The following is a 144,179-nucleotide window of genomic DNA, read 5'->3' on the forward strand; positions in this document are numbered from 1 at the left end:
GGGCAACTTCTCCACCTTTATCACTGCTTAGTACATGTCCCCCTGAATTCACATAGATCAAGACTGTCCTTCTGAGGCCCAAGGTGGTAATGATTAATGGATTAATGAAAGCAGAGTCCTTAACCTTGCCCCAATCCCATTACCAAGAGGGAACACAGATTCTGCAGTCACACACTTGGATTACCACCTACCCAAAACCCAATATGGGCCCAATTCAGATCTAATCGTAGATGTGCTCAATTTGCACATCTACGATCATTTACTCTGACATGCGGGGGGACACCCAGCGCGGGGCTAGTCCGCCCCGCATGTCTGGCCCTACCCTCCCACAAGGGTGCAAAAGCATTGCTAGCAGGCCACTACTCGCTGCGTCCAGGGTCACAGGGCTGCGTGTGACGTCACGCAGCCGCCGCTGCCCACCCCCGCAATGGCCCAGACACACCTCCGTTGTCTGAACTGCGCCCCACCATCGGCGTTCTAACGTCGTTGGTACGCCCCCTCCCGTCCCTGCCTGTCAATCAGGCAGAGGCGATCGCAGCCCTGAGATGCTTTTAGCATCTCACTGGGCTCCCGGGGTGAGCGAGCGCACTCCACACAAGGATTCAGACTGCGATCGCTGTCGCGATCCGGTCTGAATTAGCGCCATGGTCATTTCCAGAGACTTGCCGTGCACACTCTAAGCACTAAGAATACTGATAGACAAAAATAATATTGATAAACTCTTACAATTAACAGAGAATACGCAAAGATCTTAGCACAAATTTGGCCAAAAATAAACCTCATCAGATGGGTCCCTAACATTAACACATTATATCAATTTATGGTGTTACCTTTAAATAGTGCCCATTCTAATCTGCAATATATGCAGGAACGTGTACTTAATTAAAACCACCTAAGGGTGAGATAGGAGAGGGGCTAACACCAAACTGAAGGAACCTCCCCTTCCAAGTGTATAATATATACACAACTATAGAGGGAAAAAGGGAAGGACGTGGATTGCAGACCCTAATTTTAAAAATAAGAGGTGCTACCATGCTGAGGCTTCTAGTACCATAATAATAATAATAATACAATCATTTTTGGTCAAATTTCTGCTAAGAACTTCACTTATGCTAAAGCTGGGTACACACTGGAAACAAGATACATAAACGATTTCCTTTGAACTTCCAGGAGCCCCAGACAAACGATGTAGGGGGGTATTCAATTAGTGCAGCTTTTTTACCAGTCGTCAAAACTGCACTTTTTGCCCGTTTTTAGGTCGAATTTACATTTCAATGCCCGTGTCATTTTTTCAACTGGTCGATAAATCCAGCATGGGTTTAAACCACGTTTATCGGCGAATTCGCCAATGCCAATTCGACAAAAAGGTAAAAAACTGGATGGGTGAAAATGGATTAAAAAACAGTCGAAAATGCCCGCAATTGAATACCTTCTGTTGAATTTAGTGCCCTTTTTTCGACCAGTCGGAAAAAAACGCCATTTAATTGAATACCTTCTTAGTGCGTACACCCTGAAAGATTTTACAAATTACCAACAATATACAGGAGTCATCCGATACTAGGGTTGGATTTTCAGCTAATTTAAGTACTGGGCAGGAATTTCAGGGGGGTGCACAGGTCGAAACCCGCATCTTCATGCAAAAGCCAGAAAACGGAGTGTCCAGAGAGTGGCTGTGAAGAAGTCTGTATTGTTCATCATTGGTAGCGTACACACTGCCCGATATGCCCCATGTCATTAATGACTTACCCAAAATCGACCTGCATGTACAGACGACCTTGCGACGGCCCATGGGAAGGCGCGTCGTTGGCGTTATAGTGCGTACACACGTTCAAAAACTTGTCCAGTGTATACCCAACTTTAGGCTTATCATACAGTACTATCAGTACTATCCTAAACCGGAACACTCAGGAAGGCTACAGGCCTTGAAGGCTGAGCTGAAATCGACAAACAGGACCCTCGCGTAGGTACCGGGAATGTCTAGGTGCTGTAGAATGTAGTGCAGGCCCAGGTTGACTGCATCTCCGACACACCGATTCGATTGATAGGCGAACAGTAGAGGGTCCAGTTGGAAACCAGTCACAGTTTTCGGCTCTGTAGAGTGTTCTATCAGATCAGTGGGCAGCACGCTCCTCTGGGCATCCGGTTACAAGGTTTTACAGATTCAGTGTTTTTGCACCAAAAGGACGCCAGCTTTGGTCAGAAGGTACTGTACATCACATCCTATGTACATACCAACCAGAAGAGGCAGTGTATCTCAAGCTATACGTAACGTGGTATTCTCTTACGCACGTGAAACCCTATTATCGACATCCATTTGCTGACACAGTTAGAGGTGTTTTCTCTACCAAAATGAGCTTTTTCCGTAAGTCTGTCCTGTAAGGATTTGTTATAAAAATAGGTCTCTGCAGTATGGGTATATACTAGGGAATGATTAAAGGGTTTGTATGAATTTAAAAGACCTTATGGAGACACTACATCCCCATTGTACTGTGTCCTCCAGTGGATTCAGATGTAACTCAAGTATAATAGTTCCACATGAGAACACGTCTAGCACAAAGAAACGTTAATACAGGCCACAATCTGTTGAGGATGTCACCTCTTGCCTTTTATTGGTAGTTTATATTGCATTGTTGTATTCTCCAGATCTACAATAAAGGCATTTGGGGTGTTCGGAATTGAATAAAAGGAAATGTGAGCCATGCACATAGTGTTCTATATAAAGATGATTATACAAAATAGTGAATTCACAGCAGCACCAAAAATGTATTCAAAGAGAAGAGCAGATGGAATGTTATTCTCTGTGACTTATGCAACACAACTGAATGACAATCAACACACACACACAAGTCAGGTCTGAATGCTTATTGGTTGGTTATATACATATGCTTACATTTTATAAATTACATTTGTTTTCTTCTACTCATACGCAAAAAGGTAAAACCTCCTCAAGAATTGCTGCGCTGAAAAAGAACTCAAATTACAAAAAGGTACCTCAGCGGCAACGATGGGAGCATTATGGGGGCAAGATTAGATGGGCCAAGTGGTTCTTATCTGCCATCAAATTCTATTTCTGTTAGTTAACACAGTCATAGGCGTGTGTACTGCCCGGCCCGTGAGCTTGGTAACCAGCCTCAGATAGCCCATTGCATGAAACGACAGCCCAACAACTGCATCTGCAAAAGGCTCGTTTTGAGCGAATTGTAAAATCAAAATAAAGACAGAAGAGAGAATATTCCACGGAAATTACACAACCAAACGTACGGTAAAAATAAAAGGGGATTCTATAGAGATCGCTAAACGTTTACTGCGAATGACAGATTCATAGGCTGAGCACTTAAATGAACCAGAACTATCTATGGCAGTTATATGAACAGTGCTGCAAGATGTTTTGCAAAAGCAAAAAAATATAATGGTATATAGACTGTATATATTGAAGAAATAGCGGCAAATAAGTTTTGTAGAAATGGGTACAAACTGAAAGAATGATAAATATACACAAATTTCCTAGTCTTCGTGTAAGTTGGAAACAACAAATCTTCCTGCAGACACAAACTGCATCTCTCCATTAACAATTGGGTAGCCACGTTTCCCCAGCTCCAGTATACGTGGTCTTGGGTCGTAACTGGCTGTTGCGGCAGTATCTGTCGGATCAAATGCTGTGTGTGTATAGTTTGCATGCAATTAACTGGAACCTGCGTCTTCAGGGGCATCTCCTTAGGAGCTTACCAATACATAGATCATGCTGTAAGGAAAGAAAGAAAACACGTTACAGGATCAGACCAACGCCCTCAATACTGTCATTTATAGGGCTATTACATTATATGTGGTGTTTAGTATTCCTGGCTAATATTCACATGCGGAATGATTATTATATGTAGTTAATATTGTTTTCTTTTTAAAATAGGAAATAACAGGATGTCAGAGGACAAGATCCCTGGAGACGGACGAGAGCAATTTTCACTAATATACTGTCGCCAGGAAGTGATGTCATTGCGCTTTCATGCCATAAACAAAATAATCCCAAATTACTGCTATGGATAGGAGGATCCCCTATCCTTTCCTATGGGGGAACTAGGTTCCCCCATAATAGCAGATTTCTGTTGATCAGTGTGATTACCAGACACCAATTTCTAGAATACAGAAAAATAATGGAGTCCACGGATGTTGGCGAGAGGGGAGGGGGGAGCAATTTGATGTCAGGATCTGGATAATAGATTGACAATGTGTTGGTCGACACCATATTGTCGACAGTTACAAAAGGTTGAAAAGATTGGTGGTTTTCACGTTATCTCAGTATATGCTTGATTTACTATCCATGTGGACATCTACTGGGAATAACGTACACACAAAATGTGACACCATGTGGCGCAACTTTACACATTCGCTGACAAAATAGCTTCCACTTTCTAGATGTCAAAATTCCACATGTAATCTTTTCTAGACATTCAATCAACCTCAATGTTGGGTTGAGGGAACACGTTTCTACGGATGGTGATCACATAACATGATATTACAAGATTTGGCCTAATAAATGTGTCAACCATTTGTGTGTCAACCATTGTCATGTCATCCATAACACTCAATCCATTGATCCACACCTTTTGATGGCCCCCAACCAATAATTACGGGTCACCCACATAAAAAAAAAAAAGAGGAACCCCTCTTTAAGACGATGTGACCTCTTCGCGATATTGTGCCGATCACCAGACGTTCGTAACCTGGGCGTCACAGAAGACGCTGCATGTCATGTCACCAATATAACTGCACCGTGGGCAGCACCCGCAGCTGAATGGTGGAGGGATACTTACCCTGTCCGGTGTCGGGATGCCACTGTCCTGTCATGTGACCGCCAGCATCCTGACCGCCGGGATTACATACCGGACGCTTCATTCAATGTGATGGGTTTGCTAGTTTGAAAAAAAAATGGTAGGCCTCATTGGCCCAACGTGTTCCTGCGCATCGCAGGCATTTACATTAATGTAGTGAAAATTACATAAAAAAATAAAAGCGCTTGATCAGAATTCGTTAGGAAAACCTACATGTAGAATCCAACTTTTTGGCTATTTTGGAAACGTGGATTAACGCTGAGCCAAGAACCGCACAGCGTTAAAATGATTCTGTATTACTGTATGAGCAGGGGCAATATTACACTTACCCATAAAGATAGTAGAAAAAGGACAGCAGATAGAAAGCTAGTTTACACCATCCTTCCTTTTGACAATATGCCAGGACATCTGCATTCATGATGGTTGTGGGGTCATAAAGACCTGGCCCACTCATTACAGGTCTGCTCATATATCTGGAAACAAGGAGACATCATATAGAATCATTATTGCTTACCAATCAAATAACTTGCTTAACACTCAATTTGTGAACCTGTCCCGTTTATACGTAAATCCTTCAGACAAGCCTTGGACAACGCTAGGCGCGCAAGAGACTTTGTGGGGGATTCAGATCTGATCGCTGGGCTGCTAACTTTGCCGTCCTGCGATCAGATAGTCGCCGCCTCCAGGGGGAGTGTAAATTCACCCGTGCAAGTGTGTGATGCCATGTGTATGCCAAGCTGCAAAAATCCAGTGTGTGCAGTCTGTGCGCAGCCCAGGACTTACTCCTACAGTGTGATAAGAACAGGCTGATCGGGGCCGGAGCGGACGTCACACACCCTCCCTGAAAACGCTTGTGCACGCCTGCGTTTTTCCCGACACTCCCAATAAATGGTCAGTTACCACCCACAAACGGCACAGGCACAGTCAGGTGTAAATGATCTACGCCAAACATCGAGACCTGCATCTACGAGACTCTCTAGCAGGGGTATTCAAAACGCAGCGCCACAGCGGCTATGGAACTAAATATTCCAGCATGATACAACAGTGTTACCATGTCTAATAGCAAAACTGTGGCAGGGCATGCTGGGATGTGTAGTTTTAAAGCCAGATGTTGGATACCCCTATCTCTATATCATATACATACCCAATCCATTATCTCTGCTTAGAAACATAGAATGTGACAGCAGATAAGAACCACTTGGCCCATCTAGTCTGCACCCTTTTGTTTTAACCATGTTTTTTTTTTATCTCAAACCTTATTTGATCCTTATTTCTTTCATGGCATATGATTCAGGCATGGCTGGGATGACACGATTCAGGCATGGCTGGGATGGCACGGTTCAGGCACAGGGGCCATTCGCTAGCAAACTACAGCTGAAACTCTGCCGATACCACCTCTCGTCCAGTGGTCAGTCAACTAAAAACCCAATACTGATATCACTGCCATGAAGCACCAGCCGTATACTGGCAGCCTGAGTGGGGACAAAGACCGATCAGACTCCCTCTGCTGCACTCTCCTGGTGATTGAGGATCTCCGTCTGAATTCAGTAAAGACCTCAACAGCACAGGAGGTGGTCCCCAGAGCGGGACCCTAACAACCCCGGGAATGGGGTGGGAAGTCAAGAAGAATTGGCCTTTACTTCAGCCAAATTATTAACACCAATAGATACGTTAGTAGTACAGTTAAAAAAAAAAAAAACACGCAATTAAATCTATTTTATAGAACCACCCAAAATAAACAAGACTACTGTTTAATAAGTGTATACAGATTTATAGCAATGAAAAACCTATTTCCCCACATCTGTCTACTAGCTGCAGTTGTCATCTTCAAGATGTTTATTTAGTATATCAAATCTTTACAACCTGAAAATGTCTTTATTAAGAACTACCCACACTAATGTCCCTTCACACTTACCCTACCCACTCTGATACACCCTCACACTCATACTACCCACACTGACACACCCATACTACCCACACTAATGTCCCTTCACACTTACCCTACCCACTCTGATACACCCTCACACTCATACTACCCACACTGACACACCCATACTACCCACACTAATGTCCCTTCACACTTACCCTACCCACTCTGATACACCCTCACACCCATACTATCCACAAATACACCCTCACACCCATACTACCCACTCTGACACACCCATACTACCCACACTAATGTCCCTTCACACTTACCCTACCCACTCTGATACACCCTCACACTCATACTACCCACTCTAACACACCCATACTACCCACACTAATACCCCCATTAATACACCCTCACACCCATACTACCCACAAATACACCCTCACACCCATACTACCCACACTAATACACCCTCACACCCATTCTACCCACTCTGACACACCCATACTGCCCACACTAATACACCCCCATACTGCCCACACTAATACACCCTCACACCTATACTACCCACATTAATACACCCTCACACCCATACTACCCACAAATACACCCTCACACCCATACTGCCCACACTAATACACCCTCACACCCATACTACCCACACTAATGTCCCTTCACACTTACCCTACCCACTCTGATACACCCACACCCATACTACCCACAAATACACCCTCACACCTAAACTACCCACACTAATACACCTTCACACCTACCCTACTCCCACCTATACTACTCACACTAATACACCCTCACACCTACCCTACTCCCACCTATACTACCCACACTAATACACCCTCACACCTCCCCTACTCCCCCTATACTACCCACACTAATACACCTTCACACCTACCCTACTCCCACCTATACTACTCACACTAATACACCCTCACACCTACCCTACTTCCACCTATACTACCCACACTAATACACCCTCACACCTCCCCTACTCCCCCTATACTACCCACACTAATACACCCTCACACCTACCCTACTCCCACCTGTACTACTCACACTAATACACCCTCACACCTCCCCTACTCCCACCTGTACTACTCACACTGGTACACCCTCACACCTACCCTACTCCCACCTATACTACTCACACTAATACACCCTCACACCTACCCTACTCCCACCTGTACTACTCACACTGGTACACCCTCACATCTACCCTACTCCCACCTGTACTACTCACACTGGTACACCCTCACATCTACCCTACTCCCACCTGTACTACTCACACTGGTACACCCTCACACCTACCCTACTCCCACCTATACTACTCACACTAATACACCCTCACACCTACCCTACTCCTACCTCTACTACCCACACTAATACACCCTCACACCTCCCCTACTCCCACCTATACTACTCACACTAATACACCCTCACACCTCCCCTACTCCCACCTGTACTACTCACACTAATACACCCTCACACCTCCCCTACTCCCACCTATACTACCCACACTAATACACCCTCACACCTACCCTACTCCCACCTATACTACTCACACTAATACACCCTCACACCTACCCTACTCCCACCTATACTACCCACACTAATACACCCTCACATCTACCCTACTCCCACCTATACTACTCACACTAATACACCCTCACACCTACCCTACTCCCACCTATACTACCCACACTAATACACCCTCACACCTACCCTACTCCCACCTATACTACCCACACTAATACACCCTCACATCTACCCTACTCCCATGTATACTACCCACACCAATACACCCTCACACCTACCCTACTACCACCTATACAACTCACACTAATACACCCTCACACCTCCCCTACTCCCACCTGTACTACCCACACCAATACACCCTCACACCTACCCTACTCCCACCTGTACTACCCACTAATACACCCTCACACCTACCCTACTCCCACCTGTACTACCCACACCAATACACCCTCACACCTACCCTACTCCCACATATATTACTCACTGACATACCCTTACACCTACCCTACTCACACTAATACACCCTCACACCTACCCTACTCCCACCTATACTACCCACACCAATACACCCTCACACCTACCCTACTCCCACATATATTACTCACTGACATACCCTTACACCTACCCTACCCACACTAATACACCCTCACACCTACCCTATAGTCCCACCTACACTGGTGTACTGTCACATCTGTCCCAATCTCTGAGCCACAGTCGTTAATGTTAGCCGTACCTCTTTCCTATTAGGTCTGCTATCTAAACCTTTTATTATTCATGTTTGCATTTATTCTGGTGAACCTATGATAACAGGAGATATGCATGGACACAAAATAAGAGCGTTCGGACGTGGACAGTAAAACATTACCTCCAAATATGGTAAGCCAGAAGCGGCATGTTTAAACTGAGCGTGAGCCATTCCGCCGCACACAGAAACATGACACAGAAGAACGCATGGATGAGGTACTCCGGGAGCACAAGCTGTAAGAGAATAAACACGTGATCACTCGCTGCTGTCCATATACTCTAAGGCAGGCCTGGCCAACCTGCGGCTCTCCTGCTGTTGTGGAACTACACATCCCAGCATCCCCTTCCACAGTTCTAGCATTACCTAAAAGCAATTCTGTGGCAAAGCATGATGGGACTTGTAGATTTACAACAGCTGGAGAGCCACAGGTTGGCCAGGCCTGCTCTAAGGTCTCCAGGATGTACTGTGCCCCCTTGTAGATATATGGGGCCTGATACTGAATCGCACGCTATATCCATGTTGGATGTGCATTCGTCCCGACTGCGATGGTACAGATGCATGCAGAAGTGTGCTGATAATGTATTCAGCGTTCCTGGGCGGAGAGAGGGAGAAGGCTATTTAGAGGCGGAGATGTACCATCCTACGGGCGTGCTGTGGAAGTGGCTGCATACACAGACACTAATCCTCACATGGGAGACCATTCCCTGACGGAGAATCTGTACCTAACACAGTGTGGGGTAAGCTGCGATTGGACAAAGATGCAGACCCGCACCCTGCTGAATCAGGCCCACGGTAACACACCACATCCGGCACAGTCCACCGGATTCCTCTCGTTGCCAGGGACCAAGATAGATCTTTTTAAACAGGAATTTTAAATAGTTCCCAACCCCTAAATACGGACATTTAATATGGAAACTAAAACAAGCTACACGACCATATACAGAACTCCAACCGGCAACAGAATACTCTGTTTCCTATATCTATTTTTATACAGTGTATCTGATATTTCTATTCATAAAAAGGTCACTGGTTCTAGTAAAGACAGAGGGGGTAATTCCAAGTTGATCACAGCAGGAATTTTGTTAGCAGTTGGGCAAAACCATGTGCACTGCAGGGGAGGCAGATGTAACATGTGCAGAGAGAGTTAGATTTGGGTGTGGTGAGTTCAATCTGCAATCTAATTTGCAGTGTAAAAATAAAGCAGCCAGTATTTACCCTGCACAGAAACAAAATAACCCACCCAAATCTAACTCTCTCTGCACATGTTACATCTGCCTCCCCTGCAGTGCACATGGTTTTACCCAACTGCTAACAAAAATCCTGCTGCGATCAACTTGGAATTACCCCCTGAGACAGAGGAAGGAATCCCATCGCTCTAAACTTCAGCTGAAATCTAGTGACATCTATGCTGTATAAAAGAAAAATCTATGATTTTTGCATCCTTAACAGAGCAGCGGCACCGAACAAATAATCTCTGCTGGTGCAGCAGAATGTGGTGAACAACACAAGAGAGCCTGCTCGGTGCGCACGTACGGGAGAGGTTTCACTGCCGCACGTCTTGGACAGGGCTGAATAATAATTAAATGGTCGTTTATATTGCATTGCTGCAACCAGCCGGACTGCGAGCAATTATTCACTTAATCTGCAGCCAGATCAGGAGTACGGGAAATCATACAGCAAGCACACCCCAGACAGAAGCTAGACCGTGCACATTCCAGGGTTAATATCGCACTTCCCATGCATATTAATAACCTCACAGTGAATAGTAAGATGTCACAGTAAACGTACGAGATTGTTTTACCACAAGTGTGATAATGAAGAGACGTTTGGGAGAAATAAAACTGTAAAATGCCTTCTTAATAACCTGATGCTTTAGCTTCCCATATAAACCAGCGCGTGCAGTGACAGCGGAAACGCAGGGAGCGGCGCTACAGATTCACAGTGTAGTTGGAATGCTGGCCCCTTCTAACTACTCAAAAGCTGCATTACAGCCTAGAAAATAGGATTTTGGTACTTACCAGGTAAATCCTTTTCTTTGAATCCATAGGGGGCACTGGAGTACTCTTGGGATATGGACGGCGTAGCAGAACAAAGGCACTGAATATTTAAATTTAGAACTCTCCACCCCTCCATATCCCAGAGTACCTCAGTGTACGAACCCAGTGTTTTTACTGAGCGAACTGCTATAGAGAGGTTGACAATGGAGAATTCCTATAACATACCGGACAACAACAAAGTTGACCCATAAAGTTAATGTCAACTAAACAGTTGACAGCATAACCGATAGACCTTGATAGTTTGAACCAAAAAGGTGAAAATGTGTTACCATAAGCTCCTTTGAGCTTAATACAAACAAGGTAAAACATGTTACCCTAAGCTCCTCTGAGCTTAAAACAACCCAGGTAAACTGCTCTGGGTGGGCGTCCAGTGCCCCCTATGGATTCAAAGAAAAGGATTTACCTGGTAAGTACCAAAATCCTATTTTCTTCTTCATCCACTAGGGGTCACTGGAGTACTCTTGGGACGTACCAAAGCTTCCCTCGTGGGCGGGAGAGCTGTTTGACACTTGTAACAGTAGGCAGCCAAAGCTAGATGCTGATGCCGCAACCATTCATAACGTGTAAACGTGCACAAACGTGGTGCACTGAAGGCTATGTAGCCGCGTCGTAGACGCTCCACGACCCGCTGGGGCTGACATTCCCACAGAACCTGTGGGATGAGCTGTTACTGACGTAGGCGACTGTAACTTAGCCTTAAAGTAAGCCTGACTTGTAGTCATTGTTATCCAACTGGATAATGTCTGCTGAGAAAACTGGCTAACCCCAGTTGGCAGCATTATAGAGAACAAACAACGTATCCGTATTACGTACTGTAGACGGTCGGGACATATAGACGCGTAATGCGTGTACCACATTCAGAATTCTAGAATGTGCTGTCAACACAGGAACCACTATTGGTATACTGATTGCTTTGTCATGAGAAAACTTAAATACGGTGGCTTGGAATACAAGGCACCCAAATATGAAAACAAAACCCTTGCCGAAGCTAAGGCTAGAAGAAAAATGTTTTCCCAAGTGAGAAACTTAATCCCCATTTGTTGTAAGGGTTCAAAATATGAAAACTGTAAGAAATGTGAACCCAACCTCAAGTCGCCTGGCGCTGTAGGTGGGATAAATGGAGGCTGCACTTTGATGACACCTTGTATAAAGGTGTGTACCGACGCAATAGTCAAACGTCTTTTGAAAATAAGTTGACCACACAGATACCTGCACCCTCAGTGCAGATAAACGCAGTTCTCCATCCCACCCTGTTTGTAAAATAACAGAATACGGGTAACTTGAAAGATGATGTCGGAAACTTCCGAGCTTTACCACCTATATAGGCACACCAAATTTGTAATAATGAATTTGTAATAATGAGCTGCCTTAAGCAGCTTACTAGCTCGTAACATGATTAGTATAACCGATACTGTAATGCCCTATTTCTTTTCTTAAGAGGGCGGTCTGAACCCCCCACCCCGTCAACCGCAGCCGCGGTATATAGGTAATAGGTACATAGGTAACTAGGGGTAAAAGAACGTTCCCTGTTGTAACAGGTTGGACGTATTATGAGCGGACCAAGATCGTGTGCCAGTATTCCTTGGAGATTCGAGAAGCAAGCTCTCCGAAACCCATGAGATATCACTAGTATGACTGTGACGAACTGTCTTATGATCCGTTTTCGCAACGGAGAGAGCAGCGGAAAATGGTGGAGCCAGATACACGATGCTGTATGACCACACGAATGTGAGAGACTCCACCGCCACTGCCCTTGTGATCTGTCGTTCTGTACACATACTGAGCGTTTGTAATTGTGGCAAGATGCCATCATGTATACCTGAGGGTAACTCCTTTTGTGTACTCACATATGAAACACCTCTGGATTTACTGTCCAGTTTTCAGGATATAAATCCTGACGGGCGAGATCATCTGTCTAACAGATGTCCACTCACGGAATGAACCCCGTTGACATCCTCACATAATGGTGTTGTGGGCAATAGAGGATTCGAGTTACCTGCTGCATTGCCATGCGGCTTCTTGGTTCTCTGTGGTTGTTGTGTATGCAACTCCCGTTGCGTTGTCTGACTGCACTTGGTCAGACTGAAAGCGAAGCATGTAGTGCATTGAAAATTGCACGGAGTTCCAGGACATTTATCGACAGCAATCTGTCGTGATCCGTTTTAGAACTCTGTCGCTGATCTTTTTTAACTACAACTCCTGAACCTCTGAGACTCTTGTCCAGAGTATATACACCCTCGCCCCTCTGTGGGAAACGCGAGTGAAGGCCGGCGAACTAAAGCGCTTTGAAAACACATCATTATTGTTAACAGGCGAATACACCAATGTACCGCTAGTGTGCGAGGCTTTTACACCAATTACTAGATGTACATTTGTTCTTGCTGGAGTAGTAGGTAAATGTCTTTGATTTACCGTATTTATAATCTTACCTAGGAATTGACGTCGTTTAGACGGAACTAGATGCGATTGTTTTTAAACTTGACCTGCCACCGCAGTATACATTAGTAGCGCAAGTTAGAGGAACTCTGTTGAGACAGAGTTCTTATGAGCAGATCGTCTAAGTATGGACGATTGTCTCTGAGATGAGCTATCATCACCAACATCACTTTGGTAAATACCCGAGGCGTTGACACGATGCCAAATGGTAGTGAAATGGTTAATGGTTGTGGCGTTTTGCAAACGCTAGAACCTGTGATGACCAAACCGGAATGGGTAAATACGCATTGTGAAGATCAAGTGCAATTATGCAATTTTGTGGCTCCATATATGCAAATAGTAACCGCAGAAAATCCATTTTCAAACTGCATTAAGTGACTTGCTGATTGAGACTGCGACGGAGCTGTCTGGTTTTGTTACCCCAAACAGAGGGGAATAAATAACCCTGACTCTGTTGGTGTACTACTGCCTGGATATAAAAACAGCTGAAAACCAGCAGAGACTAAATGGCAACCTGCCAAACCGTTCGACAGAGGCAGTCTTGTCCTTTAATCTGTAAATATCTGAGACATCCATGAGTTGATGTCTGGAAACCCCGCAAATGTAACGTGTAAAGACGCGCTTCCAGATTGGAACATGGAGATGCCCAAGAGGTCATCAAGCCACTGGCTTGCTGACTGTAGCGTCGTGTCGTTACAAGGCGTGACTGTTTTGTCTTAAGAGATTAAACGCCGGCACCAGTATTTCCGTTTTGATACTGGCTGCGGTAATGGCTGAATATCAAATTTAGGACCAACAAGCTCTGGCCTTGTCGCGCTTAAACTAGCGACGATGAAAGTAACCGGCGTTAGCAGAAGCTTTACAGATATACTCTGCAGCTTCTTTTTCATTGTTTCCATACATAGAGTCTAGTGACCCAAATGTATTCTGGGTTTTTATAATGTTTGACACAGACGCATTTACCAATGGCGGATCGCGTCATTTTGGAAACGATTAAATAGTGGTTAGAGTCTACTCAGTCTCTGTAAAAATGGAGACATTGACTCACTGGGATTTAGCAATGTATGGTTGTCAAAAACCCCACTCTATGTGAGTGCTGGTCTAATGTACCCTTCTCACTGGTAGTTATCGGTGTGAGATTTGACATAGAATCGTGCATTAAATTATAAGACCAGTCAACAACTGTCTTTTGTTAGAGCTGGCGGAGTAACTTCCGAGACTCCGATGTTACCGCTCTTGTAATTTGAATTGCCAATGCTCAACATAGGATTTTTAAAATTATTTGTAGTCTGCGCTAGAGCCTTACTCGCTATGCAGACAGACCCCACAATAGGCAACGGACAGACACTTGCACGACTTATTGTTATGTGTCATATATATATTTTATTGCTGAACAGCATATTTATATGAAACTCATGGTTGTTTTCTCTACGGAAATCTATAGTAAAAGCGAAAGATTTATTTGATGTGAAGAGAAACTAGAGTATTCTTTATGTGAAAAGCAGTTCACATGGGCATGTGAAACCCGAACCAAATTCCCACTAACACCCCTGCGCCTCTGGTGGCTTAGAGATGTAGGGCAGGAATGTTCCAGAATTACACACTGGAAAACAACAGGAAGCATGGTTAAAATGGCCCCTTTGCCATGCTGACCGTGATAATCACAGAACAAGTGACAAATGTTTCCGTGTTAATCTAGCTTATTATACAGTATAATCACAGGCTGGGTACAACACATGCTCTATTAATAAATATATATATATATATAGGCTCAATAGCCTATGATAATTACAGACATTAATATATTTATACAGCATTTACATAAGCTGAATAGCCTATTATACAGTGATAATCACAGACTTAATATAGGCTCAATAGCCTATTATACAGTGATAACCACCAACATTAATATATAGGCTGAATAACCTATTATACAGTGATAATAACAGCCATTAATATAGGCTCAATAGCCTATTATACTGTGAAACTCACAGACAGTAATATAGGCTCAATAGCCTATTACTCCCAGGACAGGTAACAATTATAAATACCTGTCACATATATATAGCTGCCTATACACTGTGCTGCTGTTTATATATTTAATCCGCCAGAATTCCACCGTGCCTTTTAACGCTGTGTCCTGCGGAAAGCCTGCAGCCTCATAGCGCTGGCACATGTGGGTGGATGGCTGCTGGGCGGCCGGACGGAGCGGCGGTCCCCGTCTCTGTACTGAGACCGAGGGAGCGTCTGCGGCCGTATGGTGCTGGCGGCCGGACGGAGCTGGGCGGCCGGACGGAGCGCTGTGCAGACATAGCAGCTGGGGCTTGCGGGCGGAAGAGCGGAAGCAGGTATTAACCCCAACATAGCGGGGCGGCAGCCTGCGCTGACCGCCCCGTTCCCCAGCCTACCTTGCTTGTCTCCTGATCATGGCTGCGACGGGCTTCTTATGTGTAAGCTCGTCCAGCTGTCTTGTAAATCATGGCTGTGACGGGCTTCTCTGTGTAAGCTCGTCCAGCTGTCTTGTAAATCATGGCTGTGACGGGCTTCTTCTGTGTAAGCTCCGTCCAGCTCTGTAGTCCTGGCTGCGACGGAGCTTCTTTGTGTAAGCTCCGTCCAGTCCTCTAAGTCATCTGGAGTAGATCATGGCTGCGACGGGGCTTCTTCCTGTAAGCTCCGTCCAGCTCAGGCAGCAGTTCATGGCTGTGACGGGGCTTCTATCTGCAAGCTCCGTGCTACAGCAGGTAGTGAACTGCGTGTGGCTGTGAGGGTGCTCTTTGTGAGGACCGACACGCCATGCGCTGCCCGTGCAGCGGCACTATCCCGGACCCATGTTTTTCTTGAAACTGGGAAGGGATGTGCTATTAAAAAAAAAATTTAAAAATAAAAATGAAAAATTAATAAAAATCTTCCAACAAGTGTGGGAATCCCACAAGCCGATGTTAGTGCTTTGAGCACAGAAAAAACACTGGGTTCGTACACTGAGGTACTCTGGGATATGGAGGGGTGGAGAGTTCTAAATTTAAATATTCAGTGCCTTTGTTCTGCTACGCCGTCCATATCCCAAGAGTACTCCAGTGACCCCTAGTGGATGAAGAAGAAAAATATATTCCTGAAGTGGCGGCTCGCCCTATAGCCAGAGCACCGGGCGAGCTGATCTATGCGGCAGGTTACTGCAGAGCTCTGCCAGTTCTGTTACACAGTGGGGTGAGGGGGTAGGGGTGGCAGAGGACAACTAATCGTCGGGTACCCTGGCAGTTCCAGTGAAAGCAGCGTGTTTTTCTAGGTGATTAGGTCTTCCTGTTTCAGCGATCCATCTCAGACCACAAGCCAGGATTAGACAGAGATCATTTTAGATTGGGTTTAGCAGAAACTGGTATTTTCGGTTTAATCCGGACAGTTTGTAGCCTCTAATGCAGGCATGTCCAAACTGTGGCCCTCCAGCTGTTGAGAAACTACACATCCCAGCATGCCCTTACACAGCTTTAGCATTCTCTGACAGCAAAACTGTGTCCGGGCATGCTGGGATATATAGTTTCACAACAGCTGGAGGGCCGCAGTTTGGACATGCCTGCTCTAATGAAACACTAAATCAGGTATAACGGGTACCAATAACCTCAGAAGGCATTAGACAGTTTTTCAATTTTAATCAACAAGCAAAATAGGTTCTTCCGTAGGGGGAAGAGAAACACATTTTGCAAAAAATGTGGGGATGTATATGAAACAGGCATGGTGGGTGGTAGGGAGAACAGGGAGGGGGTCATACAAACTGATGTTCCTAAAATAAATGTAGTAATTCAACAGTAAACTGAATGTACACACCTTGAGTGCAATTTTCACTCTTTTAATCTTTTTCAGCTTTTCAAATGTCTTGTTTTTTTTGCGACAAAGTAAAAAGCAGATTGAAAGAATATTAGTGCGACAGCTGGCGAGACCACAGGGAGATTAACAACCAGATACAGCACTGCACATCTCATCTCACAGGCAGAAAGGGATGGCGTCACTCAAAGGTACCCTCCCACTTCAACAGCAGCTGTCCTCCTAGTGCATGGGTCTTCAACCTGCGGAACTACAAATCCCAGTATGCCCTGCCATAGTTTTGCTATTAAGGCATGCTAAAACTGAGCCAGGGCATGCTGGGATGCATAGTTCCACAGCAGCTATAGAGGGACGCAGGTTAAAGACCCACGTTCTAGTGGTTTGCGTAGGTTACTGGTTCGTAGTAACCGCAATAGGTGGTTCTACCTTGCAGCAAAAGGAAAGTTAATAGTATGGATTACTATCCCCCAGATACAAACTGTTTTTGGTGTCAGGAACCCATGCTGCCGAGTAGGAGAGTTACTTCAAGATAACCCAACTGGCCCACCCATGTACACCAAGATGCAGGTGCCACGGACAGCGACAGACGTCACCTAAGGAGAGTACTCTGACAAATGAGCATACGTAAGCCAATCTAAAACTTACCGGGTTGAGCGTGTTACACTGGTCTATAGGATTTTTGTAGTCTGTTTTCAATTCATCAAACGCAATTATCTGAAAGCAAACAAACATATATAGATCATATTGAGTGTATAACGTAGAGACACATGACATTAAAGAAGAAGGGGGAATTCAAATGTGGTTATCACCAGCAGATGCCGCCCAGCGGAGCTATTCAAATGTAGCTCTGTTTGGGCGTGATCGGCTGCCGGAGCGCTGACACGTCAGTTCACAACCCCCCCCCAAAGCTGAAATATCCGAAAAGTGACCTGACTGGGCGCGATCAGCGCATCAGGAGGCATCAATTGAATATCGCCCCTGCAATCTCCCATCACTTCAGATAGGCGATCGGGCAGCGATATCAATTGAATTCCCTCCTAAGAATTCAACTGTTCTTTTCTACCAGTAGATGGCGCCCAACGGAGCGATTCGATTGTTGCTCCATTCCGGCGCAATCAGCTGCTGGCGTCTGCAATTAAGCTAACAGCCTCCGGGAAGGTAGGAGGGGTGCGAGCTGAAATGCACAAAAAGTGACCCGTTTCAAACTGGACTTTCCGCATCACGCCCATTATTTTGGTCAGGTTTAGCCGCTTTACATGGCAAAAAATTGCACCCGGTGATCTCCTGTCACTTTAGAAATAAGATCAGGCACGCAAAACAACTGAATTCGGCACACTGTTCGACGCTTCTTCCCTCTTTAAAAATAAAGTTTTATTAAAATAAGATTTTACTTACCGATAAATCTATTTCTCGTAGTCCGTAGTGGATGCTGGGACTCCGTCAGGACCATGGGGAATAGCGGCTCCGCAGGAGACAGGGCACAAAATTTAAAAGTTTGACCACTAGGTGGTGTGTACTGGCTCCTCCCCCTATGACCCTCCTCCAAGCCTCAGTTAGGATACTGTGCCCGGACGAGCGTACACAATAAGGAAGGATTTTGAATCCCGGGTAAGACTCATACCAGCCACACCAATCACACCGTACAACTTGTGATCTGAACCCAGTTAACAGTATGACAAACGTAGGAGCCTCTGAACAGACGGCTCACAACAATAACAACCCGATTTTTTTTGTAACAATAACTATGTACAAGTATTGCAGACAATCCGCACTTGGGATGGGCGCCCAGCATCCACTACGGACTACGAGAAATAGATTTATCGGTAAGTAAAATCTTATTTTCTCTGACGTCCTAGTGGATGCTGGGACTCCGTCAGGACCATGGGGATTATACCAAAGCTCCCAAACGGGCGGGAGAGTGCGGATGACTCTGCAGCACCGAATGAGAGAACTCCAGGTCCTCCTTAGCCAGGGTATCAAATTTGTAGAATTTTACAAACGTGTTCTCCCCCGACCACGTAGCTGCTCGGCAGAGTTGTAATGCCGAGACCCCTCGGGCAGCCGCCCAAGATGAGCCCACCTTCCTTGTGGAATGGGCCTTGACAGATTTAGGCTGTGGCAGGCCTGCCACAGAATGTGCAAGTTGAATTGTGCTACAAATCCAACGAGCAATCGTCTGCTTAGAAGCAGGAGCACCCAGCTTGTTGGGTGCATACAGTATAAACAGCAAGTCAGATTTTCTGACTCCAGCCGTCCTTGAAATATATATTTTCAATGCTCTGACAACGTCCAGCAACTTGGAATCCTCCAAATCGCTAGTAGCCGCAGGCACCACAATAGGCTGGTTCAGGTGAAACGCTGAAACCACCTTAGGCAGAAAGTGAGGACGCGTCCGCAGTTCTGCCCTGTCCGAATGGAAAATCAGATATGGGCTTTTATACGATAAAGCCGCCAATTCTGACACTCTCCTGGCTGAAGCCAGGGCCAGTAGCATGGTTACTTTCCATGTAAGATATTTCAAATCCACCGATTTGAGTGGCTCAAACCAATGGGATTTGAGAAAATCCAAAACTACATTAAGATCCCACGGTGCCACTGGGGGCACAACCGGGGGCTGTATATGTAGTACTCCTTTTACAAAAGTCTGGACTTCAGGAACTGAAGCCAATTCTTTCTGGAAGAAAATCGACAGGGCCGAAATTTGAACCTTAATGGACCCTAATTTGAGGCCCATAGACAATCCTGTGTGCAGGAAATGTAGGAATCGACCCAGTTGAAATTCCTCCGTCGGGGCCTTCCTGGCCTCACACCACGCAACATATTTCCTCCAAATGCGGTGATAATGTTGTGCAGTCACCTCCTTCCTGGCTTTTACCAGGGTAGGGATGACCTCTTCCGGAATGCCTTTTTCCCTTAGGATTCGGCGTTCAACCGCCATGCCGTCAAACGCAGCCGCGGTAAGTCTTGGAATAGACACGGTCCCTGCTGAAGCAGGTCCCGTCTTAGAGGTAGAGGCCACGGATCTTCCGTGAGCATCTCCTGAAGTTCCGGGTACCAAGTTCTTCTTGTCCAATCCGGAGCCACGAGTATCGTTCTTACTCCCCTTTGCCGTATAATTCTCAGTACTTTTGGTATGAGAGGCAGAGGAGGAAACACATACACTGACTGGTACACCCATGGTGTTACCAGAGCGTCTACAGCTATTGCCTGAGGGTCTCTTGACCTGGCGCAATACCGGTCCAGTTTTTTGTTGAGGCGGGACGCCATCATGTCCACCATTGGTCTTTCCCAATGGACCACAATCATGTGGAAGACTTCTGGATGAAGTCCCCACTCTCCCGGGTGCAGATCGTGTCTGCTGAGGAAGTCTGCTTCCCAGTTGTCCACTCCCGGGATGAACACAGCTGACAGTGCTAACACATGATTTTCTGCCCAGCGGAGAATCCTTGCAGCTTCTGCCATTGCCCTCCTGCTTCTTGTGCCGCCCTGTCTGTTTACGTGGGCAACTGCCGTGATGTTGTCCGACTGAATCAACACCGGCTGACCCTGAAGCAGAGGTTTTGCCAGGCTTAGAGCATTGTAGATTGCTCTTAGCTCCAGTATATTTATGTGAAGAGACGTCTCCAGGCTTGACCACACGCCCTGGAAGTTACTTCCCTGTGTGACCGCTCCCCAGCCTCTCAGGCTGGCATCCGTGGTCACTAGGACCCAGTTCTGTATGCCGAATCTGCGGCCCTCTAACAGATGAGCACTCTGCAACCACCATAGCAGAGACACTCTTGTCCTTGTGGACAATTTTATCCGCTGATGCATCTGCAGATGCGATCCGGACCATTTGTCCAGCAGATCCCACTGAAAAGTGCATGGAATCTGCCGAATGGAATCGCTTCGTAAGAAGCTACCATTTTTCCCAGGACTCTTGTGCATTGATGCACAGATACTTTTCCTGGTTTTAGGAGGTTCCTGACTAGATCGGATAACTCCCTGGCTTTCTCCTCCGGAAGAAATACCTTTTTCTGAACAGTGTCCAGAATCATCCCTAGGAACAACAGACGTGTCGTCGGGATCAGTTGGGATTTTGGAAAATTCAGAATCCACCCGTGTTGTTGGAGCACTACTTGGGTTAGTGCTACTCCGACCTCCAGCTGTTCTCTGGATCTTGCCCTTATCAGGAGATCGTCCAAGTAAGGGATAATTAAGACGCCTTCTCTTCGAAGAAGGATCATCATTTCGGCCATTACCTTGGTAAAGACCCGGGGTGCCGTGGACAATCCAAACGGCAGCGTCTGAAACTGATGATGACAGTTTTGGACCACGAACCTGAGGTACCCTTGGTGTGAAGGACAAATTGGAACATGAAGGTAAGCATCCTTGATGTCCAAGGACACCATAAAATCCCCTTCTTCCAGATTCGCTATCACTGCTCTGAGTGACTCCATCTTGAACTTGAATTTTTGTATGTACAGGTTCAGAGATTTTAGATTTAGAATCGGTCTTACCGAGCCGTCCGGCTTCGGTACCACAAATAGCGTGGAGTAATACCCCTGTCCCTGTTGTAGGAGGGGTACCTTGACTATCACCTGCTGAGAATACAGCTTGTGAATGGCCTCCAATACCGTCGCCCTGTCGGAGGGAGACGTTGGCAAAGCAGACTTTAGGAAACGGCGAGGAGGGGACTTCTCGAATTCCAACCTGTAACCCTGAGATACTACCTGCAGGATCCAGGGGTCCACCTGCGAGTGAGCCCACTGTGCGCTGAAATGTTTGAGGCGACCCCCCACCGCCCCTGAGTCTGCTTGTAAGGTCCCAGCGTCATCCATATGTCGTTTGGAATCCGCATCACCTGACCCCTGGCGCGTCCATAAACTTCTTCTGGCAGATATGGACATCGCACTTACTCTTGATGCCAGAGTGCAAATATCTCTCTGTGCATCTCGCATATAAAGAAATGCATCCTTTAACTGCTCTATAGTCAGTAAAATACTGTCCCTATCCAGGGTATCAATATTTTCAGACAGTGACTCCGACCAAGCCACGCCAGCACTGTACATCCAGGCTGAGGCGATTGCTGGTCTCAGTAGAACACCCGTATGTGTGTATATACTTTTTAATGTATTCTCCAGCCTCCTATCAGCTGGATCCTTGAGGGCGGCCGTATCAGGAGACGGTAACGCCACTTGCTTTGATAAGCGTGTGAGCGCCCTATCCACCCTAGGAGGTGTTTCCCAGCGCGCCCTAACCTCTGGTGGGAAAGGGTATAATGCCAATAACTTCTTTGAAATTAGCAGTTTTCTATCTGGGGTAACCCACGCTTCATCACACACTTCATTCAGTTCCACTGATTCAGGAAAAACTATCGGTAGTTTTTTCACACCCCACATAATACCCCTTTTTGTGGTACTTGCAGTATCAGAGATATGCAAAGCCTCCTTCATTGCCGTGATCATATAACGTGTGGCCCTACTGGAAAATACGTTTGTTTCTTCACCGTCGACACTGGATTCAGTGTCTGGGTCTGTGTCGACCGACTGAGGTAAAGGGCGTTTTACAGCCCCTGACGGTGTCTGAGACGCCTGGACAGGTACTAACTGGTTTGCCGGCTGTCTCATGTCGTCAACCGACTTTTGTAGCGTGCTGACACTATCCCGTAATTCCATAAACAAAGCCATCCATTCTGGTGTCGACTCCCTAGGGGGTGACATCACCATTACAGGCAATTGCTCCGCCTCCACGCCAACATCGTCCTCATACATGTCGACACACACGTACCGACACACAGCAGACACACAGGGAATGCTCTGATAGAAGACAGGACCCCACTAGCCCTTTGGGGAGACAGAGGGAGAGTTTGCCAGCACACACCCAAGCGCTATAAATATATATAGGGACAACATTAATAAGTGTGTTCCCTTTATAGCAGCTCAAATATTATAAATATCGCCAATAAGTGCCCCCCCTCTCTGTTTTTACCCTGTTTCTGTAGTGCAGTGCAGGGGAGAGTCCTGGGAGCCTTCCTCGCAGCGGAGCTGGGCAGGAAAATGGCGCTGTGTGCTGAGGAGAATAGGCCCTGCCCCCTTTTTGGCGGGCTTCTTCTCCCGGTTTTTTTGGAACCTGGCAGGGGTTAAATACATCCATATAGCCCCAGGGGCTATATGTGATATATTTTAGCCAGAATAGGTATATTACATTGCTGCCCAGGGCGCCCCCCCCAGCGCCCTGCACCCTCAGTGACCGCTGGTGTGAAGTGTGCGGAGAGCAATGGCGCACAGCTGCAGTGCTGTGTGCTACCTCATGAAGACTGAGACGTCTTCTGCCGCCGGTTTCTGGACCTCTTCTCTATTCGGCATCTGCAAGGGGGTCGGCGGCGCGGCTCCGGTGACCCATCCAGGCTGTACCTGTGATCGTCCCTCTGGAGCTAGTGTCCAGTAGCCTAAGAAGCAAATCCATCCTGCACGCAGGTGAGTTCACTTCTTCTCCCCTAAGTCCCTCGTTGCAGTGAGCCTGTTGCCAGCAGGACTCACTGAAAATAAAAAACCTAATAACTTTTTCTAAGCAGCTCTTTAGGAGAGCCACCTAGATTGCACCCTGCTCGGACGGGCACAAAAACCTAACTGAGGCTTGGAGGAGGGTCATAGGGGGAGGAGCCAGTACACACCACCTAGTGGTCAAACTTTTAAATTTTGTGCCCTGTCTCCTGCAGAGCCGCTATTCCCCATGGTCCTGACGGAGTCCCAGCATCCACTAGGACGTCAGAGAAAAAAATATGGCCTAAAATATCCTCCTTGAAAATGTAATTGTTAGGTGGAGACTTAGATGTCAAGATAGAAATTAAGAAGACGCTGTCAGACTGACTTTAGCTGATGCGGAGCGAGCAGCACGCAAACTTGTTATTTTGCGCATTTTCACACTGCGCAATGCTAGGACACAAGCGCACAGTAATGCACCTAGGCAGACCCACAAGCAGTTTGCACAAATCAAACTTTACGATGAGAGCTGACACAGGTGGTGGGGAGGGGTGATGCCAGCTAGGCCAAGTTCAGTCACGCAATTGCACCTCATGCAAACCAGCAAGTAGGCTCATGTATATATACCCGTCAGGATGTGTTTCTTTTGCACCTGCTACAAGGTCAGGTGTCAAATACACACAGATGGCGTGCCGCAAACCAAGCTCTGTGTATGTGCGGGCATATGCTATTTTCTTTTCTTTGTGCACTTTCACTTGATTAAATTAAGGCCATTTTCCACCAGCCCCACTGGGTGCTGCAAAACGGCCACAAGGGAGAAAGGCTGTAAACAAGCCCTACGGAGCCAGCGTGCGCACAGTGACTGCAATTACACTAATGCGGGTTCCTTACCTCTGCAATAATATAACATCCACTGAACACAGCAGAAGGGCCTTAAAAAGAGAATATTTCCTAAACAGTAATACTCTGCGGCCTATGAATACTAACCTGTATATGGGCGTGGACTCACAATAAACCTGATAAACTTGGTTGAGTCACCAAATAGTGGACCCTGAACTATAACGATCGTGTGTCGCAGCACCGCAACAGGGGTGCAGACCGCACAATTAAATCCAGAACAGGAATTTCAAAATAAAGATTTAAACATGTAAATTATAAAGCTGAACGTCACCAATTTATTTTTTGAAAGCAATATATTGTTTTGAGAAGATGCTGAAACGGTGTTGTGTGCGAGTCTGGCAACAGGACCAAGGCTGGCCCAATCTGTCTTGTACAAGTGCCTCTTTATCATCTACAAGAGACCTTATTTATATCAGTTTATAGCTAGACTGGTACAAGCTTGGAATGGACAAGGGATGCAGTCAGCTGACCGACTGGCGGGCTCCCGGCGCTCAAAATACCGACGCCGGAATCCCGTCCACCGCAGGAACACCGACGTTAAAATCCAGAGAGGACTCGTGATTCCGGCGTGTAAATACAGACTCCCAGAATCCTGATCATTCTTCCAGCAGGACTTGATCGCGTCCACCGAGGGGAGGGGGGGGGGAGGGATGGGGTGTGGTGGTGTTAGGTTTAGCCATTAGAAGTGTGGTTGGGGTAAGGGTTCAGGGATAGGATGGTTAGGTATCAGGGAAGGAGGGTTAGGAACTTGGCAGGGGAGGTTAGGGATAGGCACCTAGCTGGGAGGGTTAGGGTTAGGCAGTGGGGAAGGGATGGTTAGGGGAAGGGTTTAGGGATGGGAAGGTTAGGTATCGGGGAAGGAGGGTTAGGAACTTGGCAGGGGAGGTTAGGGATAGGCACCTAGCTGGGAGGGTTAGGGTTAGGCAGTGGGGAAGGGATGGTTAGGGGAAGGGTTTAGGGATGGGAAGGTTAGGTATTGGGGAAGGAGGGTTAGGAACTTGGCAGGGGAGGTTAGGGATAGGCACCTAGCTGGGAGGGTTAGGGTTAGGCAGTGGGGAAGGGATGGTTAGGGGAAGGGTTTAGGGATGGGAAGGTTAGGTATCGGGGAAGGAGGGTTAGGAACTTGGCAGGGGAGGTTAGGGATAGGCACCTAGCTGGGAGGGTTAGGGTTAGGCAGTGGGGAAGGGATGGTTAGGGTAAGGGTTTAGGGATGGGAAGGTTAGGTATCGGGGAAGGAGGGTTAGGAACTTGGCAGGGGAGGTTAGGGATAAGCACAGGCAGTGGGGAAGGGATGGTTAGGGGAAGGGTTTAGGGATGGGAAGGTTAGGTATCGGGGAAGGAGGGTTAGGAACTTGGCAGGGGAGGTTAGGGATAGGCACCTAGCTGGGAGGGTTAGGTTTAGGCAGTGGGGAAGGGATGGTTAGGGGAAGGGTTTAGGGATGGGAAGGTTAGGTATCGGGGAAGGAGGGTTAGGAACTTGGCAGGGGAGGCTATGGTTAGGCACCTAGCTGGGAGGGTTAGGTTTAGGCAGTGGGGAAGGGATGGTTAGGGTAAGGGTTTAGGGATGGGAAGGTTAGGTATCGGGGAAGGAGGGTTAGGAACTTGGCAGGGGAGGTTAGGGATAGGCACCTAGCTGGGAGGGTTAGGCAGTGGGGAAGGGATGATTAGGTTAAGGGTTTAGGGATGGGAAGGTTAGGTATCGGGGGAGGGGTGTTAGGAACTTGGCAGGGGAGGTTATGGTTAGGCACCTAGCTGGGAGGGTTAGGTTTAGGCAGCGGGGAAGAGAGGGTTAGGCAACAAGCAGGGAGGGTTAGGGTAGGGAACAGGTGGGGGTTAGGCGGCTTAATGGGGGGCTCTTGGGATTCTGATGGATGAGAAGACGCTGTCTGTGTACTGACAGCTGGCATCCCATCCATCGGCAACTCATACTGAACTCCCTTTGAGTGGCATTATTGTTTCCAATACAGCAAAGGTATTCAACGTGCAGCCCTCCATCTACTGTGGAACTGCACAACCCAGCATGCCCTGCACGAGTTTTGATATTAGAACATGCTATAACAGTAAAAGGTTATGCTGGGATGTGTAGTTCCACACCCCTGCAATAAATATTCCACTCCAACTTTTCAATTCACAAACTAATAAGTCAAACAGGCAGCGTCTTCTCTGCTGTTCGCCAGATCTCCCCCCATAAATACAAACTGGTCGGGAAGGGAGCGGGGTCACTGAAGTGCGATTGCACTGACCACATACAGCGGTTAATAAAAGGTTACACTCCTTCTGTATTATTTTTTATCACATCATGGAACCAAAAGATTAATTACCAGGGATCAACACTGTAACGCTCAATTAAGAAAAAAATAAATCTGAAACTGCTTCTTAAAATCATTAGAAATACGAAACTGCCTAAATTGTAGTTATATGGGTAGGAATATTGTATTAGATGTGCGACAAGACAGAAATACAGTAAGGACACGTCAGTGCATATTTATTGAGATTCCGGCGGATACTGCACATTAGACAGGTGCATTTTTTTTTTTAGGCATAGACGCACACTTTGGTGTCGATTCATTTAGGAGCAAGCATCATGATGAGCCGCTGTAACGGCGTGGAAACACCGCCAATGACGCGCTCCCACCTCATAGATTTATATACCCAGCCCTAAGGAGCTGCGAGTTTGTGGCTTACCGCATGTGTAATTGCAGCTCTCCTGACACTTATCCCGGAATCTATGCTTTTCCGCGGGATAGAATTTCTCCAGGGCTTAACCCAGAAGCAAAAAGCCTGCAGTAAGCCCAGCTACTAAAGAACTCCTCCCATAGGGTTCGATTCAATTCAGCGACAGTTGAATAGCGCCGGGAGTTAGCTCCCGCCGCTATTCAATACAGCGCCAAGTGACACCAATTGTCGGGAATTCTTCTCTCATCACCGGGGGGGATGAGAGAGGAAATCCGACAAAAGTGCTGCCAGAGCGAGTCTGATTCTGTCGGGAATCAGCATCGCGGCGGGGAGTTAAGTCGGAGAATACCCGTTCTCCCAACAATTCAACCTGTTAAGTCCGCGAGAACGGGCTTTCGCCGACTTAACTTGAGCTGAACTGAATAGCGCCGGGCTATTCAACTGTCACTGAATTTTATCGACCCCATAGTGTGCAATGTATGATGCAAACACAGTGCGCAGAAAGCGTCAGAATACGGATCCCTATTCTATATTATTTCCGAGACCCAGATTTATCACAATTCCTTTTCTCTGATACTGTCCTATCACAGGACAGGCGGGCGTAGGGGTGGCCCCTGGAAACCAACACTTGGCAACCATCGATGTTCCCGATGTTATGGAAACACTCTTTCCATTCCATGCTGGGACGGAGGTGGTTGCCACCACCGTATGAGTGTTTCCGCTAGCTGCGGACGGTGCCCCCACAGGAAGGAGTATCTCTGTCTGTCTGCAGCAGTCATCCATTGCACATGAATGCCTTCCATGATAACCAGGGGTATATTCGGATTACGGCAATAGTGACACCACTATGTATCCACCTTCCAATGGCATCCACATGGAGCGGCACAGCTCCAGCAGGGATATACAAGACATACTGTATGGTAAATGCATTTATACAGCTATTCATCAGAAACACACACATATAAATAATAAAATAAAGAGATAAAATAAAAATATTTTTTATATATATATATATATATATATATATATATATATATATATATATATATATTTATTATTATTTTTATTTTTTCCTTTTCTTTCAATTATGCAATAACCCCAATGTGTGGGCCTCCTGGGTGTGATGGGGCAGAGCTTATGCTGACCCAGGTGGTACACACGGTGGAAGTCAGGAACGCATGGTGGCACTACAAGCCCCAGCATGTCTCGCTGAGGCACGCCGGCCAGCCGGGGATGGAGCCGCCGGGCCTCTCCGGTCTCCCGCCCCCACCAGGCTACTTACATGCCAGATGGCGAAGAAGATGAGCGCCGCGGTCAGCAGCAGGGCCAGCATGTAGCAGAAGGCCGCGAACGTGAACGCCATGTCCAGTCCGGGAGCCCAGGGAGGAAGCGGCCGGCGCGGGGGCTGCTGGGAGAAATCATTCACCGGGGAGCTCGTCTTCGCCGGCGGCGCGCACGTCTCGCCGGAGCTCCTCGTCCGGGAGCGCGCACGCCGCAGCCTGCAGCTCACTAGAAACCATTGGTTACAAAACAGATTGTTCAGTCACAAACATGTCTCTGAGTCTCTAGCCTATAATACTCTAATAAACTCCTGAAATTAGGATTCTGTTACGTATATCTAGATGGATGCTTACAGTATATATTATTATTAGTATCCTTTATTTCTCTAACGTCCTAAGTGGATGCTGGGGACTCCGTAAGGACCATGGGGATTAGCGGCTCCGCAGGAGACTGGGCACATCTAAAGAAAGCTTTAGGACTAGCTGGTGTGCACTGGCTCCTCCCCCTATGACCCTCCTCCAAGCCTCAGTTAGATTTCTGTGCCCGAACGAGAAGGGTGCACACTAGGTGGCTCTCGTGAGCTGCTTAGTGAAAAGTTAGTTTTAGGTTTTTTATTTTCAGTGAGTCCTGCTGGCAACAGGCTCACTGCATCGAGGGACTAAGGGGAGAAGAAGCGAACTCACCTGACTGCAGAGTGGATTGGGCTTCTTAGGCTACTGGACATTAGCTCCAGAGGGACGATCACAGGCCCAGCCGGGATGGGTCCCAGAGCCGTGCCGCCGGCCCCCTTACAGAGCCAGAAGCCTGAAGAGATCCGGAAAATCGGCGGCAGAAGACGTACTGTCTTCAAAAAGGTAGCGCACAGCACCGCAGCTGTGCGCCATTGCTCTCAGCACGCTTTACACTCCGGTCACTGAGGGTGCAGGGCGCTGGGGGGGGGGGGGGGGGCGCCCTGAGACGCAATAAAAATACCTTAAATGGCAAAAGATGCATCACATATAGCCCCTGGGCTATATGGATGCATTTAACCCATGCCAAAAATACACAAAAAACGGGAGATAAGGCCGCCGATAAGGGGGCGGAGCCTATCTCCTCAGCACACTGGCGCCATTTTCCCTCACAGCTCCGTTGGAGGGAAGCTCCCTGTCTCTCCCCTGCAGTCACTACACTACAGAAAGGGTTAAATAAAGAGAGGGGGGGCACTAATTAGGCGCAGTATAAACAATACAGCAGCTATAAGGGGAAAAACACTTATATAAGGTTATCCCTGTATATATATAGCGCTCTGGTGTGTGCTGGCAAACTCTCCCTCTGTCTCCCCAAAGGGCTAGTGGGGTCTGTCCTCTATCAGAGCATTCCCTGTGTGTGTGCTGTATGTCGGTACGTTGGTGTCGACATGTATGAGGAGAAAAATGATGTGGAGACGGAGCAGATTGCCTGTAATAGTGATGTCACCCCCTAGGGGGTCGACACCTGAGTGGATGAACTGTTGGAAGAATTACGTGACAGTGTCAGCTCTGTATAAAAGACAGTGGTTGACATGAGACAGCCGGCTACTCAGCTTGTGCCTGTCCAGAAGTCTCATAGGCCGTCAGGGGCTCTAAAGCGCCCGTTACCTCAGATGGCAGATATAGACGCCGACACGGATACTGACTCCAGTGTCGACGGTGAAGAGACAAATGTGACTTCCAGTAGGGCCACACGTTACATGATTGAGGCAATGAAAAATGTTTTACACATTTCTGATAATACGAGTACCACCAAAAAGGGGTATTATGTTCGGTGAGGAAAAACTACCTGTAGTTTTCCTGAATCTGAGAAATTAAATGAAGTGTGTGATGATGCGTGGGGTTCCCCCAATAACAACTGATAAAAAAATAAGATTTTACTTACCGATAAATCTATTTCTCGTAGTCCGTAGTGGATGCTGGGGACTCCGTCAGGACCATGGGGATTAGCGGCTCCGCAGGAGACAGGGCACAAAAATAAAGCTTTAGGATCAGGTGGTGTGCACTGGCTCCTCCCCCTATGACCCTCCTCCAAGCCTCAGTTAGGATACTGTGCCCGGACGAGCGTACACAATAAGGAAGGATTTTGAATCCCGGGTAAGACTCATACCAGCCACACCAATCACACCGTACAACTTGTGATCTGAACCCAGTTAACAGTATGACAACGTAGGAGCCTCTGAACAGACGGCTCACAACAAGAACAACCCGATTTTTTTGTAACAATAACTATGTACAAGTATTGCAGACAATCCGCACTTGGGATGGGCGCCCAGCATCCACTACGGACTACGAGAAATAGATTTATCGGTAAGTAAAATCTTATTTTCTCTAACGTCCTAGTGGATGCTGGGGACTCCGTCAGGACCATGGGGATTATACCAAAGCTCCCAAATGGGCGGGAGAGTGCGGATGACTCTGCAGCACCGAATGAGAGAACTCCAGGTCCTCTTTAGCCAGGGTATCAAATTTGTAGAATTTTACAAACGTGTTCTCCCCCGACCACGTAGCTGCTCGGCAGAGTTGTAATGCCGAGACCCCTTGGGCAGCCGCCCAGGATGAGCCCACCTTCCTTGTGGAATGGGCCTTGACAGATTTAGGCTGTGGCAGGCCTGCCACAGAATGTGCAAGTTGAATTGTGCTACAAATCCAACGAGCAATCGTCTGCTTAGAAGCAGGAGCACCCAGCTTGTTGGGTGCATACAGTATAAACAGCGAGTCAGATTTTCTGACTCCAGCCGTCCTTGAAATATATATTTTCAATGCCCTGACAACGTCCAGCAACTTGGAATCCTCCAAATCGCTAGTAGCCGCAGGCACCACAATAGGCTGGTTCAGGTGAAACGCTGACACCACCTTAGGCAGAAAATGAGGACGCGTCCGCAGTTCTGCCCTGTCCGAATGGAAAATCAGATATGGGCTTTTATACGATAAAGCCGCCAATTCTGACACTCTCCTGGCTGAAGCCAGAGCCAGTAGCATGGTTACTTTCCATGTAAGATATTTCAAATCCGCCGATTTGAGTGGCTCAAACCAATGGGATTTGAGAAAATCCAAAACTACATTAAGGTCCCACGGAGCCACTGGGGGCACAACCGGGGGCTGTATATGTAGTACTCCTTTTACAAAAGTCTGGACTTCAGGAACTGAAGCCAATTCTTTTTGGAAGAAAATCGACAGGGCCGAAATTTGAACCTTAATGGACCCCAATTTGAGGCCCATAGACAATCCTGTTTGCAGGAAATGTAGGAATCGACCCAATTGAAATTCCTCCGTGGGGGCCTTCCTGGCCTCACACCACGCAACATATTTTCTCCAAATGCGGTGATAATGTTGTGCAGTCACCTCCTTCCTGGCTTTAACCAGTGTAGGAATGACCTCTTCTGGAATGCCTTTTTCCCTTAGAATTCGGCGTTCAACCGCCACGCCGTCAAACGCAGCCGCGGTAAGTCTTAGAATAGACACGGTCCCTGCTGAATCAGGTCCCGTCTTAGAGGTAGAGGCCACGGATTTTCCGTGAGCATCTCCTGAAGTTCCGGGTACCAAGTTCTTCTTGGCCAATCCGGAGCCACGAGTATCGTTCTTACTCCCCTTTTCCGTATAATTCTCAGTACTTTGGGTATGAGAGGCAGAGGAGGAAACACATACACTGACTGGAACACCCACGGTGTTACCAGAGCGTCCACAGCTATTGCCTGAGGGTCTCTTGACCTGGCGCAATACCTGTCCAGTTTTTTGTTGAGGCGAGACGCCATCATATCCACCTTTGGTTTTTCCCAACGGTTCACAATCATGTGGAAGACTTCTGGATGAAGTCCCCACTCTCCCGGGTGTAGATCGTGTCTGCTGAGGAAGTCTGCTTCCCAGTTGTCCACTCCCGGAATGAACACTGCTGACAGTGCTATCACATGATCTTCCGCCCAGCGAAGAATCCTTGCAGCTTCTGCCATTGCTCTCCTGCTTCTTGTGCCGCCCTGTCTGTTTACGTGGGCGACTGCCGTGATGTTGTCTGACTGGATCAACACCGGCTGACCCCGAAGCAGGGGTTTTGCCAGGCTTAGAGCATTGTAAATCGCTCTTAGCTCCAGTATATTTATGTGAAGAGACATCTCCAGGCTTGACCATACTCCCTGGAAGTTTCTTCCCTGTGTGACCGCTCCCCAGCCTCTCAGACTGGCATCCGTGGTCACCAGGACCCAGTCCTGTATGCCGAATCTGCGGCCTTCTAACAGATGAGCACTCTGCAACCACCACAGAAGAGACACCCTTGTCCGTGGCGATAAGGTTATCCGCTGATGCATCTGCAGATGCGATCCGGACCATTTGTCCAGCAGATCCCACTGAAAAGTTCGTGCGTGGAATCTTCCGAATGGGATTGCTTCGTAAGAAGCCACCATCTTTCCCAGGACTCTTGTGCATTGATGCACAGACACTTTTCCTGGTTTTAGGAGGTTCCTGACAAGTTCGGATAACTCCTTGGCTTTCTCCTCCGGAAGAAACACCTTTTTCTGAACCATGTCCAGAATCATTCCCAGGAACAGTAGACGTGTTGTCGGGGTCAACTGAGATTTTGGGAAATTCAGAATCCACCCGTGTTGTTGCAGCACTACTTGGGTTAGTGCTACTCCGTCCTCCAGCTGTTCTCTGGACCTTGCCCTTATCAGGAGATCGTCCAAGTAAGGGATAATTAATACGCCTCTTCTTCGCAGAAGAATCATCATTTCGGCCATTACCTTGGTAAAGACCCGAGGTGCCGTGGACAATCCAAACGGCAGCGTCTGAAACTGATAATGACAGTTTTGCACCACGAACCTGAGGTACCCTTGATGTGAAGGGCAAATTGGGACATGCAGGTAAGCATCTTTTATGTCCAGGGACACCATAAAGTCCCCTTCTTCCAGATTCGCTATCACTGCTCTGAGTGATTCCATCTTGAACTTGAATTTTTGTATGTACAGGTTCAAAGATTTCAGATTTAGAATAGGTCTTATCGAGCCGTCCGGCTTCGGTACCACAAATAGCGTGGAGTAATACCCCTTTCCCTGTTGTAGGAGGGGTACCTTGACTATCACCTGCTGAGAAAACAGCTTGTGAATGGCTTCCAATACCGTCGCCCTGTCTGAGGGAGACGTTGGCAAAGCAGACTTTAGGAACCGGCAAGGGGGAGACTTCTCGAATTCCAACCTGTAACCCTGAGATACTACCTGCAGGATCCAGGGGTCCACCTGTGAGCAAGCCCACTGCGCGCTGAAATTCTTGAGTCGACCCCCCACCGCTCCTGAGTCCGCTTGTAAAGCCCCAGCGTCATGCTGAGGGCTTTGCAGAACCCGCGGAGGGCTTCTGTTCCTGGGAAGGGGCTGCTTGCTGCCCTCTCTTACCCTTTCCTCTGCCTCGGGGCAGATATGACTGTCCTTTTGCCCGCTTGTTCTTATAGGACCGAAAGGACTGCGGTTGAAAAGACGGTGTCTTTTTCTGTTGGGAGGGGGTCTGAGGTAAAAAGGTGGATTTCCCGGCAGTTGCCGTGGCCACCAAATCCGATAGACCGACGCCAAATAATTCCTCCCCTTTATACGGCAATACTTCCATATGCCGTTTGGAATCCGCAACACCTGACCACTGTCGTGTCCATAAACTTCTTCTGGCAGATATGGACATCGCACTTACTCTCGATGCCAGAGTGCAAATATCCCTCTGAGCATCTCGCATATAAAGAAGAGCATCCTTTAATTGCTCTAAAGTCTGTAAAATACTGTCCCTATCCAGGGTATCAATATTTTCAGTCAGGGAATCCGACCAGACCACTCCAGCACTGCACATCCAGGCTGAGGCGATGGCTGGTCGCAGTATAACACCAGTATGTGTGTATATACTTTTTAGAGTAGTTTCCAGCCTCCTATCAGCTGGATCCTTGAGGGCGGCCGTATCAGGAGACGGTAACGCCACTTGTTTTGATAAGCGTGTGAGCGCCTTATCCACCTTAGGGGGTGTTTCCCAGCGCGCCCTAACCTCTGGCGGGAAAGGGTATAATGCCAATAACTTTTTAGAAATTAGCCCTTTTCTATCTGGGTTAACCCACGCTTCATCACATACATCATTCAATTCCTCTGATTCAGGAAAAACTACAGGTAGTTTTTTCACCCCCCACATAATACCCCTTTTTGTGGTACTTGTAGTATCAGAGATATGCAAAGTCTCCTTCATTGCCGTGATCATATAACGTGTGGCCCTACTGGAAAATACGTTTGTTTCTTCACCGTCGACACTAGATTCAGTGTCCGTGTCTGGGTCTGTATCGACCGACTGAGGTAAAGGGCGTTTTACAGCCCCTGACGGTGTCTGAGACGCCTGGGCAGGTACCAACTGGTTTGACGGCCGTCTCATCTCAACTGATTTTTGTAATGTGCTGACATTATCACGTAATTCCATAAACAAAGCCATCCATTCCGGTGTCGACTCCCTAGGGGGTGACATCACCATTACCGGCAATTGCTCTGCCTCCACACCAACATCGTCCTCATACATGTCGACACACACGTACCGACACACAGCAGACACACAGGGAATGCTCTATTGAAGACAGGACCCCACTAGCCCTTTGGGGAGACAGAGGGAGAGTTTGCCAGCGCACACCCAAGCGCTATAATATATATGGGAACAACCCTATATAAGTGTTGTATCCTTATAGCAGCTTAAATATATTAATATAGCCAAAAAAAGTGCCCCCCCCTCTCTGTTTTACCCTGTTTCTGTAGTGCAGTGCAGGGGAGAGTCCTGGGAGCCTTCCTCACAGCGGAGCTGAGCAGGAAAATGGCGCTGTGTGCTGAGGAGACTAAGCCCCGCCCCCTATTTCGGCGGCTCTTCTCCGGAATCTGTGAGATCTGGCAGGGGTTAAATACATCCATATAGCCTCAAAGGGCTATATGTGATGTATTTTTAGCCATAAAAAGGTATTATATATTGCTGCCCAGGGCGCCCCCCCAACGCCCTGCACCCTCCGTGACCGCTGTGTGAAGTGTGCTGACAACAATGGCGCACAGCTGCAGTGCTGTGCGCTACCTCAGGAAGACTGAAAAGTCTTCTGCCGCCTGCTTCTGGACCTCTTCCATCTTCGGCATCTGCAAGGGGGGTCGGCGGCGCGGCTCCGGGACGAACCCCAGGGTGAGACCTGTGTTCCGACTCCCTCTGGAGCTAATGGTGTCCAGTAGCCTAAGAAGCCAATCCATCCTGCACGCAGGTGAGTTCACTTCTCTCCCCTAAGTCCCTCGATGCAGTGAGCCTGTTGCCAGCAGGACTCACTGATAATAAAAAACCTAAAAACTTTTTCTAAGCAGCTCTTTAGGAGAGCCACCTAGATTGCACCCTGCTCGGACGGGCACAAAAACCTAACTGAGGCTTGGAGGAGGGTCATAGGGGGAGGAGCCAGTGCACACCACCTGATCCTAAAGCTTTATTTTTGTGCCCTGTCTCCTGCGGAGCCGCTAATCCCCATGGTCCTGACGGAGTCCCCAGCATCCACTAGGACGTTAGAGAAATGTTATTGGCATTATATCCTTTCCCGCCAGAGGTTAGGGTGCGTTGGGAAACACCCCCTGGGGTGGATAAAGCGCTCACACGCTGGTAAGAACAAGGGCTCTACCCTCTCCTGAGATGGCCGCCCTTAAGGATCCTGCTGATAGAAAGCAGGAGGATATCCTAAAATGTATTACACACATACTGGTGTTATACTGCGACCAGCAATCGCCTCAGCCTGGATGTGCAGTGCTGGGTTGACGTGGTCGGATTCCCTGACTGAAAATATTGTTACCTTAGATAGGGACAGTATATTATTGCCTATAGAGCATTTTAAAGATGCATTTCTATATATGCGTGATGCACAGCGGAATATTTGCCGACTGGCATCAAGTCTAAGTGCGTTGTCCATTTCTACCAGTAGAGGGTTATGGACACGTCAGTGGTCAGGTGATGCGTATTCCAAACAGCATTTGGAAGTATTGCCTTATTAAGGGGAGGAGTTATTTGGGGTCGGTCTTTCAGACCTGGTGGCCACGGCAACAGCTGGGAAATCCACGTTTGTTCCCTAGGTCGCCTCTCATCATGAGAAGACGCCGTATTATCAGGCGCAGTCTTTTCGTGGACAAGCGGGCAAAAGGTTCCTCTTTTCTGCCCCGTGACAGAGGGAGAGGAAAAAGGCTGCAGAAATCAGCCAGTTCCGAGGAACAGAAACCCTCTCCCGCCTCTGCCAAGCCCTCAGTATGACGCTGGGGCTTTACAAGCAGAATCAGGCACGGTGGGGGGCCCGTCTCAATGAATTTCAGCGTGCAGTGGGCTCACTCGCAAGTAGACCCCTGGATCCTTCAGGTGATACTCAGGGGTACAAATTAGAATTCGAGACGTCTCCCCCTCGCCGTTTCCTAAAGTCGGCTTTACCGATGTCTCCTTCTGACAGGGAGATAGTTTTGGAAGCCATTCACAAGCTGTATTCCCAGCAGGTGATAATCAAGGTACCCCTCCTGCAACAGGGAACGGGGTATTATTCCACACTGTTGTGGTACCAAAGCCGGACGGCTTGGTGAGACCGATTATAAATCTAAAATCTTTGAACACTTACATACAGAGGTTCAAATTCAAGATTGAGTCACTCAGAGCAGTGATTGCGAACCTGGAAGAAGGGGACTACATGATGTCTCGGGACATCAAGGATGCTTACCTTCATGTAAAAAATGTACCCTTCTCATCAAGGGTACCTCAGGTTTATGGTACAGAACTGTCACTATCAGTTCAGACGCTGCCGTATGGATGGTCCACGGCACCCCGGGTCTTTACCAAGGTAATGGCCGAAATGATGATATTCTTTCGAAGGAAGGGAATATTAGTTATCCCTTACTTGGACGATTCCCTGATAAGGGTAAGATCCAGGGAACAGTTGGAGGTCGGTGTAGCACTATCTCAGGTAGTGTTGCGGCAGCACGATTGGATTCTCAATATTCCAAAATCGCAGCTGGTTCCGATGACTTGTCTTCTGTTCCTAGGGATGATCCTGGACACAGTCCAGAAAAAGGTGTTTCTCCCGGAGGAGAAAGCCAGGGAGTTATCCGAGATAGTCAGGAACCTCCTAAAACCGAGCCAAGTCTCAGTGCATCAATGCACAAGGGTTCTGTGTATAATGGTGGCTTCCTACGAAGCAATCCCATTCGGCAGATTCCACGCAAGAACTTTCCAGTGGGACCTGCTGGACAAATGGTCCGGGTCGCATCTTCAGATGCATCAGCGGATAACCCTGTCACCAAGGACAAGGGTGTCCCTCCTGTGGTGGTTGCAGAGTGCTCATCTTCTAGAGGGCCGCAGATTCGGCATTCAGGACTGGGTCCTGGTGACCACGGATGCCAGCCTGCGAGGCTGGGGAGCAGTCACACAGGGAAGGAATATCCAGGGCTTATAGTCTAGCCTGGAGACGTCACTTCACATAAATATCCTAAAGCTAAGGGCCATTTACAATGCTCTAAGCTTAGCAAGACCTCTGCTTCAAGGTCAGCCGGTGTTGATCCAGTCGGACAACATCACGGCAGTCACCCACGTAAACAAACAAGGGTGGCACAAGAAGCAGGAGGGCAATGGCAGAAGCTGCAAGGATTTTTCGCTGGGCGGAAAACCATGTGATAGCACTGTCAGCAGTATTCATTCCGGGAGTGGACAACTGGGAAGCAGACTTCCTCAACACGACCTCCACCCGGGAGAGTGGGGACTTCACCCAGAAGTCTTCCACATGATTATAAACCGTTGGGAAAAACTCGACAGGTATTGCGCCAGGTCAAGGGACCCTCAGGCAATAGCTGTAGACGCTCTGGTAACACCGGGGTGTACCAGTCAGTGTATGTGTTTCCTCCTCTGCCTCTCATACCCAAGGTACTGAGATTGATAAGATGGAGAGGAGTAAGCACTATATTCGTGGCTCCGGATTGGCCAAGAAGGAATTGGTAACCGGAACTTCAAGAGATGCTCACGGAGGATCCGTGGCCTCTACCTCTAAGAAGGGACCTGCTCCAGCATGGACCCTGTCTGTTCCAAGACTTACCGCGGCTGCGTTTGACGGCATGGAGGTTGAACGCCGGATCCTGAAGGAAAAAAGGCATTCCGGATGAAGTCATTCCTATCCTGATCAAAGCCAGGAAGGATGTAACTGCAAAACATTATCACCGCATTTGGCGAAAATATGTTGCGTGGTGCGAGGCCAGTAAGGCCCGACGGAGGAAATTCAACTGGGTCGATTCCTACATTTCCTGCAAACAGGAGTGTCTATGGGCCTGAAATTGGGGTCCATTAAGGTTCAAATTTCGGCCCTGTCAATTTTCTTCCAAAAAGAACTAGCTACAGTCCCTGAAGTTCAGACGTTTGTAAAAGGGGTACTGCATATACAGCCTCCTTTTGTGCCTCCAGTGGCACTTTGGGATCTCAATGTAGGTTTTGGTTTCCAAAAGTCACATTGGGTTGAACCACTTAAATCTGTGGAGTTAAAATATCTCACATGGAAAGTGGTCATGCTGTTGGCCCTGGCCGGGGCCAGGTGCGTGTCAGAATTGGCGGCTTTATCCTGTAAAAGCCCTTATCTGATTTTCCATTCGGACAGGGGGAATTGAGGACTCGTCCTCAGTTTCTCCCTAAGGTGGTTTCAGCGTTTCACCTGAACCAACCTATTGTGGTGCCTGCGGCTACTAGGGACTTGGAGGACTCCAAGTTGCTAGATGTTGTCAGGGCCCTGAAAATATCCAGGACGGCTGGAGTCAGGAAAACTGACTCTCTGTTTATCCTGTATGCACCCAACAAGCTGGGTGCTCCTGCTTCTAAGCAGACTATTGCTCGTTGGATTTGTAGTACAATTCAGCTTGCACATTCTGTGGCAGGCCTGCCACAGCCAAAAAATCTGTAAATGCCCACTCCACAAGGAAGGTGGGCTCATCTTGGGCGGTTGCCCGAGGGGTCTCGGCTTTACAACTTTGCCGAGCAGCTACTTGGTCAGGAGCAAATACGTTTGTAAAATTCTACAAAATTGATACCCTGGCTGAGGAGGACCTGGAGTTTCTCTCAATTGGTGCTGCAGAGTCATCCGCACTCTCCCGCCCGTTTGGGAGCTTTGGTATAATCCCCATGGTCCTTACGGAGTCCCCAGCATCCACTTAGGACGTTAGAGAAAATAAGAATTTACTTACCGATAATTCTATTTCTCGTAGTCCGTAGTGGATGCTGGGCGCCCATCCCAAGTGCGGATTGTCTGCAATACTGGTACATAGTTATTGTTACCAAAAAGATCGGGTTATTGCTGTAGTGAGCCATCTTTTCTAGAGGCTCCTCTGTTATCATGCTGTTAACTGGGTTCAGATCACAAGTTATACGGTGTGATTGGTGTGGCTGGTATGAGTCTTACCCGGGATTCAAGATCCTTCCTTATTGTGTACGCTCGTCCGGGCACAGTATCCTAACTGAGGCTTGGAGGAGGGTCATAGGGGGAGGAGCCAGTGCACACCAGCTAGTCCTAAAGCTTTCTTTAGATGTGCCCAGTCTCCTGCGGAGCCGTTAATCCCCATGGTCCTTACGGAGTCCCCAGCATCCACTACGGACTACGAGAAATAGAATTATCGGTAAGTAAATTCTTATTTTATATGGTGCCACAAGGGATCAGCAGCGCCCAAATACAGAAACAAATACACGGCTGGATTACCAATGGGACAGGTGGAACTGCAGCTTCAGGCCCTCCATTTTATATAGTCCCACAGAATTTCAGTGGTTTACATATGGTGGCATGGGCCAGTACACCATGCCACATTACCTGCCACCCAAAGGACGAGTGTCACTGTATCCTGTGGTCCTTCAGGCGGTCCGCTCCTTCTCCTCCTACATTCCCCAAGTAGTATGCCCTGGCAGCTAGCACCGGGGTCACAGGCAGCGGCTCAGACGTCGTATGATGACGTTGCAGTCTGGAGAGACTATCAGTCATACCTCCCAACTGCCCCCCTTCCAACCCATTTCCAGTCCTGTTTTTCTGGGACTGTCCTGCTGTCCCTCCCACAGGCAGCAGGGGGTGCCTTTGGGGGGGGGGGGGGGGGGACACTTGGACACACACACACACACACACACACACACACACACACACACACACACACACACACACAATAAGGAGCGGCCGCTCCTGATTGGCTGCCGGTCCGCGGCAGATTTGAACTAGTAGCGCCGCGGTCAGTCCGAACCCGGCACTTCAAGCCTGCTGCTTCAGCCTAAAAGCCCCAGAGCCTAGTCTGAGAGGACTGTTAAGTCCTCCTTTAGTTTATTTAACGATGGCCTATGAGTGTGTTTAAACTTATTAGTTAAGGTGGGCAGCAGGGGGTGGAACTGGTTCCGCCTCCAATTTGAGGTTCCGGAACGCAGTTCCGCCCCGTTCAGACCCACTTTATCCCCTGCATGCCTGTATTCTGTGTGACTGCGTCTGTATCTGCATACAAAATGCTACGTTACAGTGTATACCTGGAAATCATTGTAAAGTAGCATTTCGTATGCAGATACAGCCGCAGTCACACACAGAATATAGGCATGCCGCATATCATCTCAAGATGTATGAGAACACAACTGTGCAGAGGCAGAGATCACAGTGTTAGTGGCAGTGTGAGTGCTGTGTGCGGGTGGGTGGGTTGGTTGTGCTGTAGTGTTTGGCATATATGTGTAAGGTGCATTACGTGTGTCATGTGTATAAATGCATTAATAATGTGCGGCAAATAAGTAAGGGACATTATGTGTGTCATTATGTGTATAAGGGCATTAATAATGTGTGGCATGTGTGAAAGGGACATTATGGGTGATATTCAAATGATATATCGGTTGCTAAATGATCACCAGGTTTTGTGTTAATGCTTAGAAATGTGGCATAGTTTTACTGTCATCTTATTGCACTGAAATGCTCATATTGTATTTTCATTGACATCTCGTTGCTGATTTTGTTAATGACTAAATAAATAAAATATATTATTAAGTATATTATATCATGCCTAATCTCCTTTCAAGCCTGGAGAAATGAAAAAGCAGTGATAAGTGCAAGGTGATAACGCACCAGCCAGTCAGCTCCAATATGTAAATTGACAGTTAGGAGCTGATTGGCTGGTGCTTGATACAATGGAGAGATACTGATATATGAAGCAGAACTGAACATCGATAGCCAATGGCCATTCCTGGGACAAGTGAAGAGATGTATCGTGGTGCAGTTTTGTTGATAGCCACGCATGTTAAGGTGTGTACACAATGGTGAGATCCTTGCTGTGTTCGATTTTGACTATGCGATTTCCCTTGAACTCCCCCAGAGTCCAGATAGCAGATTTTCACTATCTGTGCTTGAGATTTTGTCCATGTATGATTTGACTAAGTGCCAATTTTGACTATACTTTATACTAGATAGTACACTAGATAGTCAAGGTTGACTTGCTTGCATAGTCTGTCTAGCCTTGCGATACCGACCCCAATGGGAGCGCGTATCAGGATCGAATCGGTATCGCAAGCTGCCTAACACCTTGAGATATGCACTAACTTTTCATAAGATTTTGACTATATAGTCAAAATCTTACAGATTTATCTCACCGTGTGTATACACCTTTAGGCTAAGGGGCAGACTATCAGATGGTTTCCAAGGGCAATAAGAATTCATGCTAAACCATGCTGATTTAGCACTAATTAATATTGCCTTTTGATAAACAGTGGCAGCTTTGTAAGCCCAGCAGACAGTAATTGTGCCCTTAAGTGATCTATATTGAATTCAGAAAAATACAATCAATACATAGATTGACAGAGTGTAGCAGTATGAGAACATACTGGGGGGTGTTCAATTGTTTGAAAAATCAGTTGGGTGTCTTTTTTTCTCTATCTAATAGAAAGGGGAAAAAACAGACAGCCAACCGACTTTTCAAACAATTGAATTCCCCCCCTTTGAGTCTAGGTGCTGCTTTCAAAATAGCTTTTAGCAGTGACTGTCAGGATGAAATGGCAGTACACCGGTGACCGCATGCACATGGCCGCCTGTGTCAAGCGATCACAGATGTGTTTGGACCCACAAGACCTAGGCCAATAGTGGATTCCCTCTTACCATCAATAACCGCCTGTTACTGACTCCACCCACTGCGCACTGGGCAGGTAACTTGCTGCCACCACTAGGTTCCTTATATCAGCACCTGGAACCGATTCTGCTGCATGTGTGTAGACAAGCTGCGGCCACACCTGGTTGGTGTTGGCTGTTTCCCACTGGTCACTTCCCACGGACCAAGCCATGCATGGTAGCTGGCAGAGGGTGGAGCTTGGAGATGCTGGGCTCACTACAGGATAGCTGGAAAACAGAAGAGCATTTTGTGCAATTCTGCTGGTCGCAGGATATAAATGTACTCATTATAAAGGCAAGATGTTTATTGTTCAAAAAGTTTTAAAAAAAGTTTCCCTTTTGTCAGTATTGCTTAGGGGGAGCGGGTATATCAGCATACAGATGTTCAAAGCAGTAGAATTCCTGATGTCACAGGGAGTATATATCAAACAAGGCGAGCAGGCCTCTTTTTATACTAATCCAACACAGTACCACCCAATTAACTTAACTGCATGCTCATCTCTAACATTGTCCCCTATGGACAGTGGGGAGTGGTCACTCTTCTGTGCCTGAACCCACATGCGGCGACAGTCACCACCCAGGTGCCTGCATGTCTAGAGTGGGGGAAACTTCCCTCCAAAATCGACTTACAGGAATTTTCTAAGGAACCCAGCTCACCATCTCTAGCTTCAATCCGAGCTCCTGAGATGGGCAATCAACGTTCCCAGGCAGAGTCTCCTGGCTCCCAAGTGGAAGCCCTTCGGGGCTCACTGAAAACACTTAGCTAGCTGTGTACATTTAAAGCGCATACTTTGTGGCTTTTACACATACTTACGCTGCTGCAGTGCCTAATAACACAATACATTTTGTTGGCAAATATGTAAAACATTGATATATATTCCTTTGCAAATGGTGCACCACACTGACAGTGAGCTTCACTAACATAGCCCTGCAGCCTGGGACTGCTGGGGCTCACCCCTGGGGCAGTGAAGCCCACCAGGAGATAACCGCTTTAGAGCGCAAGTTGAGAGCCAGCTTTCCCGGTTTCCCTAGCGGCCAGCTACATGCACACTCTCCGGCGGTTGAAACTACAGTCTGCTCCCTGGGCTTGGAAGCTGGCTATCCCCGTCCCCCAGTGCGCACTCACACAGCTCGGCTGCCGTGTAGTGCTAGGTAGCCGAGAGCTGAGCTCCTGCACCCCAGCGATGAAATTTAGACAGTAGCATGCTTTTGTGACAAAGGCACCCACTAAGATGGGATTTTTAAAAATTCTACCCACAAAGGGGTAAGAAGATTATTGGGAATTCCCCCTTCACAATCCATTATTATTGAAATAGGGGAGCCATATCAACTGCCACCCATTAAACACTGTCAAACATCACTGGGTGCAGCTCCCCTATTTGAATAATGGACTGCTCTGCAACTGCCACTGGCAAGGAAGTCCAGCCTTATAGTTCAGGAGATTTTGTGATGAGTCAGTGGTATTTGCCATATTTATATATTTCAGATATAAATACTTAACTAATCTATTTTCAGTCAGGAGAGGATAGTGTCTCAATTATCAGAGGTTAGCCTTTCACTTGAACTAAACATTGCCGAATCCCTCAGAGCAATAGAAGGAAAGGAGAGAGAGCTATTTTGACTCTTAAATGCATTAAAGGAAAACTTGAGTCAACAGCTGATTATCTGCTGTGTAAAGGGTACCGACAGCTCTCCCAGTGACCTTAAGTGTTGTGCGAAAATCTTTACCTTTTTACCTCAAAAGGGGAGCCCTAAGAAGAGCGAGAAGCTAAACAAGGAGACCTAGGGCCCTTTGGAACAGAATAAATACCAGCACTTTTTCATCTCTTTGTTATTATACTTAAAATTCTGTAGCAAAGCGCAGGTATTCAGGAGAGGCCGCGTCTTTTGCCACAGTGGCATCTTTATATCAATGCAGAGTCTGATTTTTAAGCAACAGACACTCACTTAAAGCGTCTTAAGACAGGACATTCCGTCACTGTGGGTATTTAGACGTACAATCTGCGTACCATCGAAACTATCGTCTTTGAATGCAGCAGATTTCAGCAACACACCCATGTTTGCTTTGCCAGCCGACTGTTACTTTCTAGGAACGCCCACAAAAAATATCAAACGTGTGTCCGATTTTGTGCACAGACAATCATCCGCATGTGCAGCTCAAGTCAGACGCATGCGCAGACTTAAAACATCGACCATTTGTGTGCGACATCGCCACTGCGCCCAGCTCGGAATCAGGACTAAGGTGTTCTCAAATGCCCGTGCTCTACAGCATTAGGCTAGCTAGACACAGCACGCTGTGGCAGGGAAATGAACAGGGGCACAATCACCCTTTACTATACACTAGGTTCCATGTGTAAAGTGCAGCCTGCTCTTTAGGACAGAGACGTGTTACGTGTAACAGAGACCTGCACCCTCAGATACTGACCCCCCCCCACTCCTACCTGCAGGTAATGGCACAGCAAACATGGTCATTTATATTCATGGGTATAACACTATGGGGCTGATTCTGAGTCGGAAGCAAAGCAAGATAGCAGAAGTAACTTTACTCCTGGGTAACACAATGCTGCACTGCAGGTGGGGCAGATGTGCAGCGTCAGATGTGAGAGGGGCATGTCCTAACTCAGATCCAAATTGTTGTGTAAGAAAAACCTGTGCAGCAGGAGAGGGGCATGTCCTAACTCTGATCCAAATTGTTGTGTAAGAAAAAAGCTGTGCAGCAGGAGAGGGGCACGTCCTAACTCAGATCCAAATTGTTGTGTAAGAAAAAAGCTGTGCAGCAGGAGAGGGGCATGTCCTAACTCAGATCCAAATTGTTGTGTAAGAAAAACCTGTGCAGCAGGAGAGGGGCATGTCCTAACTCTGATCCAAATTGTTGTGTAAGAAAAAAGCTGTGCAGCAGGAGAGGGGCATGTCCTAACTCAGATCCAAATTGTTGTGTAAGAAAAAAGCTGTGCAGCAGGAGAGGGGCATGTCCTAACTCTGATCCAAATTGTTGTGTAAGAAAAACCTGTGCAGCAGGAGAGGGGCATGTCCTAACTCTGATCCAAATTGTTGTGTAAGAAAAAAGCTGTGCAGCAGGAGAGGGGCATGTCCTAACTCAGATCCAAATTGTTGTGTAAGAAAAAAGCTGTGCAGCAGGAGAGGGGCATGTCCTAACTCAGATCCAAATTGTTGTGTAAGAAAAACAAGCTGTGCAGCATGTGTGGGCTACATGCAAAAGCAGCCAGTATTTACCTTGCATGCAAAAACAAATATAAATGTATTTGCTCTCCTTGCATTGCAGTGTGGTTTGTTACAGATCCAATATTACTTGCTTTGATCCCAACTCAGAATCAGACCCTAAATATGGGGAAATTCCTCCACTGTAATAATAAGATTTTACTTACCGATAAATCTATTTCTCGTAGTCCGTAGTGGATGCTGGGACTCCGTAAGGACCATGGGGATATAGCGGCTCCGCAGGAGACAGGGCACAAAATAAAAGCTTAAGGATCAGGTGGTGTGCACTGGCTCCTCCCCCTATGACCCTCCTCCAAGCCTCAGTTAGGATACTGTGCCCGGACGAGCGTACATAATAAGGAAGGATATTGAATCCCGGGTAAGACTCATACCAGCCACACCAATCACACCGTACAACTTGTGATCTGAACCCAGTTAACAGTATGATAAACGCAAAGGAGCCTCTGAAAAGATGGCTCACAACAATAATAACCCGAATTTTTGTAACAATAACTATATACAAGTATTGCAGACAATCCGCACTAGGGATGGGCGCCCAGCATCCACTACGGACTACGAGAAATAGATTTATCGGTAAGTAAAATCTTATTTTCTCTGACGTCCTAGTGGATGCTGGGACTCCGTAAGGACCATGGGGATTATACCAAAGCTCCCAAACGGGCGGGAGAGTGCGGATGACTCTGCAGCACCGAATGAGAGAACTCCAGGTCCTCCTCAGCCAGGGTATCAAATTTGTAGAATTTAGCAAACGTGTTTGCCCCTGACCAAGTAGCTGCTCGGCAAAGTTGTAAAGCCGAGACCCCTCGGGCAGCCGCCCAAGATGAGCCCACCTTCCTTGTGGAATGGGCTTTTACTGATTTTGGCTGTGGCAATCCTGCCACAGAATGTGCAAGCTGAATTGTACTACAAATCCAACGAGCAATCGTCTGCTTAGAAGCAGGAGCACCCAGCTTGTTGGGTGCATACAGGATAAACAGCGAGTCAGATTTTCTGACTCCAGCCGTCCTGGAAACATATATTTTCAAGGCCCTGACACGTCAAGCAACTTAGAGTCCTCTAAGTCCCTGGTAGCCGCAGGTACCACAATAGGTTGGTTCATGTGAAAAGCAGAAACCACCTTAGGTAGAAATTGAGGACGAGTCCTCAATTCCGCCCTGTCAGAATGAAATATCAAGTAAGGGCTTTTATATGATAAAGCCGCCAATTCTGACACACGCCTGGCTGAAGCCAAGGCTAACAGCATCGACACCTTCCATGTGAGATATTTTAAGTCCACAGTGGAAAGTGGTTCAAACCAATGTGACTTTAGAAAACTCAACACCACATTGAGATCCCAAGGTGCCACTGGAGGCACAAAAGGAGGCTGTATGTGCAGCACCCCTTTTACAAATGTCTGAACTTCAGGTACTGAAGCCAGTTCTATCTGGAAGAAAATCGACAGGGCCGAAATTTGAACCTTAATGGACCCTAATTTTAGGCCCATAGACAGTCCTGTTTGCAGGAAATGAAGGAAACGACCCAGTTGAAATTCCTCTGTAGGGGCCTTCTTGGCCTCACACCACGCAACATATTTACGCCAAATGCGGTGATAATGTTTTGCGGTTACGTCCTTCCTGGCTTTGACCAGAGTAGGGATGACTTCTTCTGGAATGCCTTTTTCCCTCAGGATCCGGCGTTCAACCGCCATGCCGTCAAACGCAGCCGCGGTAAGTCTTGGAACAGACAAGGCCCCTGCAGTAGCAGGTCCTTTCTTAGAGGTAGAGGCCACGGTTCGTCCGTGAGCATCTCTTGAAGTTCCGGGTACCAAGTCCGTCTTGGCCAATCCGGAACCACGAGTATAGTTCTTACTCCTCTCCTTCTTATGATTCTCAGTACTTTTGGTATGAGAGGCAGAGGAGGGAACACATACACTGACTGGTACACCCACGGCGTTACCAGAGCGTCCACTGCTATTGCCTGAGGGTCCCTTGACCTGGCGCAATATCTGTCCAGTTTTTTGTTTAGACGTGACGCCATCATGTCCACCTTTGGTTTTTCCCAACGGTTTACAATCAGGTGGAAGACTTCTGGGTGAAGTCCCCACTCTCCCGGGTGAAGGTCGTGTCTGCTGAGGAAGTCTGCTTCCCAGTTGTCCACTCCCGGAATGAATACTGCTGACAGTGCTATCACATGATTTTCCGCCCAGCGAAGAATCCTTGCAGCTTCTGCCATTGCCCTCCTGCTTCTCGTGCCGCCCTGTCTGTTTACGTGGGCGACTGACGTGATGTTGTCCGATTGGATCAACACCGCCTGACCCTGAAGCAGAGGTTTTGCTTGACTTAGGGCATTGTAAATGGCCCTTAGTTCCAGAATGTTTATATGAAGAGACGTTTCCAAGCTTGACCACAGGCCCTGGAAATTCCTTCCCTGTGTGACTGCTCCCCAGCCTCTCAGGCTGGCATCCGTGGTTACCAGGATCCAATCCTGAATGCCAAATCTGCGGCCCTCTAGTAGATGAGCACTCTGCAGCCACCACAGGAGAGACACCCTTGTCCTTGGCGACAGGGTTATCCGCTGATGCATCTGCAGATGCGATCCGGACCATTTGTCCAGTAGATCCCACTGAAATGTTCTTGCATGGAATCTTCCGAATGGAATCGCTTCGTAAGAAGCCACCATTTTCCCCAGGACCCTCGTGCACTGATGCACTGAGACCTGTCCTGGTTTTAGGAGGTTCCTGACTAGCTCGGATAACTCCCTGGCCTTCTCCTCCGGGAGAAACACCTTCTTCTGGACTGTGTCCAGAATCATTCCTAGGAACAGTAGACGTGTCGTTGGAATCAGCTGCGATTTTGGAATATTTAGAATCCACCCGTGCTGACGTAACACTACCTGAGATAGTGCTACTCCGACTTCTAACTGTTCCCTGGATCTTGCCCTTATCAGGAGATCGTCCAAGTAAGGGATAATTGAAATGCCTTTTCTTCGTAGAAGAATCATCATTTCAGCCATTACCTTGGTAAAGACCCGAGGTGCCGTGGACAATCCAAACGGCAGCGTCTGAAACTGATAATGACAGTTTAGTACTACAAACCTGAGGTACCCTTGGTGAGAAGGGTATATCGGGACGTGGAGATAAGCATCTTTGATGTCCAGAGACACCATATAGTCCCCTTCTTCCAGGTTCGCTATCACTGCTCTGAGTGACTCCATCTTGAATTTAAACCTTTTTATGTAAGTGTTCAAGGATTTCAGATTTAAAATTGGTCTCACCGAGCCGTCCGGCTTCGGTACCACAAACAGCGTGGAATAATACCCCTTTCCTTGTTGCAGGAGGGGTACCTTGATTATCACCTGCTGGGAATACAGCTTGTGAATGGCTTCTAGAACTGCCTCCCTGTCGGAGGGAGACTTTGGTAAAGCAGACTTCAGGAAACGATGAGGGGGAAACGCCTCGAATTCCAGTTTGTACCCCTGCGATACTACCTGTAGAATCCAGGGATCCACTTGCGAGTGAGCCCACTGCGCGTTGAAATTTTTGAGACGGGCCCCCACCATATCTGAGTCTGCTTGTAAAGCCCCAGCGTCATGCTGAAGACTTGGCAGAAGCAGGGGAGGGCTTCTGCTCTTGGGAAGCGGCTGCATGGTGCAGTCTTTTTCCTCTTCCTCTGCCCCGGGGCAGAAAGGAGTGGCCTTTTGCTCGCTTGTACTTATGGGAACGAAAGGACTGAGATTGAAAAGACGGTGTCTTTTTCTGCTGATGTGGAGTGACCTGGGGTAAAAAGGTGGATTTTCCAGCCGTTGCCACCAGGTCCGATAGACCAGCCCCAAATAACTCCTCCCCTTTATACGGCAATACTTCCATGTGCCGTTTGGAATCCGCATCCCCTGACCACTGTCGCGTCCACAACGCTCTTCTGGCAGAGATGGACATAGCACTTACTCTTGATGCCAGGGTGCAAATATCCCTCTGTGCATCACGCATATATAATAATGCATCCTTTAAATGTTCTATAGTTAACAAAATATTGTCCCTATCCAGGGTATCAATATTCTCAGTCAGGGAATCCGACCATGCGACTCCAGCACTGCACATCCAGGCTGAGGCGATTGCTGGTCGCAGTATAACACCAGTATGTGTGTATATACTTTTTAGGATATTTTCCAGCCTTCTATCAGCTGGTTCTTTGAGGGTAGCCGTATCAGGAGACGGTAACGCTACTTGTTTAGATAAACGTGTGAGCGCCTTATCTACCCTAGGGGGTGTTTCCCAACGCGCCCTAACCTCTGGCGGGAAAGGATATAATGCTAATAATTTTTTAGAAATTAGCTGTTTTTTATCGGGAGAAACCCACGCTTTTTCCACACACCTCATTTATTTCCTCTGACTCAGGAAAAAATATTGGTAGTTTTTTCTCACCCCACATAATACCCTTCTTTGTGGTACTTGTAGTGTCAGAAAGGTTCAATGCCTCTTTCATTGCCGTGATCATGTAACGTGTGGCCCTACTGGACATTACGTTTGTCTCGTCACCGTCGACACTAGACTCAGTATCTGTGTCAGGGTCTGTGTCGACCCACTGAGGTAACGGGCGTTTTAGCGCCCCTGACGGTGTCTGAGACGCCTGGACAGGCACTAACTGATTTGCCGGCTGTCTCATGTCGTCAACAGTTTTTTGCAAATTGCTGACATTATCACTTAATTGTTTAAATACAATCATCCAGTCAGGTGTCGACTCCCTAGGGGGTGACATCACCAACGCAGGCAACTGCTCCGCCTCCACATAATTTTCCTCCTCATACATGTCGACACACGCGTACCGACACACAGCACACACACACCGGGAATGCTCTGATAGAGGACAGGACCCCACTTAGCCCTTTGGAGAGACAGAGGGAGAGTCTGCCAGCACACACCCAGCGCTATATATATATATATATATATATATATATATATATATATATATATATATATATATATATATATATATATATATATATATATATATATATATATATATATATATATATATATATATATATATATATATATATACAGGGATAACCTTATATAAGTGTTATTCCCTTATAGCTGCTGTTGATTATTGTTATTTGCTGCCAACAATGCCCCCCCTTCTCTTTTTTACCCTGATTCTGAAGCAGGACTGCAGGGGAGAGTCAGGGAGCCGTCCTTCCAGCGGAGCTGTGAGGGAAAATGGCGCTTGTGTGCTGAGGAGATAGGCTCCGCCCCTTCACGACGTCCTTATCTCCCGCTTTTTTGTGTAAAATGGCAGGGGATTAAAATACATCCATATAGCCCAGGAGCTATATGTGCTGTATTCTGTTTTGCCACCTAAGGTATTCTGTTATATTGCGTCTCAGGGCGCTCCCCCCCCAGCGCCCTGCACCCTCAGTGACCGGAGTGTGAAGTGTGCTGAGAGCAATGGCGCACAGCTGCGGTGCTGTGCGCTACCTTAGTCTGAAGACAGGATGTCTTCTGCCGCCGATTTCACCGGACCTCTTCGTCTCTTCTGGCTCTGTAAGGGGGACGGCGGCGCGGCTCCGGTGACCCATCCAGGCTGAACCTGTGATCGTCCCTCTGGAGCTAGTGTCCAGTAGCCTAAGAAACCCGATCCACTCTGCACTCAGGTGAGTCCGTTTCTTCTCCCCTTAGTCCCACGATGCAGTGAGCCTGTTGCCAGCAGGACTCACTGAAAATAAAAAAAACCTAACTAAACTTTTATTCTAAGCAGCTCAGGAGAGCCACCTAGATTGCACCCTTCTCGGCCGGGCACAAAAATCTAACTGAGGCTTGGAGGAGGGTCATAGGGGGAGGAGCCAGTGCACACCACCTGATCCTTAAGCTTTTATTTTGTGCCCTGTCTCCTGCGGAGCCGCTATATCCCCATGGTCCTTACGGAGTCCCAGCATCCACTAGGACGTCAGAGAAAAACCGTATTAGGAAATTAGAGTCTAAGGGGCTAACTCAGACTGGATTTCTGCAGCAGCAGCGATCGCAGTCTGAATTCTTTTGTGCAGTGCGCACGCGCAGCAGCCGTACTGAGCGTGCGCACCCCGGGAGCCCAGTGAGATGCTATCTGCATCTCTGGGCTGCTATCGCCTCTGCCTGAGTGACAGGCAGAGGCTGTAGCGGGGCGGGAGGGGCGTGCCAATGGCGTTAGAAAGCCGTGGGTGGGGCGAGGTCCGGACAACGGAGGCGTGTCCGGACCGTTGGGGAGGCAGGCCGTGGCGGTTGCGTGGCGTCACACGCAGCTGCTGCGACCCGGGATGCGGCCAGTAGCTCCCTACCAGCGCGCAGGAGCTGCGCTGGCAGGGAGCTACTTGCCAAGTACAAAAGCATCGCCGCTGGGGGGGGGGGGTGATTAGGGCCAGACATGCTGGGCATCCCCATGACGACAGATGTGTGAAATGATCATAGATGTGCTAAATTTAGCAAATCTATGATCAACTCTGATTTACCCCCTAAATGCTTTGCAACTAGTCTCACAATCCTGCTGCCACTCTATCCAGTACTATTTCTTCAGTTATGTCATTTGCAGATTTCCTAACTCCTGGATTCCACAATACATTACATCTGTACATAGGAAAACATAACTATGGTGCTAGGGAGAGACCCTTCAAATGACTGAGCCTAACCATTTGCGTTGCATTACCGGCACAGAGTCTCTCACCCGTGGTGCATTCATCTCCAGCGGGAACTCCGTTTCATAGAATAAACGTGAATGTGTCAGTAAACAGACTTTACAAAACAAAATTATTTATTTTATTTTATTAATATTTAGACATATGCGGTGTTGCTTTGTATACATTTATACACAGTACGGGGTACTTGGAATACATTTGCAGGTATAAGGGGGTAAGCAATACAAAGTGCAAAGGAAACACTACCAGTCCACCCGGCATACTCTGGAATGGATACTGGGGGTAGTCGTTAAGCCTCCACTGGTGGCCACAGGGTACTGGTAATACATATGCCACCTAATATTCCGTCCGATAGCAGAGGGTCAGTGACGCATCTCAGTACATGCTTGCACATCCATAACGCGGAGAGTTTATTAACTGTGTGGTACCTTCACCAACTCTCTCCTGATCCCAGCGAAATAAGTTTCTATGGGGAATGTAGTATAGAAAGATCATGGAACTAATGACCTTAGTCACATATTACAGCTAATTATGTACTAGCTCTGGCAGTTTTCAAGGAAAATAAAATGATCAAGATCACTTCTATTTGCAGGTGGAAGCTTCGAAAGGCGAGCGCTATAGATGCCCTTTAAAAAGTCATTTCAAGTGTATAAATAAAAAACAAAACGTAGAGTGGAAACAGTTAGGGGTCTCTTCATGAAGCAGTGAAAAGAGTGGAGAACTGAGCCAGTGAAGTTGCCCATGGCAACCAACCAGCTGCTACGTATAGTTTTATAGAATGCACTTTGTAAATGTTACCTCAACACCGAGGTATGGGACATGGGCAACTTCTCAACTCTTTTCACTGCTTCATGAATAGACTCCTCAGAGAGATACTGCCATCATTCCGCCGTGCCTATTACCCAAAGCACATGCAGCTTACAGAGCCAATAACTATCTGAAGAGACAATAAAATATTAATGCTGACAGAAGCCTACAACAGCTGGTGGGCTACATTCAGTGTTAACCTAGAACTCCATCAAAACCACCTTTGAGAATGTCCCAATACCAAATAGGTTTTTAGTAAGTATCTGAAATATCTGTGGACATGTATGTAAACATAAACTCAGATTAGGGGGTGGCGATGGGGGAAGCACCAGTGCCAAAAGACCATTTCTGCAATGTTACGAAGCTAGAACACACAAATGCATTTGTTACTGGCCTATAGGAGGTAAATTTCACTGATGCGCACCTCTCATCCGTCCCCTATCTGAGCGCTCTGCTCCGCTGTCGCGAGTGGGACAGATTGAAGGCACGCCTAGTCACTGATGCTCTGCCTGCCATCAATGAATGGGTGCCAGGAGGGGGATCTTTCAGTGTCATCCCGCTCCCTCACACTGGTCACCGCCAATGTTAGGGAGCTATGCCCAATGCGTTTACCAGCGGGGAGAAAAACCTGCACACTGCAGTCCGAAAAAATACACATAGGGTACTCTACAACAATGCCAGTAACATCAGCGGCGGCTTATAGTTTCAGACCCGTTTACATCCTTTAAAAATTCATTTGAAACCTATGTAATAAATGCCAGTGTTCTAAACCCCAAGGAAATATGGGGACAAAGAAAATAATAAATCAGTGGAATTTAAAGAACGCAAATCTATCAGTTAAATGGGAAGAGGCAATATGAAATGGCTACCATTTAATTGTAGATTTAACCTAGTCATAAAAACCACTGGCGTAACGTGCACAGTTACTACTCACTGCCGAGAGAGTGCACGTGAAGAAGCTAGCGGTGAAGTCCCCTGCCCTACGGGTGGCAGCTGCATTTGTCACAATGCTACGGACGATCTATACACAGTACTGTACGTGAGACCCCCCCACCACCTAACAAAGAATAGCAAAGGTCAATTACAGCATCACTGATCCATGGAGGAAAAATATATACCAACAACCACTACAAAAACAGCATTCGGTGACATGGTAACGAGGACGTTTACAGTGGCTGCAGTGATAGAATTTGGTCCCTTCTGTAAAAATGACTGGAAAAACGTGAAAGTAACATGCAGTAAATATCACAGGCTTTCCCATAGCCCAGTGAGGAGCCGGCTAGAGTAGGCAACTTACTGTAATGGGAACAAGTTGCCGGTTACTATGGGTTACAGCATATACATAACATCTGCACCACGTCAGTAGAGAAGCCAAATAGCATTTAAAAGAAGCCGCCATCAATTCTAATAAACAGGTAGTTTTTTTGCTTTTCCTTTCACATATATGGTATCACATATGCCCCCCCAACCCCCCCCCCAAAAAAAAAAAAAAAAAGGGTTCCAGTGTGGTCAGGATAATATATTATATATATTTTCCAGTACTGACATCTTTCACTGCAAGTGGCTCCCCCCCCGCCCCAATGTAGGGCAGTGAAAGAGTTAAGCAGCTTACTGTTGCATGCTATGTATTTTAGGTAGAAAGTCTGCACATCTTGGTGAGTTGGCGGACGGCTCGTCTAAATGAGAATTAAGAAGTGTTTCAGGCTCTTTTACATAGAAAAATACAAGTTAGTGGAAAAACCCCAGTTTCTCAGTCAGCCACTCTTCGGTCAAGTCTTCAGTGTTCCGGATCTCAAAGACCTTAAACGAAAAATAGGAAGAGAATTAAAAAAAGGATAGATATATATATATATATATATATATATATATATATATATATATATATATATATATATATATATATATATATATATATATATATATATATATATCTATCTATCTATATATATATATCTATTTGTGGAATAAGCAGTTGTGAAACTACAAGTCCCCGCAAGCTTGAAGCCGACATGGACAGTAAATCTTCCTTATGCAAATTGCCATGCTGTGAGAAATTAGCTCCCCAGAGACAACAGTGACACCCAGTGGACAAGGTACCACGGAGCATGGCAGATTTTTCACCTACCGTAGCTAAAGTATTATTTATTATTGTCTATTAGCAGTTTCTTATATAGCGCAGCAAATTCCATTACACTTTACAATTAGGAATAACAATGATATAACAAAACTGGGTAATGACAAACAGTCATAGAGGTAGGAGGGCCCAGCTCGCAAGCTTACAATCTATAGGGAAACAGGGCATTGATACACAAGGATAGGCGCTACCTATTGCACAGTTGTCCACCAGATTGCAAGGGCTTTATGATATGGTCACACAGCAATAATGAACCGGGGTCAGGAGGAAGGGAAAGTGAAGAATGAGAAGACATGTGAGGATACGTGTGGACTGTGCAGAGTGGATGCAATTTGATAGGAAGGTTTATGAAAGTTTCGTGGGCGGTTCTGGAATATGATACACTTGCCTGAAGAGGTGAGTTTTAAGGGAACGCTTGAAGGTTTGGAGACTAGAGGAGAGTCTTATTGTGCGTGGTAGGGCATTCCACAGAGTGAGTGCAGCCCAAAGAAAGTCCTGCAATCATTAGTGGAAGCGAGTAATGAGTGTGGATGAGAGACCCAGATCTTGTGAAGAGCGAAGAGGTTGGGTTGGGAGATATTTTGAGATAAGCGAAGTGATGTACGTTGGTGTAGTTTGGTTAATGGCCTTGTGTGTGAGTAAAAGGAGAGTTATGGTACACTTACCATGGTTAACCCTCTTTCTGCGAGGTACATTGGGTTCGATAGGGGTGTAGAGTGGCTCTTGATCCAGAGGCACCAACAGACCAAAGCTTTAGGCTGTCCCAGGATGCACTGGGGCCTCCTCTATAAACCCCACCTTCAGGCACTGTGAGCTCAGTTTCGTTAACCAATCCAATGCAGGAGCAGGTAAGATGTTAGTCACATAGATCCACATTCTCACGACAGAAGAAGGGACCAGCAGCTAATGCCATACAAACCCATAGAAGCTAGGTGCGTCAGGGTGGGCGCCCTGTGGAACCCAATGTACCTCGCAGAAAGAGAGTTAACCATGCTAAGTCTACCATAGCTCTCCCTTTCTGCAGCAGGGTACATTGTGCAACACAGGGAAACAGAGGAGGTCCTAAAGCAGTTCCTCAAAGGACAGGACGCGCCTTAGCCGGTATGAGAACCCAGCGTCCAAAGGAAGCTTCCTGGGAGACTGAAGTAACAAAGGCATAGAACCTAACGAACGTGTTCACTGAGGGCCACGTAGCCGCCTGGCACAATTGTTCTGCGGACGCGCCACGGCGGGCCGCACAAGAAGGTCCAACAGACTGAGTAGAACGGGCTTTAATAGCAGCAGGAGCTGGGAGTCCATCCTGCGCATCAGCTTGTGCAATCATCAGTCTAACCCATAGGTTCTCAAACTCTGTCCTCAGGACCCCACACAGTGCATGTTTTGCAGGTCTCCTCACAGAATCACCAGTGAAATAATTAGCTCCACCTGTGGACCTTTTACAATGTGTCAGTGAGTAATTAATACACCTGTACACCTGCTGGGTTACCTGCAAAACATGCACGGTGTGGGGTCCTGAGGACAGAGTTTGAGAACCTGTGGTCTAACCCATCTGGCCAAGGTTTGCTTATTCACAGGCCAGCCACGCTTGTGAAAACCAAACAAGACAAAAAGGGAATCTGACCTCCTGATAGAGCCAGTCCCCTCCACATATACGGAGAGCCCTTGCCACATCCAAAGACCGCTCTTTGGAGGACAAATCAGAAGAGATAAAGGCCGGAACCACAATCTCTTGGTTAAGGTGAAAAGATGACACCACCTAACCTAAATAACCTGGACGAGTTCTAAGAACTGCCCGTTCACAATTAAATATCAGAAAGGGTGGACGACAGGACAAAGCGCCTAAGTCCGACACCCTTCTAGCAGAGGCAATAGCCAGTAAAAACAAGACCATGGCTGTAAGCCACTTAAGGTCCACAGTCTCAGGTTCAAATTGAGGCTCTTGCAGGGCATTCAGGACAACAACCAGATCCCATGGAGCCACAAGAGGGACATAGGGAGGCTGAATCCTTAACACACCCTGAGTTAATGTATGAATGCCAGGTATAGATGCAATTTTCCTCTGAAACCAAACCAACAAAGCAGATATATGAACCTTGAGGAAGGCCAGACTAAGGCCTAAATCCATGCCGCGTTGTAGAAAAGCTAGAATTCTGGAAGTTCTGAATCTGCATGCATCATAATTCTTATCAGCACACCAGGTGAAGTAAGAATTCCAGACCCTGTAATAAATCTGAGCAGATGCCGGTTTGCGGGCTTTCAACATAGTTTGGATGACCACCTCAGAAAATCCTTTAGCCCTCAGGAGTGATGCTTCAAGAGCCACGCCGTCAAAGCCAGTCTGGCCAGGTCCGAATAAAGACAAGGGCCCTGTACAAGGAGGTCTGGGTGCTGAGGAAGTAGAAGGGGATGCTCTGTCGATAGACCCTGCAGGTCTGAGAACCAATGCCGTCTGGGCCATGCTGGAGCAAACACGTAGGGCACCCGAAAGTTCCATGGAATTGCTAGTGCGTCCATGAACGCTGCTTGAGGGTCCTTGATCCGAAGACCAGAAACCTTGCAATTGTGTCGAGGTGCCATCAGGTCTACATCTGGTAGGCCCCACTTGTCCACGATGAAAACACCACTCTCCGGCATGCACGTCCTGGTGACCGAGGAAGTCCGCTTCCCAGTTTAGGTCGCCCGGAATGAACACTGCCGATATTGCTGGTAGATGGCGTTCCGCTCAACTAAGGATTTTTGACACTTCCATCATAGCCATGCGGCTTCAAGTACCACCTTGATGGTTTATGTGTGCCACCGTGGTGGCGTTGTCTGACCGTACTTGAACCAGCCTGTTCTGTACCAGAGGCATGGCGAGAGTCAATGCATTGAACACCGCCTGCAACTCCAGAATGTTTATTGGGAGGAGTGACTCCTCCTTGGTCCATTGACCCTGAAAAGAGTGTTGCTCCAACACCGCACCCCATCCCATCAGACTGGCGTCCATTGTCAGCAAAACCCAATCGGGGATCCAGAAGGGACGGCCCCTGTTCAATTGTTGGTCCTGGAGCCACCAGGTCAGTGACAGACAAACCTCCGGAGTCAAAGTGATCATGTGAGATCTGATCCGATGAGGTAGGCCGTCCCACTTGGAAACCAGGGCGGAAATGAAATTGAGCACACTCTACCATGTCGAATGCCGACACCATCAGGCCAAGTACTTGCATCGCCGAGTGTATTGACACTCTGAGACGACAAAGGAAGCATCTTATCCTGTCCTGAAGCTTCAGGACTTTTTCTGGAGACAAACAGTCGCTGACTGTGTATGTACGGTAGCGCCCCCATGTGCACCATACTCTGAGCCAGAACCAGCGAAGATTTCTTCCAATTGATGAGCCACCGGTGGGCGTGTAGGAAGCTTACCATCAGTCGCAGGTGGCTGAGGAGGACATCGTGGGAGTTTGCCAGAATCAGCAAGTCATCCAGATACGGCAGGATTCTGACTCCCGGTGACGGAGATGGGCCGTCATTACAGCCATGACCTTGGTGAAGATCCGAGGAGCTGTAGCCAATCCAAATGGCAGAGCCTGGAACTGATAGTGGAGGTCGCCAATAGCAAACCGCAGATACTGCTGATGCGACATGGCAATGGGTATTTGCAGGTACGCATCCTGTATATCCAGGGATACCATATAGTCTCCGGGTTCCATAGCCAGTACAATTGAGCACTGTGTTTCCATATACGGAACTTGGACACTTTCACAAACTTGGTCAGTGATTTGAGATTGAGTATAGGCCGGAAAGACCCATTGGGTTTCGGAACTAGAAACAGGGTCGAGTAGTAACCTCTGCCTCTGTGGGACAGAGGTACCGTCACTACCAGTCCTGTATTCGGAAGGGAACTCACCTTTTGCAGAGCTTGCGCCTGTAACGGATCCAAAGGAATAACCGTGGTGCAAAACTGGCAAGCGGGACGTCTCTTGAATGAGACTGCGTACCCGTGAGAGACAACTACCCGCACCCATGCATCTACAGTGGTCTTTAACCAGACCTGGGTGAACTATAGAAGTCGGCCTCGCACCCTGGAGTCCCCCAGGGGGAAGCCCGCCCCGTCATGCGGCAAACTTGTCTTGTTTAGAAGAGGGCTGACAGGCCGCACAGGATCATTTTGCCATGGGCTTTGTGGTTTAGGGAGCACGAGACTGTCTCGGGTATGCCTGACCTTTTGCTTTCCATTGAGGCCTTAAGGAACGAAAAGTGGTACCTTTTGCCTTCTGTGCAGAAGGATTAGTATTTGGGAGAAAGGCAGCTGCTAACTCAGACACAATTTTATTAAGGTCTTCCCCAAACAAAAATGGCCCCCTTAAAGGGGAGTACCTCCAAGGTCTTTTTTGGAGTCCAGGGCCACCTTCCAGGACCTCAACCACAGAATACGGCGAGCTAGGACAGATGTAGTCGACGCCTTGGCTGCCAACACAACCACCTCAGAGAACGCCTCCTGAATGTAATAGGCTATGGTGGTGGTAATGTGGGACAGGTATTGTCTGGCTTTGTCCGATATATCCTTGGGCAGCTCTTCCTCCAATGCCTGAACCCATGCTTCTATACCTTTAGCAGCCCAGGATGCAGCAATAGTGGTTCTATGTACAGCACCTGTCAGGGAGTAAATAGATTTCAGGCATCCCTCCACACGCTTATCTGTCGGTTGCTTCAGTGAAGTGACAGTGGATGTCACCACTAGGCGTGTGACATGAGAATCCACAGACGGTGGATTCCCCCACTTGTTACATAACTCTGCAGGAAGAGGATAGCGAGCCAAGGCCCGTTTAGACAGAGGGAACTTCTTCCCTGGAGTAGACCAGGGTTCCTGCCTGATGTCCACCAAATGGTCAGAATGGGCTAATAGATTGTTAACCACCTTCTGCGGTTTAAACATATCAGTTTTCTTAGCCACAGTAGTGGAATCCTCATCATCAGTGATTTGTAGGATATACTTAATAGCAACCACTAGGACAGGGACGTCAATTTGCAATGGAGAATCCTCATCAGAAACATCAGTGTCTGACAGGACAGTATGCTCTCCCTCCTCTTCAGATGAAATATCTGAGAGATTCTTGGATTGTGAGGAGGAAGCAGCCCGCTTAAAATGACCCAGATACACGGGAGTGACTTGGAGTAGGTTTTTTTGTCTGACCAAGGATTGATTTAATTGCTGCAACTGGTTAGACAAATTTTCCGCCCAAGGCGGATTAACTTTAGGGACAATATGTGGCTGTAATGGCACAGGTGGTCCCATGGGGGGGGGGGTATGGTGTTCCACCAGAGTACCTAGTAGGTTTGTGAACGCAGCCCAGGGTGGCTCCTGATTGGTTACAGGAGCTGCGGACAGACTGGGAGATGTATGACACACATTACACAGACCATTATACAAAACTTCCCCCCCTAGTAAATCCTTGGCGCATGCTCTGCAAGCGTCCACAGACTTACTGCCCTTCTTGTTAGACACTGTACACAAATGCAACAACAGAGCAGTTTAGTACGATAAAGCCAGACAGATTACAATACCTGCGAATAAATCAGTTAGTATGTGACTGAATACACAGTACACAACACCAGCGATATACCCCCCAGACGCACCTAGTCCTTTTAGGGTACAGAATATAGTGATAGAGATATCTGGGAAACGTGAAACCACACAGCAGATACATGCACACACACAGTCACAGGCAATGCAAATTATTATTATGATAATAAAACTGCACTGGACTAGTATATATACATACAACACAGCGCGATCCCAGACCAGCCAGTATTTTATATTGAATACGGTAGAATACCGGTAACCAATGGATGGATAGACAGAGTGGATCTGCAGACGATGAATGTCTAGTGAGGAAGATTAGCCCCGCAGCTGCATTCAGATTGGATTGTAGTGGTGAGAGTCTCGTTTTGGGAAGACCAGTAAGAAGACTATTGCAATAATCAATGCGGGAAATAATGAGAGCGTGGATTAGAGTTTTAGCTGTGTCTTGTGTAAGGTATGATCGTATTTTGGATGTTTTTTAGATGCATGTAACATGATCTTGAGACAGATTGAATGTGGAGAACAAAGGACAGATCAGAATCACGGATGACACCTAGGCAGCGAGCTTGCGGGGTAGAGTTGATTGTCGAGTTTTCAATAGTGATAGAGATATCAGGTTGGTAACTGCTATTGGCTGGTGGAAATATAATTAACTCTGTCTTTGAAATATTCAGTTTGAGGTGGCGAGAGGTCATCCAGGATGAAATGGCAGAAAGGCATTCAGTGACACGGTCCAGTACAGATAGGGACAAGTCAGGGGAGGATAGGTAGATTTGAGTATCATCTGCGTACAGATGATACTGAAATCCGAAAGAGCTGATTAGTTTACCAAGAGATGAGGTATAGATAGAGAAAAGCAGAGGACCCAAGACTGAGCCTTGCGGTACTCCAACTGAAAGAGGTAGCGAAGAGGAGGTAGATTCAGAGAAGCGAACACTGAAGGAGCGATTAGATAGGTACGAGAGGAACCAAGAAAGGGCTGTGTCTTTAAGACCTAGGGATTGTAGTGTCTGTATGAGAAGAGAGTGGTCACCAGTGTCAAAGGCAGCAGAGAGATCTAGAAGCATAAGTAGTGAGTAATGTCCTTTAGACTTGGTAGTGACCAAATCATTAACCACTTTTGTCAGTGCTGTCTCTGAGTGTTGGCAACAGAAGCCTGACTGAAGTGGGTCCAATAAGTTGTGGGAGTTAAGAAAGTGTGTGAGTCGAGTGTAGGCAAGTCTCTCAAGTAGCTTAGAGAGATAAGGGAACCGAGAGATGGGACGGTAGTTTGAGAGAGAGAGTTAGGGTCAGAATTTAGTTTTTTCAAAATGGGAGTAATCACTGCATGCTTGAACAGGAGAGAGAGAGAGAGAGAGAGAGAGAGAGAGAGAGAGAGAGAGAGAGAGAGAGAGAGAGAGAGAGAGAGAGAGAGAGAGAGAGAGAGAGAGAGAGAGAGAGAGAGATTACAGATGTTAGTTCAGGTAGGGATGAGCACCAGAGGCAGAGCTGTACATGTTTGTGAGGGTAAAGGATCAAGATGGGAGGTAGTAGAGAAGCAGGATGAGAAGAGTGATGATACTTCATCTTCATTTGCGGGATCAAATGAAGAGAGAGTGAGAGGGTACAGGTAAAGAACTGAGCAGGTCACTGGTTGAGGAAGAGCATACCATTTCACCTTGGATGTTATCACTCTTCTCCTTGAAGAAGGAAGCAAGATCTTACACCTTGATAGTAGCTGGTGGGGTAGGTAAGGGAGGATTCAGAAGTGATTTAAATGTATTAAAAAGTTGTTTGGGGTTAGAGGCTTGAGCAGAGATGAGAGATTGGAAATATGTTTGTTTGGCAGTGCCCAGAGCATTTCAATAAGAAATATACACCACTGACGTTCAAGTTTACGTGTGATTTTTTTGTAGATGTCTTGTTAATTTAGACTGCCACGGTTGACATCTAGGCCTACGTGGAGTGTGATGGGTAGCTGGAGCCACTTCATTAAGGGCTATTTATAGAGTCTGGTTCAGGTGTGATACAGCCATCTCAGGAGAGATGAATGCAGAAATAGCTGAGAGCAGTTGTTGGAGTGAGGTGGAAAGTTCTTGAAGATTAATTGTGTTACTATTTCTGCGGGTTTGATGAGGATTGGAAGACTTCAGCAACACGGAGTTTGATGTAATGGAGGAGAGCATGCAGGTTATAAGGTTGTGATCTCAGAGAGGAAAAGAAGAGTTAGTGAGTTCAGAACCTGAGCAGAGCCTGGTGGATACTAGATAAAGGTAGTGGCCCTCCGAATGAGTAGAGGAGTCAGTCCATTGAGAGAGGTCGAGAGAGGAGGTTAGAGAGAGTCGTTTGGAGGCGTGAGTAGCAGATATTGGACAATCAATAGCAATATTGAAATCACCCATGATGATGGTGGAGATGTCAGAGGATAGGAAGTGAGGGAGCCAGGCATAAAAATCTTCTTGAAATTGTTTGGGATGCCTAGGTGGGCGATAGATAGCTGCAACACGCAGAGAGAAAGGAGAGAAAACCCTGATGGAATGTACTTCAGATGATGTAAATGTGAGTGATGGAATCTGTGGTAGAACAGTGTATGCGAAAGATTGGGAAAGTAATAATAATCCAACCCCACCTCCTTTATGGTTACCAGGCCTGGAGGTATGTGTGGAGACCACCATGTAACAGTGCTGCGGGGGAGGCAGTGTCTGATTGTGTGAGCCAGGTTTCTGTTATACAGTAGCTAGCAGGTTGAAGATGTTATATGCAGCCGATTGAAGTTGGCATATGAAATAATATATAGTATTTGAAATAATAAGTGTCTCAGATATTAAACTACCCATGGCGCAATATTACAATCACTGGTTTAAAATGTATCAGCTGACAGTTCAAAGGTCACCGGGTCCGATTTGGATATTTACAAACCTGACAGTTTACGTACAATTCCAATGGTTTGGAGTCTGCACATGTGCAGGACAAGTCCTGTGTGATCACTTGTATTCAACCCCCCACCCCCCTTAACCATAGCATGACAAGCTTCTGTGTTTTTTGGGGGGGCAGCACAATTGTCTCCTGAAACACAATGTGCTGCTGTGAACATTCTCACAACTATATTGTCTCTTGTTCGTCTGTGAGGTTTTCAGTTTTGAATCCATGTAAAAATTCTCACCTTTGTGAGTTCAGCTTTCTGGACAAGTTTGTTTTTGCTTCCGGCGTACATCATCTGCTGCTCCGGTTTGCACCCTAAATTTGGGAAAGAGGGCGGGAGGGGCAGAGAAGAAAGAAAAAAAAAATAAGATTTTAAACCTACCGGTAAATCTTTTTCTCCTAGTCCGTAGAGGATGCTAGGGACTCTGTAAGGACCATGGGGTATAGACAGGCTCCGCAGGAGACATGGGCACTATAAAGAACTTTAGAATGGGTGTGCACTGGCTCCTCCCTCTATGCCCCTCCTCCGGACCTCAGTTAGAGAAACTGTGCCCAGAGGAGACGGACAGTACGAGGAAAGGATTCTTGTTAATCTAAGGGCAAGATTCATACCAGCCCACACCATCCACACCGTATAACATGGAATATACGAACCAGTTAACAGTATGAACAAAACAGCATCAGCCCAAGACTGATCAAAACTATAACATAACCCTTATGTAAGCAAAAACTATATACAAGTCTTGCAGAAGTTAGTCCGCACTGGGACGGGCGCCCAGCATCCTCTACGGACTAGGAGAAAAAGATTTACCGGTAGGTTTAAAATCTTATTTTCTCTTACGTCCTAGAGGATGCTGGGGACTCCGTAAGGACCATGGGGTTTATACCAAAGCTCCAGACCGGGCGGGAGAGTGCGGATGACTCTGCAGCACCGATTGAGCAAACATGAGGTCCTCAAAAGCCAGGGTATCAAACCTGTAGAATTTGGCAAAAGTGTTTGAACCCGACCAAGTCGCCGCTCAGCAAAGTTGTAATGCCGAGATGCCTCGACCAGCCGCCCAAGAAGAGCCCACCTTCCTAGTGGAATGGGCCTTAACCGAATTTGGTAACGGCAATCCAGCCATAGAATGAGCCTGCTGAATCGCGTTACAGATCCAGCGAGCAATAGTCTGCTTAGAAGCAGGAGCGCCAACCTTGTTGGCTGCATGCAGGACAGACAGAGCCTCTGTTTTCCTAACCCGAGCCGTCCGGGCTACATAAATTTTCAAGGCCCAGACTACATCAAGGGACTTGGAATCCTCCAAGTCCCCCATAGCCACAGGCACCACAATAGGTTGGTTCATATGAAACGAAGAAACCACCTTAGGCAAAAATTGAGGACGAGTCCTCAATTCTGCTCTGTCCACATGGAAAATCAGATAGGGGCTCCTGTGAGACAAGGCCGCCAATTCGGACACCCGCCTTGCAGATGCCAAGGCCAAATACATGACCACCTTCCAAGTAAGAAATTTTAATTCCACCGCTTGAAGAGGTTCAAACCAGTGAGATTTTAAGAACTGTAACACCACGTTAAGGTCCCATGGTGCCACTGGAGGCACAAAAGGGGGCTGGATGTGCAGCACTCCCTTTACAAAAGTCTGGACTTCCGGGAGAGAAGCCAATTCTTTCTGAAAGAAAATCGATAGGGCCAAATCTGTACCTTAATGGAGCCTAATTTCAGGCCCATATCCACTCCTGTCTGCAGAAAGTGGAGAAAACGGCCCAGATGGAAATCTTCCGCAGGAGCATTCTTGGCCTCACACCAAGATACATACTTTCTCCAGATACGGTGATAATGCTTCGCCGTCCCCTCCTTCCTAGCCCTTATCAGAGTAGGGATGACTTCTTCCGGAATGCCTTTTCCAGCTAGGATTCAGCGTTCAACCGCCATGCCGTCAAACGTAACCGCGGTAAGTCTTGGAACACACAGGACCCTGTTGCAACAGGTCCTCTCTGAGAGAAAGAGGACACAGATCTTCTGCAAGCATTTCCAGAAGATCTGAATACCAGGCCCTTCGAGGCCAATCGGGAACAATGAGTATTGTCCGCTCTCTTTTTCGTCTTATGATTCTCAATATCTCTGAGATGAGTGGAAGAGAAGGAAACACATAGACCGACCGAAACACCCACGGTGTCACTAGGGCGTCCACCGCTACTGCCTGAGGGTCCCTTGACCTGGCACAATACCTCCGAAGCTTCTTGTTGAGGCGTGACGCCATCACGTCTATTTGAGGAAGTCCCCAACGACTTGTTATCTCTGCAAAAACGTCTTGATGAAGTCCCCACTCTCCTGGATGGAGATCGTGTCTGCTGAGGAAGTCTGCTTCCAGTTGTCCACTCCCGGAATGAAGACTGCTGTCAAAGCGCTTACATGATTTTCCGCCCAGCGAAGAATCCTGGTGGCTTCCGCCATTGCCACTCTGCTCCTTGTTCCGCCTTGTCGGTTTACATGAGCCACGGCTGTGACGTTGTTCGACTGAATCAGAACCGGTAGGCCGCGAAGAAGATTCTCCGCTTGACGCAGGACGTTGTATATGGCCCTCAATTCCAGTACGTTGCTGTGTAGACAAGCCTCCTGGCTTGACCATAGTCCCTGAAAATTTTTTCCTTGCTCCCCATCCTCGGAGGCTCGCGTCCGTGGTCACCAGAACCCAGTCTGGAATGCCAAACCTGCGACCCTCTAGAACAGAGGTTCTCAAACTCGGTCCTTGGGAGCCCACACAGTGCATGTTTTGCAGGTAACCCAGCAGGTGCACAGGTGTATTAATTACTCACTGACACATTTTAAAAGGTCCACAGGTGGAGCAAATTATTTCACTTGCGATTCTGTGAGGAGACCTGCAAAACATGCACTGTGTGGGCCCCCGAGGACCGAGTTTGAGAACCTCTGCTCTAGAAGGTGAGCACTCTGCAGCCACCACAGGAGAGACACCCTGGCCCTTGGGGACAGGCTGATTTTCTGATGAATGTGAAGATGGGACCCGGACCATTTGTCCAGAAGATCCCACTGAAAAGTCCTCGCATGAAACCTGCCGAAGGGGATTGTCTCGTAGGACGCCACCATTTTCCCCAGTACTCGAGTGCATTGATGAACTGACACCCTTTTCGGTTTCAACAGGTCTCTGACCATATTCTAGAGTTCCTGAGCTTTTTCCATCGGGAGAAAAACCCTCTTTCGTTCTGTGTCCAGAATCATGCCCAAGAAAGATAACCGAGTCGTTGGAACCAACTGTGACTTCGGCAGATTGAGAATCCAGCCATGTTGCTGCAGCACTCTCAGGGAGAGCGACACGCTTTTCAGCAACTGTTCTCTCGATCTCGCTTTTATCAGGAGATCGTCCAAGTACGGGATAATTGTGACTCCCTGCCGGCGCAGGAGCACCATCATTTCCGCCATTACCTTGGTGAAAATCCTCGGGGCCGTGGAAAGCCCAAATGGCAACGTCTGAAACTGGTAATGACATTCCTGTACAGCGAATCTCAGGTATGCCTGATGAGGGGGATATATGGGGACATGAAGGTATGCATCCTTTATGTCTAGTGACACCATAAAATCCCCCCTTCCAGGCTGGAGATAACTGCCCGGAGCGATTCCATCTTGAATTTGAACTTTTTCAAAGTACAGGTTTAGGGATTGTAAATTTAAAATGGGTCTGACCGAGCCATCTGGTTTCGGGACCACAAACAGGGTTGAATAGTACCCCTGCCCCTGTTGAAGCAGGGGAACCTTGACAACCACTTGTTGTTGACACAGTTTTAGCTGCTATTCAAAAACTATCTCCCTTTCTGGGGAAGAAGCTGGTAAGGCAGATTTGAAAAAACGGCGAGGAGGCACGTCTTCGAATTCCCGTTTGTAACCTTGGAACACAATTTCCATTGCCCAAGGATCCACCTCTGACCGAACCCAGACGTGGCTGAAGAGTCGAAGACGTGCCCCCACCGGCGCAGACTCCCTCAGTGGAGCCCCAGCGTCATGCGGTGGATTTCGTAGAAGCCGGGGAGGACTTCTGCTCCTGGGAACTAGCCGTAGCAGGCTGCTTTTTCCCCTCTTCCCTTACCTCTGGCGAGGAAGGAAGAGCCCCGACCTCTTCTGGACTTATGCGACTGAAAGGACTGCATCTGATATTGCAGCGTTTTCTTTTGCTGTGGGGAAACATAAGGTAAAAAGCTAGATTTGCCCGCGGTAGCTGTGGAAACCAGGTCCGCGAGCCCTTCCCCAAATAAATCCTCACCTTTGTAAGGCAAAACTTCCATATGCTTCTTTGAGTCGGCATCACCCGACCATTGGCGGGTCCACAGGGCTCGCCTAGCAGAAATCGCCATGGCGTTGGCTCTCGAACCTAGCAGACCAACGTCTCTCTGAGAGTCTCTCATATATAAGACTGCGTCTTTAATGTGACCTAAGGTCAATAAAATGGTATCCCTATCCAGGGTATCAATGTCAGCTGACAAGGTATCCGTCCAAGCCGCAACAGCGCTACAAACCCAAGCCGACGCTATTGCCGGTCTGAGCAAGGCCCCCGTATGTGTATAAATAGATTTTAAGGTAGTTTCCCGTCTGCGATCAGCAGGATCCTTGAGGGCAGCCGTGTCTGGAGACGGCAGCGCCACCTTTTTGGACAAGCGCGTTGACGCCTTGTCCACCCTGGGTGAGGATTCCCACCGTAACCTGTCCTGCGCAGGGAAAGGATACGCCATAAGAATTCTTTTAGGAATCTGCAGTTTCTTGTCTGGAGTTTTCCAAGCCTTTTCAAATAACGCGTTCAGCTCATTAGATGGGGGAAAGGCTACCTCAGGTTTCTTTTCCTTAAACATGTGTACCCTCGTGTCAGGGACAGAGGGGTCATCTGTGATATGTAAAACATCCTTTATTGCAATAATCATATAATGAATACTTTCGGCCACCCTTGGGTGTAACCTCGCATCATCGTAGTCGACACTGGAATCAGAATCCGTGTCGGTATCAGTGTCTGCTATTTGGGACAGGGGACGTTTCTGAGACCCTGAAGGGCCCTGTGACACAGCCAAAGCCATGGATTGACTCCCTGTTCTATCCCTGGACTCTGCTTTGCCCAACATCTGATGTAATAAAGACACATTTGCATTTAAAACATTCAGCATATCCATCCAATCATGTTTCGGCGTTGCCGACGGAGACACCACAATCATCTGCTCCACCTCTTCCTTGGATGAGCCTTCCACTTCAGACATGCCGACACGCGTACCGACACCCCCACACACTCAGGGATATATCTATATGGAGACATTTCCCCAAAAAGGCCCTTTGCAGAGATAGAGAGTATGCCAGCACACACCCAGCGCCAACTGACACTGGAAACCAAATTCCCAGACAAAACAGCGCTTCTATATATAATTATACACTCACTGCGCCAATTAAAAGTGCCCCCCCCTCTTTTTTGCCCTCTGTCACCGTGTTCAGCAGGGGAGAGTCCGGGGAGCCAGCTTCTCTGCAGTGTGCTGTGGAGAAAATGGCGCTGGTTAGTTCTGGAGGATCAAGCTCCGCCCCCTCAGCGGCGGGCTTCGGTCCCACTCAAATTTTCTATACTGGCGGGGGATTCTATAATATAGTGCCTCCGCAGCCTCTATATATATTATTAGCCAGTCCCAAGAGGTTTATAATTGCTGCCCAGGGTGCCCCCCCTGCGCCCTGCACCCTTCAGTGCTCGCTGTGTGTGTTGTGTGTGGGAGCAATGGCGCGCAGCGTTACCGCTGCGCGTTACCTCAGAAGATCTGAAGTCTTCAGCCGCCTTTGAAGTCTTCTTTCTTCTTATACTCACCCGGCTTCTATCTTCCGGCTCTGTGAGGAGGACGGAGGACGGAGGACGGCGGTGCGGCTCCGGGACGAACAGCGAGGGTGAGACCTGCGTTCCGACCCTCTGGAGCTAATGGTGTCCAGTAGCCTAAGAAGCAGAGCCTATCATTTAAGTAGGTCTGCTTCTCTCTCCTCAGTCCCACGACACAGGGAGCCTGTTGCCAGCAGTGCTCCCTGAAAATAAAAAACCTAACAAAAGTCTTTTACAGAGAAACTCAGGAGAGCTCCCCTGTAGTGCACCCAGTCTCCTCTGGGCACAGGATCTAACCGAGGTCTGGAGGAGGGGCATAGAGGGAGGAGCCAGTGCACACCCATCTAAAGTTCTTTATAGTGCCCATGTCTCCTGCGGAGCCCATCTATACCCCATGGTCCTTGCGGAGTCCCCAGCATCCTCTAGGACGTAATAGAAAAAAAAAATATTCCGTAAGATACACATATTCTAATCACTTGATCATGAAGTTTGAAAAGAAAATGTAGAGCTGAGCCTATTAAAAAAGAAAAATCAAACGTCAAAGAAGATAAGTTCTATTTTATTACCCTCCTCCGCCCACTGCATGTTTGTATGCTGTGACAGTTACAAGACATCTCCAGTGAGACGTCAGACACCTTATAAGTGAGAGTTGATTGGACAGGTAGTAAGTCACATGCTCACTTCTGACAAAAAAGTGCTGAGCGTGAATGGTGGAACTCCTCCCCACGCAGAGCTCCGGACTGGGGGACACCGTTTAGGACTCATTATCAAAGGATGCACCTAAGATATGTTCCCTCTGCTCATCATGTGGCACGTATCACCGAGTATCTGACACACCCTCTCCAGGGGACAAGTCTAAACCCCACATATTTTGGCACAATTAACATTTCCTGATTTAAACATTTTTTTTTTACCTATTTGTGTTTTTCTGTGACATTACACTTAATGAATGCACTTACCTACAGGGCTGGAGAAGATAAAGCACAATGGATAGGAAACCCTGCCATCCTCATGCTGGTACTTGTAACTATACACTATGAATGTTAGCCCAGGTTAAGGAGATATCTGTGTATGTACATAACACATGTATAGACACAATGACAAAAAAATAAATATAAAAATAGATTGCCTGTGGCAATCCTCTAGAATTGTAACAGCTGTCTAAATGAGCAACGTATAGCCACAGAACAGAGACAAAAATACTATGAGATTGCACTTGCATACACATACACACACACACACACACACACACACACACACACACATATATATTTTTTTTTTTTAAGCAAAAATCTCAAAAAAAAAAAAATTTTCACGTTGTCACTATGGGGTATCGTGTGTAGAATTTTGAGGGGAAAAAAATGAATTTATTCCATTTTGAAATAAGACTGTAACGAAACAAAATGTGGAAAAAGTGAAGCGCTGTGAATACTTTCCGGATGCACTGTGCATGTATATATCTCTCTGTCTATACAGTATATATAATAAAAGGCTAACACTGCTCCTCACCTCTATGTGGGGGGGGGGGGGGGGGAATTCAACAGTTGCTTTATTCGGGCGCGCGCAGCTGACTTTACGGTTACGTTGTTCCATCATTTTGATGGTACTTTGACATCATATATATTTTTATTTTATTTTTACAATTCTTGTGTTAAGCTTTAACAAATATCGGTATGTTAAAATTTGTACAAATGTCCCGTACATGTCAGTGGAATTGCCCCTTTTCAAAGTATCTCTGGAGGGAAAACATATGGCTGGAAAAAAAAAAAAAAAAAAGAGAGAGAGTCTTTCATCATGTCATGTGATGGGAGAGGAGAGCCTCTCTTCCCGCTACGTGTGCTGGTAATCACATGACAGTGGAAAATCTGCAGAATTACCAATTATTCATCAGTCTGAAGAAAACCCAAAGAAGAATGTAATTACCAAGCTGTCTCTTATAGCCTGCCACAGGTCGGCCATTTCATCTCAGACACGCGTGACCTGCTGCCTCCCCGGACACATGTAAGGCAAGTATAAACAAAAAACAAACAAAAAACAGTGCATCCAAACCATTTGCAGTGTACAAATTTTCTAGATTAATAGCTGCATGCATGTGGCCGGTGGCAAATTAAAGGATATCTGGGTTGCCTCTCTGGAAGTTCATCTTTGAGCTCATCTGGAGAGATATCCTGTGAGCAGGAGGAGAGAGAGAGAGAGAGAGAGAGAGAGAGAGAGAGAGAGAGAGAGAGAGAGAGAGAGAGAGAGAGAGAGAGAGAGAGAGAGAGAGAGAGAGAGAGAGAGAGAGAGAGAGAGAGAGAGAGAGAACAAGCAGTAATTAACGGGGGCAGGACTCTGGGTGCAGTAATTGCAGAGCTGGATCAGCCTCTGGGATTTTCCTGGCAGGGTACAGTAATTAATCCAGAGCTGTATGTAGTGCTGGTGTATATCGGAGCTACACAGGATAGGACTGTATGGCTGTAACACGAGCTTCGGTTGTCAGACTGTAGCATGATCTACCTCCGCTGTAAAATGAGTCGGCAGAATACTGTAAATGGCTAATACATTGGTGGTCTCACAGGTGTACTTCCAACTTCAATAACCTACAGGACAATATAGACACGTCCTAAAAATGGACGGTAATTGTGTATTTTTAAATTAAACTGGACGCCGTCCAGAGATAAAGCGCTGCCCCAGAAATAAAATGGTACATACCCAATTCTTAGCCGATTGATATGCTGTAACCTCATTTCCACTGGCCAACCGACACAATGCCCGTCCCAGTGAATATACTGTGACAGGAACACACAGGTCACACGGCTTCTCCACTCAGGGCAAAATAAAAGGGGAACTACAATACCTACACGATTTAATATGGCCGTGTGGTGGTCAGTACTCTGTATGGTATGGTGTACACGTACAATGACCACACATAGGGGGTCATTCCGAGTTGATCGCTAGCTGCGAACCAATGCGCAGGCGCGTTGTACGGGTACAATGAGCATCGTGGGTTTGCACAGAGTATAACGAACATTCCAGTCGCACGGCCGAACGCAGGAAGATTGACATGAAGTGGGCGTTTCTGGGTGTCAACTGACCATTTTCAGGGAGTGCTTAGAAAAACGCAGGTGTGGCAGAAAAACCGCAGGCGTGGCTGGGCGTTCACTGGGCGGGTGTGTGACTTCAAAAGCCGTCCCTCCGTCGTTAGAATCAACGCACATGAAGAGTAACTACAGGGCTGGTCTTGTTTTGCACAAAAAGATTTTGCAGGCGCTCGGCTGCACAAGCGTTCACACTTCTGCAAAGCGAAAATACACTCCCCCGTGGGCAGCGACAATGCGTTTGCACGACTGCTCAACACTGCTAGTGAGCAACTTGGAATGACCCCCATAATCACGTAATCAATATCCTATCACATTTACCATCCTTACCCAGGCAGATGTGGACGGTGAGCAGATGTCTTTTTAAACCACGCTTTGTGCTATTTGGGGCAAATTCGGTCTAAAACAGCCTGATTGGCGGCCACAATCTCGGATTATATTAGTAACCAGAGATCTGCCCAGATAATACCACTCCCTGAAACTGGAGTTCACATTTAAAGAGGCCATAGGCTCCACTACAACAGTGCCCCCAGTGGACACTTTAGCATACACAGAGTGAGATTATGTTAACTCAAAAAGGATTGTAAAACATGAAAGTAACTTTGTTTTCAGCACCAAGAAACGCTTCAAATGTGATTTTTAAATTAGGTTTTGTTTCAATTAAAACTTAAATGTACAAAATCAGTAACTTTCGCTATAGTACAAGGTTAGAGATATAAGACGGACATAACAAAACAGACCCCACAGAGCATCTACTGACCTCGTGTTCCTCTTCTAGGACCACCAGACGTCTGTCTTTGTCTATTTTCACTGCAGGAGAATGAGAAGGGGGAAAGGGCACAAGTCAGTAATTGTATATTATTCCTCAGCCCAATTTACAAATAGCAATATCAACAATTACAGTGAGAGGGGTCTGCTGTGTAAACCCATCCACGTCATTAGACTCAGTTTCCATTTAAAAACTGTACCCAGCTTCAATCAGCATGGAGGGTTAATAGGTCCTAAACCAGTGAGAACAAATGTGCTGCAGAACCCTTGTGGCGCCATATAAATAAAGGATAATAATAATAATAATAATAATAAACTCACTCCAGGGGAAAAACAAGTTCTATCATTCATCAATTCCTTTGTATATTTTGCATAGGTTGGTTGGATATGCTAGTATCGGCACGGATTGGCGCTGTATTTAATTGATAGAGCTGCAAAAAAAAATTGTATAACCCTCCCACAAAAACAGCAACGGATTCGGTATGCTATCCCGATGGACAGTGCCGGTGGTCAGAATCCCGACAGCCACTACAAAAGTACCCTAACCCTTCCCTGCCCCCTACCCTAACCTTCCCTTGTGGGTGCCTAACCATAATCCTCCCCGGTGGTGCCTAAAGATAACTCTCCCCACTTGGTGCCTAACCCTAACCTCCCTTTCCAAGTGTCTAACCCCCCTCCCTGGTACGGGATCCGGTCAGAAGATCGACACTGTCTAGGTCGACAGTCACCAAGGTCGACATGTCAAAAGATCAACATGAGTTTTTCAAATTTTTTCTTTTTTTTTTAACTTTTTCATACTTCACGATCCACGTGGACCACGATTGGAACGGTAATCTTGCCCGAAGGCGAAGGAACACGGTGCACTAATTGGGCTTTCCGGTCACTGTACGGAGAAAACGTCATCAAATAAAATGAAAAACTCATGTCGACCTTTTGACCTGTCGACCTAGCAAGCCTGTCAACCCAGTGACTGTCGACCTAAACATTGTCGACCTAGACACTGTCGATTTGATGATCCACATCCCCTGGTACCTAACCATAACCTTCCCACCGCTGCACCCTAACCCCCCTCCCTGGTACCTAACCACAACCTACCCACCGCTGCACCCTAACCCTCCTCTCTGGTACCTAACCACAACCTACCTACCGCTGCACCCTAACCCCCCTCCCTGGTTCCTAACCATAACCTACCAACGGCTGCACCCTAACCCCCTCCCTGGTACCTAACCACAACCTACCCACCGCTGCACCCTAACCCCCCTCCCTGGTTCCTAACCATAACCTACCCTCCGCTGCACCCTAACCCCCCTCCCTGGTTCCTAACCATAACCTACCAACGGCTGCACTCTAACTCCCTCCCTGGTACCTAACCACAACCTACCCACCGCAGCACCCCAACCCCCCTCCCTGGTACCTAACCACAACCTACCTACCTCTGCACCCTAACCCTCCGACCTGGTACCTAACCACAACCTACCCACCGCTGCACCCTAACACCCCTCCCTGGTACCTAACCACAACCTACCCACCGCTGCACCCTAACCCCCCTCCCTGGTACCTAACCATAACCTACCCTCCACTGCACCCTAACCCCCCTCCCTGGTACCTAACCATAACCTACCCACCACTGCACCCTAACCCCCCTCCCTGGTACCTAACCACAGCCTTCCCACTGCTGCACCCTAACCCCCCCTCCCTGGTACCTAACCACAACCTACCCACCGCTGCACCCTAACCCCCCTCCCTGGTACCTAACCACAACCTACCCACCGCTGCACCCTAACCCCCCTCCCTGGTACCTAACCATAACCTACCCACCACTGCACCCTAACCCCCCTCCCTGGTACCTAACCACAACCTACCCACCGCTGCACCCTAACCCCCCTCCCTGGTACCTAACCACAGCCTTCCCACCGCTGCACCCTAACCCCCCTCCCTGGTACCTAACCACAACCTACCCACCGCTGCACCCTAACCCCCCTCCCTGGTACCTAACCATAACCTACCCACCACTGCACCCTAACCCCCCTCCCTGGTACCTAACCACAACCTACCCACCACTGCACCCTAACCCCCCCTACTAGTACTTAATCCTAACCACCCTCCCTGGTACCTAACCATAACCTTCCCACCGCTGCACCCTAACCCCCCCTACTAGTGCCTAACCCTAACCTCCCACACCCTGCTGGAAGAACGATCGGGATTCTGAGCATCGGTATTGCTGGGATCCCGAGCCCCGTTGGGATTTTGATGCTGTCGTTCGGGATTCTGGCATCTGTATTTTAACTGCCGAGATCCTGAATGGCGGAATTTTAAATACATACCACAACAACATAATGGAAGGGTATCCGGTGGACATTCTTGGCTAAAACAAGCTTCTAACTCCAGTCGTCAGGGACCCCTAACAGCGCATGTTTCCCAGATCTCCCAGCTGCTGCACAGGTGTATTCATTACTGGCTGCCAGCACAGGTGCTGCTTATTATTTCATCATCTGTGAAACATGCAATGTTAACCCGGGCATACACCGTCCAATATTTTGTGTCGTCCCGACAGTCAGGGCGGTTTTCCGGTAAATCAAGAGTCCCAAAATCTGAGCTACATACTAAACATTTTTATTTATTTTTTTAAAGTAGGGAATTTCCCGCCACCCCACACTAAATTTGCATATGTCCACCCACAAACAAAAACGCAGGAAATACGGTCAAATTATCAAGAATGCCCCCACGATGCACGATATCGGGAGACCAGGGCAGAGATTCTACATCTTGGTCAACAGATTGGATAATCAAAAGGTGCGTGCTTGTGGGTAATATGGATATCCAAAAGGCGCGTGCTTGTGGGTAATAGAGTTCTGCTTTAATCGGTGAAACACAGAAACGATCGTTCATACACACTATACAATAAAAGTAGCCGATTATCGGCAAATTGGTACAATTACTGTCTAGTGTGTACTTAGCTTTAGGGGTCTCTGAGCACCAGAGTTCGGAACCACAAAGTTCAAGTGTAACTAGGAGTGGCAGATGGAGGAGACTATGGTGCAACAGAACAAGGTGTGAAGGGGTAGCAAACACATACCCTCAATATAGTGGCCATCACCATCTGGGGTGACACAGCACGGGTATTACTTGCCGATTTGTTACCCAGGAGATGCTGGCGTAAGTGGACCAGGTGGGAGGTGCAGGGAACAATAAATCACTACTGTGCCCTGTACCCCCACAGTACAATGCCGCAGTGCTTTATCGAGCACTTACCCCCAGACCAGCCACTCCTATGGGGAAGTGGTGGGCAGTCCCGGGAAGGCGTTCTCTCGGGACTCCAGGAGAGCTCACTGAATTTTGTGACTTTCCCGGACATACCGGACCCACAGGCTAGCGTGAAAGGGAGGGGGGAGAGAATTATATTTAGAATTCAAAAACAGTAACCAAAATTACCAGCTACACCTCCACAGTCCAGCTTTTACCATTCAAATGCACAGACACGAGCTTTCTGGACTGCTCCCTACGCACTTCCAGCAGCGCATGAAGGAACAGGAAGTGCCGGATAGAGAGATTCCCTTTTCCACATCCTGTAATCTGCGTTTTATTCCAGGAACTCCCTATGCTGCCCCCTGCTGGGTATTAACCTAAACACTATGGGGGAAATTTACTAAGCTCCCGATTTTGACCGAGATGCCGTTTTTTCATCAAAGTGTCATCTCGGTAATTTACTAAACACTAATCACGGCAGAGATGAGGGCATTCGTAATTTTTTGCAAGTCCAAGTAAAAAATTACGAATGAATACACCATCGGTCAAAACGCGGCTGTTTAAGTATGAATCTCGGTCATTTACTAAGAAGTGCAAAGCAAAAAACAAACAAACACTGCCGTGAAAAATTACAACTCGTAAAAAAGTGCTAAAAAAAAACCAGACCTTTTTTTTTTATTCGTGATTGGATAGGCATGCACGGATCCATGAGATCCGTGCATGTATATCAGTGGGAAGGGGTGGGAAAGTGCTTATTTTAAAAAAAAAAAATTGCGTGGGGTCCCCCCTCCTAAGCATAACCAGCCTCGGGCTCTTTGAGCCGATCCTGGTTGCAGAAATATGGGAAAAAAAAAATGACAGGGGTTCCCCCATATTTAAGCAACCAGCATCGGGCTCTGCGCCTGGTCCTGGTCCCAAAAATACGGGGGACAAAAAGAGTAGGGGTCCCCCGTATTTTTAAAACCAGCACCGGGCTCCACTAGCTGGACAGATAATGCCACAGCCGGGGGTCACTTTTATATAGTGCCCTGCGGCCGTGGCATCAAAAATCCAACTAGTCACTCCTGGCCGGGGTACCCTGGGGGAGTGGGGACCCCTTCAATCAAGGGGTCCCCCCCCCCCCAGCCACCCAAGGGCCAGGGGTGAAGCCCGAGGCTGTCCCCCCCCCATCCAATGGGCTGCGGATGGGGAGGCTGATAGCCTTTGTTGTAAAAGAAAAGATTTTGTTTTTAGTAGCAGTACTACAAGGCCCAGCAAGCCTCCCCCGCATGCTGGTACTTGGAGAACCACAAGTACCAGCATGCGACGGAAAAACGGGCCCGCTGGTACCTGTAGTACTACTACTAAAAAAATACCCAAAAAAAGACAAGACACACACACCGTGAAAGTATAATTTTATTACATACATACACACATACATACATACTTACCTTAAGTTCCCACGCAGGTCGGTCCTCTTCTCCAGTAGAATCCAAGGGGTACCTGTTGAAGAAATTATACTCACGAGATCCAGGGGTCCAGGCTCCTCGGGAAATCCAGGGGTAATCCACGTACTTGAAAAAAAAAAAAAAAAAAACGGTGTCCCGACCACGAACTGAAAGGGGACCCATGTTTGCACATGGGTCACCTTTCCACGAATGCCAGAAACCCACTTTGACTTCTGTCTAAGTGGGTTTCTTCAGCCAATCAGGGAGCGCCACGTTGTAGCACTCTCCTGATCAGCTGTGTGCTCCTGTCCTCACTGACAGGCAGCACACGGCAGTGTTACAATGTAGCGCCTATGCGCTACATTGTAACCAATGATGGGAACTTTCTGCCCTGCGGTTGACCTAAAGTGACGTCACCGCTGAGCAAGAAAGTTCCCAGCATTGGTTACAATGGAGCGCATAGGCGCTACATTGTAACACTGCCGTGTGCTGCCTGTCAGTGAGGACAGGAGCACACAGCTGATCAGGAGAGTGCTACAACGTGGCGCTCCCTGATTGGCTGAAGAAACCCACTTAGACAGAAGTCAAAGTGGGTTTCTGGCATTCGTGGAAAGGTGACCCATGTGCAAACATGGGTCCCCTTTCAGTTCGTGGTCGGGACACCGTTTTTTTTTTTTTTTCAAGTACGTGGATTACCCCTGGATTTCCCGAGGAGCCTGGACCCCTGGATCTCGCGAGTATAATTTCTTCAACAGGTACCCCTTGGATTCTACTGGAGAAGAGGACCGACCTGCGTGGGAACTTAAGGTAAGTATGTATGTATGTGTGTATGTATGTAATAAAATTATACTTTCACGGTGTGTGTGTCTTGTCTTTTTTTGGGTATTTTTTTAGTAGTAGTACTACTACAGGTACCAGCGGGCCCGTTTTTCCGTCGCATGCTGGTACTTGTGGTTCTCCAAGTACCAGCATGCGGGGGAGGCTTGCTGGGCCTTGTAGTACTGCTACTAAAAACAATATCTTTTCTTTTACAACAAAGGCTATCAGCCTCCCCATCCGCAGCCCATTGGATGGGGGGGGGGGGGGGGGGCAGCCTCGGGCTTCACCCCTGGCCCTTGGGTGGCTGGGGGGGGGGGGGACCCCTTGATTGAAGGGGTCCCCACTCCCCCAGGGTACCCCGGCCAGGAGTGACTAGTTGGATTTTTGATGCCACGGCCGCAGGGCACTATATAAAAGTGACCCCCGGCTGTGGCATTATCTGTCCAGCTAGTGGAGCCCGGTGCTGGTTTTAAAAATACGGGGGACCCCTACTCTTTTTGTCCCCCGTATTTTTGGGACCAGGACCAGGCGCAGAGCCCGATGCTGGTTGCTTAAATATGGGGGAACCCCTGTCATTTTTTTTCCCATATTTCGGCAACCAGGATCGGCTCAAAGAGCCCGAGGCTGGTTATGCTTAGGAGGGGGGACCCCACGCAATTTTTTTTTTTAATTTTACAGTGTTTAATTAAAAAAAAATAAAAAATAGAACCCCAGCACGGATCACACAGATCCGGCCGAGATTAATTGTAAAAAAGTCGGCAGTGTTTTGCTAATCACTGCCGTAAAAAACACACAAAAAAACACGAATGACATCGACATCGGAAGAAAAGAAAAACCCGAATACGACAGCTTAGTAAATCCATCGTAACAAATTCAAAAAGTTGCAGTTTTACACTTTCGATGTCATTCGTGATTGAACTTTGACCTGAAACGGGAAAATACGATTCTTAGTAAATTTACCCCTATGAGTTCTGTCCTGTCAGGCCATTCAAGCAGGGAACATATACAGTGCAAGTCCTCATTTCACATGACCATGTATGGCTGTGGTTCCCAAACTCAGCCCTCAAGACACAATACCAGTCCAGGTTTTAAGGATATCCATGCTTAAGCACAGGTGACTTAAACTTAAAAAGTGCATTAGTCAGTGTGATTATATCATCTAGCATAAGCACGGAAATCCTTAAAACCTGGACTGTTAGGATACCCTGAGGACAAAATTTGACAAAATTATTTGTAGGATAATGTATTGTAGTTTACAGGAAGAGGTATTAGAAGCCACGGCAGAGTTTTAGGACCATATGAAAGATACGAGTCATGAAAATACTGAATATCAGTTCACAATAGTGGGAGTGTTACTTGTTTTAATACACAGTAATGACACTAGAACTCACCGTTTATACTGTATTCTGTACAGAGTTTCATCCATATATAAGCATCATTTGTGTATTAGAAGCACGTGGCCAATTCCATGTTTTAGAAGGGTTTGTAAAATCTAACTTCCCTTTCCCCTTTATAGGACTTGAGAGGATCCTCAAAATTGGGGGTCTTAACTAACAAAGGCCCTCATTCCGAGCTGATCGCACGGTAGCTGTTTTTAGCTGCCGTGCAAGGCTGCGTTCGCTTGTGCAGCCGAGCTATGCAAAAACATTTTGTGCAGTTTAGAAGTAGGTCTGGACTTACCCACTGCAATCACTTCAGCCGGTTAGGTCCCGGAATTGACGTCAGAAATCCGCCCTCCAAACGCCTTGACACGCCTGCATTGGACCCGCCACTCCCCGAAAACGGTCAGTTGACGCCCGGTTCCGCCTTCTGCCTGTCACTCTTCTTGCGTTCGCCGCTGCGAAGTCTTTCTTCGTAGTTCTGGTCGTTGCCCAGAGATGGCCGTTGCCGCGTAATACAAAGCGCCTGCGCATTGCGGCCGCAGCGCATGCGCAGTTCCGACCCAATCGCACGGCTGTGAAAAAGTGCAGCGTGCGATCTGGTCGGAATGACCCCCAAAGTCTTAATAAGGAGGACCAGCTTTCAGCACCAGCAGACCCTTATATCTGACTCACCTTCTGCAGCACCAAGTCTCCAACATAACTTACATTTAAGAATCCCTCCCCCAGCACTTCCAAAAATCCATTTCAGAGGGTGGAAGATTCATTTAAAAGCTTTGTGAAACATCTATAAATACACTGGCCCTCGTTCCGAGTTGATGGCTCGCTTGCTACTTTTAGCAGCCCTGCAAACGCATAGTCGCCGCCCACGGAGGGAGTGTATTTTCGCTTTGCAGGAGTGCGGACGCCTGTGCAGCAGCAACACATTTTGTGCAGAACAAGACCAGCCCTGTAGTTACTTATCCTGTGCGATGATTGCTGCGACGAGTGACGCGGTAATGACGTCAGATACCCGCCCAGCAAACAACCGGCCACGCCTGCGTTTTTCCAAACACGCCCAGAAAACGGTCAGTTGACACCCAGAAACTCCCTCTTCCTATCAATCTCCTTGTGTTCGGCTGTGCGATTGGAATCGTCGCTAGAATCAGCGCAAAACCAAAGGACTTCGTACCCGTACGATACGCGTGCGCATTGTGGTGCATACGCAGATTAGCCGTTTTTTTCCACTGATCGCTACACAGCGAAAATCGGCAGCGTGCAATCAACTCGGAATGACCCCCATTAGTTGCAATGTGGAGTTTGACACAAGGAACTAAATGAAGGCTTCCAAAATGTGTCAACGTATCATTTTTGCGCACTTTGTTTAAGTTTAAACCCCCGAGCGGCCAAACGCAAGAGCCTGTGATTTCGGATATAGGCGCTAGATTTAAAGCATCAGTAGGTTTTAAGGTAAAACCAGTCGCCCAAATCTCAAGTTGTTATACATATGGGCTTGGGCGGTCTTGTGACGATCAACCCTTTTACACCCGCGTGTCACGTATACCCAGGTGGGGCTTATAGTGCCACCTGTAGTGAGCGAAATATCATAAACAAGGGAGAATTAACCTTAATTGTTTTATTTACACCAAAAAGCAGCAGAATAAATTCAAGTAATGCTTGCAAATCTATTGATAATAAAGAATAAAAAAAATGGAGTTTAAAAAGCAATACAAGTAGGACACCTCATTTATAGCAAAAGAACACACTACAATATCAATGCAATATCACAGCATCGCTCACACAAAGCACTGACGCACACCTGTGTACGCCAACGCCATCTAGCTGTGACCGCCACGCACATCCCCCTCTCAGACCGCGATCGCTCATACAAAGCACTGACGCACACCTGTGTACGCCAACGCCATCTAGCTGTGACCGCCACGCACATCCCCCTCTCAGACCGCGATCGCTCATACAAAGCACTGACACACACCTGTGTAAGCCAACGCTGAGCCCAATTACAGGCAGGGCATCTGCTTTGTTAGGATTCATAAATGAACCTCACTGATTACTCCGCGGTGGCGCTATATGTGTACAGCTGGGTATCACTCTTAGCACCTGCTACAGATTATAAAGAAAACAAAACAACTTAACGTATGATTTAGAATTTACCTCGCACCACCACTGTTGTCATGGCAGCACGGACCGAAGTTACAGAGCAAATATAAGTCTGCATAAAAACTTCCACGTGTATATATAGATGCCTCCTACATTGGGTGCTCCTGGATTGTCGGAGGCGTATTACCACACTGAACGACTGTTTATTTAACGAACAGCCGCTCTCAGCACCTGGCTCCACTACCCGAGTTCCCCAATTCCATAAAGACGTCCAGATTTGCTCTGCTAAGTCAGGTCCACCCAGATCCAGAGCACACACTAACTGCAGAGCGGCATCGGAGCATGATGCGTGGGAAGATTAATGAGGCATTTCAAGATCGGGCACAGAACACTATTCCTACACGTGCCTCGGAGCTGCCAACATTTGTAAGTCACTTCCCCGCGCTGCCCATTCTATACAGACGGGAGTATTATGCTCAATGCGATTTTAGTTCCAGTAACATGCGTCGGACAGACAGCGTTGAGTCCAGATGACCACGTGTCCATTAAATACTGGTAAAAGAGAAGCTTTATTTAAATAAGCCTTTACAGGTTCAAAGGAGAGGAACGTATAAGTCTAGATTCAGAAAGAATAAAAACAAGCCACATTTAGCAGCGTGAAATGAAGCTTGTAGTGCTCAGACGTCAGGACTGGCACAGAAATGAATTCATGTGCAGCAGATCACTAAGACACACTGGTGAAAAGGAGACCCAGTCTCTGCAAGCCTAGGCAGGTCACTGACATCTGCACGGGCTAGGGGTGTGTCATTAATTTTACAAGCGCTTTGGCAGGAACCCAAGCCAAATCAACCACACTACTCCCCATCCTGCGACAGGTGACTGATAAGGTGTCTGTAGATAGACCTGATGTGTAAAAGGTACTTTCATAGGCTGCAGAATACAGAACATAGGTGGTCATTCCGAGTTGATCGCAGCCAGCAACTATTTGCTGCTGCTGCGATCCACTAGCACACGCTTACGGGGGAGTGTATTTTAGCTTAGCAGGGCTGCGATCGCTTGTGCAGCCCTGCTAAGCTAAAAAAAATTCAAGCAGAAGTAGACCAGCCCTGGACATACTTACCCTGTGCGACGATCTCTGCGAAGCTGGACCGGGCTTTGACGTCAGACATCCGCCCTCCGTTCTGCTGGACACGCCTGCGTTTTCCTTACCACTCCCCGAAAACGGTCTCCAGCGGTCCGTATCCGCTCACGTACGCCTTCTTCTTGTCAATCTTCTTTGCGGTCGGCTCTGCGATCGCTTCCATCGTAGGTCGCGACGTAACCCGGTGACCCCTGTCGCCGGGCAACGACGCGCATGCGCATTCCGGACCCGTTCGCACCGCAGCGATAAACCGCTGAGTGCGAACGGGTCGGAATGACCCCCATATTCAGGTGTGTAGCCCAGAATGAAGGCAAGGACTCCACCAGGAAAGGTGAAGGCAGAGAGCCTACTGATCCCCATTAATCTCTCCTCAGCACGAGTAAAAAACTGGTCTATGGAATAATTAATCCAAAATAGATAAATCAGGGCTACTATCTAAATATCCTGCACTACGGCCAAACTGCAGTCTAACTTTTATTTTTGTTACAGCAAGTTTTGCACCTAATGTACTGCCATTTTCCAGCTTTGGCTGGGGAAGATGTATACAGCTGCTAACACACAGCATATCTTAAACTCATTCTGAATCATATCTCTTCCTTCCAAGTACAGGATGTCACAAGGAAGGAGAGAGGGATTATGCTGTGAACGAGTAGGCTGAGAAGAGAGAGGTGTTCTAAAGCTCAATATGTTCTAAGGCTCAATATAATGTCATGAGACTGTGGTTGCCATGGTAGTCACATGACAATTACAAACTGTGAAATCATGAAAACCAGCTTTAACCCACCACACCCTCAAAACCACACCTACAAAACAAAGGGGGAAATATTGATAACCCTCAACCATTGCCTACACCTCCAACCTCATTCCGCTCACACTCCCTCCTACCTCTCTCTGGCAGTGACTGCCGCCTCACCTCCTCCCTAGTCACCACTTTAGGACTTCTCCCAAGCTACTCTCAACCTCTGGAATTCCACACCCAATTAGCGTTGCACCCATCATCCCAGTCTTTAAAAATGCCCTCAAAGCTCAACTTTCACACAAGCTTCCCACAACACTCCAGATTCTGAATTCACCAACTGGAATGTAAGTTCTTGTGAGCAGGGCCCCTCTCTTTTTGTTTTCCCTACGAAGCATGGATATGTGGTAAGGAAAGACTTCCTAGTTTTTGCCAACAGCCCATAGAGTATGAGGGGAGAATAAAGAAAGAAAAGACAGCAAGGCTTTTCTCTGCCGTAATTACCGATAAAATAAAAAAAAGAACGAAACATTTAGCTTTTCATGGTTTCAAAACGTCCAGAGATGTTCCATCACTGCAGGACACCTACAGGCTGTCTGTACATGGGGCATTTACTCACTGATAATTGCAGCATTGTTGGTCTCTTTGCGAAAACGAAACTTCTTCAGCTTCTCAACAAGTTGCTCCTCCACTTCACATACAACCAGGGACTCACTCTGCAAATAACAGGAGAGAATATTATTGTGTAACCTGCAGATATTAAACATATTAGCAGAGGTGTCAGGAAGGGGTGGGAGAGGGGGAGCACCAGCTGGTGGTGTTGGGGAGGATTTGGGTGAGGAGCATCTGGTAGGTGGGGTGATTGGTTATGGGGGGGGGGGGGGGAATGGTGATGGCTGATGTTGGGTGAGGAATGGAGCTGGTAATGGAGGAGCAGCTGAAGATGAGAGAGGTTTTATGGGGAGGGCAGATAGTGTTTGGGAAGATTTGGGGGGGGGGGCAACAGCTGGCGGTGAGTGGGGCAGTTGGTGATGGGGAGGATTTGGGGGGACATGACTGGTACTGGTGAGCAGGCGGGAGGGGGAGGCTGATGTTGGGAACGAGTTGGGGGGGTGGCTGGCATTGGGGATGAATTTGGAGGGGTGTAGTGGAAGAGTAGGAAGCTAGTTTTTGGGAAGATTGGGGGGACAGCTGGTGTTCGGAAGGAGTGGGGGAAGAGCAGGTGTTGTTGGGCAGGGGTATCTGGTTGATGGAGAGGGCAGATGGTGATGGGAAGGCTGGTGTAGGAGGGATGCAGATGGTGATGGAGAGCTGTTGCTGTTGGGGAGGATTCAGCTGGTGTTGGATGTGGTTGGTGATGAGTGAATGACTGGTGTTGAGGCGGCTGGTGATGGGGGGGGGGGGGCTGGATGGCAATGGAGGAGCAGCTGGAAAATCAGCTGGGCAAAATGTGATGAGGGACCGCTGGTGCTGGGGAGTAATCAGGAGATAATGGCTGGTACTGGGGAAGATTGGGGGGGGGGGGGGGGGGGCAGTTGGTGTTGGGTAGGATCTGAGGAGGAATAGCTGGTACTGGGGAAGATTTGGGGGGGGGGGGTGTTGGGGAAGAGTAAGCAGCTGGTGTATGGGAGGATTGGGGGGAGGCAGCTATTGGTAGGGGAAGAGCGAATGTTATGGGCAGGGGTAACTGGTCATGGGGACAGGGCAGCTGGTGATGGGGGGGCTGGTGTTGTTGAGAAGCGGCTGGTGATGGGGGGAGGGATATGGCTGGTACTGGAGGGGGAACGACTGGAGATGGAGGGGGTGACTGGCTAAAGAGGGGGAGCAGGTGGCAAGTAGGGCACTGCTAACAAGAGGGGGCAGTTGGTGTTGGGTAGGATTTGGGGGTGTTGCTGGTATTGGGCAGGTTTTGGGGTGCGGAGGGTAGTTGGAAGCAGTTAGTGTTGGGGATGGGTGCTGTTCGTTTTGGGATGGCTGGTTAGAATCAGGGAAGGGGAGCAGTTGGTGTAGGGGAAGGGACGGCTGTTAGTGTTGAGGGGGGAGATGGGACAGTTGGTATTGGCGAAGGGGATAGCAGTTGGTGTTCGGGGGGCAGTTGGCATTGGGGAGCAGTTGGTATTGTGGGAGGGGAGCAACAGTGTTGGGGAGGGCAGTTGGTATTGGGATGGGGGAGTTGGTATTGGGGAAGGGGGGCAGATGGTGTTGGGGAAAGGGGAGCAGTCGGTGTTGTGGAGAGGGGGGTCAGATAGTATTAGGGACCAGTTGGTGTTAGGGGGAGAGGGTAGTTGACATTGGGGTAGTTGGTATTGGGATGGGGGGGGAGTTGGTGTCGGGGAGGAGCGGTTATAGTCGGGGGGCAGCTGGTGTTGGGGATGGGGGGGGCAGTTGGTGTTGTGGAGGAGTGGTTATAGTCGGGGAGCAGTTGGTATTGGGACAGGGGAGGTAGATGGTGTTGGGGAAGGGGGGGTAGATGGTGTTGGGGATGGGGGAGTTGGTGTTGAGGGGGCAGTTTGTGTTGGGGCAGGGGGGGCAGATGGTGTTGAGGATGGGGGACAGTTGGTATTGGGATAGGGGGGCAGTTGGTGTTGGGGGGGGCAGATGGTGTTGAGGATGGGGGACAGTTGGTATTGGGATAGGGGGGCAGATGGTGTTGAGGATGGGGGACAGTTGGTATAGGGATAGGGGGGCAGTTGGTGTTGGGGGGAAGTTGGTGTTGGGGAGGAGTGGTTATAGTCGGGGGGGCAGATGGTGTTGGGGGTGGGCAGTTGGTGTTGGGGGGACAGTTGGTGTTGGGGGGGGGAGTTGGTGTTGGGGAGGAGTGGTTATAGTCGGGGGCAGATGGTGTTGGGGGTGGGCTGTTGGGGGTGGGCAGTTGGTGTTGGGGGGGTGGGGGGGACAGTTGGTGTTGGGGAGGAGTGGTTATAGTCAGGGGGCAGTTGGTGTTGGGGGGGGCAGATGGTGTTGAGGATGGGGGACAGTTGGTATTGGGATAGGGGGGCAGATGGTGTTGAGGATGGGGGACAGTTGGTATAGGGATAGGGGGGCAGTTGGTGTTGGGGGGGGGAGTTGGTGTTGGGGAGGAGTGGTTATAGTCGGGGGCAGATGGTGTTGGGGGTGGGCTGTTGGGGGTGGGCAGTTGGTGTTGGTGGGGTGGGGGGACAGTTGGTGTTGGGGGGGGAGTTGGTGTTGGGGAGGAGTGGTTATAGTCGGGGGACAGATGGTGTTGGGGGTGGGCAGTTGGTGTTGGGGGGACAGTTGGTGTTGGGGAGGAGTGGTTATAGTCGGGGGGCAGATGGTGTTGGGGGGGGCAGTTGGTGTTGGGGGGGGGGCAGTTGGTGTTGGGGGGGGGGGTTTGGTGTTGGGGAGGAGTGGTTATAGTCGGGGGAAGATGGTATTGGGGGGGGGGGGGGGGGGGACAGTTGGGGAGGAGTGGTTATAGTCGGGGGGCAGCTGGTGCCAGGAAAGTTTCCAGCCCCCGGGCAGTATGTGCTGCAGAGGGAGTGAAGGGGAGGGGAACAGGCGGGAATGTAGGGGAGGGGTACAGGCGCAGCGGCACCAGCCGCCCCCTCCTCCCGGGATTCCCCCGGGCACAGTCGGCGCTGCCCCCTCACCATGTCAGATCCCCAGCCGGCTCCGCACTGACAGAATCCTCGGTTGTCGCCTACGTCTGACTTCTCCACAGCCACCCGGTATGGGAATACCACGCGTCACGTGATGTCGCTAACGGCCAATCACATAGCAGCACTGGAAGCAGAGGGCGGGGCCTAGACTTTCGTGACAGACGGAGACGAGCGGCCATCTTTAAAAAGGGCGCGTTTATTCCCGCTCCCTATAATCATTATTTAGCGCCTGAATCTATATACAGTATGTATCACTGTAACTGACGCGTCCTCTTGGGGTATGCTCTTATTGTACCACGTGGTATGATGCATTCAATAATAATCCTGAAAATGTATTGTTCCTAAATCAAAGATGGCCGGCACGCCCTCGGTGACATTCAGTCATGTGACCTCATACGTCATGTTACTGTCGACCAATCGCTGAGATGGGAGCTGGTTATGGCTCCCCAGATGGACCAAAACTATTAGGACAGTAACTGCTGGCAGAAGACGTCTGACCGATTCGGCGATGCCAGCGATATTCCTGGCGACGTTGTACGAATATTCGCCCCTCTTCTACATCACTGTGGTGCTGGTCTGCTTCGTAGTGACGTGTGGCCTGGTTCTGGGGTGGTAAGTGGCCAATGAGGGCCTTGTCTGTGCCATCTGCTGTCCCCTCCAGGGCTCACACCATGGTGGCTGGCCCAGGGGGCAGGCAGGAGGACAGTGCCAGGTAGCCAGCTGCTTTCTACTTTGTGGGACTACATGTCCCAGCATTCCCAACCAGGCATGGAATATTATTCACAGGTTATTCCCAGTATGCTGCCATATTTCTGTGGAAGTTCATCCCACGGCAGAAGTAGGTAAAATCCAGGTCCATGCTAATTGCACAGAAAAAGCCAGGTCCATACCATCTAGAAAAAGCCGGGTCCATACCCTATAGAAAGAACAAGCCGGATCCATACCCTATAGAAAGAAAAGCCGGGTCCATACCATATAGAACAAGCCGGGTCCATACCATATAGAAAAAGCCGGGTCCATACCATATAGAAAGAACAAGCCAGATCCATACTCTATAGAAAGAAACATCTGAATACATACCATATAGAAAGAAAAAGTCAGATCCATACCATATAGAAATAGCCGGGTCCATACCATATAGATATAGCCGGGTCCATACCATATAGAAATAAAAAGTTGGATCCATACCCTATAGAAAGAAACAGCTGAATACATACCATATAGAAAGAAAAAGTCGGATCCATACCATATAGAAAAAGCTGGGTCCATAACATATAGAAAGAAAAAGTTGGATCCATACCCTATAGAAAGAAAAAGCCAGATCCATAATATATAGGGGGAAAAACCGGGTCCATACCATATAGAAAAAGCCGGGTCCATACCAAATAGAAAGAAAAACTCGGATCCATACCAAATAGAAAAAGCTGAGTACATACCAAATAGAAAGAAATGGCTGAATCCATACCATATAGAAAGAAAAAGTTGGATCCATACCCTGTAGAAAGAAAAAGCCAGATCCATAATATATAGGGGGGAAAAACCGGGTCCATACCATATAGAAAGAAAAAGCCGGGTCCATACCATATAGAAAGAAAAAGCCGGATCCATACCATATAGAAAGTAAAATCCGGGCCCATACCAAATAGAAACAAACAGCTGAATCCATACCATATAGAAAGATAAAGCCGGATCCATACCATATAGAAAGAAACAGCTGAATCCATACCATATAGGAAGAAAAGGCCGGATCCATACCCTATAGAAAGAAAAAGCTGGATCCATACCATATAGAAAGAAAAAGCCGGATCACAGTAACCTAATAGATGAGGTTGAAAATAGACATTATAATTCCTACACTACTAATAATTCCTGTATTTATAATTCCTACACTACTCAGTATATAACTAGTTAACTATAGTGGCCCATATTAAGTTATGTTTATAGGTCTAAATAACAGCTATTATTCATGCTTATTCTAGCATTCTCTTCCTTCAATTGCTATAACCGTGGATATCTCGTTCAGCTAGGAATTTATCGAATCCATTTTTAAACATATTAACGGAGTCCGCAATTACTACCTTCTCTGGCAGAGAATTCCACATTTTTACTGCCCTTACTGTGAAGAACCCTTTTCTTCATTTGGTTTGAAACTTTCTCTCCTTCAACCTCAGAGGGTGCCCACGTGTCCTGTGTAGCGTCACAACGGAGGGCTGAGGCTGACTGAGGGAAGCCTCAGTTGTAAGGGGCTGGCGTGTAGGTGAACCGTGGAGGTGAGATTAGGTTCCTAGACATGCAGTATGATTATAACACCATGAGCCCGAAGGCGTGACCACAACAACGGAGTAAAATTATAAACAATCAGTTTATTGAACACACAGTATAACTCTTGGCAATGACATATCTTCAACAGTGAGTGCAGAATGAAAATGCAGTACAGTTCCTGAGAGTTGCAACTGGTAATTGAGACTGTGGCTATGCAGAACAAGATAGTAAAGTCCTTGCCAAAATCTCTGCACAGCCCAGTACTTAGTCTTCCAGTGCCATGATCGGGGCCGGAGCTGATGTCAGAAACCCTCCCTCCAAACGCTGGGTCCCTCCTGCGTTTTTCCGGACCCTCCTCAAAGACGGTCAGTTGCCACCCACAAACGCCCTCTTCCTGTCAATCTCCTCGCGTTCGCTGGTGCGATGGAATTTTTACGCACCATCCCATCACTGCCCGGCACTGTGGACGGAGATAAAGTAGCAGCCAATCATCTCTAATGCCCATGTTACAAGCTGTGTTTGAAAAATGTCAGGAGCTGATTGGTTGTTAGTTTATCGTTCTCCACTTTTACCGCTCTCCCGCCAGGTAAGAAGTAAGGCGTTTGGTGGGAAGCGGTAGCCGGGGTGGTGCTGGAGTGGGGAGGAGAGCGTCATGGCCCCCAGAACTCACTCTTATATGAATATTTGGATTTTTGGCTGATTTGGTTTGATTAGGTGCATTCTCCTAAATATTGCTTCCGCCCGCACACAATGGCTGCCACCGCTGTATGTACTTCATATGGTTCTATGTTAGGCTGCTGTATTGCAGAGCGCACAGTGCAATGTTCAGCTCGGTGTCCTTTGTCTCCTGCAGGTTTGGGCTGGAAGTTCCGGTCATACTACGGAACTCCGATGAAACGAGCTCCAATACCTTCATTTCTAAGAGGCAGATGAAACAAGTGAAGAATCCATTCGGCTTGGAAATTGTTAATCCGGATCTTTCCACCATTGGCAGTAAGTGATCCAATGCTACAGCTGGACACGGGGCGTATTTATACAAAAGTGTAACCCGTAGCAACCAAACAATGATTGATGATGAGCCGCTAGAAATACTCCACAATGCACATTTACACTTTAGCACAATTTGGCTTCGTAGCGTCCTAGTATGTAAGGATAAGATAATTATCTATCACATGCTATTTTATAATGTGTGTTTTTGTATCTCTGGACCATTTTATCATATAAAATATTCCATTTTATTTTTAAGTTCATATGCACTTTGGGGCTCATTTACAATTAGGGTGAAATCAGGTAACGGGTTCAAAAGCGCGCCTGGACAAATGCCAGGGGTGCAAATGCAATTGTATTTTCTTGCATGCACAATAGCTATTGGCCGCTTTGCAAAGTAGCGCACAAATGCAGGTCCGCTTTAGGGCCTATTTCATTAATGGTAATTACGTCGGAAGCAGTTTTGAACAAGGGTGGTCAATCCGAGTTGTTCGCTCGCTAGCTACTTTTAGCAGCATTGCAAACGCTAGGCCGCCGCCCCCTGGGAGTGTATCTTAGCTTAGCAGAATAGCGACCGAAAGATTAGCAGAACTGCTACTGAATAATTCTTTGCAGTTTCTGAGTAGCTCCAGACCTACTCCTAGATTACGATCACCTCTGTCCATTTAGTTCCTGGTTTGACGTCACAAACACGCCCTGCGTTCGGCCAGCCACTCCCCCGTTTCTCCAGACACTCCCGCGTTTTTGCCTGACACGCCTGTGTTTTTTAGCACACTCCCGGAAAAATGCTCAGTTACCACCCAGGAACGCTCCTTTCCTGTCAATCACTCGCCGATCAGCAGTGCGACTGAAAAGCGCAGCAGAATCTACAGCAAATCTGCTAAGTTTTTAGTGAAATAACTAAGCGCATGCGCTCTGCATACCATGCACATGCGCATTTAGCAACAAATCGCAGCATAGCGAAAATCGGCAACGAGCAAACAACTTGGAATGACCCCCAATATTCACAGTACAGCGGACCTTTTATTGTTATTGAAACACGGATGCTGCCTAATCTGCGCTTCTTGCATGTTGGTGACATCAAGAGGGAAATTCAGTTCTGAGCGATGTGGGCGGAACACCGCCAAAGCAGGTGGGCGCGGGCACTCTGTGATCAGTAGTTTTGCTTATGTTTCCTAACACCCAAAACAGGTGAGCAGGAAAATGGCGCAGACCTTTCTTTACTGTATTCGGCGGTAATGTGCAGAGCCGGCCGCCACTCAGAATTGAATGCATGCACACAGGGGGGGTCTGAGAGAGAAGGGGTCCTGTGTGCAGTCCCTGTGCGGGCCTCATTCGCAGCACAGTAGACTGTGGCGTTGTTGCACATGTTCCAGGTGACTTCTTTACTGCGCTTGTGTGACTCTCTGGGAAAATGTTCACCGTGCGCTTTTCCCAGTGGATTCTGCAGCGCAGTCGCAAGACTGCACAGAGGTGATTATATAATATGGGTGCACCCGTCGCAGATACGCCACTGATTGCACACATGTGCCAGTTTTATTGTGCATTGATTTGCAGGCCAGGGGGGGTATAAAGGTTGGCACCATCTGATCGGAGAAGTTAGGTTGCAGTTAGGGTGTCAGTGTGCCTATCCCGGCACTTAAGTAGAAATACAAAATTGTATTTTGCAGCACGGGATTATTTAGTGAGCTGTCACCCCCCAACTAAGGGCCTATTTCAGACCTGATCGCAAAAGCAAATTCTTTCTCTAATGGGCAAAACCATGCAGGTGGGGCAAATGTAACATGTGCAGAGAGAGTTAGATTGGGGGGGGGGGGGTTATATTGTTTCTGTGCAGGGTAAATACTGGCTGCTTTATTTCTCTGACATCCATAAAGGATATTAGGGAATCTAGTACGATAGGGGTATAGACTGGGTCCAAAGGAGCCAGTGCACTTTAAATTTCTTCAACTGGGTGTGCTGGCTCCTCCCCTCTATGCCCCTCCCACAGGAGAGGATGCACACTCTGCAGCTCCAGAAAGTTTTCTTCAATTTCTTTTTTCTGTTTGTTATTTTCGGTATTCTGTCTGGGCAGCAGCATACCTGCACCAGGAGAGTTCTCTGCACATGTTACATTTGCTGTCTGGGCAGCAGCATACCTGCACCAGGGGAGTTCTCTGCACATGTTACATCTGCCCCACCTGTAGTGCACATAGGGGGTAATTCCAAGTTGATCGCAGCAGGAAATTTTTTAGCAGTTGGGCAAAACCATGTGCACTGCAGGGGGGGCAGATATAACATGTGCAGAAAGAGTTAGATTTGGGTGGGTTATAGTGTTTCTGTGTAGGGTAAATACTGGCTGCTTTATTGTTACACTGCAAATTAGATTGCAGATTGAACACACCACACCCGAATCTAACTCTCTCTGCACATGTTAAATCTGCCTCCCCTGCAGTGCACATGGTTTTGTCCAACTGCTAAAAAATTTCCTGCTGCGATCAACTTGGAATTACCCCCCATGGTTTTGCCCTTTAGAGAAAAAAATTGCTGTTGCGATCAGGTCTGAATTGGGTCCTAAACCCATTGGCACAAGTCCGGACTGAAAGACGAGTAGTGTAATAGTGTGGACTGTACGGATGATTTTAGATTCCTATCCTTCCAAAGATGCTTGGTCCAGCTGGAGAACTGTTACATCAGAGGTCTCAGTCGGTATGTGTTATACGTACTTATTCTAAGGCTAAGTGCACTAACATTCGTCTTTGGAATGAAAAATGGGAAAGACATAAGGAGGTATTCAATTCGTTTCACCCCCTTCCACACCCATTCTGTTTCTGCTGACGGGTGTGGTATAATCATTTCGGCTCGCTACCCCCGGCGCCCAAAACTTGACACAACTAAACCTGATTACTATGGGCGCAATATGCACGATAACTGGGATCACTTTAGAAAGGAGATTGGGCGTGATACCTCATTTGAATCCCTCCCATAGTGTATTCGGAATAATTATGAGTTAGAGTCAAGTGCGTATGTGCTTTTTACCTGGTCTAGATGCTGCAATCGTACAAATCACCACCACGCTTTTCCAGGTACGCAGTAAGAGAGGAGGGGGCAGTGTGCAGTCTCTGTTTGGGCCTCTCTTCTAGCCAGCTGCGCAGTTGGACTCTAGGAGACCTGGCACCAATTATAGATGCGCCACTGCGCATTTCATAAGGTCACGCTTGCCTGATACAGAGTCAGACTCATCTGCGCCCACTTTTTCTTGCTGATGTGAGTTATATGCCCATCTATGCTGATTATCCCTGCATCTGCGTACAGAAGGCCGGGCTAACCGCTGTGTGTCCAGCCACAGCCACCACCAGTAGTATTGGGACTTACACCCTTCCCATGCTAGGTGATCTGTCTGGAAGAGGCGTCTCATCTCCACCCGCACACAAGTGATTATGGGAGTTGGTCTACACACCCATGACTCTCCCACCAGATGGATCAGTTCCGTGCGAAATGCGTGGTCGCTTTATCCGTGCTTTCAAGCTCCGCCTATGTGCTTATGCCTGGTATAGGGCCTAATTCAGAGTTGATCGCTGCAGCAAATTTGTTAGCAGTTGGGCAAAACCATGTGCACTGCAGGGGGGAGCAGATGTAACATGTGCAGAGAGAGTTAGATTTGGGTGTGGTGAGTTCAAACTGAAATCTAAGTGGCAGTGTAAAAATAAAGCAGCCAGTATTTTACCCTGCACAGAAACAATATAACCCACCCAAATCTAACTCTCTCTGCACATGTTACATCTGCCCCACATGCAGTGCACATGGTTTTGCCCAACTGCTAACACATTTGCTGCTACGATCAACTCTGAATAACCCCCATAGTTCGAGCAGTTTGTAGATATCTACAGGATCCGTTCGCATAACTTCCACTCGTGTCATACTCAGAATCTAGCTATATGTAATCCAAGATACATATGTACATACCCACAGCACTCACTATGGAACCAGAATCTTTATTTTGTCTAGCTTTAGTGTAACGGTTAATGGCGTTGCCCACATATGGAAATTGGGAACTAGCTTTCACCGCGTGAGCCAGCTTCACATAACAGGCAGACGAGGGATCCTCTTTGTGCTAGAACGGAGGAGGTTACTGTAGTTAAATGTGGACAACCCCTATAATTTGAAATCGCTCATATTCAGTGAAATGCTCTAATGGCATGACAGCCCACCTAACCTTTATGGGTGATGTAGGTGGTCAGTGATGTAAGCACAAAAGCTCGATGACCTGTAACAAAGATAAACCAACAGACAAAGAGACGTTTCCTTTCCTGACCTAAACTGCATTTATAGCTCAGTGTGACCTCAAGCACATGTACTGTATATCGTAAGGCCTATTGGGGTCATTCCGAGTTGATCGTTCGCTGCGCAGCGATCAGGCAAAAAAAGGCACTTCTGCTCATGCATATGCAGCGCAATGCGCACGCGCAACGTACTATTACAACGAACGAAGTAGTTTTACACAAGGTCTAGCGAAGCTTTTCAGTCGCACTGCTGGCCGCATAGTGATTGACATGAAGTGGGCGTTTCTGGGTGTCAACTGACCGTTTTCAGGGAGTGGTCGGAAAAATGCAGGTGTGGCTGGGAGAACGCAGGGCGTGTTTGTAACGTCAAATCAGGAACTGAACAGTCTGAAGTGATCGCAAGCGCTGAGTAGGTATTGAGCTACTCTGAAACTGCACAATTTTTTATGTAGCCGCTCTGCGATCCTTTCGTTCGCACTTCTGCTAAGCTAAAATACACTCCCAGTGGGCGGCGGCATAGCGTTTGCACGGCTGCTAAAAACTGCTAGCGAGCGATCAACTCGGAATGACCACCTATGTTCATAAATAACTGCTTAACCGTGCCCAGGTGGTGCCGTTTCTTAGCATAATGGTAAAGATATCCATGCAGGATCTTTGTGTTCTAGAAGAATAGATTTGGGGGGGGGATACTGTATAACTGTGATCACCCATGTGTTTAATGACAATTATTATGTGATGCTAATTAAGCTTTCTTTTGTATTCGTAGCAGGCGTGACACTAAGACCACATTGCCTGGAGAAGTGTGTCCTGTCCTGTTACTGGGGGTGCAGCGTACAGAATGTACAGGGGGCTCTACAGCAACATGTCTACCGTTCCCAGATAAGGACCCCCGGAGCCCTGGAGGACGCTCTGTACAGCGCATACCTGCACAAAGACCAACATGTGTATCCTTCCCGTGTTACCAATACCGTCACCCTAATTCCGCTTTGTTACGGTATTTTGCTCGCTTGGGAAGTCTCACTCTCGCAAACTGAACATCCCGGGATATAAGGCCACACGTTTCCCACTTTCCCACTTTCACTGAATTAGGAAATCCATGAACATTCCATAATAATGAATATTAATGTGCAGAACTCGCACCGTGGGCCTAATTCAGTAAGGATCGCCAAATTTGCTAATCGCAATTCGGCTGATTTATCGAGCGACTGCGCATGCTCAGCGTTCGCATTGCGCACGCACTAGCAAAAACAGTGACTAAAAATGTGTACGCATTGTGATCGCAATACAGCCGCTGTTTGAGTGACAGGAAGCCGGCGTTTCTGGGCGGAAGCCGGCGTTTTCTGGGTGTGTCTGAAAACACGCAGGCGTTTTTAAGGAGGGCCTCTGACGTCAGCGATGACCATGTCCAGCCTCTTGTTTAGCAAAAATTGTGGACGAGCTCGCCTAGAGCAGATAGGAAAAATCTTCCATGTATTAGGAATTGCAGCGATCAGCCCACATATGGCGATGTATTTGCAATTTTTATGATGGGCATTTTTACTCTATTTCTGGGTCCTTACTGAATCGGGCCCAGTATATGCAGCAGCCGTTCTAGTAACTAGGGTGGTCATTCCGAGTTGATCGCTAGCTGCATTCGTTGCTGTGCAGCGATCAGGCAAAAATACGGCACTTCTGCGTATGCGCATCGTACTAATGCAACGAACGAAGTAGTTTCACACACGCTCTTGCGAAGCTTTTCAGTCGCACAGGCAGCCGCAGAGTGATTGACATGAAGTGGGCATTTCTGGGTGTCAACTGACCGCTTTCAGGGAGTGTTCGAAAAAATGCAGGCGTGCCAGGAAAAACGCAGGCGTGGCTGGGCGAACGCAGGGCGTGTTCGTGATGTCATAACAGGAACTGAACAGTCTGAAGTGATCGCAAGCGCTGAGTAGGTTTTGAGCTACTCTAAAACTGCACAAAAAAACTTTGCTGCCGCTCTATGATCCTTTCGTTCGCACTTCTGCTAAGCTAAAATACACTCCCAGTGGGCGGCGGCATAGCGTTTGCACGGCTGCTAAAAACTGCTAGCGAGTGAACAACTCGGAATGACCACCTATGAAAGCAGAGAAATATTATTCTGCGTATCACAAGGGAGAATCATATGTAATATGTCCCGCTATCATCCACCCCTCCTGCCCAGGGTGTAGAAGTACGAGGGGTCCTATGCCCAGACGGGATTACCGTACGGAAAATCCAAGTTGGTTTATATGAACAGTGCCGTAGTCAGCCCAGAATGGATGATGATAGATTACGATATCTGGATGATAGATCAACACAGTCAGTAGGTCGACACCATATGGTCGACGGGTAAAAGATAGTGCTTAAGGTTGACAGGTTCAAAAGTTCGACATCACATTGGTCGACATAAGATTTTGGGTGTTTTTCACATATTTTTAAACTTTTGCTTGATTTAACAAACACGTGGACTACAATTGGGAATAGTAGAACCTTTCCCAACGCATGTCGATTAAAGTGAGCCCGCGAGAGCCTACGTTTGCTATGAATGGGGTCCTAACGTATATCGTGAAACAGAGAAAATAACACCCCGATGTGTCGACCTTGATTGCAGTGCCGACCTTTTGACAATTGCTACTGTCTACCTTATACGTGATGTCCTTTTGGCTCTATCTAATTCCTGTAGATATCCTATACCACACCCTTAGCTTACAGGGAGGTAGATAATAAGATATTATACAGTTATTTTATAACTCCCACTGTCGTGAATGGTTTAGGGGGTGACGTCCACATAGTGAATCAACTTGTAGAATATAACTCCTATAAATAATATCAATATAAACCATTGCTTATAATCGGTGACTTCTGATGTCATCATGTCCGTATTCATTAGGAAAACTTCTGTCTAAGTTATAAGGCCTGCCGTTACTATTGGTTATTATGGATAGCACGTTATCTTGGATATCTATGTCTCTGATGGCACCTCCTGGCACACGGCGTGCCCCTCCCAGCGCTCTGATGATTGCCACTTACTGCCGGAACGAGAGCGGTGACTGCCGGCATTTGGTTAAGGACTGGTTAGTAAATAGGATACGTGGTCGTATCCGCCCTGTTCTGCAGAACTGGAATTACTGACAAAGCACAGAGACTGCCACGTCTGGCTAATTACTCATTGAGAGAATGCATATAGGGCAGCACGGATGGGGTAGTGGTTAGCGTTACTGCCTGCAGCACTGAGGTCGTGGGTTTCATTCCCACCATGGCCCCATCTGTATGGAGTTTGTATGTTCTCCCCGTGCTTGTGTGAGTTTCCTCCCACAATCCAAAACTAGTAGTACATTGGCTCAAAACAAAAATGAATCCTAGTGTGAATGTGTGTGCGTGTACATGTGGTAGGGAATATAGGGTGTCATTCCGACCCGTTCGCTCGCTGCGTTTTAACGCAGCAGAGCGAACGGGTCCCTGCTGCGCAAGCGCCGCCCCTGTAGTGCGCCTGCACATGCGGGACGGCCGAAGGCCGTAGCAGGACAGCGATCGCCTCTGCCTGATTGACGGGCAGAGGCGATCGATGGGCGGGAGGGGGCGAAACGGCAGCGTTTGGCCGCCGTTTCGTAGGCGCGGTCCGACCAACGCAGGCGTGGCCGGACCGAACGGGCTGCGGGCCAGGGAGTGAGGAGTAGCTCCCGGCCAGCACGCTAAAGCTGCGCTGGCCGGGAGTTACTCCTGAAGCCTTTGCACTTCTGCGAGGGGGGGGGGGGCGAACTGACATGCACGCCACACACACACACACACACACTCTCTCTCTCTCTCTCTCTCTCTCGTTGTCAGGACTTATCTTCACTTTGCACTCAGTTGACCTTGGTGCTGGGGCGGGAAGACCTTCTCTCTGAGCCCCCAACCCCCACCACCCAAAAATACTGAGTTCAAGTAAGGCCACCAGGACTCTATTGAGGCAACGCACGAACCACTGTGTTATTGTATCAGCAGTATGGTGCAGTGAGCACAACCCCCCCAATCACTGACAGTATTTTCCTAAACACTCATCCAGCGTCCAGAAACAAAGCAAAGAAGAAATATTAATTCAGCTGCCGGAGGACAAGAAGATAGAAGATTTTGGCCCCGTGCCCCGGACTTGTTATCCGCTTATAGCAGTGCTCACGCTGGCTGATGCGGACAACCGGGAGTTATATCCTATTGTAAGTCCGCTCTCCGTCAGTGTATACGCACACAAGCACTGATGTATACTTTCACCCTTACCGAGTTGTTGTTCTTATTGCCTGTGGTTTTTATTCGGCCTGATCGCATTTCATCCTGACACCCTAAAGGGAAGCCCCTGCCTCGGAGATAGCTATCAGCGGGTTTTCCACACTAGAAAGTCCCCGTCTTTTCTAGTCATACCCACAACCGTTTTACATTGCACCTGTTGTTTTACATTGCACACAGCAGAGGCACACGTTCTGTAGGGCAAGCTTTTGTGGAACTACACATCCCAGCATGCCTGCCACAGTTTTAGCATGCACTAATAGCAGAACTGTGAGAGGGCATGCTGAGATGTGTAGTTCCACAACAGCGAGAGGGCTGCATGTTGAACACTCCTGCTGTAGGCTGAGCCTATATTGATGAGCAGGCAGCCCGGTGACTGAATAGGGACTAGAGATACCCCCCTAAATGCATGCAGTCTGCCCAACATCAGTGATATAATTGTGTTCTAGTAATGGTTGCTCAAGCTGACATAGTCACATTTGTAAATGTCTTTTGGGTCAGATTGTGTTCCTTTCACGCAATGACATTGGCCCTCATTCCGAGTTGATCGCTAGCTGCTTTCGTTCGCAGCGCGGTGATTAGTTGAAAAAGCGGCAATTCTGCACATGCGTAAGGACCGTAGTACGCACGCGCAAAGTACTTTCACACAAAACTGTAGTTTTACACAAGGTCGAGTGACGCTTTTCTGTCGCTCTGTTGATCGGTGAGTGATTGACAGGAAGTGGGTGTTTCTGGGTGATAACTGAGCGTTTTCAGGGAGTGTGCTAAAAAAAACGCAGGCGTGACAGGTAAAAACACAGGCGTGCCTGGGGAAACGGGGGAGTGGCTGGCCGAACGCAGGGCGTGTTTGTGACGACAAACCAGGAACTAAACTGTCTGCAGTGATCGCAAGGTAGGAGTAGGTCTGGAGCTACTCAGAAACTGCATGAAAATTTTTACGTGCAGTTCTGCTAATCTTTCGTTCGCACTTCTGCTAAGCTAAGATACACTCCCAGAGGGCGGCGGCTTAGCGTTTGCACTGCTGCTAAAAGCAGCTAGCGAGCGATCAACTCGGAATGAGGGCCATAGTGATATCTGGGCAAATCGTGACCTAGAAATTGTGTTTTGCATTCACTTTCACTCTTTCTACTAAGTTGTTCTTCTTGGACATTAAGGGGTCATCACACACTGCAAATGACACCCCACCCCAGCCCCTGCTGGTGAGCCAGGCTCCTCATTCCTCTTACAACATGGAAGGGACTGAGATTAATGTTCTCCAGCTTTTGTTTAGTACACAATGTAACAAACTCTATGGAGGCTTCCTAAACCACTTGCAGCTAATCCTTTGCCACCCTGCAACCAATCAACCCGAGCAATAGTCCCATGCTATCATTGTAGAGGAGAGAGAAGCCGTCTGCTGTGCATCTTTTTTAAACCCCTCTTGTGTTGTCACACTAGGGGCTGCCCTTGGTCTTCCCCCAGTCCTCAGCTGGGGAGTGGCCCCAGCAGGCCTGCTAGAGCAGGACATATCACGGTGTGACGCCTACTGCTTGCATATAGGGGGTCATTCCGAGTTGTTCGCTCGCAAGCTGCTTTTAGCAGCATTGCACACGCTAAGCCGCCGCCTACTGGGAGTGAATCTTAGCTTCTTAAAATTGCGAACGAAAGATTCGCATTATTGCGAAAATACATCTCTGTGCAGTTTCTGAGTAGCTCGAGACTTACTCGGCATCTGCGATCAGTTCAGTGCTTGTTGTTCCTGGTTTGACGTCACAAACACACCCAGCATTCGCCCAGACACTCCTCCGTTTCTCCAGCCACTCCCGCGTTTTTCCCAGAAACGGTAGCGTTTTTTCCCACACACCCATAAAACGGCCAGTTTCCGCCCAGAAACACCCACTTCCTGTCAATCACATTACGATCACCAGAACGAAGAAAAAACCTCGTAATGCCGTGAGTAAAATACCTAACTGCATAGCAAATTTACTTGGCGCAGTCGCACTGCGGACATTGCGCATGCGCACTAAGCGGAAAATCGCTGCGATGCGAAAAAATTTACAGAGCGAACAACTCGGAATGACCTCCATAGATGGAACAGATATTCTGGCATATTACAGAATAGATAAGGGGTTAGGGCAGGACCAGGTGTCGGGTCTGAGCTGTGTGTATCTGCAGTGTAATGTCGCTGAGGTAATTACGAAGGAGGAAGGGAAGACTGAACAAGAGAAGCTGTAAGTATTGCTCAGACAGTGTACAAACAATGGGGGTAATTCAGACCTGATCGCTCGCTAGTATTTTTTTGCAGTCCAGCGTTCGGATAGTCGCCGCCCACTGGGGAGTGTATTCTAGCTGTGCAAGTGTGCGATCGCATGTGTAGCAGAGCTGTACAAACTGATCTTGTGCAGTCTCTGCGCAGCCAAGGAGTTACTCAGCCGCTGCGATCACTTCAGCCTGTCCGGGACCAGAATTGACGTCAGACACCCGCCCTGCAAACGCCTGGACACGCCTGCGTTTTTCCAACCACTCCCAGATAACGGTCAATTACCACCCACAAACGCCCTCTTCCTGTCAATCTCCATGCGATTGGCTGTGCGAATGGATTCTTCGTAAAACCCATCGCACAGCAACAATTCGCTTTGTACCCGTGTGACGCACATTGCGGTGCATGCGCAGTTCTGACCTGATAGCAGCGCTGCAAAAAAAACGCTAGCGAGCGATGAGGTCTGAATTACCCCCAATGTGTGAAGAACATGATCTTTGTGGGTGAGAAATGCTCTAACATGGCCAACATTGTGAGAAATATTATGAACTGCTAAGACCGTTGATGTCAGCAGTTGTCCAAGATATTTCTCCTTTTGTTCACACAGTTCCTGTATAATACTTATCTTACTAATTCTGTGTCGTGGGTTGTACTTTGGTCATACAGACCACCAGCATTATCCATCAATCACAACACACGCCGTCCAAATGCCAAGCGACTCAACAGTCCAGGGCAGATGCGTCTTTCCCAATGTATGCCCCAACAATGATTTGTGGGTGACGTTTTAGGACTGCAAGCTGTGCCACATGGACGCCCCCCTTTCCTGTTTCAGAATTAGGGGAGCCTTGCTCCCTTTGTACACAGGATCTTCCAAAAAGCAACAACTGATTCACCTGAGCTGGTGAACCTGTGTTCCCGGATTCTGAGCTTGATAGGACAAGGGTGTAGTTTGGCATCTTGCTGACAAAGCCATCTCCCTAATCAGCAGGGGCTTAGGAAGCTCTGTACATGTATGAAATAACTAGTCTAGGTGATTTCCAGCTTCCCAGCCAGGTCTGCTGACCGGTATATTCCGTGTTTTCCAGTCACAGAGCATCATGACCCAGCGTGATACTCCTGCCAGTAAGTAGAGGCTTAGAGTTCAGCCAGAACCCTCCCTGCCTCACTGACAGCGCATTTCCTGCACTGCTGATAACGCCGTGAGTAAGAGGCATCTCCACACCAGTCAGCTGGCTGTCTGCGGCCACACATGCTGCAATAACGCTGCCATAGTGTGGGGAGATGTATCAAAGCTTCCAGATAAATAAAGGGGTCTAAGTACTAAGGCCCTCATTCCGAGTTGATCGCTCGCTAGCTGCTTTTAGCAGCAGTGCAAACACTAAGCCGCCGCCCTCCGGGAGTGCATCTTAGCTTAGCAGAAGTGCGAACTAAGGGATCGCAGCGCTGCTACAAAAAAAGATTGTGCAGCTTCAGAGTAGCTGGAGACTTACTCCTAGCTAGCGATCACTTCAGACTGTGTAGTTCCTGTTTTGACGTCACAAACACGCCCTGCGTTCGGCCAGCCACGCCTGCGTTTTTATCCGACACGCCTACGTTTTTACACACACTCCCCGAAAACGGTCAGTTGCCTCCCAGAAACCCCCACTTCCTGTCAATCACTCTGCGGCCAGCAGTGCGACTGAAAAGCGTCGCTAGACCTTGTGTAAAACTGCATTGGCTTTTGTGAAAGTACGACGCGCGTGCGCATTGCGTCCCATACGCATGCGCAGAAGTGCCGTTTTTTTGCCTGATCGCTGCGCTGCGAACAACAGCAGCTAGCGATCAACTCGGAATGACCCCCTAAGCCTTGGAGAGAGATAAAGTACCAACCAACCAGCTCCCAACTGTCATTTTACACGCTGTGTTTAAAAAAATGACACGAGCTGTTTGGACGGTACTTTATCTCTTTCCATTTTATCTCCACACTTTGACAAATCTTCCCCGCAGTGTGAGGTCATTAATAACGCAATCCAAACCCTATGGAATCATTATCGAGCAGTGACTGGGAGGTCACAGGAGGGGGGTGTATACAAAGAAGCACAGAGGTGGGAGTGACACAGGCGTGTCGGGGAAGGCGGTTTTACACAGAGACACTGACGCGCTCACATAGGCGGCCATACTTATACGGAGAATCTGCTCCTGCCGTATCGCTGGTGCAAGTTCCAACACACCAAGTAATAATTCATCAACGATGGACGCCGCGTTCCGTCCTTGCACATTTGGGACGCACAGACATACACCAGGGAAGGGCTTCGTAGTGTCATTACCATACACTGGTGCGACTGCTGCAAAAGACACGGTTGTATCCAACTGGGAATGAACCCCCCTAAAAGTCCAAAGGAAATGAAAGAGCCCCTCCGCCCGGTGAATGGCTAGATCCATAGAATTTGTCCATTCATCTATTTCAGCAGTTTAAGGACCTTATTCAGGTTTGTTAGCAAACCAAAAAAGCACTCTAATGGGCAAAACCATGTGCAGTGCAGGTGGGGCAGATGTAACATGTGCAGAGAGAGTTAGATTTGGGTGGGGTGTGTTCAAACTGAAATCTAAATTGCAGTGTAAAAATAAAGCAGCCAGTATTTACTCTGCACAGAAACAATACAACCCACCCAAATCTAACTCTCTCTGCACATGTTACATCTGCCCCACCTGCAGTGCACATGATTTTGCCCATAAGTCTGCTTTTTTTGGTTTGCTAACAAACCTGAATAATCCGCTAAAATCACTTGTCATAAAGGATACCAGAAGAGTATATAGCAGTTCAGTCTACACTCTACTGCAGTTTATGTGGGTTGGGTCAGAAGACCGACAGCGGAATCCCGATGGCTTCCGGGGTAAGTATTCCACCCTAACCCAACCCCTCCTGTAGCCTATCCTTAACCTCCTGCAGCCTACCCCTAACCCTCTCCCACCCCCACAGCCTAACCTTAACCCCCTCCACAGCCTAACATTAACCCCACTCCCCCGCGGTCTAACCCTAACCTCCCACAGCCTGACCCTAACCCAACCCCTCCTGCAGCCTATCCTTAACCTCCCGCAGTCTACCCCTAACCCTCTCCCACCCCCACAGCCTAACCTTAACCCCCTCCACAGCCTAACATTAACCCCCCTCCCCGCAGTCTAACCCTAACCTCCCACAGCCTGACCCTAACCCAACCCCTCCTGCAGCCTATCCATAACCTGCTTCTGCAGCCTAACCCTCGCCCATCGCCGCACCCTAACTCTAACTGCCCCCCACCACCACCACCCTTCTGCAACCTATCGCTAACATCCCGCTCCCGCAGCCTAAACCCCAACCCCAGTACTTACCTTCAGGATCCCACTGGCAGTCTTCTGACTGTCGGAATATAACCACATCTCATCTATGCACATTGGAAGAAGGTTATAGATGAGATGTGGATAATGAAGAAAGCTTGTTTGTTCATCAGTAGTTTGGTTTAAGCTTGGCATTTTGGATGCTTCTTTACACCCCACAACACAACTACTGCCATTTTTTTATTTTATTTTACGTTTGTTAAAGGCAAGAATCGCCCTTAGTGGTGTCTTCATTCTCCTCGTATTATGCGTTGCTCCATTGTGAAGTTCTCTGACGTCACTGGCTCCTAGTGAATGGTTGCAGTATTCTTCTATTGGTTCAGCCACAAAGCGGCTGCTTCTACTCCAGCTAGGGATGTACCGTTATACCGCGCAGAGTCTTTCACAGCTGTCCCTCCATCTCTCTATTGAGCCAGAGGGACCATTTATTGTTGCCAGTATTCTGTGTCCGTGACCCAACAATGGGGGTAATTCCAAGTTGATCGCAGCAGGAAATTTTTTAGCAGTTGGGCAAAAGCATGTGCACTGCAGGGGGGGGGGGGGGGGGGGGCAGATATAACATCTGCAGAGAGAGTTAGATTTGGGTGGGTTATTTTGTTTCTGTGCAGGGTAAATACTGGCTGCTTTATTTTTACACTGCAATTTAGATTGCAGATTGAACTCACCACACCCAAATCTAACTCTCTCTGCACATGTTATATCTGCTCCCCCTGCAGTGCACATGGTTTTGCCCAACTGCTAAAAAAATTCCTGCTGCGATCAACTTGGAATTACCCCCAATGTTCCCATCAGTGTCCAGGGGAAGTACAGAGGTACGGGGATCAGTGATCCCTACACCGGCGCGCTTTTCAGAGTGTGACGTATCTCATGTCGTAACGAAACACTTCACAGATCATCGCATGAAAATAACCAAGCTTGTATACAATGGCTTCCAGTCTGCCCTTTTCTTTACACTGGATTTTTTGTTGCTGTGACAGGTGTCAATGCTGAGCGTGATTCATATTCCTGACAGAAGTTACCGGCTCCCGAGCAGGATCATTTATCAGTATCTCCTGACCGCGCAAGGTCAATATTACGACCTTAAGGTAAGACGCTCTCTAGGAACTGGCGGAAAGGTCACCGGGTTTTTGGATGTGGAATAAAACCGTAGATTAGGGTGAAGGTTTTGAAGCCCCTGAGCTCTCCTCCGACAGGCAGCGTGCAGGCCACAACAACAAACCCACGACTACATTGTGCAGAAGCGGGAAACACAGCCAATGTTGTGTGAATAATGTTAAGTGGACCCACTGGATTCCATAAAATCCAGACCTTCCTTACGTAAACCTTTTAAAGATGGATTCCATTTAGAATATTCATTTTTGGGTTGTATTTTTCAGCGTCTGTTATCTTGCATTAATTAGTGGCTTTGGAAAAGCAGAGACAGGCAACATGGATATTTATTTCTGCAGGAGCCTCCGAGAGGGCCCTTCAGTCCAGAAGGGGGCGCAAATTATCCTTGGGTAGGCGATGACATTATGAGATCAGATTAGCAGAGCAAAGTGTTCGCACATCGCAAATGCACAAGTTTGAATGACCGTGCTGTGCTTTGCAATTTGGACAAATGGATGCACTAGTATAAATAAAGCAATGTGGATACACTTTTATCTGAGGTTCATAATCCTATATAATAAAAGGCTAACGCTGTTCCTCACCTCTATGGGGGGAATTCAATTGTTGCTCCATTCGGCCTGACATAACGGTTATGTTGTTCCGTCATTTTGACGGGCTGGTAACTGGTTGTCCCACTATAATGCAATGGGGAGAAAGTACTCCATTACATTTTACTTTTCAACAAGCTGTAGAGGAAAGCTAGCTGCGGCTTGTGCGGTAGATGTTATCCACACGCATTATACATTAATATGTATATTTCTTGGGTGTAACTGTCCTTATTGTGCTTTACCTAGCAACTTTATATGTCTGCGAGTGATAAGCCAGCAGAGACGACGGAGGTCACGAGAGAAGACGACTCCTGGGAGAGGGACAAGGAACTGCTTCAGAAGTTGGGACTGTCAGACGATGATCTGCAGGAAGACAGCGGCAAGGACTGCGTTGTGTGTCAGAACGACACCGTGAATTGGGTACTGTTACCGTGTCGGCACGTGTGTCTGTGTGACGGATGCTTAATGCGATTTCAGCACTGCCCGATGTGCCGCCAGTTCATACAGGAATCCTTTCCTTTACGCAACAGGACTCCACCAACCGGGTGACGAAGCTCTGCAGGCCGTATCCGCTATTTTCCGAAGACAGAGGGCTCTGTTCACTAGGGGGCGGGTTTTTCAAAGCTGGGACAACCAATAAAAATCGGTGGCTTGGAAAACCCGGCGTTTAGGAAAGAAGGCCCGGAAAGACTTGGAATCCTGATATGCTAGGTGTATGGCATTGCTCTGTCATAGCCAGTGCTCAGGCCAGTACTGTATAAATAACATCATTTCACCTGCCCAAGTCCCTATACTGAAAGGCTTACTCACCCCCCTACTCACACTGCAGGCAGCCATTTCTGTGAGTGGGACCAGTATTTTTGAGGATGCCGGTGATTGGCTCACTGGAAATGGGTGGCAGAGCAGAGTGACCGGACAGGTCAATGGCTCCTAGTAAATTGAGGCGGTCTCCCCTGGAATAATGGTTCAGCCCACACTATGGCTGCTCCGCTATGGATAGGCTGTGAGATGAAGTACGTGTTTGAAGGAATATTTATAACGTGTTTTAATTATATTACTCCTGTATGTCCAGCAAAGGTAATTAATTGAGATCTTCCATTTCATAGTTAAATCTTATAACTCTGCCAGAACTTTGCGCACTTATGTACCTCTGTCAGTGTGAACCGCACAAGCAGGATCGGACTGGACCACAGCAGTACAGGGGAAATCCCTGGTGGTTCCCACTGCCTGAGGCCATCACCCCCTCCTCTAATGTCCGTTTCCAGACCATGCAGTCTGCTAGAGGGTCAGTTACCTGGCAGAGCAGGAACATGGGTGAACGTGGCTGCTTGGTCTGTTCCTATAGAAACTACACCAAGATTCGTCCTTCCGACCAATCAAAATTAGCGGTTAGGTCAACAGATCAAATGTTTTCTTGTGCGAAAATAATATTTAAAATATAGCGTATTACAAACTAAGAATGTAGTTGTAAAATACATAAAGAGTAACTAACACTTGGGACATCCCAGGGGTAATAACTTAGATAACTGAACCTATATTTTTGCAATAGCATGTATTTAGTCTTTACTATACCTAATGAAGTTCTTACTGAGATATAGACACCGGCTGTGTATGGGGATCCCCTTTCATATGTAGAGTACACAAGGCCGGTTCTACATCTTGTGGTGCCCGGTGCGAAAGTTTCCACTGGCGCCCCCCCAGTGGTAAAACAGTTAGTGCGCGCCAAAGGCGAGCGTCAAAAAATAGGGGCATGGCTTCATAGGGGAGGGGTGTGCCCCCAGTAGCTGTGCCCCCTGTAGCTATGTCCCCAGTTGATTTGCCCCAAGTAGTTGTGCCCCCAGTTGATTTACCACCAGTTGATTTGCCCCCAGTAGATTTGCCCCCTGTAGCTATGCCCCCAGTAGATTTGCCCCCTGTAGCTATGCCCCCAGTAGGTTTGCCCCAGTGGTTGTGCTCCCTATAGCTATTCCCCCAGTAGATTTGCCCCAGCAGTTGTGCCCCTTAGTAGCCGCTTACAAACACACACAAAAAACAATACTTACCAACCCCGCATCTGCTTCCCGACCGCTGCTGCTGCTCCGTCTGGCCGCCCGCGGCTCCTCTCTATGGGAGAGACGTCATGACGTCTCTCCCATAGCAGTGCCGCACAGACACTAGAGGTCAATAATGACCTCTAGCATCTGACAGGTGCGCCGGCTACAGCGGACGCCCACACAGCCCACAGCGTCTGCTGCAGCCGGGGTGCGGGTAGGCGGCGGGCGCCTGTGGGGTGACTGCGGCCACACACCCAGGCCACATGCCCCGGGCGCAGGCACTGCTTGCCCGCACCAAGAACCGCTCCTGAGAGTACATTAATGTAGAATATACAGACAGGATCACCATCATGTTCTCAATTATTATACATATGTTGCATTATACTGCTCTCCCAGGACTATGGTGCATTCACCACAAAGCATAATGTGGTTTATATCTCAAGAACTATCAATACTTACTATATATAAAGGGATCAGGGTCGAATTGGGCCATGGGTACAGGGGAAACCCCCGGTGGGCCCCACTTTCTGAAGGCCCACCTCTTCTAGGAATCAGGTTCCACGCCGTGCACTTGAATTATACATTATACATGTTTCCTTATACTGCACAGGACTATGGTGTATTTCTACATTGCATTGCTGTTATTCATCTGGTACATTATCATGCATGCATTAGCAGCGTTTACTATATATATTTATAAGGGGCCCCAGACCATGCACTCTATAATGGCTAGCTAAGCCTCCGTGAAGGCTGGCCACACTCTCAACTATGGGCCACTATCATTGCATTACCCGGAGGGCCCTTCACACCCCAGTCTGACACTGAAAGGGGCCCGGCCTGTGCCCTGTAGTATCATTGTTGTTTACAGGCTACATCCTGTCTAATGGTGACCTCACCCTATAAGCATGGCGCCCTACCACTGCATTTCCCCGGTAGACCCTCCATACCCCAGTCCGGCACTGCGCCCATCCGCGCTGTTCATCTAGGAGCATTTTATGTCTGGCTGGTGCCCTTGCCTATTGCTTTCATTGTCTAATGTGCGTTACGTCCTTCATGACTAATTGCTGCCTGGTGACGCTTAGGTTTTGTCATTTCGAAGTTGTGCGTCTTCTGATCGCTGCAATATGTCATTTACAGAGAGGATCTAAACCATAGACTGAAGAGTATTATTAACTTTTATATATAAGGTGCCACACGGGTTCCGTAACACCGTACATAGGGGGTAATTCCAAGTTCATCGCAGCAGGAATTTTATTAGCAGTTGGGCAAAACCATGTGCACTGCAGGGAGGCAGATGTAACATGTGCAGAGAGAGTTAGATTTGGGTGGGGGGTGTTCAATCTGCAATCTAATTTGCAGTGTAAAAATAAAGCAGCCAGTATTTACCCTGCACAGAAACAAAATAACCCACCCAAATCTAACTCTCTCTGCACATGTTACATCTGCCCCCCCTGCAGTGCACATGGTTTTGCCCAACTGCTAACAAAATTCCTGATGCGATCAACTTGGAATTACACCCATAGTGCATATAACATAAAGCAAAATTACATGTCACGTGGGAGATCAAACAGGACAGTTGTAGACCGGTTCACAGATATACCAATATACATAATAACATAGCTATAATCTGCAGACTCCATAATTACCTGGACACCATAGAGGGAGAGAGGGCCCTGCTTGTAAGAACTTTCGTCTAAAGGGTACAGGACTGTGACAAGGGTTTAATGTGTCATCACGGGTTTGTTTTAACTCCTATTTATATCTAAGCCCCATAGACCTGGGGCCCCCTTATATCTAAGCCCAGCCTGTAAGAGAAGTGTCGGATTTGTGAGGTCTACTGAGGTAATTAATATGCTATAAGGCTAGTGACTGGAGAACGTACGCCCGGGATTTCCCGCTCAGCTGTCTGGGAAGATATTACGTTGCCTCGTGTGACCAGAGAAACTTTTCTCAGCTGATATTATCTCAAATAAAAGTCATTTTGTTTTTGCCTTAGTATTATTATCTTTTATTTATAAGGTGCCACAAAAAAGTACACAGCACGATACAAAGGAAACGTGAAACATTTCACAACGCCCGGCAGAATGCCGTAGCATAAGTGCCAAGCATTAATATCGCACCACGGACTGGCGCAGGGCTGGGCAACTCACTGCCGCTAGCAGGAGTCACTAGTGGGAGTCATCTCACTGATCCTTTACCCAGCATAGGGGTGATTCAGGGACGCTGAAGGGGAGAAGGAGACAAGGGGGTGGAGCACTGGTGTCCTGTAGTGTGCAAGGGAGGAACAAGAGGGAGAAGGGCCCTGCCTGTAAGAGCTTACACACTAAGAGTAAGAGAAGAACAGTTGGAGGGTGACCTCGGAAGCATAAATGGAGGAGGGTTGGGGAAGTATCGAGTTATTACGAGGACTGGTGCACTGCAATAAAAAGGTATTGAAGAGCATGATGCTTAAAACTGGGGAGGACGTTTGAGAGTCTGATTGAGAGAGAGGAGTTCCTGAAGATGGGAGCACCTCTTAAGAGGAAGGCGTGCGAGAAAAGAAGGGAGAAGAGTGGAGGAGAGGCACAGTTCTGAGGAGGAGCGGATATGGCGGGAAAGCCATTCAGGGTGCCCCACGCCCCCAAAAAATCACCCCACAACTGACATACCTAATAAATGTTTAGGTCTTACCTTAATTGTGCCTTGTTATATGTACAGTAAGAAGATGCTAGGATCCCTACTTAAAATCATTAGGGACAGGCGGGGAGAGGTGCAATTCTAGGCTGAAGGAGCCTCATACCTTCAAGTATACATATAAATACACAATAAAGGATATATAGGGGAGCCCTAGACTGCGCACCCTAACTAAATTATGTAATAAGGTGCTGCCCTGCTGAGACTTATAGTGCCACACACAAAGAGAAAAAAGATGCAGGTGCACTCTTCAAACATTACTAATTAGAATTATTATACATTTTGCAATAAATTTTGCAGTAAATAGAGGTTTTTAGCATAATCTTGGCCATGGTTATGGGCTTACCCACCACGTCCAGGTGCCCTCATCCAGTAAGTCCCTAACATTCTAAGGATTCAAGTCCGGGGCGTGGAACACCCCCAAACCAGCCAAGCCAATCCCCTCCGGGCAGAGCCGGCCATAGGCAAACTAGGCAATTGCCTAGGGCATTTGATATGCCTAGGGGCATCAGTAGCTTCTGCTGATTAAAATGATATGCGGCATGCCTATATTCTGTGTGTAGAATTTCATATGCAGATACAGCCACAGTCTCACACAGTATATAGGCATGCTGCATATCATTTTAATCAGCAGAAGCTGCTTGTGCGTCCTGGCCACATAACAATGCAAATAAGATGCATAAAAAAAGGTGCCCGACGTTAGCAATGAGGCAAGATTTATGAGGACACATCTGTATCCAAGCAGAGGCAGAGGTCACAGTGTTAGTGGCAGTGTGCATGTGAGTGGGTTGGCTGTGCAGTAGTGTTCGGAATATGTGTAAGGAGCATTATGTGTGTCATGTTAAAATGCATTAACAATGTGCAACATATATGTAAGGGGCACTATGTGTGTCATGTGTATAAGAGCATTAATAATGTGCGGCATATGTGTAACGGTACTAATGTATGTGTGTCATTATGTGTATAGGGGCACTAATAATGTGCAGCAAATGTGTAGGGGCACTATGTGTGTCATTATGTGTATAAAGGCATTAATAATGTGCGGCATATGTGTAAGGGACATTATGTGTATAAGGGCATTAATAAAGGTTGTCATAATGTGTAAGGCGCATTATTTTTATAAGGACATTAATAATGTGTCTCATGTGTAAGGGGCATTACTGTGTGGAATTATGTGTATAAATGCATTACTAATGTGTGGCATTATGTGTATAAGGTGCTCTACTATGTGGCGTTTCGTATAGAAAGGGCACTACTGTGTCGTCTAATGTGAATAAAGAGCAATAGGGTGTGGTGTAATGTGAATAAGGAGCAATTCAGTGTGATGTAATGTGAATAAGGGGCTCTACTGTGAGGAGTAATATTTATAAGGTAAAGTGATACTACTGTGGGATGTAATATGAATTATGGACACTATCGCATGATCAAATGTGAATAAAGTTGCAGTACTGTGTGGCGGAATTGGGGTTACTATTGTGTGGTCATGCCCCTTGCCAGCAAAAACACACCCCTTTTTGGGCTGTGCGAACTGTTCCTATTTAAAATATAAGGGGTACAAACACCAAAATAAGGACAACTATGGGTGAGTGGTGATGGTGCTGGGAAAGAGGTGCAAGGTCAGAGGTGGAACCAGCAGTGGTGCTAGGGGGCACCAGCCAAAATCTTGCCTAGGGCATCATATTGGTTAGGGCCGGCTCTGCCTCCGGGGCATCAAACTAGGGGAGTAAGTGAAAATTTCTAGTGCCATTGTTAACCTGGCAACAAGAGAAAGGTAAGACATGCAATTCACTGTGTACTACCATAGGCAAAAGCAGGGGGGTGTCCGGTTGCCCGGAGTTCCCCCCCCCCCCCTCCTCCTCTTGACAAGTGGCTCTATTGATGACAACAACAGCAATGGATTATAATACAATTAATAGAGCTGCCACCACATCATGCAGTTTAAGGGGCATGACCAGTGGCAGCAGCTTCTTCTACCAAGTTGGCTGTGTGTGTGGATCTGAGTCCTCAGTCAGTGCACTAGACCAGAGAGTAGCTACCAGGAAGAAGAGACAGGAGCCTTACTATGAGGTGGGAGAATGTGTGCTTAGAGAGTGCAGTACTCTGCATATATAGTGTTAAATATTAATACTGTATTCCATATAGTATGCAGTGTATAAAAAGACCAATGTTTACTTAATGTCCAGGGTCATTACTGGGTTCTTCTACTGCTCCCCCAGACTCCTGCACTTGATCCTGTGTTCTACAGAGTGGGATATTATGGACTGCTTTTGGAAAGCCCCCTCTAGGAATCCTGCATTTGCCACTGTACTACGGTGGTTCCCAAACTGGGTGTCGCCGCAGGTTGATGATCCAGGACAACTACTTAAATTAACCCAGGGATGACATAAAAGCATTTTTTTCTGAATGTCTCAATAATAAAATGTTGGCATGGGGTCTGTGAAAAGAATGCTCTTACTCTAGGGTGCGTGATTCAAGAAAGTTTGTGAACCACTGGTGTACTGCAACATCTAAAAAAAGAAATTAATCACCTTCTGTTGCACTTTCACTGTGGTTTAGTAAAAGTGGTTGCAATAGTCCTGTAGTTTGCTAAAAGCCCACTAGGGGGAGCCTGAAGAATGTAATATCGTAAGTTTCACTGAATAGTTTTTCATCTTAAACTACATGGATGTCACAACAGTAATCAATGTTTTCATTATTACTATGCAAATGAGGAGAGATACCGCCATTGCACAGGAGTGTGTAACTGCCATCTCTGCTCATTTGCATGGAATCCAGAAAAGGGCGCAATTCAATGAGAGGAAACATCTAAGATTGTCATTACGGGCAGCACGGCTGGTGTAATGGTTAGCATTACTACCTCACAACACTGAGGTCATGGGTTCAATTCCCACCATGATCCTAACCGTGTGGAGTTTGTATATTCTCCCCGTACTTGCGTGGGTTTCCTCCCACAATCCAAAAATATACTGGTAGGTTAATTGGATCCCAACAAAATTAACCTTAGTGTGAATGTGTGTGTGTATATGTGATAGGGAATATAGATTGTAAGCTCCACTGGGGCAGGGACTGATGTGAATGGGCAAATATTATCTGTAAAGCGCTGCGGAATATGTGTGCGCTATATAAATAACTGGTAATAATAATTCATATATATAGCAACCCCACCTCTGTATGTGTAACAATGCAGCACTCCCTATTGTAATCAATCTATTTTTCAGTCAAATTGATAACAAACTACCTATATATATATATATATATATATATATATTATATACACAATATATTTGGTAATGTGTTCGTGGGATTTCATGCCTCATCAACATCCCACAGAGGCTGGAAAATCTACTTGGGGAAGGTGCGGGGCCACTAGCGTTGTCATAATTTGTCCAACTGCTGAATGCTTAGATTAGGAATGGACATCGGAAGCCGATGGTTTTCATTCATCAATGTTTCTGATCAGATGGAAGTACTTGTTCCATCAAACTGGATTTTCAATGCTTGAAAGCCATGTGATGCAGCTTTCCGATGCTCATCCGATGGCTGACAGCTTGCAAGCAGTTTGAGACACCCGGAAGTGGTGTCCGCAGCTCTGCCTATGTCCGCATGCATGCGCAGCTCCGACTGCTACTAACTCTACGCAAATAGTAACCATCGATGGTTATACCATTAAATGGTTTTCATGTGTTGGCTAGTATCCATTGCATCACTTGGTTTGATGTTGGAATACCGGGAACCAATCGATGCCGGGATTCCAATGTCCAACCCTGGCTCAGATATTTGAGTGGTTTAGATTCTGCAGATATAATCATTCTGCAATTGGGACAAATCCTCAGATCCCTATTGCCCCATATATTCTGGTCAGCTGATTTGTGTGCCGACATCGGGTTTGTAAGTAAAGCAACAAAGCAAGCAGCTAGGCAAAACCATGCTGCACTGCAGGTGGGGCAGATGTAACATGTGCAGAGAGAGTTAGATTTGGGTGGGGTGTGTTCAAACTGAAATCTAAATTGCAGTGTAAAAATAAAAGCTGTCCAGTATTTGTGGGCTACATGCAAAAGCAGTCAGTATTTACGCTGCACATAAAATATATAAATGTATTTGCTCCACTTGCATTGCAGCGTGGTTTGTTCCAGATTTATCATATCTTGGAGAAAGATAAAGTTGAGATGTTCATAGCGACCTGATAGCGATCTGTCATTTCTCTAGCACAGCCTGTAGAATGACAGGAGCTGATTGGTTTGTTCTTTACCTCTCTCCAAGATTTGATAAACCTCCCCGCAAGCATCACGGCAGAGCATTGCGTCCCTCCTGGAGAGGGTCATGTTGGGAGGTATGCAAATGCCAAGGCTATACTTTGTATAGGTGACGCGTATGACCCACCACCAGCCACAACACCGTTGGGCAGAGTGACAGCAAGCTCTGTCGCCAACATTGTCCTCTTCCCTCCCTAAATAAGCCCCTCAATGTAAACCACTACTGGGCTGATGTGTGAATGCAACGTGTGAATTAGTGAAGTCATTATTATTTAAAAGTCATGCAAATGTAAAAGAAAAGAAAAACAACAATGCGCCGAAATCTCGCCACAACTACAGGTGCGTCGATTTCTGCGGGATTAGCAGCACGAATATTGTCTTGTGTGATTGGTGAAATGGAAAGAAAAAAGAAACAACAGTAAATAGTTGGTACATAAAGGGTTTCATTCATCAGCACACGCAGAGAGAAAGGGGCGTCGACAGAGGAAGCTCCGGCTCATATTACAGACATCACATTCCTTCATCCTCTGCTCATTAACTATTTACCCGCCGCATGAGTCGCTGCACGCTGCTGGGAGAACGCCTTGCACGCCGGTTCTCACTGCAACTGGCCGAGCTGCAAGTTTCCCAACAAGATACAAAGTAATAACATAGGGCCTGGTTCAGAGACGGACGGGATAGGCGCAGCGGCTACATCTTTGGGCGCAGCTGCTGTGCAAAAAATAGACTAATGACGCAAGAGGCGCCTGGAGGCAGAGACGCCCGCTGCCGGACTCTCAGATCCGAGTGCTGCAACCGGGGCCGGACTGCCCACCTGGCACTTCTGGCATATGACAGAGGGGACGACGGTCTGATGGTCCGGTCACGCAGAGAGCCGGGAAAGACGCGTGCAGCGCAGCTTCTGCCTCTCAATTCCCCCTCCATCCCCGCCCCAAGTGCCTGGTTTAAAGAAATATGCGGGCGTGCTGCGAGTCCATGCCCCCTGTGTCGCGGCACACCCCAGTGAACAGTGTCCATGTGCCCAGGGCCGAAAAAACGGCTGCATCCGAAGGTCACTCGGGATGGCCATGTAATTCAAGCACCAAGGACACGGCTACTGTACTCGGCACACCCAAAAAATAGGGTTGACCCCCGTCAGCATGTCAATCTTGCTGCGGCTTAAGGGGGCACTGCGACCGTCACTGTGCAGCCCCCTTTACCCGTTGCCACGCCCCCTTTCCACATCTGTACCGGTTTTTACCTCAGACATGTTGGACGGTGTGAGTCTGACATTGCTGAGTGAAACATGGGGCAGCAAACACATTTTGTGTAGAACAAGACTAGCCCTGTAGTTACTTATCCTGTGCGATGATTGCTGCGACGAGTGACACGGTAATGACGTCAGATACCCGCCCAGCAAACGCCCGGCCACACCTGCATTATTCCAAACACTCCCATAAAAGGTCAGTTCCCACCCAGAAACTCCCACTTCCTGTCAATCTCATTGCATTCGGCTGTGCGATTGGAATCGTCGCTAGAACCAGTGCAAAACCACAAAGGACTTCGTACCTGTACGACGCTCGTGCGCATTTCGGTGCATACGCATGTGCAGATTAGCCGTTTTTTTCACTGATCGCTACACAGCGAACAACGGCAGCTAGCGATCAACTTGGAATGACCCCCATAGGTGGAAACACAAGTGCGAAAATGAAAACCCCTTTCTGCTTGTACACAAATGGGGCATCTTAATTATCTTTATGTTCTACTCTCCTGTATGTACACAGTGGGTAACGCAACAGCTAACGCCACCTGAAGGTGGTAACTTGCCCAGACCACAGTCCCTATTAAGAATCATGGGGACTGCAGTCTGCATTGTTAGTTTGCTTACGTAGGAGATACAGTATCTGTGATATTTCCTGTCTTAGGCATTTCTTAAATTGCATTTTTTAGTAATATCTCTACATAAAATAAAGTCCCCAGTAGGCATCTGTTTGTTTGTTTGTTTGTTTGTTTGTTTGTTTGTTTGTTTGTTCAGACTAATCTCGAGAACCAGTGAATGGATTTTTAGGTGTATCAAATATTTATCTATAACAAAAAGGGAGCCGAGCAATGGTGATTTTAGTGAACCTAGTAAAAAAACAAAACGACTGTCTAAGCGCTATATATCACAATGATAGACTTTATACTATGTAGGGACTGATACGTATTATCCGGTTTCTCCAGAAAAATTGATACTAGCCCTGTTTACTGATACAAAATTAGGAACAAATGAACAAGTTGGGAAAGTAAACGATTTGCTGCTTTCTAAATTCAAAGCCCAGGCTCAGGTTTATTACTCATTAGACACAGTAGAGGATAGTGAAGAAGCCGTTCAATACCCAACAGAGGCCCTCATTCCGAGTTGTTCGCTCGGTAAAAATCTTCGCATCGCAGCGATTTTCCGCTTAATGCGCATGCGCAATGTTCGCACTGCGCCAAGTAAATTTGCTATGCAGTTAGGAATTTTACTCACGGCTTTTTCATCGTTCTGGCGATCATAATGTGATTGACAGGAAATGGGTGTTACTGGGCGGAAACAGGCCGTTTTATGGGCGTGTGGGAAAAAACGCTACCGTTTCCGGAAAAAACGCAGGAGTGGCCGGAGAAACGGAGGAGTGTCTGGGCGAACGCTGGGTGTGTTTGTGACGTCAAACCAGGAACGACAAGCACTGAACTGATCGCAGATGCCGAGTAAGTCTGAAGCTACTCAGAAACTGCTACGAGGTGTGTAATCACAATATTGCGAATACATCGTTCGCAATTTTAATATGCTAAGATTCACTCCCAGTAGGCGGCGGCTTAGCATGAGCAAATCTGCTAAAATCCGCTTGCGAGCGAACAACTCGGAATGAGGGCCAGAGGCGGTAATTCCAAGTTGATCGCAGCAGGAATTTTTTTAGCAGTTGGGCAAAACCATGTGCACTGCAGGGGAGGCAGATATAACATGTGCAGAGAGAGTTAGATTTGGGTGTGGTGTGTTCAATCTGCAAACTAATTTGCAGTGTAAAAATAAAGCAGCCAGTATTATTTACCCTGCACAGAAATAAAATAACCCACCCAAATCTAACTCTCTCTGCACATGTTATATCTGCCTCCCCTGCAGTGCACATGGTTTTGCCCAACTGCTAAAAAAAATTCCTGCTGCGATCAACTTGGAATTACCCCCAGAATTTCTACATTCTTTACATCCCTCCGGCACGCCACCACACAAACTGATTGTGAAAGTGGGGGCTCCTATTATATTATTACGTAATCTAAACCTACCAATACAATGGTCATTAACAGCTGTTGGAAGAGGCAAATTGTGGCTACATTTAATAGTATTTAATAGAATAGTATATACACATAGTTAAGATTTTGTGAGAGGTCTCCTGTTTTTTTTAGAGTAGCAATCATTTACATGCCAAAACCAGGTGGATTTTGCCACTTACAAAAATTTCCACTTTCTAAATCTGGAAACAAGAGGGATTCTGGCTTTAGCCCAATTGGATGGTATCGATATCCAAGTGGTTGAAATCCAAGTTGTCAGAATGTCGATAGCAGCATCCCAACGTTCAAAATCCCAACGAATCCTGGTACATTATCCCTAACCTTAATCCTAACCCACCCCACCCGCAACCTAACCCTAACTGCCCCCTCCCCCCACTTGCAGCCTAACCCTAACTGCCCGCTCCCCCCACCCGCAGCCTAACCCCAACTGCCTCCCACCCGCAGCCTAACCCTAACTCTCCCCATAGGTCCTAACCCTAAACCTTACCTCAGTACTTACCGTCGCTATCCGTCGGCATTCTAACTGTTGGGGCTTCAACCGCCGGGATCCTGACCTAATCCCCTTTAAGAGCCAGTATGATACCAGTATCTAGCGTTCTGGGGACCCCCAAATACTTGAACTTCTCTAGTCCCTATTCTCCCGAATCTTTAACTCTGCACCAGTCTATAAATTTACCCGTTTCATAACTGGCTGATAGATTTGTGGTTTTCTCTTTTGTTAATATTTGTTTTTGATTTCTTTTTGGACTGTTTTTATGTTGCTTCTGCTAACTTTCATACTGTATCTGTATTATTTGAACATTTCAGACAGAACAATAGGGGTCATTCCGAGTTGATCGCTAGCTGCATTTGTTCGCAGCGCAGCGATCAGGCTAAAAAACGGCAGTTCTGCGCATGCGTACGCGGCGCAATTCGCACGCACGACGTATGGGCACAACGAACAATGCCGTTTTGCGCAGGGTCTGGCGATGCTTTTCAGTCGCACTGCTGGCCGCAGAGTGATTGACAGGAAGAGGGCGTTTCTGGGTGGCAACTGACCGTTTTCAGGGAGTGTTCGGAAAAACGCAGGTGTGCCAGGGAAAACGCAGGCGTGGCTGGGCGAACGCTGGGCAGGTGGATGACGTCAAATCCGGAACTGAATAGTCTGAAGTGATCTCAAGCGCTGAGTAGGTTTTGAGCTACTCTGAAACTACAAGAAAAAAATTTTGCCGCCGCTCTGCGATACAACCGTTCGCACTTCTGCTAAGCTAAATTACACTCCCAGTGGGCGGCGGCATAGTGTTTGCACGGCTGCTAAAAACTGCTAGCGAGCGATCAACTCGGAATGACCCCCCATATCTGAACACTACAAATATACAGTATAAATACACCGACTGGCTGCAGTGGATTAGTCAATGCATGTCACATATCTACCATAGAACAATGACCTGCGGACATGGAGAATGAGTCTCAGTTACTGCAATGTAGCCTGTACTGTGTCTCCGTTCATATAAGTCTGCTTTTATATAGCTGAAGTGTCAGCCCCACTGTGCTTTCTCTAACATAAGTCCTCTATAATCCTCATCCTTTTCCAGCTATTTCTGACATTTGCATTCAAGTATTTGCTTTATGACACACGCTTTCTGTCTTCAGTAAGAGCTGCATAAAGCGTGCGCTGCCACATTGTATCAGAAGCCACAAACCCCATTCAGTTTTTTTTTTAATGAACTTGCAGTGAGTCATGGTCACATGGTCACATAGCGCTGGGCAGGGATGACCAAGTAGGGATTATTCTACAATCGCTGACACTCTCGCTTTAGATTGCAGAAGGAAATTAACTGCAGTACTGCAAATGTGTTGCAAACAAAATATACATTATACCTGTTTTAAGCATTGGAAACATTATATCACCTTTTATATGAATATGTAATATATTATTATTATTATTATTATTATTATTATTATTATTATTTTCTGCCCCCCCCCCCCCCGTGACGCACACGTTCACGATTGCCAGGGCCGAATTAAGGCCCCAGTTTGTCCCTGAGAACAAGTGTACTGCTATCTGAATATTTAGTACAAGTATTCTGTGATATACATCCAGTATCTACTGTGCATTGTTATATCTATATACATACATATATATGTAGTATTTCTAGTCCAGTGCAGTTTTATTGTTTATATGTAATAACTTCTGCATTGTACTTGTGACTGTGTGTGCCTGTAGCTGCTGTGTGGGATTCCATTATCCTGTATCACATCACTATATTCTGTACCCTGGGGGGCTAGGTGCGTCAGGGTCCCATATATATATATATATATATATATATATATTGTTACACAGAATCTACAATTTGGTATTTTTAGTACTGTGTGTTTCAGTCACCTCATGCCGCTTAAATCCTCTGTTTTGTGTCCTGTATTTACTGTCACATAACATAGCGGGTTATGTGCAGGTATTGTGTTTGTTTGCCTATATTGTACTGTTACGCCCTAAGGCTACATTCCTTATAATGTCTACCACACAGGGCGGGAAATCCGCAGACGCTTCTGCATTCTGCAGTACTGGCGCCACGGATTTGCCTGAGGGGGAAGTTTTAGCTGCTGGCTCAGGCGCTGAGTGCCATACACCCAGTCAACCTGCAGCATCTGTGGCAAATCAGGACCCACCTTGGGCAGCATTCTCAGGTATGCTAAGTACTCTTGTGACACGTGTTACGCCCCCTGTGGGACCTCCAGTGCCATTGCAGCCACATATTGTTCCTGTAGTTAATCCACCCTGGGCGAATACTCTGTCTACCCAATTACAACAATTAAATCAATCCTTGGTTAGACAAAAGTCTACCCCACGCCCCTCTGGGACCAAGGGGTCATCTAAACGGGCCATTTCTTCCTCACAATCCACTAATGTTTCGGATGATTCTTCCGATGAGGATGGGGAATATACTGATCCGTCAGACACTGATACAGCTGCTTCTGATGAGGAATCTACAACCCAGGTTGATGTTCCTGACCTGGTGAAGGCTATTAAGCTAATTCTTCAAATAGATGATGACATTGAGCCCACTACTGCGTCTAAGAAACCTGATAAATTAAAAATGTCAGAAGGTTATTAAAGTAGTCTTATCGCATTCTGACCATTTAATTGACATACATGGTCGTCTCCAGGAAATACATTTTCCCTGTCTAAAAAGATGCTAGCTTGACCAGATGAGCGGATTCGGTTTTACTCGGATTTACTCGGTTCTCAAAACCGAATCTTATTGGCTATCCAAAACACGTGACATCCGTGAGCCAATTAGATGCCGTTTTGAGAACCGAGTAAAACCGAGTAAAACCGAATCCGCTCATCTTTCTTATTCTATCCCTGTGGAGTTGAGTAACAAGTGGGAAACTCCACCACCGGTGGACTCTCATGTCGCCCGTCTTGTGGTGTCATCTACTCTGCCTGTCACCACTGTCACCTCACTGAAGGAACCGACGGATAAGCGTGTGGAGGGATGCCTGAAGTCTATATACTCCCTTACTGGTGCTGTACATAGACACATTATGGCAGCCTCCTGGGCTGCAAAAGGAATTGAAGCATGGGTTCAGGCAATTGAGGATGAGCTGCCTCAGTTTTTTTCTGACACTGCCAGACAATATCTATTGTATATTCCCACAGCCTCCCATTATATTCAGGAGGCGGCCTCTGATGCAGGTGTAATGGCGGCCAAGGCATCTACTACGTCTATCCTGGCTCGTCGAATTATGTGGTTGAGGTCCTGGAATGTGGACCTGGACTCCAAAAAGACCTTGAAGGTTCTCCCTTTTAAGGGAGACATCCTATATGGGGAGGATCTGAACAAGATTGTAACTGACTTGGCTACTGCCAAGACTGCGTGTCTCCCAAATACTAATCCTTCTGTTCCTTTCAACCTCCAGGGAATGCAAAGGGTCAGGCGTATCCAAAACCACTAAGCCTAAATCCAAACAGTCCTGTGCCGCCCGTCAGCCTACTTCCAAACAATACAAGCCTGCTGCATGACGGGGCGGGCCTCCCCCTGGGGGACCCAGGGTGGGAGGCCGACTTCTGCACTTTGTCCAGGCCTGGACAGAATTGGTAGTGCCAGTACCTCTGTCTCAGAGAGGCAGGGGTTACTATTCGACCCTGTTTCTAGTTCCGAAGCCAAATGGGTCTTTCCGGCCTACACTCAACCTCAAATCATTGAACAAGTTTGTGAGAGTACCAAAATTCCATATGGAAACTCTGCGCTCTATAGTGCTGGCCATGGAACCCGAAGACTATATGGTATCCCTGGACATACCGGATGCTTACCTGCATATACCTATTGTCATGTCGCATCAGCAATATCTGCGGTTTGCTATTGGCAACCTACATTATCAATTCCAGGCATTGCCTTTTGGATTGCCCACGGCCCCTCGGATCTTCGCCAAGGTCATGGCCGTGATGACGGCTCTTCTCCGCCGTCAGGGAATCAGGATCCTGCCGTATCTGGACGACTTGCTGATCCTGGCGATCTCCCAAGAGGTTCTCTTCAGTCATCTGGACCTGACAGTCTAATTCCTACAAGCCCATGGGTGGCCCATTAATCGGAAAAAGTTCTTGCTGGTCCCTACTCGGAGCATGGTGCACCTGGGGGCACTACTGGACACACACAGCCAACATTTGTTTTTGTCTTCAGAGAAAGTCCTGAAACTTCAGGACAGAATCAGATGTTTCCTCTTTTGGTCAAGAGTGTCGATACACTCGGCGATGCAAGTACTAGGCCTCATGGTGTCGTCTTCCGACATAGTAGAGTACGCTCAATTTCATTCCCACCCTCTGCAGAGGTTAATCCTTTCCAAGTGGGACGGCCTGCCTCATCTGATCAGGTCTCAAATGATCTCCTTGACTCCGTAGGTTCGTCTGTCACTGAGCTGGTGGCTACAGGACCAACAGTTGAGCAGGGGCCGTCCCTTCTAGATCTCCAACTGGGTTCTCCTGACAACGGATGCCAGTCTGCGGGGTTGGGGCGCGGTGTTGGAGCAACACTCTCTCCAGGGTCGGTGGACCAGGGAGGAGTCTCTCCTCCCCATAAACATTCTGGAATTGCGGGCAGTGTTCAGTGCGTTGACACTGGCCCTGCCTCTAGTACAGAACAGGCCTGTTCAAGTACAATCAGACAACGCCACCACGGTAGCGTACATAAATCATCAAGGCGGCACTCGAAGCCGCATGGCAATGCTGGAAGTATCAAAAATCCTTCATTGGGCGGAACGCCATCTACCAGCCATATCGGCGGTGTTCATCCCCGGAGTCCTCAACTGGGAAGCGGATTTCCTCAGTCGTCAGGACATTCACGCCAGCGAGTGGAGTCTTCATCCGGAAGTCTTTCAACTCCTAGTGGACAAGTGGGTCCTACCAGATGTAGACTTGATGGCGTCTTGAACCAATCACAAGGTTCCGGTCTTCGGATCAAGGACAAGGGATCCTCAAGCAGCGTTCGTGGACGTACTGGCAATTCCATGGAACTTTCGGCTGCCATACGTGTTCCCTCCGGTGTCACTCCTGCCCAGGGTACTACGGAAGTTCAAATAAAAAGGAGGAATACTACTTCTAATCGCTCCAGCGTGGCCCAGACGGCATTGATTCTCAGACCTGCAGGGTCTATCGATCGAGTGTCCTCTTCTACTTCCTCAACGCCCATACCTCCTCGTTCAGGGCCCTTGTGTCTATCCGGACCTGGCCAGACTGGCTTTGACAGCGTGGCTCTTGAAGCTTCACTCCTGAGGGCCAAGGTATTCTCTGAGGCGGTTTTTCAAACTATGTTGACGGCCTGCAAACCGGCTTCTGCACAGATTTATTACAGGGTCTGGAATTCATATTTCACATGGTGTCCTGCTAAGAATTATGATGCCTATTCGTTCAGAACTTCTAGGCTTTTGGCTTTACTGCAACTTGGCCTAGATTTAGGCCTTCGTTTGGCCTCCCTCAAGGTTCATATATCTGCCTTGTCGGTTTGGTTTCAGAGGAAAATTGCGTCTATTCCTGACGTTCATACTTTCACTCAGGGTGTTGTAAGGATTCAGCCTCCCTATGTCCCTCCTGTGGCTCCATGGGATCTGTCTGTTGTCTTAAATGCTACTGTTGCTGTGAACACACTGCGCATGTGCCAAGGTGCCGCTCCCATCCCGCTCGCAATGAGGATTTCATGGAAAGTGACTGACAGGAAGTGACCGTTTGAAGGTTCAGGGAGTTTACAGAGAGAGGTTAGAAAAATGCTCCACGGCCCTTGCTTCTGACTAGCAGGGTGCCTGAATGGTATTGCTGCAGCAGTACCGCTTGATGCGTCCACGGGAAGATCCAGCCAGGCACCCAGCACTCAGAGCATCTGCAGGACGCTCCAGCAGTGCTGCACTTCCTGTGCTGGCAACCCTGACCCCCTCTGCGCAACATTGTGACATCATGCACTTAAGGGGCGGGGCTGGCACAGGGCGTTCCGAACCGTTCTTGCGGCACTGTATACCCACATGCACACACACACTGTATACATGTGTGTGTTTAGGTACATATTCCATTTTCCGAAGGGTCACTTTGTACTTTAGACTTAGTGGTCTCCTAAAAGGGTGGATAGAAGGCGTTATGGTTTACTGCACAGGCCAAGCAAATATTCCTTTATATAGGTGTGAATCCTCAGGAATAACATGGATATCCTTTCTCTGCAATACACGGCGTGTGGAATTGTCTGGCCAACAATACACACTAGTGGAACAGGTTGGTGTTCAGCATGCACGCTTGTTCCAAGTGCTTGTATTTCCACTGACGTCATAGCTCCTGACCGGTGCACACAGCAAGGAAGTAGCCAGCTGTCTATTTTCCCCTCCAGTCCCGGGATCCCCTGAGTCACATCTTTATATTGTTTGTCTAATCCCGCTCCTGCATGAGCCACTCGTTACTGGAAAAGCCTAACGTGGACTATTTCCCTCACTCACATGAGAGTAGTAATAATAAGGACAGTACGTGTCACCAGGGCGGCTGCTGTTCATAGTGCTAAAAATATTTACCGGCATCCTAAATTAGGCACAGTCTTCGGCTGGCAGGGCACGCTGGGAGTTATAGTTCCACAGGTTGCCTCTCTTTGCACTAAATCCAGGTCATTCCATGTTCAGGGCGTTTTCCCCTCATTCCTTCACTTGGAAAGACTCACAAAGAGTAAAATTAATTTCAGCTGCGCTCTCCCATATCATATTTCTACACAGAAATGTGAATGTTTATAGAAGAAATACAAGTGTGTGTGGAGCGGAGAGGGGGCTCCGGCCTCCATGTTTCCAGGGGTCTCCGCTGCTAAAAAAAAGAATGGTTTGGCCATTAGGTGCGATGTCTATGCTTATAGTTCAATGTATAGGGGTTGACACCAGGAAGCTCACTGCAGAGACAGAGACCTACAGGGCTAAACTGCCCTAACGGGCCTATAGTTACCTCTTCCCTGGCCGCACTGTTCACTCCTCTGCCGGCTAGGTTTGCGTCGAGCGTACAGTGACTGTAGTTGCGGGCAAAGACTGGAGACTAGTCGATGCAAAACTGATTTACTCATTTTTGCTAATGCGAGTATCCATACAGCTAAAGCGGGGGTCTGTGCATCTGCAAGCGGCAAGCCATGGCGGTTCTTTGCACTCACGTCACCCCTAGCGGTGCCTAAAAAAAACACCTGGTGATATTTAAGAACATGACAGTATATAGGCCCCCATTTATCAAGCTTGATAAATCTGGGCCATAGTTAGCTTGGCCATAGAGGTCCAATGGATTTGGTCCATTTGGAGCCAACGGATAATGGGGGTCATTCCCACCTGTACGCATGCTGCCGTTTTTTGCAGCGCAGCGATCAGGTCACTACTGCGCATGCGTATGCACCACAATGTGCAGGCGCGTCGTACGGGTACAAAGCGGATCGTTGCTGAGCGATGGATTTAACGAAGAATCCATTCGCACAGCCGATCGCAAGGAGATTGACAGGATGAATGCGTTTGTGGGTGTCAACTGACCGGTTTCTGGGAGTGTTTGGGAAAACACAGGCGTGTCCAAGCGTTTGCAGGGCGGGTGTTTGACGTCAATTCCGGGACTGGACAGGCTGAAGTGATCGCAGCGGCTGAGTAAGTCCAGAGCTACTCAGAAACTGCACAAAATGTTTTTGCAGAGCTCGGCTGCACAGGCGATCGCACACTTGCAAAGCGAAAATACACTCCCCTATAGGCGGCGACTATCTGATCGCAGCGCTGCAAAAAGTAGCTAGCGAGCGATCAACTCTGAATGACTTCCAATATTTCCTTCGACCACCAGGTAAACTGTTCTAGTAGGGCAGAGTAAGTTCTTATCTCAAAGGGGCTTCCACCTTCAGACCATATTGGTTTATTGGCTTCAGTGCTCCAACCTGCAACTTTTTGTATTCAGTTGACAAAGCTGAGCTGTAAACAAAACATGAATCTAGAATACCACACCTAAGTGTAACTCGCAGCGCTAGTGCACAGGGTTAGACAGTATGATTATATATACAATAGATGATAGTAAAATATAACTGGTTAGTGCTGCACAACTGCAAAAATATTCCGCCCACTTTCTTGTGAAAGTTTAAAAATAAACGTATACCTAGCAGAAACGGCTGAGATATAACAGCGTGATGAATTCAATTGTTGTAACTCCTATCCATAGATAGACAGCGCAGTGACACACATGTGATCTCTGGATTTCCGTTTGTCCTTATAACATGAATGTTAGTAGATGCCTACCTCACCAGCTGTAGGTGCCTTCCCTCCTCACCAGCTGAAGATGCCTTCCTCACCAGCTGTAGGTGCCCTCCTCACCAGCTGTAGGTGCCCTCCTCACCAGCTGTAGATGCCTTCCCTCCTCACCAGCTGAAGATGCCTTTCCTCCTCACCAGCTGTAGGAACCCTCCTCACCAGCTGTAGGTACCCTCCTCAACAGCTGTAGGTGCCTTCCTCACCAGCTGTAGGTGCCCTCCTCGCTAGCTGTAGGTGCCCTCTTCACCAGCGGTAGGTGCCTGCCCTCCTCACTAGCAGTAGTTGCCTACCCTCCTCACCAGCAGTAGTTGCCTACCCTCCTCACCAGCAGTAGGTGCCATCCTCACTAGCTGCATGTGCCCACCTGACCAACTGTAGGTGCCATCCTCACCAGCTGTAGGTGCCCATCTGACTATCTGAAGGTGCCCTCCTCACCAGGTGCAGGTGCCTGCTTCACCAGCTGTAGTTGCTTACCTCACCAGCTCTAGGGGCCTTCCCTCACCAGCTGTAGGTACCCTCCTCACCAGCTGTAGGTGCCTACCTTACCGGCTGTAGGTGCCCAGCTCAGCAGCTGCACTGGGTACCCGCCTCGCTATTTGCAGGTGAACCTGAGGTTATCATTACAGGTGTATAGTGCTGGGGTATCAGCCTGTACTCTCCTGTGTCAAATCCAGGGAAATAGATGGTGCGCAGTCTGTGGAGGAACATGGGGGTATATGAAAGGATATAATAATGTATTTTTATCAAGGACAAACAAACAGATCAGAGTTGACTGGAAATCCCTTTCATGCCATATGCATTCACTAAACATCATCAGGTCTTAGACAAGACTTTGGAAGACTTTGAAGCAAATAAGGGTTTCCACCAGCCTTCTGTCCAGCGATAGCAGAGGAACTGGTTTATCAATAGCACCTAGGTTTCCCGTGGATAGTGTGTGTTGCTGAATGCAGGGAGGTGTGTTGTGCCCTCAGGTAAACCTTTCCTCGAAAGTGTCTGACAGGAAAACAAGACAAGTGCTCCTTGTAAATGCACCCACGTGTGGGACAGAACAACAGGCTCGCTGTATGACAGATATAACACGCCTCTCTCTTATGTTCATCTGACAAACAAATATTAATACAAATAACATATAATTATTATATAGACTTTTATGGAGGGAGATTCAAATCCAGGCAATGTCCATGAAGTGCTATAGAAACGCCTGCACCTCACCAACGTTCCCTCGTGTAGAAGTGCCTAGGAAAATTAGCGATGTCGCCCTGCCGTAATTCTCTGGGATGTGTACAGCTAAATATGGCGGCCACACATGGATGAGAATGGATTTCTCCACTCACTGATTTTAACGTCTTTATATTTTTGGAGATATGACCTGTCTTTCTTTCTCAGTGTCTATCTAGCCACGCTGTCCTCTCTACACTTCCAGTACACATGGTTACCTTCTATATTTAGACAGGAATCCGCCTGAACCTTCATGGTACCTTCCCGCACTCTGGGGGTCATTCCAAGTTGATCGCACATAGCAACTTTTTGCTGCCCGTGCGATCAACCAGACGTCGCCTATGGGGGAGTGTATATCTGCATAGCAGGGCTGCGATCGCTAGTGCAGCTCTGCTATGCTAAAAAAGTTTCAATTAAAACAAGACTAGCCCTGCAGCTACTTACCCCATGCGACGGATCCAGCGATGATGGTCCCGGCTGTGACGTCAGACATCCGCCCTCCAAACGCCTGGACACGCCTGTCGTTCGCGGAACCACTCTCGGAAAACAGTCAGTTGACGCCCCGGAATGCCTTCCTCCTGTCACTCTTGTTGCGGTCGCCGCTGCGACCGCTTTTGTCGTTAGCTACATCGCTGCCTGGCAACGGCCATCGCCGGGCAATAACGTGCCGGCGCAATGCGGCCGCCGCGCATGCGTAGAACCGACCCGTGTGCGAATGGGTCGGAAATGACCCCCCTCTGTCAGAAGTCCTGGCTGCACCTATGTGTGGCACAATCTCATCTTGTGCTAACTTAGGAGTCTGTGGGGTCTATTCATGAAGCAGTGAAAAGAGTGGAGAAGTTGCCCATGGCAACCATTCAGCTTTAAAGCAAAATTTATCAAGTGCATTCTATAAAATTATACAGTATATAGCAGTTGATTGGTTGCCATGGGCAACTTCTCCACTGGCTCACTTCTCCACTTTATTCACTGCTTCATAAATAGACCTATATGTACTGAGCCTTGGAGCGTGATAAAGTACCAGCCAATCGGAGTTGGCCGAACAGAGGCGTGTCGTGGGCATGATCACGGCGTCTGCGTGATGTCACACACAGCCGCCGTGATCAGGGAGAAGGGGGCGGGTCTCCTGCGGGTGCAGCTAAGCTGCGCCGGCAGGAGGCTTCCAGTATTTCTGTTAACAAGCAGAAAATGCAATCACTCGCAATTTCTGCTTGTTGAAGTGGGGGAGGCGCCGGTCAGTATGCAGCATCTGCTATCCTTACTGAATTAGCCCCCATGTATGAAAAATGACAGTCAGGAGCTGATTTGCTGGTACTTTATCTACGTCCACTTTATCACAGGCTTAGTACATAGGGGGTCATTCCTAGTTGATTGCTCGCTGCCGATTTTCACAGCGCAGCGATCAGGTGAAAAAAATTGGCATTTCTGCGCATGCGTATGGGCCACGATGTACGGGTACAGAGCCCGTTGTGGTTGTGCACAGGTTCTAGCAAAGTTTTCAGTCGCACTGACGGCCGCAAGAAGATTGACATGAAGTGGGCGTTTCTGGGTGTCAACTGACCGTTTTCAGGGAGTGTTTGCAAAAACGAGTGTCTGAAAAAACGCAGGCGTGGCTGTGCATTCGCTGGGCGGGTGTATGACGTCAAATCCGGACGCGAATAGGCTGAAGTGATCGCAAGCGCTGAGTAGGTTCAGAGCTACTCAGAAACTGCACAAACTGATTTTGCAGAGCTCGGCTGCACATGCGTTCACACTTCTGCTAAGCTAAAATACACTCCCCAGTAGGCGGCGGCATAGCGTTTGCACGGCTGCTAAAACTAGCTAGCGAGCGATCAACTCGGAATGACCCCCATAGACGCTTTATTTACAGTTCGATCTTCCTGAGTGTCTGAAAACAGGCGCAGTTTCCTCGCTGTTAACGAACATCTGATCATGTCACGAATGGCGTTGAGATATAAGGACTGAGGGCCTAATTCAGTAAGGATTGCAGATGCTGCTAATTAGCAGAATTTGCAATCATTTGGATCGCTTGCTGGGGACCGCCCATCGCTGGGCAAGGTCGCCCAGCATGCTGCCCGGCCCCTCCCCCTGTTGAACAAGCAGAAATTGCGAACGCATCGCAATTTCTGCTAGTTAGCAGAAACTAAGGATGGAGTCCCGCCGCCATGTTCTTGAATGCGGAGGCTGCGTGTGACATCATGCAGCCACCGTGATCACACCCCCAACATGCCCCCGTTTGGCCGCTTCCACCCCCCGTTCGCATCCTGTGGATGCTCAACGCTGATCCCTCAATCCCCGGGATTGGAACTTCCAATCCCGGGATTGAATCCCGGACGTTTTTGGCCCTAAATCCTGGGATCCCGCCGATCCCGGGATTGGCCACCATAGTCCGTACTACTGACTCTGTGTGTGGTACTTACTGTATGGAGCCTTACATTGAAAAAGCATTTCAGGGAAATTGTGAAAGCAACACCTACACCATACTTGCCTACCTGCCCCTCTCCATGAGGGAGAAAATGCTCTGTTCCTGGACTTTCCTGGTAATGTATGATTGCCATCACCTGTGGTGAGCTGGGTAATTGATAAGAAAGGTGTTTCACCACAGGTGATGGCAATCATACATTACCAGGAAAGCCCAGGAACAGAGCATTGTCTCCCTCATGGAGAGGGTCAGGTAGGCAAGTATGACGTACACACTCAGCGCTGAAGAGAGCCTGTACTCAGAGCAGTTACATAGTTTGGCACATGTAAGGGGAGTGGCGGCCATTTTCTTGTAGCACACATCCTCCTCCGTCTTCTCCCCAGTGTTTCCTCCATGGTTGTCAGAAAATGATGTCAGCTCTGAGGGTGCTGTGAGCTCCCCAATATTTGTGTCCACTCATCATGTTTATGCATGGTATATGGATGGAGGTAATGTCAGCACCCCCAATTGTTTTAAATAAAGTTGTTGTTACTGTAATCCAAAAAGACAGGTTGCAAACTGAAAACGGGATGCATTTAGCATCAGGGCAGTTGGGATGCCGGCGGTCATGATTCCCGCCACCACTCGGAATCCCAGTGCCGGAGCACCGACCGCCAATATACTGAAGGTAAGTATTGGGGTAACGGTTAGGGTTATAGCCTGTGTGTGTGTGGGGGAGGGGGGGTTGTAGGCACTACAGGGGCAGGTTATCCGTAGACGCCCCCCCCCCCGAGTCTTTGCTCTAGTTGCCACCCCCCGGATCTTAGCCCTAGTTGCCGCGCCGGGAATCTTAGCCCTAGCCTCACCCCAGGCAGGTAAGGGACAGAGGAGGGGTAAAATAATTGCTCTGTCCTCTGTCGGCATTCTGAATGTCGGGATGCCGGTGTTGATCATGTATATGTCGTACAGTGTTCTATTCATTTTACTTGTATACGCTAGTCTTTATGGCTCCTCCTAATATTATGGTTGGCTGGTGACACGGGGGTTGATTTATCCATTAATCCTGCCCTTAAAATATATACGGAAACTGCTGTTCCCGAATGGTTAAGTGTTGAATGTAACAATACAGAAAGCCGCTTTCTGGCCACCAGCCTTCAGCATCACCGTCCCCATAATTTTCTATGGGGTCAGTCTGTAACATGATTTTGCATGCATGGGGTAACAATCACTTTACCTCTCTCTGATCGCCGGGAACGGCTTTTTTTGTGGCCCGTGTGCCCGGACATAGATTGGTAAAAGAATCTTTGATACTGCAATACGTGGCGACAACAAATCTTCATTTTCAGGGGGCACACTGCAAATAATAATACATGTGCCGCACAGAGGGGGTCATTCCGAGTTGATCGCACGCTGCAACTTTTTGCTGCCCGTGCGATCAACTAGACACCGCCTATGGGGGAGTGGATTTTTGCATGGCAAGGCTGCGAACTGCTATGCTAAAAAAGTTTTGTGCAGAAGTAGACTAGGGTAAGAGTTACTCACCCTGTGCAATCAGGTCCTGGAATTGACGTCAGACATCCGCCCTCCAAACGCCTCGCCACACCTGCGTTCGGATCTCCACGCCCCTAAATGGTGAGTTGACGCCCGGATCCGCCTTCCTCCTGTCAATCTTCCTGCGGTCGCCGCTGCGACCGCTTTCTTCGTTGGAGGCTTCGCTGGCCGCCGCCGGGCAAGGACGCACCTGCGCAATGCGGCCACCGCACATGCGCAGTTCCGACCTGTTCGCACGGCTGCAAAGAAGTGCAGCGTGCGATCCCAGAGTACAATATAGACCAGTGCAATCTTAATATATAGGTATATTTAAACTAAACAATGAATACAATCAAATATCTAAATATAACAGTCTGATTTTGTAATTGCATTACTCCAAATTGCCTCTAATTGTAGTGAATTAAGTAAACGCATTAGTTCCATAACGCGCCCATGTAGTACATAGCCTAACAACACAATCACTTTCCTCCTGACTTGTCTGTTACTGGTTTAAATCAGGCGTTTATTAGGTAAATACATACAAGGAGAATTAAGCAGGATAATGTGTGATTATAGGGGATGTGGATGGAGCCTAACAAGAAAGCAATTATATATATTTCATTTTAACATAATGAAGAACGTGTAAAGGGGGTCATTCCGAGTTGATCGCTCGCTAGCTACTTTTAGCAGCCGTGCAAACGCCTAGTCGCCGCCCACGGGGGAGTGTATTTTCGCTTTGCAAGTGTGCGAACGCCTGTGCAGCCGAGCGGGCCGAAAAAAGTTTTCTGCAGTTTCTGTGTAGGTCTGGACTTACTCAGCCGCTGCGATCACTTCAGTCTTTTTGGTCCCGGAATTTACGTCAGACACCCGCCCTGCAAACGCCTGGACACGCCTGCGTTTTCCCAACCACTCCCAGAAAACGGTCAGTTGCCACCCACAAACGCCTTCTTCCTGTCAATCTCCTTGCGTCCGGCTGTGCGAATGAAATCTTCGCTAAATCCATCGGCCAGCACCGATCCGCTTTGTACCCGTACGACGCGCCTGCGCATTGCGGTGCATACGCATGCGCAGTTTTGAAGTTTTTTTACCTGATCACTACGCTGCGAAAATCGGCAGCGAGCGATCAACTCAGAATGACCCCCTAAGTGTATTACTGTATTGTATTCAGTGCTTTGTGCTGATACTCTGTACTGTGTTATTGTGGTATCCTCAGAGACAGGATCAATATGGTATTCCGCCGCACGGGATGTCGAAGGTCAGTATACCGACATTGGCACAAGGTGAATAATAACCAATAAACACTCCCGACACTTAAGTAAACACAATAGTAAAAAATAAAGACAAATGGAAAAGCAGCATAAGCTAGATGAACATACAAGGGCCAAACGTAATAGAGTGCGATTTAAAGCAGCACATTTTTGACCCTGGTGCACTGGTCCCCGCGGGCAGTTGCTGCTCCCACCTGCCGGACCAGCATGCTCTGCTCCGCTGCCCGCTGGGGACCTCATGCAGCTACAGTACTAGGGACAGCTCTGCCTGGCTCCTGGACCGTCTGGCGGCCAGTCTTGCTGACCGCTTAATGGCAGCCCACCTCCTACAACTCCAGAGACGCTCCATCTGCCGGTGGTAGACGCCATGTGACCTCTCCTCACCTCTGCTGGCCAGACCGGATCCCATAGCTGCCTCCTGGGGAGAACACCAAGACAGAGCCTACACTAGCTGCGGTACCACCCATCCAGCCGAAAACCCCAGGACGGCTTGTGGACCTTTTACGACTATCGCCGTAGAGGAATCCCGGACCCTTTGCCCCAGCCCCGGCCGTCTCCACCATACCCTCCAACTGTACGTTTTTGGCCGGTACAGTACCATTTTTTTTATGGTCTGTTCCGGCCAAAAAGGGTTTTGTACCAGGTTTTGGCGTCTTCCAATCCTAATTATTCCTATGGGAGCATTGCGGGGCCACGCCCTCTTTCCAAATTTGTACCACTTTTCAGCACAGCGCTGTTGGAGGCTACGCTCCACACGCCCATAGGGACCACTTCCTATCATTCAACGGTGTCTCCAAGGGATACCCCCAGGAGTCTGATGAGTTACCTCTAGAGGTGAGCGGTGAGCAGGACGTGTTGGGGAGCAGAGGGTGTGTGGGGAGGGGAGCAGCGGGACCAGGTTGTGGCCGCCATCTTGCTGCATGCTGGCCCTCATCACTGCCTCTCGTTGCTTCTGCCACCGGTCTCCCAGGAACTACACTAGAAGAGAGAACCAGTCGAACCACCGAGCTACCGCCCATTCCCGTTGATCACTTTCCTATCACTGCGTATGGGGTCATTCCGAGTTGATCGCTCGCTACGGATTTTCGCAGCGCAGCGATTATGGCAGAACGGGGCTAATCTGCGCATGCGTATGCACCGCAATGCGCAGGCGCGTTGTATAAGTACAAAGAGCTTTGTGGTTTTGTACAGGTTCTAGCGACGCTTCCAGTCGCACTGGCGGACGCAAGGAAATTGACAGGAAGTGGGAGTTTCTGGGTGTCAACTGACTGTTTTCTGGGAGTGTTTGGAAAAACGCAGGCGTGTTCAGGCGTTTGCAGGGCGGGTATCTGACGTCAATACCGGGACCTTCGTCGCAGCAATCATCGCACAGGATAAGTAACTACAGGGCTGTTCTTGTTCTGCACAAAATGTGTTTGCTGCCGCGCGGCTGCACAGGCGTTCGCACTCCTGCAAAGCGAAAATACACTCCCCCGTGGGCGGCGACTATGCGTTTGCACGGCTGCTAAAAGTAGCTAGCGAACGATCAACTCGGAATGAGGGCCAATGTTTTTATTTTGTTTTATGCTGTACCATGTACTTCCACCTCACCGTTTGCTATGCCTGTGTGCACCGCAATGCGCACGCGCGACGCACTGGTACAAAGAGCTTTGTGGTTCTGTACAGGTTCTAGCGACGTTTTCATTCGCACTGTCGGCTGCAAGAAGATTGACAGGAAAGGGGCGTTTCTGAGTGGTAACTGAGCGTTTTCAGGGAGTGCTTAGAAAGACGCAGGCGTGGCTGGACGAACGCTGGGCGGGTGTGTGACGTCAAAAGCCGTCCCTCCAACGTTAGAATTATCCCACACGAAGAGTAAGTTCAGGGCTGGTCTTGTTTTGCACAAAATGATTTTGCAGGCGCTCGGCTGCACAGGCGTTCACACTTCTGCAAAGCAAAAATACACTCCCCGGTGGGCGGCGACAATGCGTTTGCATGGCTGCTAAAAACTGCAAGCGAGCGATCAACTCGGAATGACCCCCAATATCACAGGCAGAGTCTCCCTGCACAGCACAGATTGCAGAAGGGGGCACTGCACAGTATCACAGCTGCAGAAGGGGGCACTGCACAGTATCACAGGCAGAGTCTCCCTGCACAGCTCAGATTGCAGAAGGGAGCACTGCACAGTATCACAGGCAGAGTCTCCCTGCACAGCACAGATTGCAGAAGGTGGCACTGCACAGTATCACAGGCAGAGTCTCCCTGCACAGCACAGATTGCAGAAGGGGGCAGGGAGACACTGCCTGTGATACTGTGCAGTGCCCCCTTCTGCAATCTGTGCTGTGCAGGGAGACTTTGCCTGTGATACTGTGCAGTGCCCCCTTCTGCAGTCTGTGCTGTGCAGGGAGACCCTGCCTGTGATACTGTGCAGTGATACAGCACAGATTGCAGAAGGTGGCACTGCACAGTATCACAGGCAGAGTCTCCCTGCACAGCTCAGATTGCAGAAGGGGGCAGGGAGACACTGCCTGGGATACTGTGCAGTGCCCCCTTCTGCAGTCTGTGCTGTGCACGGAGACCCTGCCTGTGATACTGTGCAGTGATACAGCACAGATTGCAGAAAGGGGGCACTGCACAGTATCACAGGCAGAGTCTCCCTGCACAGCACAGATTGCAGAAGGGGCACTGCACAGTATCACAGGCAGAGTCTCCCTGCACAGCACAGATTGCAGAAGGGGGCACTGCACAGTATCACAGGCAGAGTCTCCCTGCACAGCACAGATTGCAGAAGGGGGCACTGCACAGTATCACAGCTGCAGAAGGGGGCACTGCACAGTATCACAGCTGCAGAAGGGGGCACTGCACAGTATCACAGCTGCAGAAGGGGGCACTGCACAGTATCACAGCTGCAGAAGGGGGCACTGCACAGTATCACAGCTGCAGAAGGGGGCACTGCACAGTATCACAGGCAGAGTCTCCCTGCACAGCACAGACTGCAGAAGGGGGCACTGCACAGTATCACAGATAGTCTCCCTGGGCGGCTCAGGTTGCAGGAGGGTGCATTGCACAGTATCACAGGCAGAGTCTCCCTGCACAGCACAGATTGCAGAAGGGGGCACTGCACAGTATCACAGGCAGAGTCTCCCTGCACAGCACAGATTGCAGAAGGTGGCACTGCACAGTATCACAAGCAGAGTCTCCCTGCACAGCACAGATTGCAGAAGGGGGCACTGCACAGTATCACAGGCAGAGTCTCCCTGCACAGCACAGATTGCAGAAGGGGGCACTGCACAGTATCACAGTCAGAGTCTCCCTGCACAGCACAGACTGCAGAAGGGGGCACTGCACAGTATCACAGTCAGAGTCTCCCTGCACAGCACAGACTGCAGAAGGGGGCACTGCACAGTATCACAGGCAGAGTCTCCCTGCACAGCACAGATTGCAGAAGGGGGCACTGCACAGTATCACAGGCAGAGTCTCCCTGCACAGCACAGATTGCAGAAGGGGGCACTGCACAGTATCACAGGCAGAGTCTCCCTGCACAGCACAGACTGCAGAAGGGGGCACTGCACAGTATCACAGGCAGAGTCTCCCTGCACAGCACAGATTGCAGAAGGGGGCACTGCACAGTATCACAGTCAGAGTCTCCCTGCACAGCACAGACTGCAGAAGGGGGCACTGCACAGTATCACAGTCAGAGTCTCCCTGCACAGCACAGACTGCAGAAGGGGGCACTGCACAGTATCACAGGCAGAGTCTCCCTGCACAGCACAGATTGCAGAAGGGGGCACTGCACAGTATCACAGGCAGTGTCTCCCTGCACAGCACAGATTGCAGAAGGGGGCACTGCACAGTATCACAGGCAGAGTCTCCCTGCACAGCACAGACTGCAGAAGGGGGCACTGCACAGTATCACAGTCAGAGTCTCCCTGCACAGCACAGACTGCAGAAGGGGGCACTGCACAGTATCACAGGCAGAGTCTCCCTGCACAGCACAGATTGCAGAAGGGGGCACTGCACAGTATCACAGATAGTCTCCCTGGGCGGCTCAGGTTGCAGGAGGGTGCATTGCATAGTGTCATAGACAGAGGGGGTCATTCAGACCTGTTCGCTCGCTAGCTATTTTTTGCAGCGCTGCGATCAGATAGTCGCCGCCTATAGGGGAGTGTATATTCGCTTTGCAAGTGTGCGATCGCCTGTGCAACCGAGCAATACAAAAAAGTTTTGTGCAGTTTCTGAGTTGCTCAGAACTTACTCAGCCGCTGCGATCACTTCAGCCTGTTCTTGCCCGGAACTGACGTCAGACACCCGCCCTGCAAACACTTCAACACGCCTGCGTTTTTCCAACCACTCCCAGAAAACGGTCAGTTGCCACCCACAAGCGCTCTCTTCCTGTCAATCTTCTTGAGATCGACTGTGCGAATGGATTCTTTGTAAAATCCATCGCTCAGCAACGATCCGCTTTGTACCCATACGACGCGCCTGCGCATTGCGGTACATACGCATGCGCAGTTCTGACCTGATTGCAGCGCAGCAAAAAATCCTAGCGTGCAAACAGGTCGGAATGACGCCCAGAGTTTCCATGGGTAGCTCAGGTTGCAGGAGAGTGCATTGCACAGCATCACAGACACAGTCTCCTTGGGCAACTCAGGTTGCAGGAGGGTGCACTGCACAGTATCAAAGACAGTGTCTTCCTGGGCAGCTCAGGTTGCTTTGCATAGTATCACAGAGAAAGAGGCCCTCATTCCGAGTTGATCACTCGCTAGCTACTTTTAGCAGCCATGCAAACGCACAGTCGCCGCCCACGGGGGAGTGTATTTTAGCATAGCAGGAGTGCGAACGCCTGTGCAGCAGTGCGGCTGCAAACACATTTTGTGCAGAACAAGACCAGCCCTGTAGTTACTTATCCTGTGCGATGATTGCTGCGACGAGTGACACGGTAATGACGTCAGATACCCGCCCTGCAAACGCCCGGCCACGCCTGCGTTTTTCCAAACACTCCCAGAAAACGGTCAGTTGCCAACCATAAACTCCCACTTCCTGTCAATCTCCTTGCAAACGGCTGTGTGACTGAAAGCGTCGCTAGAACCTGTGCAAAACCACGATGCCCATTGTACCCGTACGCCACGTGTGCGCATTGCGGTGCATACGCAGTTTTACCGGTTTTTTTTTTACTGATTGCTACGCAGTGAACAACGGCAGCTAGCGATCAACTCGGAATGAGGGCCAGAGTCTTCCCGGGCAGCTCAGGTTGCATTGCATAGTGTCACAGAGACAGAGTCTCCCCGTGCAGCTCAGGTTGCAGGAGGGTGCATTGTACAGTGTCAGAGTCTCCCCCGGCAGGTCTGGTTGAAGGAAGGTGCATTGCACGGTATCACTGTGAGTGTCCCCGTGCAGCTCAGGTTGCAGGACGGTGCATTGCACAGTATCACAGAGTCTCCCTGGGCAGCTCAGGTTGTAGTAGGGTGCATTGTACAGTATCACAGTCTCCCTGGGCAGCTCAGGTTGCAGGAGGGTGCATTGCACGGTATCACTGAGTCTACCCAGGCAGCTCAGGTTGCAGGAGGGTGCATTGCACGGTATCACTGAGTCTACCCAGGCAGCTCAGGTTGCAGGAGGGTGCATTGCACGGTATCAGTCTCTCCCTGGGCAGCCCAGGTTGCATGAGGGTGCATTGCACGGTATCACTGAGTCCTCCCGGGCAGCTCAGGTTGCAGGAGGGTGCATTGCACGGTATCACTGAGTCTCCCCAGGCAGCTCAGAGTGCAGGAGGGTGCATTGAATGGTATCACTGAGTCTCCCAAGGCAGCTCAGGTTGCAGGAGGGTACATTGCACAGTATCACAGAGTCTCTCTGGGCAGCTCAGGTTGCAGTAGGGTGCATTGCACGGTATCACAGAGTCTCCCCGGGGCAGCTCAGGTTGCAGGAGGGTGCACTGCACGGTATCACAGAGTCTCCCCGGGGCAGCTCAGGTTGCAGGAGGGTGCACTGCACGGTATCACAGAGTCTCCCCGGGGCAGCTCAGGTTGCAGGAGGGTGCACTGCACAGTATCACAGCGTCTCCCTGGGCAGCTCAGGTTGCAGGAGGGTGCACTGCACAGTATCACTGAGTCTCCCCGGGCAGCTCAGGTTGCAGGAGGGTGCACTGCACAGTATCACTGAGTCTCCCCGGGCAGCTCAGGTTGCAGGAGGGTGCACCGCATACAGAACACAGGCAGAGAAGAATGCTGCAGGGTGGGGTATTATTTCCACACACTCCACTTGCCCTCAGCAGCGCACCCCACCCTGTGTCCTCTCTCTGCGCTCTCCCCCCTCCCAGAGACCCGGCAAGGCAGCAGCAGCGGGGAGAGGAGGAATGCGACCCGCTCCTCCCAAGTGATCCCTTCTCTATTTTGGTGCCTCTCCTCCCTCCTCCCCCCTCAGTGCCGAGCCCATGACGTAATGCTGCATGGTAATTATTAGCATGTGGGAAGCCTGGGCTCCTCCAGCCTCCCAGTCTGTGCGGATGCTGCAAGGCAACATGGCTCAGCCCATGGATCTGCTGGGGGGAGAGCGCCTGTAGGGGGGCCTGGGGCAATGCACTGGCCAATGCAGGTAGGTGGGGGCATCAGGGGAGAACCCCCATTCATGGGGCTGATGGTGTGTGCTGGCTACAGGGGGACTTACCATAGTCTCTATCTATCTATCTATCTATCTATCTATCTATCTATCTATCTATCTATCTATCTATCTATGTGATATGAATCTATATCTGAATATGCATGTATATGTATGTGAGTAAAATATTATATATATATATATATATATATATATATTGGTGTGCCCGGCTCTCCCAATAGATTAGACATATATATATAATCTCTGCATGCCTGTTAGGCTTATGTGAGTATTGCAGTATACCTGAGCTGTACATTACACTCCCCATAGTCTGATCTGTTGCACCGGTGCCTCATACCTCTGCTGAGTGACGCCGCTATTTAACCATTACTGCTGCCCAAACACGGGAACTTTTACCCCCTCCTCTGTTGCAGTCACCTAGAGCCATTTTCCCGGGAATGTCTCCGCATGAATACAATGCGCTTACTGACCGTAGCTCGCTGTAAGGGGGTCTGCTCATTATTAAGCCAGAGGTGCATTGACACGAGTAGTTATGACTGCTGAATGTCGACGCATATTCTTGAGTTTAAAATAAAATAAAAGGCAGGGGTTGTGTATAGAGAAGGGGAGCTGTCTGTCATTGCAGAGATTTGGGCTGGTTTATTTATATTGTGCGGTCTGTCGCTTCTATTTGGGGGGGGGGGGGTGTATCCGATTCCGTTCGATGCAGATGTCGGCAGTTTTGCTGCTGATCAGGTGACCGAAGAGTTAAATCTGATTTATTCACTGCACCAAATGGAGATAGAATGTGCAGAAGTTATTAGACAGCGTCCTATCCGAGCCCAGTGTCCATTTGTCCTCTTCCGTCAACACCCCACTCTGAAACATGCCGACAGCAACTGGTAGGCTCGCCTGCAGTCGGTAGCTGCTTGACGCACCAGAGCGATGCCTTTTTTTTTGTTTTGTTTTGTTTGTTTTAAAGTTCCAAAAATCCCTGTTAGGCGCTAGCGAGCGTCGTCTGTAGCCAGGGTTGTGTTGCACTGAGTCACAGGGCTTTTGTCAGAGTATGTGTCATAATCGGTGTCTTTATTTTCACAGTTGTGAGCATTGACTTGGAATGCGGGTGTGCAGGGGTCAGGGAGAGAACCCAAAGGGGACGGCAGATCTGGAGAAAACGCAGCTCGGACGCCAGTGAATCCTGCCAGGAGTATGTTGGAGGCAGAAAGTACGTCTAAATAAAAATCCGCGCCTCTGCGATTATCATTCAGCAGCAGAGCCGACCCGTTCCTCGTCGGCAAAGAAGGGAAAAAAACAAAAATAACAGGGAAACGAAAGCAAAATCTCCTGCCACCGAGTCGGCCAACAAAATCTTCCATCTCCAAACTTTTCTTTTCTTTTTTTTTTTTTTTCCTGCGGATCCTGCAAACCTTCCTATAATCATGATGTTTCGGGATCAAGTAGGAATGCTTTCTGGGTGGTTCAAAGGCTGGAATGAGTGTGAGCAAACTGTTGCTCTTCTGTCTCTCCTGAAGAGGGTTAGCCGTACCCAGGCCAGATTCCTGCAGATCTGTTTGGAGCATTCCTTGGTAGATTGTACAGAACTCCACATACTTGAAGGAGAAGCCAACAATCCGGGTGAGTTTGGGTTCCCAAGCTTTTTTTTATTCTATAAATCCTGTACAGCGCCGCAGACTAGGTTGGCGCTATAGAGAAACCAGGGACTAGGTTGGCGCTATAGAGAAACCAGGGCGTAAATAAGACGGGTAAATGAGACGCCAAATATTGCTTTCTAGCTGTAAAATCTGACTTTCCATTAATTATTAATTCAATAGATACCTATATATGCCCTTATTTATCAATGAGTGATACGTTTCACTGTGATAAATTGCTCCAGCCAATCCGCTCCTAGCTGTCATTTTTCAAACCCAGCCTGTGACATGGAAGCTAGGAGCTGATTGGCTGGTACAATTTATCACTCACAGTGAAATTTATCACTCATTGATAAATAAGGGCAATTATGTGCTATGCCACCTGTGTGAAATCAGTGATGCTCTTTTGCAGTGATTGTGGAAACGCATCGTTCTCCCCCCCTCGTATCCCCAGATTTGTCACATCTTCCCTTCATTATTTTTTTTCCCCCATTCCGCTCGGATCTCTATTTGAACTAAGCTAGCTTGAATGATTGACTTTCTCTCTCTGGCGGTCTTGCAGTTGCTTGTACAATAAGTAAGTCAGATCACGTAGAGTCTGCATTTTCCAGGCTTTTTGGCAAGATGGTTAGTTCCAGGTTTGTTTTTTTTGTGCCGTTGCAGCAATGAGTATATAATTATTGCACTGGTCTTTTCTTATCACTGGAAGCTGAAGGATCTATACAGCGTTTAATTTTATTCTTCAACGGGGATTTATATAGCTGGCAGTGTTTCTGTGATTATAAATGCTGGTGTGTTGCTTTCTAGTGAACCTCACGTGGCCCGATGAACCTTTAATTTTGGAAAGCACGGTGGTGGCGTTTTGAGCCTTGTGAACTATGCATCCACCACACCTTATTTAAAACACAATAGACGGTCTTAGCCGGAGTTGTTCCCTTCTATTATGTGATCGGTAAAATTCCTTAGGCCTGACTGCAGCACGATACGCAACAGAGCCCCCAGTGTTTGCACTGGGTGAAGAATGCAGGGATGTCGTCCAGCTGTTCTGTATTAGAACCTGCACGGTTTTGGCAGCTGCGCTTCCTGCCAGTCTGTAAGGATGGCAGCTCCGGTCTGTATGGAGACATACAGCCAGCAAACTGGAGATTTATCTGCAGAGCTTTACCAGAAGTGTTGCGGAGCCAGTAGGTCGCGCTTCTTTGCGCCCGGTGTGCCAAAATCACATGCTCTCCCGTGTTAACCAATGCTCTATTTTTAAGTCCCGCCCCTGTGTTTTCCCA

General features: G+C 48.0%; 4 protein-coding genes and 1 pseudogene across 7 annotated transcripts in view; 2 read left to right on the forward strand and 3 right to left on the reverse strand.

Moving 5' to 3' along the window:
* Positions 1-2,578: 2,578 nt before the first annotated feature.
* Positions 2,579-28,816, reverse strand: CNIH1 (cornichon family member 1). Its single transcript, XM_063948378.1, has 5 exons — positions 28,627-28,816; positions 17,950-18,018; positions 9,116-9,228; positions 5,156-5,299; positions 2,579-3,742 (listed from the first exon to the last, which is right to left on the reverse strand). Exons 1-5 carry the CDS (start codon positions 28,705-28,707, stop codon positions 3,715-3,717), a joined length of 435 nt encoding a protein of 144 aa, XP_063804448.1. The 5' UTR covers positions 28,708-28,816; the 3' UTR covers positions 2,579-3,714.
* LOC134981626 (U5 spliceosomal RNA) lies at positions 14,875-14,975 on the reverse strand (annotated as a pseudogene).
* Positions 28,817-52,751: 23,935 nt separating the features above from the next.
* GMFB (glia maturation factor beta) lies at positions 52,752-88,292 on the reverse strand. Its single transcript, XM_063948381.1, has 7 exons — positions 88,190-88,292; positions 85,198-85,294; positions 73,726-73,775; positions 72,005-72,056; positions 70,848-70,928; positions 64,287-64,360; positions 52,752-55,247 (listed from the first exon to the last, which is right to left on the reverse strand). Exons 1-7 carry the CDS (start codon positions 88,190-88,192, stop codon positions 55,176-55,178), a joined length of 429 nt encoding a protein of 142 aa, XP_063804451.1. The 5' UTR covers positions 88,193-88,292; the 3' UTR covers positions 52,752-55,175.
* An 18-nt stretch (positions 88,293-88,310) lies between these two features.
* On the forward strand, positions 88,311-113,067 carry CGRRF1 (cell growth regulator with ring finger domain 1). 2 transcript variants are annotated; one of them, XM_063948380.1, is made up of 6 exons: positions 88,311-88,442; positions 91,314-91,453; positions 96,476-96,653; positions 99,752-99,899; positions 106,537-106,644; positions 107,503-113,067. In XM_063948380.1, the coding sequence occupies exons 2-6, from the start codon at positions 91,390-91,392 to the stop codon at positions 107,803-107,805; spliced, it is 801 nt and encodes a 266-aa protein (XP_063804450.1). In that variant the 5' UTR covers positions 88,311-88,442; positions 91,314-91,389; the 3' UTR covers positions 107,806-113,067. The 2 variants fall into 2 exon arrangements, with proteins under 2 accessions (XP_063804450.1, XP_063804449.1); XM_063948379.1 differs by lacking the exon at positions 88,311-88,442 and adding an exon at positions 88,523-88,810.
* A 22,202-nt stretch (positions 113,068-135,269) lies between these two features.
* SAMD4A (sterile alpha motif domain containing 4A) overlaps positions 135,270-144,179 on the forward strand; it is a 119,428-nt gene continuing 110,518 nt past the window's right edge. Inside the window, exons 1-2 of one of the 3 annotated variants that reach the window (XM_063948383.1) lie at positions 135,270-135,511; positions 142,349-142,885. In XM_063948383.1, the coding sequence (XP_063804453.1) occupies positions 142,690-142,885 (196 nt within the window). In that variant the 5' untranslated portion in view covers positions 135,270-135,511; positions 142,349-142,689. Of the gene's footprint in view, positions 135,512-141,121; positions 141,248-142,348; positions 142,886-144,179 lie in introns of those variants that run through there. The other 2 variants (XM_063948382.1, XM_063948384.1) reach the window with 2 other exon arrangements.

This window comes from Pseudophryne corroboree, chromosome 12, assembly GCF_028390025.1.
Source record: "Pseudophryne corroboree isolate aPseCor3 chromosome 12, aPseCor3.hap2, whole genome shotgun sequence".
In the NCBI taxonomy this organism is placed as follows: Eukaryota; Metazoa; Chordata; class Amphibia; order Anura; family Myobatrachidae; genus Pseudophryne; species Pseudophryne corroboree.

What these genes read in the sequence shown, in the direction of transcription:
- CGRRF1 (XM_063948379.1), top strand. Translation starts at nt 88,707, where the DNA reads ATGCCAGCGATATTCCTGGCGACGTTGTACGAATATTCGCCCCTCTTC. An exon ending in CTGCACAAAGACCAACATGT is followed by an intron (nt 96,654 to 99,751) that starts GTATCCTTCCCG and finishes ACACTCATCCAG; the next exon opens with CGTCCAGAAACAAAGCAAAG. An exon ending in ACCGGGAGTTATATCCTATT is followed by an intron (nt 99,900 to 106,536) that starts GTAAGTCCGCTC and finishes TTGCTGTGACAG; the next exon opens with GTGTCAATGCTGAGCGTGAT.
- CNIH1 (XM_063948378.1), bottom strand. Translation starts at nt 28,707, where the DNA reads ATGGCGTTCACGTTCGCGGCCTTCTGCTACATGCTGGCCCTGCTGCTG. An exon ending in AGTGTAACACGCTCAACCCG is followed by an intron (nt 9,229 to 17,949) that starts GTAAGTTTTAGA and finishes ATTCTCTTACAG; the next exon opens with CTTGTGCTCCCGGAGTACCT. An exon ending in TTTTTCTACTATCTTTATGG is followed by an intron (nt 3,743 to 5,155) that starts GTAAGTGTAATA and finishes CTTTCCTTACAG; the next exon opens with CATGATCTATGTATTGGTAA.
- GMFB (XM_063948381.1), bottom strand. An exon ending in CAACAATGCTGCAATTATCA is followed by an intron (nt 73,776 to 85,197) that starts GTGAGTAAATGC and finishes ATTCTCCTGCAG; the next exon opens with TGAAAATAGACAAAGACAGA. An exon ending in TATCTTCTCCAGCCCTGTAG is followed by an intron (nt 64,361 to 70,847) that starts GTAAGTGCATTC and finishes TCCCAAATTTAG; the next exon opens with GGTGCAAACCGGAGCAGCAG.